General features: G+C 36.4%; 5 protein-coding genes, 2 long non-coding RNA genes and 1 other non-coding gene across 12 annotated transcripts; 5 read left to right on the top strand and 3 right to left on the bottom strand.

Moving 5' to 3' along the window:
- Positions 1-939: 939 nt before the first annotated feature.
- LOC133860693 (uncharacterized) lies at positions 940-1,658 on the top strand. Its single transcript, XR_009898918.1, has 2 exons — positions 940-1,275; positions 1,393-1,658. It is a non-coding gene; the product is annotated as an uncharacterized LOC133860693 (long non-coding RNA).
- A 14,941-nt stretch (positions 1,659-16,599) lies between these two features.
- On the top strand, positions 16,600-18,385 carry LOC133863219 (uncharacterized). The gene is made up of 3 exons (XR_009899375.1): positions 16,600-16,955; positions 17,069-17,208; positions 18,096-18,385. It is a non-coding gene; the product is annotated as an uncharacterized LOC133863219 (long non-coding RNA).
- A 10,410-nt stretch (positions 18,386-28,795) lies between these two features.
- On the bottom strand, positions 28,796-41,099 carry LOC133852515 (uncharacterized). 2 transcript variants are annotated; one of them, XM_062289291.1, is made up of 8 exons: positions 40,899-41,099; positions 40,623-40,704; positions 39,731-39,801; positions 35,820-35,935; positions 33,276-33,412; positions 29,725-29,872; positions 29,469-29,628; positions 28,796-29,277 (listed from the first exon to the last, which is right to left on the bottom strand). In XM_062289291.1, exons 3-8 carry the CDS (start codon positions 39,741-39,743, stop codon positions 29,186-29,188), a joined length of 666 nt encoding a protein of 221 aa, XP_062145275.1. In that variant the 5' UTR covers positions 39,744-39,801; positions 40,623-40,704; positions 40,899-41,099; the 3' UTR covers positions 28,796-29,185. The 2 variants fall into 2 exon arrangements, with proteins under 2 accessions (XP_062145275.1, XP_062145270.1); XM_062289286.1 differs by having other exon boundaries at positions 33,276-33,418; positions 40,899-41,095.
- Positions 41,100-51,691: 10,592 nt separating this feature from the next.
- Positions 51,692-52,600, bottom strand: LOC133852506 (E3 ubiquitin-protein ligase RHA2A-like). The gene has a single exon (XM_062289277.1). The coding sequence runs from the start codon at positions 52,477-52,479 to the stop codon at positions 51,964-51,966; it is 516 nt and encodes a 171-aa protein (XP_062145261.1). The 5' UTR covers positions 52,480-52,600; the 3' UTR covers positions 51,692-51,963.
- A 7,633-nt stretch (positions 52,601-60,233) lies between these two features.
- LOC133852489 (2-oxoglutarate and iron-dependent oxygenase domain-containing protein CP2-like) lies at positions 60,234-74,937 on the bottom strand. Of its 4 annotated transcripts, XR_009895954.1 has the most exons (10): positions 74,544-74,935; positions 71,634-71,681; positions 71,171-71,347; positions 70,925-71,075; positions 70,729-70,815; positions 66,176-66,300; positions 65,177-65,295; positions 62,329-62,440; positions 62,076-62,241; positions 60,234-60,440 (listed from the first exon to the last, which is right to left on the bottom strand). XR_009895954.1 is itself a non-coding variant. In XM_062289269.1 (9 exons), the coding sequence occupies exons 1-9, from the start codon at positions 74,838-74,840 to the stop codon at positions 62,206-62,208; spliced, it is 1,137 nt and encodes a 378-aa protein (XP_062145253.1). In that variant the 5' UTR covers positions 74,841-74,936; the 3' UTR covers positions 61,911-62,205. The 4 variants fall into 4 exon arrangements, 2 of the variants coding, with proteins under 2 accessions (XP_062145253.1, XP_062145242.1); XM_062289269.1 differs by lacking the exon at positions 60,234-60,440 and having other exon boundaries at positions 61,911-62,241; positions 70,729-70,800; positions 74,544-74,936; XM_062289258.1 differs by lacking the exon at positions 60,234-60,440 and having other exon boundaries at positions 61,911-62,241.
- Positions 74,938-87,824: 12,887 nt separating this feature from the next.
- LOC133852479 (fructose-bisphosphate aldolase 3, chloroplastic) lies at positions 87,825-91,936 on the top strand. The gene is made up of 6 exons (XM_062289246.1): positions 87,825-88,100; positions 89,048-89,317; positions 89,429-89,538; positions 89,656-89,746; positions 90,630-90,899; positions 91,352-91,936. The coding sequence occupies exons 1-6, from the start codon at positions 87,948-87,950 to the stop codon at positions 91,628-91,630; spliced, it is 1,173 nt and encodes a 390-aa protein (XP_062145230.1). The 5' UTR covers positions 87,825-87,947; the 3' UTR covers positions 91,631-91,936.
- A 2,702-nt stretch (positions 91,937-94,638) lies between these two features.
- On the top strand, positions 94,639-133,642 carry LOC133852469 (DExH-box ATP-dependent RNA helicase DExH5, mitochondrial). The gene is made up of 19 exons (XM_062289237.1): positions 94,639-95,149; positions 102,709-102,863; positions 102,949-103,036; positions 103,617-103,862; positions 108,541-108,636; positions 111,372-111,560; positions 111,689-111,848; positions 111,929-112,059; positions 113,673-113,840; positions 113,933-114,205; positions 114,554-114,748; positions 117,346-117,549; positions 117,729-117,798; positions 117,911-118,059; positions 130,287-130,592; positions 131,446-131,505; positions 131,591-131,743; positions 132,225-132,335; positions 132,550-133,642. Exons 1-19 carry the CDS (start codon positions 94,769-94,771, stop codon positions 133,009-133,011), a joined length of 3,597 nt encoding a protein of 1,198 aa, XP_062145221.1. The 5' UTR covers positions 94,639-94,768; the 3' UTR covers positions 133,012-133,642.
- Positions 118,396-118,514, top strand: LOC133858956 (5S ribosomal RNA). Its single transcript, XR_009898629.1, has one exon. It is a non-coding gene; the product is annotated as a 5S ribosomal RNA (ribosomal RNA).
- Positions 133,643-144,179: the final 10,537 nt, after the last annotated feature.

Genomic DNA, 144,179 nt, shown 5'->3' with positions numbered 1-144,179 from the left:
AACCTAAGAGAGCTAAAAGTTCGTTTGCATCCTAGATATAAGGTAGCATTTTTGCTTTCTTTATTATTATTTTATTAAAAAAAAAGTTAACTTTTCTTTTTTATATTATTCACTGTCACTATCAAATTTAAATAATATTTTTTTAGATTTCTTTATTTTTTTTATTTAATTTTTTTTTGAATGTTTATTTTTTTAATGATCAAATTTTTGAATGTTTGTCTTATTCTAATGGTTATATTTTTAAAAATTAGTATTATATTCTATTATTCTTTATTATATTTAAAATTGTGAATATTGTGAAAATTTTATTTTTTAAAATTATGTTTGGATGGTTTAGAGAACCCAACACAAAATTGAATTTTTTTTTATAAAACTTGAATATAATTTAAATTTAAAAAAACCTACCCAAACATGCCCCTTCAATTTCACAAAACTTGTTAGAATATGTGAACAGGAAATTTATGTAGTTTAAGAGTGAAAAAAAAAAAAAACAAATTTTTATAATTTTTTAATGATTTACGAGTGAACAGTATTGAATATTATTAGTAAATACTGTTCATTTACTAAAATATTTTAATGATAATAATAAGACAGTTGAGAGTGATTGTATGTGTTTTTATCAAAGAGTAATGATTCACTACTACTTAAATATACAACTTTTTACCACCTTGTCTCTGTGGCACGATGGTCCCTCACCTTAATTTATTTTTAAAAAATAAAAAAACTCAAAAAGTAGTAGGGGACCACCTTACCACATAAAAAATGTGATAAAAATTGTATATTTGAATGATATTGAATCATTATTCTTTATCAAATTACGCTTATCTGGGTATTTTGGCGAGGCTACTAAAGTATAGAATAACATAATATGCGTGTGAAATGGGATGATAGAATATGCCTGTGAATTATCTTTTAATTTCCTGTATTGCGTAGAAAAAAGTAAAAGAAAAATTATCATATGCGTGTGGAATGGGATCGACAGTACTCTGACCAAAAGTAAACCGTGAGTCAATTTCCACCTACCCTTATCTATCCCGTGAGAGAGAGAGAGAGAGACCTCTTTCCCACACCGCCCATATATGTAATATATTAGGGATGAAGGAGGAGAACGATTGAAGCAGTAAGAGCGAAAGGGGAAATGAGCTAATGGGATTTCTTCGGAGTGGGCGGACAGGAAAGAATAACTCTGTCGGCAGAAACATTCTTTCCTAGTCCACCCATTCCATTGGTTTCCTGTTATTCCTCCGTCTACTTTTGGTTGATTGCTCCGATCTGGTAAGTATATGCGAGCGTTAACTCTCCCTTTTGTAATTTCCATTACTCATCTGCCTGATTACTGATTAACAGCTTCAAAGATTTTTAGATGTATGTTTATATAACACCTTCTCGCAGCCGGATGTTATCTGCGGGTTCCACAAATAGGTTATTCGTCTGTGATCAGAGGAAGGGTGCAAAAGTAATGATTCATCCATTTCATTTCCGAAATGTATAATTTCTGTTGTTTATTTGAAGTTTTTGAAGATCTGTTAGTGTACTGGTGTAAAAATAACAGTCCATTATTTGGATCCGACAGCGATTTTCACCGTCAAAAAAGTGTGCACCTAAAAATTTGGTAATATCATTTTGTGAAGAACTGGATCACCCTTTTCTGTCTTTAACTATGGACTCTGGAGCTTCATTCTCTTTGAGAAGAACTTGATCTTCTTTTTCTGACTATTTTTTGTTAGAATTTAGTGTAGTTGGCAATAAAACATGTTAAAAGAGTATCCTCAACTTGGAAAATGCTATACTCGCCCAAACTCTTACTACCATTTTTATACAACCTGACGTGGAATTTCCGCATCAGATTTTTTTTGTTTCTTTTTTGAAATGAAAACTATCTCTCTCTCTCTCTCTCTCTCGTTCTTCTCTCTAGCTCTTCTTCTCCCCTCTTCCGATCGGCAAATGAAAGCGGAGACGGAGACGGAGAGAGCCGGAGCCGGAGAGTGCCGGCCGGGATCTGGTCGTTTCCCGGCCAGAACGGCCGGGGATCTGGCCCTTTCCCGGCCAGAACGGCCCGATCATGGCCGACTGGCCGGGATCCGGCCCTTCCCAGGCCGGATCGGCCGGGGAAGGGCCAGAATGGGTGGCCGGAGGTGGGAGGGAGAGGGAAGATGGAGGGAGGAGGCGGAGAAGAAAAAGAAAACGAAAAAAAAAAAAAATCTGATGTGGAATGCCACATCAGGGGTTGTGGGGATTTGGGTGTGAGTGTAGCAGCCCTCCATTTCTAGCCTACACAACCAAAAAATGCTTTAACATAATCAAAAGAACAGGGGTTTACGGAAATCCCAGATTTCTCAGATTTCTTGACCGAAATCACATAAATCAGATTTCTCTCAATCAAAACTCATCAAAATAAGTGAAGTAGAATCAGATTTCTTCCCAATAAATCGTCTAGACGCAAAACCCAACTTCTTCTGATCTTTGAGTCTCCTTCGTTAGGAAAGACGAAAGAGTGAGAGTGAGACATGAGACTTCGAAAGAAAGAGAGACCTCTGTTTCTTGTGTAGGGAGGAATACGGATGGTGAGCGGGAGAAAAAGAGGACATAAAAAAATTCTCTGAATGGAGAGAATGGTTTTGTGATCTCCATGTATGGAGAGGCGTCTAGCAAGAGCTATAATGGGGAAGGGGAAGAATAGAGTTTGACAGGGGGAGGTTTTTGTGGAAAGTGTCCCAAATTTGGCTAAAAGTGAGATTTGGAGAGCTCATTGAGAATTGAGGAAATTTCGGCCCTCGATCGAACTATTTCATCATGTTTAAATTGTAAATCGTAAGAAAGCACCAACATAATAGGCTCTTTATATTTAGTTTTTCTCTATATTTTTAACAAAAATGCTTAAATAACACTCTTTAGCAAATGCTAAATTTAACATTTCTCAAATTTTCTCTTTAGATTTAAAGAGCCAAAAAGACAATGTTATAATTTTTAAATAATATTTTTTGCAAACTGATCCAATACTCTCTTTTTCTAATAAATAAAAATTGTTCCATGCGACAATATTATTATGAATGATTAAAAAATAGTATTTATTTTTTAAAGTAGATAAACATTTAGAAAGTATTGTTTGATGGTTTAAAAAAATGACCACCTAAAACTCTTAAAATAGATTTTGATAGTTAAATTTATAGAAATTATGAAGTGGCCATTGTAAATGATTTAAGAGGTTTGATTGCAAGGATGGGTTCTAGGTTGCTCCGAAAATTTTGTAGAAGAGTGACTATAGTTGTGGAGTTATTACAGTAGAAGAAAACAGTCATATGGTAAGGAAATATCAAAGAATGGCTAGTTTGGCAAACTATTTTCGTTCTCCCTCTATTTGTTTTCACTTCTTTCAAAAATATCAATAAAAAACATTCAAATTTTTTTTATATTTTTTAGGGATAATTGCACCGGAGGTCCCTGTGGTATACCATAATTATTTTTCACTCCCTATGGTTTAAAAAGTTCACTGGAGGTCCTCGTGATATGCAATAATTACAAATCGATCCCTGGCGTCAAATTCTGTTAAAATTTTTAACAGATTCCGTCAAATGCCACGTCAGCGCCACGTGTCGCCATCTTATTGGTGACACGTGGCGCTGACATGTCTAATTTTAATAAAATAATATAAATTTATTAAAAAATAAATAAAAAATACTTATTTTTTTTTAAAAAAAAAACAAAAAACAAAAAAAAAACAAAAAAACAAAAATGGGAAAGGGGTGGCCTGGCCACCCCCAAAAGGGGTGGCCAGGCCACCAACAGCCCATGGGGGTGGCCGCGCGCCACCCCCAGAGGCCGCCGGCGGTGGCGCGCGGCCACCCCCAGTGGCCGGGGGTGGCGCGCGGCCACCCCTAGATCTTCTAAGGGTGGCCCGATGGCCACCCCCGGCCACTGGGGGTGGCCGCGCACCACCCCCAGAGGCCACCTGGGGTGGCGCGCGGCCACCCCCAGTGGCCGGGGGTGGCCATCGGGCCACCCTTAGTAGATCTAGGGGTGGCCCGAAGGCCACCCCCTGGGCCTTGGGGGTGGCCGCGCGCCACCCCCGGCCACTGGGGGTGGCCGCGCGCCACCCCCTGCAGCCACTGGGGGTGGCGCGCGGCCACCCCCAGTGGCTGGGGGCGGCCAGGCCACCCCCAAAGGGGTGGCTAGGCCACCCCTTCAGCTTTTTTTTTTTTTTGTTTTTTTTTTTGAATTTTTTTTATAAAAAAATAAGTATTTTTATTTATTTTTTAATAAATTTATATTTTTTATTACGATAGACACGTGTCGCCATCTTATTGGCGACACGTGGCGCTGACGTGGCATTTGACGGAATCTGTTAAAAATTTTAACAGAATTTGACGCCAGGGATCGATTTGTAATTATTGCATATCACGAGGACCTCCAGTGAACTTTTTAAACCATAGGGAGTGAAAAATAATTATGGTATACCACAGGGACCTCCGGTGCAATTATCCCTATTTTTTATATCACATCAATAATTTTTTTTTATTATTCAAATAAAAAAAAAATCACTACAAAATAAAACTTTTTCACCTTTCTATAAAACATTTTCAAATTTTATATTACATCAATCACTTTTTATTACTATTCAAACAAATATCCTATAACACAATTACTTACCAAACAAGCCAGGGGCTGGCAATTTCGAGAGTTTTTAATTCTGATGCTTTTCATTAATTAAGAAAGGATAACACAACATTTGCAAGCAAGTATTTCATGGATCGGGTCCCCAAGGGTAGCTCAATCGGCTGGAAATTACGCATCTTAAAGCGGAGGTTAGTAGTTCGAATCCTCCCTCCCCCTCTTTGTGAGAACATGTTAAAAAAAAAAAAAAAAAAAAAAAAAAAAAAAAAAAAAAAAAAAAGTATTTCATGGATCGGGATCCACCCACACAAGCATGACAAATCTTTTGTTAAAGTATATGATAAAAATTCTGAATTAGATTATCCTAAATTTAAGAATTTATCAAGATTGAATTACTCAAATGAATGGATTTAATTTGAATCAATTCAAATCATTTGTAAGCTTATTGTACACGGTCATATTAAGCAATAAGAATGAAAATGTAGACCTATTGGACTTTTTTCTTGTCGTGAATGTATGTGTCTAACGTCGAACGACCCGTAAATCTTTTGCTTTTATTTTCCTTATTTCCTTTTAATTTATTTTTTACCATTATGAATTTCTTCATCTCCTACACTAAAATTAGGCTGGTGGGGCTGTGACAGGGCCGACGAAGCTCTCAAGCCCAAGCATGAGACCTCCCTTCCGAGCAATCATACCTTGTGTTTGACTTAGACACAGTTCTCCGTTTAAAAAACCCATTCCCCTATATTTAAAGTAAATTTTTTTTTTTTAAGCAGTAGTAAGAAGTGATTGATGTAATATAAAATAGAAATAATTTATATAGAAAAGTAAAAAAAAAAAAATTGTATTGTAGTGGGTTTTTTTATTATTTAAATAGTAATAAAAAACTGTTGATGTGATATAAAAAGTAAAAAAAAAGTTGAAATATTTTGAAGTTGATATTTTTTTAGAAAAATGAAAATAAGAGAAGGGAATGAAATGGGTTTGCCAAACGGGGCTAGTACTACTATACTTTGCCACGTAATGAAATTAACGAACATTTAAAAAAATATTTTAGACACTAGAAACATATCTCAGCTACTTCCTTCCATGCGTTACTGTTATAAGGCTACAACTGGTCACATTAAAGTTGAGATCGATGACTTTGTATATTTGAACACTAAATCTGAAATATTCCAAAGACGATATAAATTATGTCTGGATTCTATTTTAAGTTCAAAATTTTGGTATGTTGCATTTATCAATATGAGGTACTAAATTAAATAATGTGATAAGATATTAATTATATGACAAATTTAATCTTATAATAAAATGATTATTCTGCATTTTACTTGAAGTAAGAGGATTTTACTCCAACAAATAAGTAATTAAGAAGATATAAGGATTTAATTGAAAAGTGTCAAGTTGTTTAGGTTGTGTTTCAACTCTGTTAAATTTTTGTCATATCCAACCTAATATCGCATATGTTAGAACTCGACCCGGTTTTAAAGAGAGTTAGGGGGGACTTGGACCAATTTGGCTTGATGTTAACAATCTCACATGGGATTTAATCGTTAAAAAAAAAGCATTTCTTGACATTTATTATGTGTCAGGAATTAGGTATTAAAAGTCAAGAAACTACTCTTGTTTCTTGACCTTTAATTATTCACCTAAGACTAACGTCGCAACACAAAAACTTTGTTCCTGTCACATAACTTAAGTGACAAAAGATTTTCCTAACACATAAATTATGTGCTAGAAAATTTGGTTTTCTAGCACATATTATATGTGCCTTAAAACCTTTTCTGACACATAATATATGTGCTATGAAGCAAGGTTTCCTGGCACATAATTGAATGGTATTTTTATAGCTTTCTCAATTATCTTTTTAATTGGCTACTTAGTTGCTAATATAAGGTCAAATTGATTCATTGTACAGGTTTTGATCGATCCAGGTTAATTAACATATTTGATTTGCGTGAAAGGTTGAGATGCAGATTGTGTAAATATATGGCTAATATATCTCAGCAAAAGCAAGATTTATAACAAGAGAACCCCTCCCAGTACCGTATCCCTATGACGCAGCTATATCTTTGACTTTGACCGGAGTCTTTGAAAATTCAGATTTTCCATTGCCAAGACATCTCCACCTATTTGTTATCCATATTACACCACCTACTCACCTATAAATTTACAGTGTGCAGGTAGCATTTCTCAATCCCAAAATATACCTTAAAAACCCATAGTCTGGTGATTTTCTGCCATTCCTTATCTCTTTTTTCTTTGGGAAATGGAAAGGGAGAGAGTGTTGAAGGGAGTTTTGAGATTAAGTAGTTTGAGAAGAATGACCCATTTGAGGATTATTTCTTCCCAACACCACTAGCTTATTCTTGTGATTCCCTACAGTTCATCGATCCCTATCCCTTTTCCTGCTTTGATCCATGGCATTTCTCTACTTCCTTGAGGAAATGGAAAGGGAAATAGTGTTGCAGGGAGTTTTGAGAATAAGCAGTTTGGGAAGAATAACCCATTTTAGGAGTATTAATTTCTTCCCAACACCGCTTATTCTCGTGATTCCCTACAGTTTCCTCCCTATCCCTTTTCCTTGCATTATTCCATGCCATATCCTCGAAGATTGTTGTGCGTGATACTGGGCTAATTTCGAGTTTATTGTAAAAGTTTACGGGCTCATTTTCACTCTCAGAAGACGCTTTAGAAAAGTGAGACACTTAACACACCCCACATCGCTAAGGTACACTTGACTTGGGGTATTTATAAGGTTGTGGTGTCCTCTCCTCTCTCAAAGTGTCTTTTGAGAGTGAGAATGGCTCATAAACTTTTATATTTCTTAGGTTTTAAGATATATTTTGAATAAGGTGTAACATGTTTAGCCTTCCGTGGCTGTGCACTTGATTTGTTCTATTTTTTTAATATATGGCCAAACCGTCAAATTGTTGTTATTGTTCTACTCCAGTTTCATGTTTTTCTTTCTTTGTTTTCATTGGCGATATCTCCTTTCCCAAAATAGTCTCCAGCATGATTGCCGGCCTGGATGATTCAGGCCAAGCCAGCCATGAGCCATGAGCTAGGAGCCATCCTTCTTCCATAGTGTTGTGGGATTGGGTTTCTGCCATCCAGAAAAGCAGAAGCTACAATCAAGCTTTTCTGTTATACATCCCGCTACTGTTGGTGGTTTTCCAATACAACATTCTCTTATCAAGGAACCTGTAAAGAGCATTCGTATGTTAATGTCGACGTTGGGAGCTTAATATTGCATATATATGCTCGAGTTTGCACTGGATTGGACATAGCTTGTGCGGCAAATGTTCTTTTAGCACTTCTTAATAGGGTGATATAATTCTTGAAGCGATCTACAAGTTGCTTATTTTTAAGATGTTTTGACCAATTTGAAAATTGTACGCTTTTCAGGTTCAGTTTTCTTGGTGCTTCGCCTTATTTGAAAATTGTACGCTTCTCATGGTTTACAAGGAGTCAAGGACCCAAGAAATGCTAAAGCATTTTTTAGTGTGATCTTGGTGTTTTTTTGAAATGGCATAGATAGTTATACAATGATTCATATAATAAAATGAATCATGTGTTGAATCATTGAGGTTACATAGTCATAAATATAATCAAAATTCTTACAATAAAGTGTTGTTTATGACTTTTATCTTTCGTTAACCCATATACAAAAATAGTTAAAGAGCTGATCTACTCTGAGCAGACTAGATCTAAGAAAATGGTGACCAAATATTCTAAAATTTTATTTAAATCGATCGTGAGAGATAACCCCTCACACCTAACTAATTATAATCTTATAGATGGCCCACAAGAGCAAATCTAAAGAGAAGAAAACTCTTATTTAAAGAAAAAAAATACAACTAGCAAACAGTAGCAGCGATCAGGGAGGAGATGAACGGCACAACAATAAGGTAGATAGATGGATGCATAGCAAAGATACCAAAATTGCCGATATGATTGTAGAACACATATAAATTAACAAAAGAAAAAACCATAATGGAAAGGGAAGTGTAGGAGTGGAGAGTAAAAAAGGAAAGAGAGAAGAGGATGGCTCCTCCTCCTCTCATATCTATTTTCTAAAAAATAAAGTCTAAGACTGGATCAGCAATAATGATCGGTCCCAAAATTCAATAATGATTGGTCCCATAATTGCCGGGCCAATATAGGCCTCAAAGATATTAAGCGTTTTGCACTAGTTTACTATTTGAAAGATGCACAGTTTATGACTCTTTGTTATTACATTAATATGGTTTTTAAATTTACCTGTTTAATAACAGATCTAATCGAATCGACCTCCCGTAACCCAAATTCTAACCACTAATTTTGTGTATTTAAATCCGAGTAAAGAACTTACAAAAAACACCCCCCCAAAAAAAAAAAAAAATGTGTGAAAGATCGGACATGTTTGGCTAGTCTATCCAGGTTTGGTGTGTGCCGTGTGGCTAGACGGTTCAAGATGGGATATGTTTCTTTTTTCAAAAAAAAAAAAAAGAAATTTAAAATTCTATAATTGAGATATTGTCATATATTTTTTTTTTGATAAGTATAACTGAGATATTGTCATATATTATTATTACTAATCATTATTTTTAATAATTGATATTAATGATTTTAATAGGTATCGTATTTATTTATATTTTAAAAAAAATTTAATCATTAAATTTGAGATTATTTATTTTAAAATTATTGACCTGGACCACATTTGACCTTTCCCAATCAGATCGGATCGAATCGAATCAAATCGATTTGGTGGTCCACTGGTACGAGTAAGTTACTTTGGCCATATCAATTACTGTCGTACATTGCTCACCTAGATCACGTGAATGCTCAGACAGAGAAAATAAAAAATAAAAAGCAGGTCACGTGAAATCTGAACGCTGCGGGCTCAGAAAAAATAAAAAAGAAAAAAAGTAGCGTAGTTGGTACGCGTTAGCTTTTCCGTCTCATTACGGTGACTCACTTTCCACCTACCCCCGTTCCACCCGTTTATCCTCTCATAATAATACTCTCATTCAGCTTTGTTTGGATGAGGCTGGAGAGAGGTGGAGGAAGAGCGAAAGAGAAAGTGAGCTACGGAAATTCTTCGGAGTGGGAGGACAGGAAAAGATAGCTGTTGCTACAAGTATTCTTTCCTAGCCCTCCCATTCCATTGATTTCCTGTTTATATCTCCCTTTCGCTTGCTTTCCTACTTTGGTCGATCGGTCCGTTCTAGTAAGTATATGTTTTCGCTGTTTCAAGTTTCCATTTTACCCGTGGCTGATTGTTGTGTTTATCATTTTATTTTTATTTTTTTTTGAGATAATCAAGAAGTTTTTTGTTTAAATCATGAAATATTTCAAAACTTAAAATACTGTTTAAAATCCAATAATTGTTACAGACATCAGATCAGATATTAACCGCCGGTTGTGTATTAATCTGTGTTAATTGGACGCTGTGTGTGCGTGAGTGATACTGTGTAGACTGTAGTTGAGAAAGATAAGAGAAAGAAGTGAAAGGAGTAAAAGGCCGGAGAGACTGGATTGTCATTCGTCTGATGAGGTGCTAATCAAAAGCTGTCTATTGATTTTCTGAAGAAGATCTGCCTCTTCAATTCAGAAAATTTGCCTTTTCAAAAGTGAAGAAGATAGTCTTTTGAAATAATCTCTCTCGCCGGGAAATGAAAGCACTGTTATGCTCTGTTTGTTTTGACTTAAAATGATTTTCTATCGGAAAATAATTTTGATTTTGGTCAGATCCGGCCGGAATCTTTCGGATCCGCCCCGATCAATGGCAAGATCTGGTCATATCCGGCTGGATCCGGCCGTTTTGGCCAGATTCGGCCTGATCAGTGGCCGGCATCTGGCGCTGGTGACCGGATTCCGGCACTTGCAAGATACCGGCGACCGGATGTTGTCGGACTCCGACGCCAATTGGATTTCGACAATCGACAATTGTTAAATTCTGACAATCGAATATCAAACGTGCATATAAAAACGAAGAATTTAATTTTAAAAAATGATTTACGGTTTTAAAATTGTAAATTGTTTTTTGAAAATTAAAGAAGTTTTTACGGTCAAACTAAAAATGAACACCGTAAAATATCGAAATTATTTTACACCAAAACAAACGGAGCAATAATCTCAAATCTCATAAAAAGCTTATGCCAATGGTTCTTGTAATATTCAATGATATAATATGAAATACCCGGTGCTTTTGCCTTTTGCTTTGTGGCGCCTGACAGCTAGCATGTTTCCCACAGAATGTTGTAGGATCAAGTTGTCTGCTGGGTCTTGGGTTAAACTTTATGTTTGAGAAGGAAGAGATACGGATTAACTTGCAATTGTTTTAGTGTTCTAGATGCCTTTTCTTGAGATGAAACATCCATAGAATGATTCAAAATAGTACAAATTTCTCTTTTATCTTGAATTTGGCGTCAATTACTGATGCCAAGATGTTTTAGCAAACATAAGCAATGACTCTTCTGGTTGTGAAGGGACTCAAATAGATGCTTAGGCTGTTATAATTTATCTGTCATACCAATATATACACATCGTAATCCTTTACACCATTATGTTGAGAGAGAAAGTTTCCTGAGTATAACGATTCAGAGAAAATCATTAGTCATATCTGTGCTATTACTCCAAAAAAATTAGTCAATTTGAAATTTTTTTAAAATTCTTTATAAAACTCAATTTCACCTGGTAACTAGGCAATATGGGACTTAATATTCATAACTATTTTTATAAACTATCAACTCTATGTAGACTACTTATCTACCCAATATGAGACTAGGATGTTATAAACTCCTTCACATCGTAATCCTTTACACCATTATGTTGAGAGAGAGAGTTTCCTGAGTATAACAACCTAAGAAAAATCGTTAGTCATATCTGTTCTATTACTCCAAAAAGATTAGTCAATTTGAAGCTTTTTTAGAATTCCTTATAAAATCTAGTTTCACCTAATAACTAGGTAATATGGGATTTAGCATTCATGACTATCTTTATAAATTATCAACTCTATGTGGACTACTTATCTACCCAATATAAGACTGGGGTGTTATAAACTCGTTCACCTAAACCCTTGATGTCCTCATCAAGGTCACGTTATACAGCGCTCCAATACTACATGGCCTAGGCCTAGCGTTACTAGGTGGCTCTGATACCATTTGTAACGATCCAGGGAAAAACACTATCTACATCTGCGTTATTATCCCAAAAGAATTAGTCAATTTGAAGCTTTCCTAGAATCTCTTATAAAGCCCAATTTTACCTAGTAACTAGGCAATATGAGACTTATCACTCATAACTATCTTTGTAAATCATCCACTCTATGTGGGCTACTCATCTACCCAATATGGGACTAGGGTGTTACAAATTTCCCTACTTAAACCCCTAACGTCCTCGTCAGGGCCACGTCATACAACGCCTCAATACTACGTGGCCTGGCATTATTAAGTAGTTCTGATACCATTTGTAACAACTCAAGGAAAAGTGTTAGCCACATCTACACTATTACCTCAAAATGACTAGTCAATTTGGAGCTTTCATAGAATTCGTTATAATGCTCAATTTCACCTAGTAACTATGTAATATGGGACTTAGCACTCATGACTATTTGTATAAACTACCCACTCTATATAGGCTATTCATTTACCCAATATAGGACCGGAGTTTTACACTGAAGACACGAGAGAGAGAGAGAGAGAGAGAGAGATGTTTGTTCAAACTCGGAAGACCCATCTTTTAACATTTTTGTTTGTTTGTTAGTTTTGACAAATAAAATAATAATTAACTACTGTACACGGAGGAATGGTTGGACAACACTGGGATATTAGTGTATAGCGTAGCAGTTCTCTTTTCATTTTCTTTTGCTTTCACGAAGATCCATGTAAATCTTGTAGAGATTGTGTTTTAATTTAGGATTTAATATTCTATTAGTACCTGAGTTTTAAGCCATTTTAAATTTAATACCTGAATTTTATTTTGTATCACAAGTGGTACCTGAGTTAGGGGTAAAAACTCAATTGGTACCTCTGTTAGATTTTTCATCCAAATTTTAACGGCCCGCCATGTGTCAGCTGCTAAGGTTGACACGTGACACTATATATATATATATATATATATATAATTCTTTAAAAATTAATTAAAATTAAAAAAATTAAAAAAAAATTGAAAAAAAAAAAGAAAAGAAAAAAAGTTGTTGGGTTTTGGCCTACGGGAGTGGTTCGGCCACCAAGGGCTAAAACCCAACAATTTATTATTTATTTTTTTATATAGTATGACACGTGGTGGGCCGTTAATATTTGTACGAAAAATCTAACAAAGGTACCAACTAAATTTTTACCTCTAACTCAAGTACCACTTGGAATACAAAATAAAACTCAAGTACTAAATTTAAAATGGCTTAAAACTCAATACCAATAGAATATTTAACCCTTTAATTTAAATGGGGAGAATTGTAAGGTTAAGATTCGAAGTTCGTATTCTGATCTCTAGTTTTATACCATGTAAAATTATTATTTATTTCAAAAATTTAAGTTGATAAAAATAAATAAATTTGATTATTTAATTAAATATTATAACACTCTTCACCCAAATGCTGGTGGTGGTTTCTTGTTGCAACTATACTATAAGCTCTAAGCAGATTGTGCTAGTCACTCCATACGTGAAGTACATTAATGGTATTTCTCACTACCATTGGATTCAAATTTTTTAATTCGTTCAAAATCTAATGGTTATGAGAAATACTGTATCAAGAAGCGTACTTGAGAGTGAGAGTAAGAGTGTGTAACATTTCTCCTTTTCTTTTGCTCCATCTTTTCTGTGCAGGAACACCCGGAGGCCCATTTGGGTGGGCTCTCTACTATGCACGGGCGGGCAGAGAACTCCCCTCTCAATGTGGGTTGATAGCCTACTTATTGACGGGACAATATATAATAATATTGGTCTTTAAAATCCTCTTCACGTGTATTTTAGTTTCCAGTGAAAAGGGGAAGAAATTGGAGTGTTTATGATAAACCAATTCTGGATAACCTTTTTTTTTGTTTTTTTGTCCTAATAAAATGGGAAAAGATCAGAGCATTCACAACAGGTTTTTTTTTTTTTTTTTTTTTTTTTTTTTTTTTTTTAATTTAAAAAACAAAATTATTTTTTACTTTTTTATCCAAAATATACTTTACAATAGCTTCTCTTATCTTTACTTATATTAATTAAATATTTTATTTTTTTCCAAATATAAGTTTGTACTTACCTTCACATTTTTTACAAAATTTTAACACAATTTTCAATAAAAAGTAAAAAGATGAGAGACGAGAGAGGAAAAAATAATAATTTTGTATTAAAATAATAGATATGGAAGTTCTTTTGGTTTTCTACATATATGGTAGAACTGTAGCATTCTCAATGTTTAAGAAACCAATAGTGTATTTATTGTGGGTGATTTTTTGTGATTTTTTTTTTTTTTTTTTTTTTTACATTTTTTAGAATGAAGTTGTTGAAAATGCTCTTACAAGGAGGTATTGTATTCTTCTGAATAATCTTTTATGTTATGTATAACAGTTTTTAGTATTGACGGGTTTATTTATGTTTGAAAAACCTAATCAACTGAAAAATATTTTTGGTTAATCATAAGACAATCAATGTTTTCTGTTTATATTTTCTAAAAGCATAAACTATTTAATTTCCCAAAGTTCGAAATAGTCTTTAATTCTGACCATACACTATTCTAAAATATTCTTCCCCTCAACACATCAACCCATCCACCGCTGTGGAGAACTTCGTTGAAGAGCGAGAGTTGATAATGGAAGGTTTTCCGAAGATTGTTTAAGCCTCGCTATAGTGTCCATTGTGACTGTGAATCCTGTTCAGCTTTTGGATAAATGGTGATTTAATATAGTATTAAAGTAAGTGTTCTAAGTTCGAGCCTTGATTTTGTCATTTACCTTCCATTTTAATTAGCTATTTTATGTGTAAGGCATTACTTATTAAAATGAAGTTTGAGCCTACACGTGAGGGGGTGTTAAAGCATTGATTAAATTATTAAATTTATCTCTTCTTATCAGCTTAAGCTTTTAAGACAAGTAGTGATTTAACAAATCCGCGATGGAAAAAGACTTACACCTACCCAGTGGAAAAAGTCAATGCATTTCAAATTGTTTGTTGACACGGATAAAGTCAAGACAAACCTCTGAAATTATTTCAATATTGGACTTTGAACATATAATAGTTCTGAATGCTTTGTTGCACTGTATAAAGTTATAGGTTTAATATAGATCAATCTACAATATGTATCTTCATAGATATCAATTGCAAATATGTACGTAATGTAATGTATTTACATAGTGTACCACCTATTTGTTCCGGTTAATAACAATTCGCATACCATAAAATTGTTATCTATATCCGCATATGCGGATAGTGGTTGTTGCTAACCGCATTTGCATGTGCGAATAGTGAATCGTTGAGAATAGCGGATGCAAGCGATTAATATCCGGCCTTATGTACACTCCTAATGTCATCCTTGGGGAGACTCAAGAACTTTCACATTGAAAAATCAACTGTAGTCCGTAGAGGCCTAAGACCACAAATCTTAAGTTATGTTTGGTATGTGGAATAATTATTTCATTAAAAAAAAAAAATAGATTTTATTGAGAATGAGAGAAGTTAGAATAAAATAACTTTAGAATAATCATTCCCAAAATCATGGCTCATAAGGGAATTGATCAATCTAATTTGGAGGAAATTTCTATCATTTCTTAAATTGATGAATAATTGGGAATGACTATTTCAAGTGTTAGAATCTTTTTATCATATACTCTAACATTAAAACTATTTTTATTTTATATTTTTCATCCCTAATAAAAATTAATATTTATTTTTCTTAATAGAATATCCATTTCCCGTATTACATGTATCATTGTTTTCTAAACTTCAAGAAATTTCTAAATTCACTTTCTACAAATTTCTTGTCAAATCGAAGATAGGAGGCCAAGACCGCCGCTAGTAGCTCGTCCACTAGCTGTGACGAGAGTTTGAAACTATGGGCTGTGGTTGTTTTTATTTGATAAAGTAGACCTTGGCTCTTTCTTTCATCTTTTCAAATGTCTAAGGCAGAGACATTTGAGGCAAAAACGTGTGACTGTATTCTTGATCATCTAAAACAAGGCAAAAGTGTGGCTGTGATCCACGCGGTTCGGCTGGACTTCTGTCTAACGCGGTATTGAATGTTTTAAGTTTAATTTATTTAATTTTTTAATACGAGTTAAGTTTGAATTTAATATCAAATTAGATAATTAATTTATGTTCATTTATTTTTTCAAAGAGCTCAAATTTGTTCACGAACTACTTAATTAATTTATTCGTTCAATATATAAAATAAATATTGTGATTATTTAATTTATTCGGTTGTAAATTCATACTAAATATTTGTTATTTAATTATAGTTAAATTTATTATTCGATTAATTAGATAAACTAGCTCGAATATTACACAATCTAATATGAAGTTCACATGCTTATCTTATTGCTAGTATCCATATACATTCACTTTACACACATATATATATATATATACATACTCATATACATATAAACACACATATACCTATATCAAGACTCGTAATTACAATAATTAAAGTTATATTTATTACGTTACATAGAAAATTCATTTTCATCTTTCTAAATACTTAATATGTTCTCATTACAGAATTAAAAATAATAAAACCAAATTTATATGAGCCAAGCCGAATTCATGCGAATTAGATTCGTTTAATAAACAAGGTTAAATTTTTGTTAAGCCCCATTATTTTAATAATGAACCGATCTCAAGCTTAAACTTATTTGCAAGTTGCTCTGCCATTAATTTATAGCCCTACACACGACACAGTGACACACGGTATATTTACCAACCTTTTCTCTGTGGAATTAGCTTATTCGTGTGTTTCCTTGCTCTAGATAAAAGTCGTCGATTAATTCTGTGGTAGAAATGAGAGTGGGGTACGGATTTTGGAGTGTTCCTTAGAGGTTTTTGGACTGTTAGGATGTACCAGCCCACATGATTGAACATCTTTTCATTCTCAGTCTAAATTCTTTGAAAATTTAAGAGAATTCCGGTCCAATAAAGTTAGCCAATCTTGAGCCATTATACCGCCACCATGCATAAATACAGGCTTTTGCCTTTCTATTTTTTTTTTATAGCCTTGCTTGGAGAATTTGTGTAGAAAATTTTCTTTGTGAGAGAAGGAGATTTTAGTTCTACTGACGGATTTGGATTTGGATTTGGATTTGAATTTGAATTTGTGTGTTTTTCACCGCCTTTTGTATTCTATATTTTATCACCAAATTTGGTCTCCGTTTATCAACGTAAGTAAGTGTGCTAAATCACATAATTTTTGTTCCCTATGAGTGATTGTTATTTTTTTTTTTCTTCTTCTATCTTTTTGTTTTTCTAATTGTTATCCTTTCAAAATCTTTAGTTTGTCACGACAAGACAAAATAGAAATGGCATTTCATGCGACACCAAAGAATGGCGGGCTTCTGTTCTTCATCCGTGCTTCAATCCTACCAATCTTGATTGCCACCATCTTTCTAATGCAAATGGTTTTAACTGAGGCAGGTTAGTTTTATTTTTTCCACTGTTGGTGCATCTTTCTTTCCACTCATTGTTACTTGAAGATCCCGTGCAATATTTATGTTCTGTGGGAGTGCAATAGGGCAAGTATTTTAGTGCAGAGAAGGATCGATCTTACCTATTCAGGCAAGCGTATGACATATATGTTCTGACCTTATCTGCTAGGGTTGTTCAAACCATGCCTACACTCGCATACCATGTCACATAAGTATTGTTAACGATCGATGCAGTTTTTGGTACGGCCTGAAAAATAGTAAAAGCGTCAACCGATGCTTTAAGTTAGCATTATTGTTTAGAGTGAAAATAGAGCAATGAGCTAGGATTTTTTTAGATGAATTGAATCCCTTTACCTGATGCACTTCCCTTTTAAAAGGTTTTTAATAGCTAATTCCTTGTAGAACTCTACGTTCAATGTAGCTGGAGAGATCGATGGTATCTCACGTTGATATCAATCTCATAAATCTTGGGATTTTTATTTCTCATTAAAGGGAATTTTAATAGATATAGTTATTATCTATTTGGCAACTTATTTGAATGATATTGCTTGAGTGGAACCCATAATCCCATGCATGATGGGATTTATTCCCAACAACTGTAATATCCAATCCATCACAAACATAACTCCATGTAATTGATTACTTGCTTCGTTTTATCTTTCAACTAATTTTCATTGTCAAAATAGAGCGAGGAAACCTTTTTCTCCTCAAATCCTACTTATATATTGTAGTAAAAACTACAAGTCAAACCAACCAAGCTACCACGATGTAGTTTCAGTCCCTTTTTTTCTTTTCAATTTTGATTATATTACGTCAGTGGCAGAAGGAAAATAAGGTTTAGCGAGCTGACATTTTGTCTCTGTGAATTTTTTTCAGATCACAATTGGAGGGTGGTTGTACGAAGAGTTAACCCAAGCCCTCCTCCCGCTCCCGTAAGGGGGTGGCGCGCTCATGCAGAACTTCCACCGAGATGTGAATCATGTATACCCGTTTATGTAAATCCAATAAGTCCACCACCGCCAGCAGCCCCCTAGCTAGTACTCCACATTTTTCCTCGTTTTGATTAATATTTTGATTAACGTTTTTATGCATTTGCTTCAGAAAATTGTAATGCACTCGTAGAGTTTTCAAAAATCCTAAATGCAAATTAAACATCATATTTTCCCGATCAGGATTTCTTAGATGCTCAAAAAAAAAAAAAAAAAAAAAAAAAAAAAAAAATTATTGTCATATCACATGCAGCCTATTGTTTTTCGTTATTAATTACTTTAGCCAACTGATGAGTTATCACCACAGCAGTTACCATATCTCATTCATATTTTGGAAGTAATAATTGCTGATAGGACAAAAATTAGCTAAAAATTGGTTTGTAGTTAATTGCTACGAACCGTTCTAAAAAATTGTTTAAGTATTCTTTAATATGTGATAATCACATATTTTTAAACAGCATTTATAAGAAATTATGCTTCTCACATGCTTTAAAAATATATGTCAATTTATTAGACTGGTTTATAGAAATTTCTGCTGGTTAGGAATAGCCTACTTATTTTATAAAATCCTAATCTATAGTCGTTTACCAATCTTAATTAAATCCTAAAGATTAAACAAAAAAATAAAAAATTCCTAAAGATTCTCTCCCATCAACTAAAGCTTGTCTCGTTTAGATAAGATGCACCAGAGATATGATATGGTATGTCTCAACCTTATAATACATAATACTCTATCAACCAGCAAGAAGAGATCGACACCCGTTCATTCCAACCTTGCTAAGTTGCATGGTTGCCCATTAATATATCAAATCTTTTATTTTATAAATGCATTACAAATAACATTTTTTATTTTTATTTTAAATTTTCTTATATTATTTAATTATATATAATTTTAGAATTTTTAATCCATGCTTCATCCTTCGTCAGCTGCATTATTGCCCCAAGTTGAGAACACCTTTGTTTTTATAGGATCGATGCTACCTTAAAATTAAGTTTACATTGCTTCCCATATATAAAATACTTGTAAAAGAGAAATGTTAGATTGTACACCCTATGTATTCCTGTTGTCCAAACTCCAACGTCACATCCTACGTGTATCTGTTTAAGTTATTATTCTTTAATTTATTAATTTTTTTGTTTTTTTTAAAAAAAAAATAAAAACAAACAAACAAATAAATCCACGTAGGATGGGTTGGACAGTAGAAGTGTATAACATAGCATTTCTCTTATAACCCTATTTTTATGATTTTACACATTTAAACAAATTTTATTTGTAAAGCTCACATATACCATATTCGCATAAATAGCCAAACTGCATATTGTACAAAATTATATTATCAATGAGTAATGTTAGAGACCATTTTTTTATCTTCTTTTTATCATTTCAAAGTTGATATAACTTTTAAAATCACCATTAAATTTGGGATGGATCACTATTGAATTTTGATCTAATGATGATTTTAAAAGCCAAATGATTAACTTTAGAAAGATAAAGAGATGGTCTCTTACATTATTCATTATCAAAACCTAATTATCCTATAATAGATACTACAACTCCACCTATAACTATGTCCCTAATAAACTTATGTAAATGATCAATTTTATGAATTTCATCACCACCAAGGCACTTTTAGTTAATTTCATAATAGTATAATACCACCTCTAGTTGAATCCAATTAATCCAACATGCCTAAAAGTTATAATTTTTTTTTCTAACATCTCTAACATTAGCAATTATCCTCACAATGGCAAGTGTTCTCTTGCGACAGTTAAAACGCCGGTAATTGTGAAGGTTTTTCTTACCGCCGGTAATAAAAATAATATATATTAACAATATAAAAATTGAACTTTTGATGTAGTAATTATTTTGGCCCAAAAATAGCGTGTAATGTAGTTTCCATATTGAAAAATCATTTGGTTAATTTAACTCACCAATCCAAAACTCAAAGCCCACTACTCTCTACCTACCCCTAGAAAAGCTCCTCTTACTCGCACGCCAAATACTTTCTCTCCCTTTCTTGCTAGGGAACAAATGGACACCCCAAACCAAAATACCCTTAAACGAGGATATCTGGGGATCCATGTTTTTACTCTTGCCCCCCCTTTTTTTTTAGGACAAAGACAAAGGTATGTGAGATGAAGCCCACCCGAATAGGAGGCCTAATTGGGCGGGAGAGCTCCGCCCGATTATGCTCCCTCTTTCTCTTTGGGTAGAAAATGACAAGAGATCCGAATGCAATCCCTTCACAATTAGTTCTACGCCAATACAGACAGATTTGTATATGCGTATATGTTGGACGGTGGGCAACCGGCCAGCGGCCGAGGATGTAATGGCCTATACTCTATAGACTTGTTCAAATTTAGTGTTAAGGCCCTGCAGAGAGTTAAAATGTTGATGATGGGCTTGGGGCAATAATGAAGCCAATAAAAGAAGTTCAATCATTTTAGTAAGTGAACACATTAAAAATTGCAACTGGAGCAATTCAAAGCCCGGCAGGCTTGACAAGGTTCAAACAAATGGCCCATACACGTAATATGTCTACCCATATGGACAGAAATCGATTTGTAAGAAATTTTTATACAACCCACATATAAGATTGACATGTATCCTTTGACATGTGAGAAGCACATGTTGTTTTAATAGCATATGTTTCTCACTTTTTTTTTAATAGAATTAATAAAAAAACATGTATTTCTCACATGTTTAAAAGACACATGTCAGTCTTATATATGGGTTGTATGAAATTTCTTATAAACCGGTTTGTAGAAAATTTATGTCCTGCCCATTTTGTCTTGTGGATTTTATTATCACCATTATTTTTATTTTTATTTATTTATTTTTTAAAACCTAGTGTTTAAGATGAAATCCATATCTTGATTCTACATTATAGCTTAAAAATAACAAAGAAATACAAACACCACATGATAGATTTATCCAAAAAAAAAATATATATATAAACATATAAATTACAAAAGGCAGTTGTTCAAATTTAAACACAACCATATAATATGATAATGGTCCCTTACTTTTACCCTGGCCTGCACTGAGAACGTCAAATCGACGGCAATTTTCTTTGCCAATACTTCTTGCAATTCGGCAATCTAAAGTCAAAACATGAATATTTCTTGGTAGCTTTCCATGTTAGAGTCCTACCCAGTTGCACAATCTTGTGTAGTCGATGTTTGGACCAACCTGCTTTATGCATATAACTTCAAATAAACTCAATGGACCACAAAAGCACAATGCACATCTTTTTGACCAAAATACGCTTGGGTTGCTGGCAGCGATAGCTATAGCTCCTAAAAAAATATCAAACTGTCATCCAAAAATTATCAAATTCCCCAAAATAACATGTGTACGTGTATATAATCGTATATTTTAAAATTATCATCCACATTATCATATACTGTTAATAATTTTTTGCTAACAACGTACGCATATGCATTCATATGCGAATAGCAAATGACGGTCGGTTGCTGTTAATAATGCCCCACATATACAGCCCTACTCGAAACTGGCTGCCTATCACTCTCATCCTATGGTATATCCCTTGACTGTGAAACGCCAAATCCAAGATGACAAATCACTCAAAGACAAGAAAAGTAGTAACCGGGACCCACGAAAAGCAGAGCACAAACACTTTAACCAACTTAAGATTAGCCAATCATTTTTTTATTTTATTTTTTTTCCTCTCTTTATTTTGAGCAAATCCAGTCATTTTTTTAAGCTAACATGGTAATTTCGGTGCAAATGCGTGATGTATACTCTAATATCAACATGTATGGCCAAAAGTGCAAAACTCGTGTCTCTAGAACCCTCGGTGGAAAAAGAATATCACACACATTCACGTGTCCCTAAATTTCTTCACTCTTTACACCTACCCCCTCGTGTTTCCGGACATTAAAATTTTGACTGGTATATTAAGGATGAGGATTTTTAAAACTAGGCCTCTCAAAATTATACAGAAATTCAAACAAAAAAATCAAATGTGTTGGGTTTGGTTGGTTCTACATGCTCGGGACAGGTGACCTCTATGACTATATTCTTGCTCGTGGCTAAATTTCTACAAAATTCGAACAGACTAGTTTGAAGAGATAGGATCAAATATTTGGAATATCCCCGATATAGTTTTAAAATGTAAAACATTCACCCAAAAAGTGTGCATTAAATCCAAACGGGATCCAATGTAAAAGGGCATGCGTGTGCTTGCCGTATGTGGTCGGGCTGACAAGGAAAGGGGCCTGGAACGGCTCAAATCAAATGGGCCTTGGCATGGGTCCCACTCCTAGTCGTGCTAGCTAAGAGACACTTTCGAGGCCTCACGCGCCGCTCTCTGTCTGCCAATCATCGGACAGGAATGGGACACATGGCACTTTCTAGGATTTCCCCACGAGACAATTTGGCGTAGATGAGGCCGTCGAGTATCCAATGATTGACTATTACTATTGCTCTTTTGGTGCCTATGAGGTGGTACTCGTAGCCACGTGGCGCTTTCCTGGCTGCAAGGGCTGGTTAGATTAATTAAAGCTTTGTTACTAATCAGACTGAATTTGCTTAAGATGGTATTGTTTTTTTACGTAGAAATGGCGTATTACTGACGTAAACAACGGTGGGGCCCTATAACTCCGTATAATTAACTTTCAGCGTAACTTTGGACGGCTACGATTTACCGGTCGGGGAAGTGGAGCACTCAGCATGGATGGAAACTGCAACGACGTGCATTGGGGTTCAACTTATCGGGGTTGGTGCCACCGGTCCCATTCTCTGCTATTGCTCCTTGCTTTGCGATATGGACGATAGGAGTCAACTTTGAACAGCATTCCTTTATCGCCATCTGACAAACGAGGAACGGAGTCGACGTAACAGCCGTTAGATCAAGCTAGCTCAGGAAAAGAATAATAATAAATAAATAAATTTTAATTCTCGACGCACAAACACGATATTAATTATTTAAAATGAGACGGGATCACACCCTTAAAAATTATATATATAATAAGTTTTGAGATATTATTTTTGAAAAATAGGATTTCAAATGATGCAACGTTTTATACATTATAAATTTATAATAAAAAATAAAGAAATATTTTTTAATAATGAATTGCTTCTGTCGATTTCAGAAACAAAAGGAAGAACGTCCAATTCCGTTGTGTAGAGTGCCGGCCAACTTACGGTGGACACGTGGAGTACAATGAGATCCGTCCGATCCGAAATAAATAAAAATAAGTGGAAAGTAAAAGGAAAAGAGGGGAAAAAGGAAAAATAGAGGGTGATATGATTAACAAAAAGGAAGAGAGAATCTCATGATCGCTGACTTATAATTTAAACATTAGGGGGGGAGGGGGGGCTTTATATATCATATCTATCTTTGCTTTTCTCATGTCGTATTGGTAAAGTGATTGAGCTGCTCCAAATTTCTCTGTTTGGTTGCCCACCAGCCTCTTTCCTCAATCAAACCTAAAAGGGTGTTTCTATGTCTCCATAGACGATGACTTCTGCAATTATTTCTTCAAATTCAAGGAAGACTACCCCACCCATTTTGACAAAGCGTCACTTTTATTTTCTCCTTTATTTTTTCCACAAGTGTTTTGGAAGGAGTATAATAAATGTTTTTTCTTTGTCGAGTGAGTTTAATTTAACTTAAATAATATAAATAATAATATGAAAAGTATGAAAATGTATATGATTATACCCCTTTTATATATAATAATAATACTAAATAAAAGAGGCTAGCTAAGCTCCCAAGTCCCACCCATGACCTAATCGTGGCCATAACTAATTTACCCAACCATGCGACCTAGCCATGGTGGGTGGCCATACATGGTTGTGTATGGCTAAGCCTTTTTTTCGTTATTTTTTTCCTCTCTCTTATTAAAAAAAAAAAAAAAAAAAAAATTATAAGAGGAACATAATTATATTTTTATATCATTTTTAAAATTTATTTTATAAAAAAAATAAACAAAGTTCTCAAATTTAAAATGATCATTAATTCATGCCTTAAAATTATAAAGTTTAAAAGTCAAAATAAAATAAAGTATTGAGATATGATACGTTTACAATTTAGCATATTTTTTCATCATATTTTCTAATATTTAATTGGTTGGAATTATTTTTTTTTAAAAAAAAAAAACCAAATGTTTGTGATTGCAAATGCATTGTTATAGAACTCGGTAGACATTCAATTAGCACTAAAGATTTTATAAATAATATGGAATTACTTTCAAGTCTAAATAATGCACTTCGCAGGATGCGTCTAATTGGAATATTAAAAACAAAAACTTAATTAGCTTCCTAAATTCTCTAAAGATAAAGAAAAAGAAAAAAAAGAAAAGAAAAGATAATCGATCTATACAAATAAAATGATCATTGCTATAAACAAATTGGTTTCAACATATTAATAAATAGTAGAATATAATAATAATAAAAAAAAAAAAAGTAAATTACAATTTATCCACATTTGCTATTGGTTAATTAGTATCACTGTCCATCAAATCATGCCCACTAGAGCACGCACGACACTTATTACACGTGATTTGTAAAATGCAACATCGTACGTACTAATATGTAATTTAGAAGAATTGACACTTTATCCACTTGTAATTTAATTAAAGTGACATTTTCTCCGCCTATATTATTTGCAATTGTTAATTACATTGCAATATTCAACGATATAAAAGCCAGCAAGCGCTAATGGACTTGATATAAAACACTTAATACGTCATTTTTAAAAGCTACATCAGTTTTGTTTGTTAATGCTTTTTAGCGTGAACATTTTTTAAAATAAAAAAATAATAATAATAATAAAAAAAAAAAATTAGTAGTTTTGAATGTTTTGTGTTTTTGGTTGTTTGTTAATATTTTTATTTTGAAAAAATAAAATAAAAGGAAGAAGGAAAAAGTGTTATCAAACAAAACAAAGAATGAAATGCATAGTATTTTCAAGAGGAAAAAAAAAAATTAGAGTTGGATTGAAATTGATATTTAAAATGTTATCATCTAATTTTCAATTGGACATGAGACAGAAATTCAAATCATAAGAAAATATTTTAAAAGTAAAAAAGTATTTCATGAGAAAAGGACATGTGCATGTTTCTCTGTTTTTTCATATTCAAACAGCAGAAATAGGAGATCGAGTAGCGAGTCCAATTGGGGGTGCTCTGCTTCCCAAATTCCACGCACAGGGTTCAAGGTAAATGCCCCACCATATCCTACATCCCCACTACATCTTTTCAAGCCTCAATAATAAGGAAATAAAATCTAAAAGGCTGGCCATGAAAACTCCTGTCTTGTGCTGAGTGATGAGAATTTTGTATGCTGTAAGCAACCCACCAATTCACGTGTACCGACAAAAACCAAACCCCATCAAGTGCGAGTCTACTGTGAAGACCTCTCTTAATGGGGTTTGGTTTGGTTTGTCAAATACACACAGTACGTTTATGATCAGATCAAATCTACTTCTTCCATCTCTAAAAGTGGCACATCAGCTTTCTTAGGGCCAAGAAACTTCACTTATTAGAATTGCTCACTTCATTGATATTGATTGGATGGTAACCATTTTTCTTTTAATAGTTTCACGCACTTAATCATCAGTATTCAATGATGTAATATTATGCTTATACATATATTTTAATCCGGCCTAGAAAATTGATATGGGTCAAGTCCATGGACCATGACCCACTGATATGGTATTAGGTATACGTTTAGAGATTCATGCAGGTTTGGTGGAAAATATGGAGAGCTATCAGCTAGCTCATCACAACTGCAACGATAGCCCCCCCTGGCCTCTCAGTGAAGCACTTTTCCCCATCAATGGCACTTTCTTTTTTCACCTTCATGAGAATAATATGAAAACTCCAAGAGCCTTGAAAACCGAGTTAGTGGAGTTATTTGCATTCCCCACAAACATGCCCTTAACGAGCTTGGACCAAGAATTTCAACCTCACTTTAAGAAATATAGATTAAATATATACCAAATTAGAAAAGTTAAAAAGAAAAAAAAAAAAAAAAAAAAAAAAGCCCACTCACGTTGAACCAAAAGCTACAATCTCGCCTTTATATACGACCCATAATGTCCCCTCAGCCCTATACTCAACACTCTTTCTAGTCTCTCTTTCTTACTAGCTAGTAATTAGCTAGCACTTCAATTTTCAGCTCATTTTAGTTTTATGAGTCTCCCAGATCTTTTCTAGGCAAGCAAACAAACATCACGATGGGCGGTGGCCACTGGCAGGGTTCCGTGGACCGGGGTGGTGACATTGGAGGAAATAGTGGCGGCCGGGGGTGGGAGCACGGCAGCGGAGAATGGTTCTTTTGTAAATACGGGTGAAAGTTGGTGGCAAAAGAACAAGTAAACAAGCTTTGCAATTGCGCTCTCCTGAGTTTCTAGCCTAGTGAAAGGAGGCAGAATCGGGAGAGCGTTATTATTGCATCGCGGGGAATTGAGGGTAACGGTCCGAATTTACCTTTTAACTTTAGGTCTAATTGTCTTTTATTCCTCGTTTAACCATGTCTTATTTTCTTTTTTTACGTCTTTGCCCTTACTCTTCTTCATTTTTATTTTTTTTTGTTTCCTTTTTGGGTTTCTGTTAGAAAACATGGGATGTAAGAGATGCATACGAGGTAGCTAGCCTGTCTGTAAGGTTGGGAGGATGTTGGATTTGGTCTAAATTTTGGAGGAATGTAATAGCTTGTAATGCTGCTGGGCATGCATCTCTTACACCTTTCATGTATTTTTCCTTTTGTCTTGAAGTGAAGTTAAGATAAAATTACTACAGTTTCCTTCTTTTTTACTCCATGTCTCTTGGTCGATGAAAAAGTGAACTCCAATCTGGTAAATTTTGGCAGATCATGGAAATTACTTGTGTGCTTTCTTTTCTCCACTTTTGGACTCTTTTTTTTTCCCCCACCCTATTATTTCTGTCTTGAATTGGTTAAAAAGAAAAAGTACCTAATTTAAATCTCAAAGCATGTTTGACAAACAAGGAAAGAAAGAAAGCATGGTAATAAAAGGGCTGCAGCAATGGTCTCACGATGGACAGCATTTAGTTGGCCAAACAGGGATTTAGATCCTCTAACTATAGGTTACGGCAATTCAAGAAACGGGGTTGCGAGATTTACCAGTCTCGAGCAAATGGACTCCATACCTTAGACTGTTCGGAACACGTAAGACTTGCAGCCTCCTTTTTATGGACTGTCGGAGTTTTAGTAAAATTCAGATAACTTAATTGTGGGGAATCTCCGCTCGGACAAATAAGATCAATTTTTGGTATGAGAGAGAATCGTACATGATAATCCATTGGTGTTGAGGGGAGCTACAAAAGTGAAAAAAAATAAAAAATAAAAAATAAATGCAGAAAAAGGATACTTTTTCTCTTACATGAAAGGCACTAGCATCAGACATTACTCATGACCCTCCTAAATTCTATAATGATACTAAATCATCACCATATGATAAATACTAATTGATTCAGTTTATTTGTTGAGAGATTGTAACAAACATGGCGTGTCTTTTATTCATCAAAGAAGAAGAAAAACTGAATCAGTGCAAATTCAATGAGAGATGGTTACCAACAAAATCTGAGTGGGATAGTTAAAATAATTATCTATCATGTGATCCCGGCTAACTGATTCATCATATGTTATATATCAAGGGAAACCGATGTATGAGGTGATAACAAGCTTTTTCGTCTATTTTATTGTTTATTTTACAAATTTACGTAATAATTCATATTTTATAGAAATAAGTGTAACGTAGATTGTCATGTGACAATTTATATTTTAGTGACTAACGTGATAAATGTCACATCAATTTGTAACCGTGAGAAGCGCTGCGTTGACTCACACCATTTTATAAGAAATTTATAATAAAAGTTGTATACTAATTTTTTTTATTTTTTTTTTTTGATGGATATACTACTTACTTTTATTAAATGGTGATAGAGAGACTACACAAGGACACCTTACCTTTAAAAATCGGCTAAACCTAAGACCTCTCTTTTCATGTGGAGGCACTATCTCTCACCACTTTGCTACACTATAAGAAACCGGTGATGACTCACCAAAGTTGTTGCTGGCCAACCAAATTGAAATGGGCCTTTGTTTTGACAATTTATTGTCCCCAAATTGATAGAGAAATGCTATCTAAGTAAATCAAATGACATGACATTAAAAATTAACCCTTAATATTTTTCTTTTTAAAAAGACTTGCTTATCCAAATTGCATACCAATCTATTAAATTCATCCCACAAATCTTTCTAGAGAGGCATGGTTTGCTCGGCTTGTCTGTCGTTGTTAGTGACACATCCAGAACCACTTTTTCCATGAAATTTTAGATACTCTTTTACTTCTTCCCAAAACCTTGGATCGAGTCATGAATCCACTTGAGCCTCCTCGTTCTTTTGAGAGTTGTTATCACGTATTCCTTTCTGGTGATCCCACATCAAGAGTATGCACCAAATCGTGGCAAGATTGTTCAAACGTTGAGAAATCGTTCGAACAGAAGGATGACATTTACGGGTATAATGGATTTAAGCAACTTTTACACTTGATTTGCATTCAACCACGCAGCATATTCATCCAAACCACAAAGTTCGATAACAAAATCTAGGATTTCAACCAAAAAAAAATCTAAAAAAAATAGTAATTTTACTTTTACACGGTCACCAAATTACCAATCACCAGATCCTTGAATGACTTGTGCAAAGCACGGCATGTAGTATGTGCAGACAAATGTGGATCTAGTATCCAAAACTGACAAAATTTACCATAACATTATAAGATTAAAAAAAAAAAAAAAAAAAAAAAAAAAAAAAAAAAAAAGGCACTCTGGATGCAGTCTCTTATTGGACAACATACAACAATAGCACTCATATCAATCTCTGGGGAGGGGAAGGGGGATGCCGGAGGATCTTATCCCTACTTACGATCCAAACAAATGCTGAATCCCATTTCTTTGGGCGGAATGAACTGAAACACTCACTCACATGAAATCATAGTCATCAAGCACATCATAGCCATCAACAGCCAAATCATCATCTGGCTTGTCAACAATGATCTGCTTTTTCTTCGCGCCTGCAAGCAAGGAGAAGCAGTTGACATTACCAATTTGTAGGTTGTTTAAAAATTCCTCATTTTAGAACAATCATGGGCATTAATTGTAAAAAAGTGAAAGTCCATCCCTTATCATAGATTAACTCATTTAGTACAAGTCCGTGTGTGATGCTCTCATTTGTCAACCACAAGTTCGTGTACACAAACCATACCTGTCTTCTTTCTACCAGCATTGGCTTCCTTCTCTGCTTTTAGCTTTTCATTTGCAATTGCCGAAACTGAAGATGCAACCTCTTTTGCATCTGCTGCTTTCATGGTAGTCATTGATAGTCTTATTACAGTCTTGAGTAAACCAATATAATGATAACTTTTCTGCAGCAAAAGGATGCGCATATATTCTTGCAAAGTTAGAAATTCGTTTTGAAATTCTTGACTTTGGTCAAAAGAGAGGAAGACAATTTAACATACCTCATAGGGTCGGAGCTTATGTGAAATGAGCTCTGCATACTCCAAGAAGTCACTTTCTGAATTGGGAATAAAATTATCAAGGGTCTTCTCATCATCTCTCTTACCAAACAGCTCTTTAGTGGAGTTATAATCAGCTTCTTCCACTAGCCTGTGATGAATAATATAGTTGTAGTGAAGAAACTTCTAAGCATACCAGAAACAAAAAGGTTACAATCCTCCATATTAGATTGTCTATTGAGATCAGCACATAAGTTTTAGTCGGCCGGGATCAAAGCATGCAGACAAATTGTATTTGATCTATTAATAGATTTACTCACTGAATAAAAACAAGCTTTAGTTGGAAAATTTGAAAATAAACATACAGTGAAGGCCACAATTTGAAACAGACGACCATGCTATAAACATGAGGCAAAAACTTGTCAAGCAAGCCCCTCAGATCTGTGGGCAGCATGCACCTTCTGTTATGCACCATGATCAGAATAAGGGCAACGCTGATAGTCAATGCGTGACTTTCAGATGCCAAAAAATTGACAAGAGAGTTTAGTGCAGGTGCATAAGTCTTACATAGACCATTTGTGCTCTTTTTATTTTTTGTCCACCTTTGTTGTTTCATTTTGTTAATAGTTGTTTTAAATAATTTTCTAGGAATGGACATGGTAACTGTACTAGGTTTTTATTGTTGTGGGTCTAATGCAGGAAGTAGTAACTTGATTATAAAGAATCTTCAAACTTGAATCCCAAGTAACTTTGGAGAAATATAGGCCTACTAAAAGTCTAATATGTATGATTACCAAGTAATTGAAGTTTCTCATCCAAGAATACACATCAGAATTAGTTTATTTGGGGTAGTGTGGGTTATGCCACACACGGTGTTGGAGTTGTTGAATAGTTGGGGGGCCGCGATTGGGTATGGTAGTGCTAAAGAAGCTCGGCGGTTAGCTCCTTTGTGCTTATTGTGGTGTATTTGGCAGGAGCGGAATACACGGCTCTTTGAAGATGTAGAGACATCTATGGTGGAGCTACGGGAGCGGTTGCTCAATACGTTATATATTTAGATAGAGTCCCATCAGAACTTGAATGTTTTTACTTATGTAGATTTTTTTAAATTATTCTATGTTCGTTCCTTTTATGGGCTCTCTTGTATACTTCCCGGCGGCTTCGAGTTCTTCTATCGCCATTAAGGGAGAGGATAGTTTGACCCAATCTCAAAAGTGGCCAGTGGGTTTTGGTCCGTCAAGGGAGGTGATTGCTCAGGAGCAGGGCGATGAGTTATGGGATGGGAGGATGACGATTTCCCTCTCCCTTTGGGTGTCTTTCCTCCCGATTGGGCTGTAGATTGGGAGTTGGAAAGTGATGAGGGTTTGGACCCATCTTTGGTGATTTTGGATGCCATTGAAGAGAACTTCCACCGGGGAGTTAAGGCAGCGCGCCCAAAGTCCAAGGGTAGGAGGGAAGTTTTGAATTTGGCAAGCTCCATCAACTACGGGGATTCTTGTGCTTCCTCCCGACGCAGGAAAGGCAAGGCGCACATGGTGTAGGGCTGGGTGGGTTGATCGGGTTTTCTTGTGGCTTTTGAGGGTTTTGTTGGGTTGGGGTGCTTGTGGGGCTGGTTTGGGTGTTTGTTGGGGACTTCTTTGGGTTTTAGGATTGTTCCTTATGGGTTTGTTTGGTTTTTCTTTTTGTGGGTTGGCTTTGGTTGTTCCTGTGTATACTCCCGGTTTCCCGGTGTACTTAGGGGCGCCTTACGCTTTTTATAAAATTTTCTTACTTAACAAAAAAAAAAAGGATTGCGCCGCTCTGCGCTTATTTTGAATAAATTGCAATTACTTATCAAAAAAAAATATACATCAGAATTAGAAATGTTCTTTTTTCCCTTCTCTTTCATATTTAGAGTTTAAGTTTTGAGCCCATGAGTTTATAAAATTCGAGCCAACCAAGCAGGAAATTGCAGAATATCATTATCTACAACATTTTTGTCTTTGTTTTTCCAAGCAACAATTAGGATTCCCTCCAGGTGCCACTTTTTGTTTTTCCAAGAACAGAGGCATACAAAAACCCAACTCATGCCACAAATGGGGTGGGGGTAGTCATGATTATTTTACTGGATGGATATAACTAATTTTATCTAATGTGTTGCACGTATACCAAAAACTAATAATTTGAAGGTTTGAAAGCACAACTTGGATTGAGAAGCTACATTGTGACCTAATTAGTCCACAAACCTACAATCTTTTATTTAAGATTGCGTAACCTTTTTCCCTTCCCTTCACTACATATGATACATTTTTTTATAAGTAATTACATGACTGATATTCAGTAGCATGAACACTCACAGGACTAATAGTAGTATCAACTGGGGGGGGGGGGGTTTGGGAACATGTGATTTCACCAGGTAGAACCTCTAAGGTAAAAAGTGCAGCTCTATTATGATAGTGATAATTTGTTGTCTATATATGGCATAAACTATGGTGAGCGTCGCCCCATTAACATTGTTTACGGCCACACATACATTGGTGGAATTAATTTAGATCTAAACCAGTCAAAGAAGCATACAAATCATAAAGGTGGACATCTTTTAAATCTTGCTTGACTTAGTGAACCAAAATGATTTATTTCTTTACTTAATACTTAAATCGTGAATAGCATCCCATGTGTGAGGGAAACAAAGCCCTCTACTTTTTCATAATGAAAATGCAATTATTAAGAAAAAGTAGAAGCATGCCTCTACCTTGTTATCTCTTGTCCACAAGTTATTAACCTATTGAATGTCCTAAATTGCAATAAAAACCCAACGATATAGGTGCAATAGGTCAAAAATGGATTTATTATGAAAAAGTACAGGCATGCCTCGACTTTGTGATTTCTCGTCCAAAAATTGTTAACCTATTGAATGTCCTAAATTGTTATAAAAACCCAACAATGTAGGTGCAAAAGATCCACTAGATACAATAGCCATGTCCAATTCTAACAAGTAGGCATGTCAAACATTAACAACTTTAGCACTGTTTGCACACATGAAGATTTAGAAAGCATCAATCAAGCTACGGTGATCACAGCTCAAATAAGGATCAGTTCAGTGGTAAACTTCACTTGAAACTTAATTAAATCTCAATTCATCCAATTTCAGGTAAATCATGTTCTGGATATTATCAATCTTAATAGGCAGAGGAAATAGGTTAAAGCTGTTAGTTTACAAGACTTGCAGCATGATGAGAGAGACTAACTTGCATCACCAGCTACAATCTGATTTGAGTCTGAGCTCCTCAGAACCAGATCTAAGTAAATATCAAATCTAATCCATAACAGTGTGATATACTAAACTAGCAGATAAGTTCAAAATCAATACAGATACAAAGAACAAATGCAGCATTAAAAGAAGATGATGCTCAAGACAGATGGAGTACAAAATAATAAATATTGCTGGTCCACAATTTAAATGGTTTTTCTTTGTAACATTTACCAACCATCAGATGAGGAACAGATATTCCTAAATTAATCTACTACTGAAAAAAGCATCCCTTATTAGCAGAAAGAAGTATTTGAACCATTACCGTTGTTGGCGGAGTTTTTCGGCTACAGGATCTAGTGGCTCTTCCTTCACTAATTCAACAGTTTTCCCTTTCTTATCGGCAGGTTTCACTGCGGGTTTCTTGGGGGCCTTTTCAGCTGGAGGTTTTGCTTCAGGTGCCTGATCCTATCACATATACACAAAACAGATTTCACATTAACATGAACAAGCAAACCACCATAAACATGAGGGATTGGCATGCCACTCCGTGTGACAGTGCTCTAACACCAAATTGAATAATAGCAAATTCAAATCCGTGTTCCAATAAAATATATGCATCCACCTTACCATGAAGCACATAATACTGGGAAAATTTAAGTAACTTAAAACATTTTTACAAAAAAAAGTGAACAGTATATGACGTGAAGCATTCATGCAATAATGACACTGTACTGACAAGACAACATTGATATGCACCTTCAACGTAATTTATCTTTTTGTTTATGTCCATGTTACTTGGTGCTGGCAGAGTCAAAAAGGTACAGGCAACCTGATTTTATATATATATAATCAAATTATCATAAAAAGTGTAAGGCGTCCTAGGTGAACAGGAAGTATACAAGAAAAAACACCTTGCTAGCTAGAAGGGAAAAAAAGAACAAGAAAATAATGATAACTAAGTTCCAAAGGGGAAACAAAAGCAGCAGTCCAAAGAAAGGCAACCTGAATATTATCCAGTTCAAGAAAAGGAGTAACTAACATGTCCATGGTCACTAGTTCAACGTTGGATCTCTGTCAAACAGCCTAAGCAACAAACATATTTTTTTCCCAGCAAATGTTTTATCCTACATTGCAGATATGGTCACAAAATGAGAGAGAAGTTTTTCAGTTAACGAAGGCATTCTAATGACGTCTCAGAAACCCTGAGCATCATGAGTTTCAAGTTAAAGAACTTCAGATATGAAAGCCAGTGCTCCACCTACATTGGCTCTCTTCACGCATGTTGTTTCGCTAGTCCTAAGAAGTTCAATAATTGGACCAAACAGCACAGACAACCAGGTAGCCATTCACCAATCAGGCACTCTGGCCTAATTCTAATTTAAATCATCAGAACAAAAGAAACAGGTAGGAGATATTCTCACTGTTATCAACCCTTATCAAACGATATTTCTAATGATACGGAAGTTTCTTTCAATTAAAAAAACATAATCAGAATCAAATTCCATCTCCAAAGGATGAAATATCACCAGTGACTGAAAAGCCATCAAACTCAAATGATTTGTTACCAAAGAGGGAGGCCCGAGGCCTGCACTACTCAAATTTAATTTGAGCTGAACTCTAATGGTTTTGTATCACTCTTTGTATATTGGCCCAAATGAAGATCCATTTCCAACGTCATTTCATTATGCTTCATAAACTGCCAACCGATCCCCCACCCCACCCCATCCCTAAAAGCAAACATAATGAAAATGTTAAATAATTTTTTTTTTTTTTAGAAAAAAAAAAAAAAACTTTTTGGCAAGCAATGTTTGAATATTTATCTGATTATAGATAACCTGTTTACCTTTTTCTGTGAACCAAATGACCATATTATATCACAAACCTGTGTCATTACATTCACGCAAATAATCATCATCTGTACACTTCTTCTATTTGTTTTGATGGGAAAAAAAAAAGAAAAAGAAAAAGAAAAGAGCAGCCTAGTACATGTACAGCATACAAGAGAAACACCACATAGACCCCTTCTATTAATGATTCCCTCCCAGACACAACCATGGCCAAATTTTGGGAGCAGGTGGGTACATGCAGAGTATACAAGGAAAACACCACATACAACTATTCTACTAATGATTCCCTTCCAGACACAATTATGGCCAAATTTTGGACATTTTGAAAATAAAAATGCTTGCGCCTGCTAAACTTTAAAGATACGCATCTTGCAACCAGACCCATCAGTGATACTCAAGCCCCTAGTCCAATAGACTTATGTTCTAAGCAAAACACTGGAATTGTCTAGGAAGATGATTGTATAGAACTTTTAGAATTGAAAGCAGTATGCAATTTCAAATGTTTAACTTTCACTCTGTACTATCTGACATAAATAGCAAATCCACCAGCAGAGAGAACAGTCCAAACAAATTATAGATTAGACCCCTCGGAACAAGACAATCCATAAAATTTCATGACTGGACATTCTCTGTCCCTTCACGAACCAAGCCTCCACCGCATACAACAGAAATATACAGGCATCGCTCAAAATTATTATCCATTTCCCAATATGATCTGTATGCTACTCCAAATAGCAAACTTCAAAATAGCAAAAGATTTTTCAAGAAATTACTTGTATTCTTTTCAACTGAACCGATGAAATAGGAATGTCAAAAAATAAACTGGATCTGATTATACAAATAATGTAATCTCCATGGTTCTGTAGATTGTCAATCCATTATCCAAACTCAACATTCCCTCAATATCAAGCCAATGAATCATCCCAGGGATATAATCAATTAACCAACACTACGTCCTCTATTCCCATCCAGAAGTGTGAAAAAAATGATAAGAGGTCATAATTAATTATCAATCATACCGGAGTAAGTTCATCTTCATCCTCCCATGATTCCTTCACATCATTGTCATCCGCATCTTCATCGTCCCATTTACTTTTAGGTTGCTCCTTCGCAAGGGGTGGAATTTGCTCATCCTCTGAAAGAAAAGCATGTCCCTTTGTAAAACCAAACAGCAAACTCCAACAGAAAAACAAACGATAATCTTCATGACACAAATATAGAGGAAAGAAATTAAAAACAACCTTGACTAATTATATCGTGCCCCTCAGGTTCTACAAAATAACACTAAACAGTTGTTGCATACAACTTCTTTAAATCCCTTTCGTGAAAATGAAGCCAATATGAAGGATCAATTAACAACATAACACATTCTTTCATAGTATAACATATTAAGTTGAAAAGAAGCAGAGATAAATGATGTCCCATCTAAACCTTAAAAAAATTTAGTAATCAACTATGGAAATTTCAAAAGGGAATTGACATTCCGCCTATTTAATTAGTATAAACACTATCAAGCCATTTTAAATGCTCTGATTGAATGCAGGAGTATGGTACATGACTTCCGCAACAATGGCAGAACTTAAGTGCAATTCGGGGATCCTAGCCAGCTTATCAGTTGTCACACTTTAAATTTGCTTATATATTACCAAGTAATTACTCTTAGTAACCAACATTTATTCCTACAAATTATATTTTGGAGAAGGCCAAAAAGGATCATTACCAACCTCACTGGTGGATTCTCACAATTATGGACTCTGTAGCGGGCTCAGAATACATAGATTACAATGGTAGAAGATCATGACTGATTGTCGTCATGACAAGTGAAGATGACTTGCCTAAATGGTGCAGCGCACTCAAAAAAAAATTAAGTCTCATGGTTGAGAACCTCCAAAGGAATATCAGTTTCTTCTCAAGGATTGACAAAGAGGTGAGAATAAGTCCGCACTGAAAAGATTCCTAAAAGCCAGAAATAACTGGGTTTGCTCGCCACCCATCTCCCGTAGAGTTGCAGAAATAATGTAAAGCCATAGTGCATCACTTTTTCCCTTAACATAAATGCGGACAAACAATTTGTACTCTATGCTAGGTGCTCTCATCTAATCCAATCAGTTCTCTTAGGCACACAAATATTGTTATGCAGTATTCTGATCCTCTGTAAATGGCCAGTGAACAAATTAATACTCCATCCATCCCAAATTAGATGTCTTGGTTCCAGAGAGCATGACTGTTAATCAAGATACATACATATAGTGAGCTTCCTGAAATGTCCTTCACTATGGACATGACTTTCAATAAGAATCATGTCTACTTTTTGAGAAAGCTAAAGGTAGTAAAGAAAAAATGAGTTAGTGCTTCCACTTTCAGAAAGTGGACATTTATTTGGAGACGTTCCAAAGGAGAAAGCAAGACATTTTTTTTCAGAATGGACTAGCAAGTTTCAAGCTGTCTCTTGTTCAGTAAATAGTGGGAAGCTTCATGGAACCCTAGAGTTCAGAGTGGCTTGGACCTTAGAAGAATAGGAGGCTTACACAAGGTCTCTATTGTGATGTACATATGGCCCACATCTCTATGTGCCTTGGCTTGTAACCAACTGCAATTATTGTTGGATTGGATCTCTAACAATTTAATGCAAATTTCACATCATACATCCGAACAGAAATACTTCAAAAATTCGAAAAGACTCGCAGACAAAGGTTGTTGCCACCTCTTACAGTTCTCAGGCGATCATAGGCAATCTTTGTTCTGTGCTCAGTGAAGAAAACAGATTCCAACCATGAATAAACTTTATAGATAGGATGGGAATGCATAGTGCAAAATTGCTATCACAAGGTAACTTAAAGGTGGGTTTGCCAAAATTTTGAGAAACAATATATGCTACTCAAATGCTGCAAACTCTTCTAAAATACCAGCTATCCAAACGGATTTTCAGATGTGGGCCCCACCACTAACACTTTTCAAAACAAACCACAAAATTCTTTGCAAAAAATAAAACGCTTCTCAAAAAAACAACTAAACACTTTTTTTCTGGTGTGGAGACTGCGTACGTAAATTGTTTTCAGGGAGGAGGCTGCCTACTTATATGTAAAAAAAATAAAAAATAAAAATAAAAAAAGAAGAAGAAGAAGAAGAAGAAGAAAAGAGAAGATGGTGGGGTGGCCACTAGTACCCGCCTAACCCATGATGGTGGCCACCTCGGTGGCCGCTAATCTGTCTAGCGGTCCTGCATTGGCCGCCAAGGTTGTCTGTGCATATAACACTTGTTCTGAATGTGGTCCCCACCAAATCAATTCTCAATTTTTACCTTTTTCAAAACTCTTTTCAATATCCAAAACCCAAAACACTTCTCAAAGTTTTACCAAACCAACCCTTGATATCTTCTGCAATTTTCCAAACACAAACTAAGGGAAGTGATAGGAAGATGCTTCGTCCATAGACCAGAGTACATCACTCCCCTTCCGCTGAATTATAACTTTTTTTAGCTACAGCTATAGTTAACACGTTTTTTTTGTTGGTTGTGCTCCCATGACCCTCCTGGAAGTTTTGGAATCCATTCATCCCTCTTTTGCCAATTCATATAACATACATCATAGAAGGTAAATACACACACATGCACATAAATGGCCACACACCCACACCCATCGCCCCGCACCAATAGTCACACCCACCTCACACCTAAACCCACATCCACAGCTAGGAGCATATATATAGCATGCCTCAGGATAGCTTCATGACTTCTTTCGCAATATTTTAATCAACTTGATAATCAGAACCATAAATCACAACAGCTCCCTCCCCTCTAACAAAGAAAATTGTTCGCCTTTTTCTTTTTCTTTTTTTATTAAGTAACAAAATTTTGTCAGAGACTGTTGGAATTTCAAACCTAACAAAGAACAAATCCTATTAAAGATTAAACCAGTCCATAAATCCAACATTAAAAACAGTTACACACGATGACCTAACTCACAGAAACCTACTCCCTTTAAAAAAAAAAAAAACAAAAGTAAACACATAAGTTGTAAACAATAAAATTCAATTTAACAAGGAATTATTACAATACAAATCATGACTTAAGCAAGGCATAACTCCAAGTCATTCAAGAATGGTGGAATAGTGGCATTGAGTTTCTTGACCCTTTGACTCAAGATTAGTCAGTTCTATTTCTCAATTGGGGGCAAGGAATGTACACATCAGTCGAGTGTCACCCTGGCATAACTGTCCATCAATCAGGTGTCACATTTTTTAACTTCCCAATAGCAAAATAGCAGAAAAAATTCAAAAGAAATAGAAAACACCAGCACAAAAATAAATAAATTAAATTTTGACAACAACAATATTTTTACTTCTCTGCAATTTTACTAGTATATATTTATACTTTGCAGTAATTATGCAACTTTTAAAATAAAGTAAATATTTCGCCCAATTGTATCAATAGAACCACTAAGACGTTAATCACCATAATTATATTGCTACTTCCCACAGATTCAAGCAAATCGTATCAGTCTTAGGAAATTGCACCCAAGAAATTGGGAAATCACTTGATCATAGTAAAAGTAAGCAAAAGAATCAAAAAAAAAATAGACACGACATTAAGACCATAGTAAAAAATAATAATATAATCTAATCTCAGTCAAGTAAGCAAAAGAATCAAAAAAAAAAATCACACACGACATTAAGACAATGGAATCAATGGGAGAATGGAAAAATTCTTGTACCATACCACATCATAAGAAAAAGAAAATGATGATGGTGTCAACAGCAAGAATAATCATAATAATTAGTAAAATTGAACCACTAATATATCACAGTTGTGTGGATTGAAAATTGGGCTTCTGCAATTCTGAGAATGTAAAAAGCTTCCATCAGATATGAGTTACAAGAGTGCACAAACTGGATGGCATGCACAAACAGAATTTAGAGCGGAAAAAATTACCCCAGTCCTCCATCTAATTGTGTCAATATGTGGATAGAAGCAAATTAGCAACTAGCTTGCGAAGTGTGATACTGCATACAAAAAGATGTAAACATTAAAAAAAAAAGACATGAGAAGCAAATAATAAAAAATTTGAGTGCAGAATAAAAATTCTATCAGAGACAAAATTGATTCGAAAGAAATGCCAATTAAATGCTTTTAAGTATAAATTTAACTTAGGCCATGACTTCCAATCTCAACTTACTAAACAGCAGTCACTACATAGAAGAGATAAAAGAGGAATGTGAAAAATGTAATATAATATGAGCCAAAAGAGAAAATATGTGATGCTGCATCTGTAGCATCGTTAGAGAGGAAATCTCAATTCTAGAAGCCCAAGGTTAAGGCAATCATCTCTAGACTAAGCAAGAAGCCTTTTGGCCCAAAAATAGGTGCACGTGATAGTTAATTAGGTCATTAGTATTTTAAGGACTGATGATGAATATGCAAGTGCAGAACATGCATATACCAGTATTGCCAAGTTACTCAGATTTCTAATTGCTTCTGTTATACACTAAAAAAGTTAGGTATTATACATAGATAGATGAATGTGTACATATATTTACACATACAAGAAGATTTATCACCACTGATCCAGTATTTATTCGCGAATCTCAATTTCCATATCCATAAACAGAAATTGCAGAACCTCGATTCTGACCACTAGATTTAAGAGCTCCTCAAATAAAATTAATAAACCGATCAATTGATACCTAATTGTCTATCACAAGCTTTCACGGGCTTCAAAATTTTAAATGTACTACTTTCCAATATCAAGGAAAAGCAACATCTAACGGCCTCTTTCAAAACTCATTTATAAGGGCAATAGGTTCAAAAACATTCAAAGGAGCACCTTGTGGTTGTAGTGGGTAGTAGTCTAGGGTTTCTGCCGCTGCTTCTTCTTACGTTCTCAGGTACGCTCTATAATCCCGCACCTGCGAGGAAAACAAAGTCAGAAAACGAAACGAAAAGAAAGGAAAAATAAAAGTTCAGATGTGTTAAATTGGGCAAAAATCGATTCCTTTAAATATAATTGGACTCTAAATTTTGATAGAAACAATTTTCTTGATACGAAACCGAGGGGAACAAACAGGGATTTTGGAGAAATCGGATACAGAAATTGATTTACCGAGAATCGGGTGTGTTGCGGGGGACGACAAATCCGAGTGGAGCACCGAAAACCCCTAATTTCAATGTGTGGACCGTAACCGGTAAGGTAATAAGGGTTTTTTCTTTTTCTGGGCAGGGGTTTGCGTAATAGGAATGTGCGCAAAGAGAAAGGAGAAGGAGAAGGAGCAAGAGGTGGTTTATGTTGCTGTAAAAACTTGGCAAGACAATTAGGGTTTTTTTTTTTTTTTTTTTTTTTTTTTTTTTTTTTTTTTTTTCAAATGTGACAGATTCCAGATTTTCTTTCCAAATTGACGGTTGCGCACTTGCGCATGTGCTTACGAGTCGCTTCATGTTTTTGGCCACATCATCGGTGAGCTATCCGCTAATAAGAAAACAACAACAAAAAAATGGTTAAATGTCTATGAGGTACATGTTGTTAGGTCCTAAGCAACTCGCCGTCTCAATTTTAGAAAGTGTTATAAGCAGGGGCGGAGCCTGCTTTTAGGTTTAGGGTCAAATTGAAAAAAAATAATTTGGGGGGTCAAAATTACAAATTTTTTAAAAAATAGGGGTAAAAGTTAATTTTTTTTTATTTTTTTTTTAGATTTTTTTTTTTTTTGGGGAGGGAGCCCTTTGGCTGGGGGGGCCAAGTCCCCCCAAGCCATAGTGTGGCTCCGCCCCTGGTTATAAGTGGTATCTATCGTTAATGAAAAAACCCAGTTAATATTTTCGCTAGTCGTCCGTCTAGTTTTTTAACAGACCTCCACGTCACACACCTTAGAATGCCAACACTTATCTCAGTTGTCAAGTGGCCACGCATTACAAATAATACTTATGCTTTTAATGCCTTGTAAATGAGAAAAAAAAAAAAAAATATATATATATATATATATATATATCTCAATTTCAAAAGTAAAAAATAAAAATTGAGAATTGACCCTTAGGGGTGGTTCGGCCACCCTGAAAGGCCACAATATATATATATAGGGCCCCCCACACCGGCTGATCTGTGGTGGCCGAATTCACCTCAAGGACAAACAAGGGTGGCCGAGCCAATCCCAAGGCACTTGGGGGTGGTTTTGGCCACCGCTTTTTTTTTCTTTTTTTGAAAAAAAAAAAAATTGAGGTATTTTTTATTATTTTTCTCATCTTACGTGGCATTAAAAGTATAAGTGTGATATGTGATATGTGATATGTGATATGTGGCCACATGACAATCGGGACAAGTGTCGGCATTCTAAGATGGGTGACGTGGAGGTCCGTTAATAAATATACGGAAGATTGACGGAAGTACCAACTAAAATTTTTTCATTAACAACAGGTACCACATATGACGTGTTTTGAAACTTAGGAGGCAATTTAATGTAGTGCCTAACCACATGTACCTCTCGATCATTTAACCTTTTTTTTTTTTTTAACTCTTCGGATTTTAGAAAAATGTATCATTTGGCTTATAAAAACCTTTTAGGGCAAAAATTTTGATTAAAAAAAAAAAACCTAAAGGCATTTTTCTCACATTTTTTGAGAATTAAGGAGGGGGGAGTTAATATTTTGAGAAGACTTTGTGAATGTTTGTTCTTAAAAAATAAAAGAAAAATTGAACTATTAGTCTATGAGGTTGCCGGTTGGCATAAGTTACAAATCACTCATGTGGTATAAAAAATAATTGTAAAATTCTTTTAGTATGCAAATTACAAATTATTCCCTGAAATTGTTTTCAGTCTACAAATTTAATAGAAACCGTTAGGTTACCACGTCAATCCAATAAAAACGCGACACATGTCACTATAAATAAAAATATATATATTAATATCTTAAAAATTAAAAACTTTCAAATTTTATTATTATTTAAAAAATAAAATTGAAAAATGAGGTTTGGGGGGTGGTTGCCTCCTTGGGAGGGGTGGCTTGCGAGCTACCCTTGGCCTATGGGGTGGCCAGTGCCACCTCTAGGGGTGGCTCGCCGCCAACCCCATGCTCAAGCGTGGCCCGCGAGCCATCCCCTAAACCCCAATTTATTTTTTATTTTTTTACGGCCACTCCTAGCCAATGGGGAAAGCTGTGAGCCACCCCCCTAAACCCAATTTTATTTTATTTTTTTTATTAAAAGTGACACGTGTCACGTTTTTATTGGACTAACGTGGCAACCTAACGGTTTCTATTAAGTTTGCAAACAAAAAACAAGGACCTTATAATTATTTTTTATGCAACAGTGAGTGATTTGTAATTTAGGCCAACCATACGCAATTTTTCTTAAAAGAAATTGAGGGGTTTTTTTTTTTTGTTGAGGAGGGGGGGGGGGGGGTGTGGTTGGTGTTAAAGAGGGACAATGGGGCTTTTCAAATGTCCAAAGGAGGAAGGAGTGATGCCCGTCTCCCTCCACCACTGATCACCAAGAATAAGTTTATTGGGACAAACCTAGAGATATGAACCAACCTGTAGAACTCATGTATCAGGTAAAATGTGAAGGTTAAATTATACCAAAGCTTTCGATTTGATCTGTTACCGTTGGATATATTTGTTAATATATTTTGGGATTTTTTTTCTTTCTTTTTTTTTTTAAAAAAAAAAAGTGTTCTAATATAACATAAAAAAAGGTAAAATTATTTTTGTGTCTTGATTCGTTTGTTAATATATTTATTTTGAGAGGAAAAAAAAAGCGCACACACACACAAATTTTAACGAACATTACAAAGTTAAGGAGAGTGGAGACAAGGAGAGAAAAATGGGGGCTTAGGAAAAAAAAAAAAAAAGGAACTATATGGAAAACAGGAGAGAGATAGAAGGGAGATGGTGTTATTTATATGGTTATTTTTATTTATTTTTCTTGACAAAGTGTTATTTATATGTAGATGTCATCATTATGTCATTTATTTTTAAATTATTTTTCTAACCTTTATATTAAAATATGCGATTTTATTAAAGACTATTAAAGGTAAAGGTGCATTCTAAATTTTTAGAGAACAATTGTAAACTAAAAACTAAAAGATTCTTGCTTAATTAAAAATAGATATGAATAGATATTGAACATAAACATGTATCAGTTTAGAATTTAGATGCACGTTCTTAGGTAGAATCACACATGGGTTTTTGTGGGTCATACAGATTTAATGATTAATTTATAAAATAGATATATGAAAAATGTACATGAGATGTAAAAAGATCATTTCTTGTTACTGTATTGCTTATAAGCTTAAACATGGTCCCATAATTTTATTTTTTTATTTTTTTAACAAACTACCTCTAAGTTATATATTTTTTTTAATGAAACAGACTCCCTAAAATTATGTTTTTTTACCTCTCAAATGTGTTTTGTTTAAGTTTTATCCCTCTTCCTAACCTTAAATTATAATTCCACCCACCCCCACACGATATCTTGACACTTTGAAACATAAATATAGAAGTTGTTGTGTCATATATAAGTAATTATATTTGTACATTAAATGTTCATCAAGTGTCCATAAAAAAAATGAAATGGCTTTTAAAATTATTATTGGGCATGTGATTGATCAAATGATGATTTTGATCAAATGGTTATTTTAAAAGCCACCTCATTTTTTTATGGACATTTAATGTACATCTAGAATTACTAATTATATATGGATATCAAGTTAGCGTGAATTTGGATGGTTTATCTTATTTAAGATTTTTTAAAAAAAAAAAATGCATCCGACTATTGTCAAGACTAGATTTTTCATTCCAAACAAGTGTTCACTCATTCTTCAGTTTTAGAAAAAAGAAAAGTTATTTAGAATACCTATATTTGACTCCATAGTAAAGTTGGATGGGTCAGATTATGTTATACTAAATGAGAATACCTTCAATAATTATGGGTTTTAAAACCCTCGTTTTACGACATCCAATAATAAGTTGACAACTCATCAAAAACAAAAAAGTACAATAAAAATAATATAAACATGAATACACACAATCTCCTAATCATCTATGTTATCTCTAATCTCAGACGGACCCTTGCCTTTGTCGGATCCACCTTTCCAGCCGAAGCTTCTGTCGGAATCCATGGAGCCGGCCACCGTCGAAATTCGCCCATATCGAAGATCACGGATCTTGTATAGATCCGACTGAACCAATGGTGGGTCAGGGTTAAGACAAAGAAGAAAGCACTGCCAAGCCGCCCACGACACTGTCGGAAATCGGCGAGAGCGGTGACAAAGAGTTTCGTCTCTTGGATCTCTCGGGCAGACCTCGGATCTCTTTTTCCCTTGTTGTGTATCTCTTTCCCTCGCCGAATCTCTCTCTCTGTGCCATTGAATCTGACCTTGGGCTTTGTTGGATTGGGTTTGGTGGGTCAGGGTGCGTGGGTTTCCAGCGGTGTCGGGAGCTTGCTAGTGGCCAGAGTCGATGTCTGGATCAGGGTTGAGATCGTGGTCGGCCGAGGTGCTGGGCAACAGTGCCAGATCTGGCCTTTTTGGCTACTCCACGTTCCGATGTAGATTTGGCGGTGGCCGTTGACAGAATCCGGCGACGGGTGGGGTTGAGGAGGTGATGGTTTTTTAAAACTGGTTGGGCTCTTGGAAGGGAAAATGTTATGTACTTTCATGCTTAATGTATTTTAGTCTAAATTAGTCTTTTAGATGATGTGTTAACTCTTTATTAAACGCTATAAAATATCATTTTTACATCCCATTCTTGTAAAAAGGGCTCTCATACTAAATAGATTTTCTCTTTTCTTTTTTGTTTGTTTTTGTTTTTGTTGAAGAGCAAATTTTAAAGAGAGAGAAATAAACAAATTCGATCAATATAATTTCAACACACCTCAAAAGCAAAAAACCCTTAAAAAGGAGAAAAAAAAGAAAGAGAAAAAGAAAAAAGAAAAAGTCATCACCGTTTACGGTGGTGAGTACGGTGAGCTATGCTAGCAGGGCCATTACACTTTATTTTTTTCAATTCTCAGGCCCATTCTACCGTCCATTCTGCTACACATCTTAGTTCATCAAGGCCCCGTAAAAACAGAATCAAGTGCCTAAAAGGACATATTTTGGCCCACAAGCTAATGGATGTCTTTTGCTAAAGGAAATCAATGAAATAATTGCATCAAGTTAGCCTAAATTACGAATCACTCCATGTAGTACTATAATTACAAATCACTTTCTGAACCCATTTTCCATCCATCAAATAAACAAATTCCGTTAATAGATTACAATACAAATGATATTTAGAGGTTGTCTTGCTATTTATATGACGTGACAAACTAATGGATTCTGTTAACTTTGTGGACGAAAAACGGGTTTAGAGAGTTATTCGTAATTATAATTTACCGTAAGGACCCTTTATGAACTTTTTATACTACAGTGAGTGATTCGTAATTTAGGCCAACCCCAAGGATCAGTGGTGCAATTATTCCGAAATCAATCACTATAGTTCTTTTCATAACTAAGCTACTGCTCTATATTCATCCATCCAACTCTTGCCTTGGCATCATGATTTACTATGCATTTAGTCAAGTAGTGGTCTTCATCTTATTAGATTAGAATGGGACATTTAATCAGTCGTTTTTCGTAATGGATTAAATTTAAGAGGCATCGTTATTTATGTTTTTTTTTAAATTGATTTCATTCAACATAATAAAGACAGAGTATGTTGCTCTAACAAAATAATATTAGAGATCGAATTAAAAATTCCTTCCATTCAAATTTTATTTACGAGCTTTGGTTAAACCAAGGACAACAGCGTCTTCGTTTTTTCTAACATGAACAATCTGCCAGCTGTGCATCAAATTAACATATATCAGACAAACTTGAAAAAGAAAATGTTGTTTATCGTAAAGGAAAACCATATATATACTTTCACGAAAGTTTCGAATTGCCGTGGAAGCAAGAAATAGAGTCATTATCACAGCACACCGATCTCTGTAAAGAAGATGAAAAGAATTTGTCATCTTACTATTTGTACAAATTAGTATAGTCATTATCATATCATGACCAGTCCCTTCAATAAAAATGAAAATTATTTGTATCTTACCCGTCTAAAATATTTTCTCCATTCGGCAGAGCAAATCCTCCCTCTTTCTCTCTTCTTCTTCTTCTTCTTCTTCTTTTTTTTTTTTAATATAAAAAATAAGAAAATTGATCTTATTCATTAATCAAATAACTAGAGCAGTTTGCTCTAATGAAACAATGTCACATATACATGTTATTTCTGGCTTGTTTAACGGCAACTATAGCTAACATGTGTGTCGCACAATTAGCCTTGCGACAAACGTGGTTGATCTGCCAACTAGAGAGAGAAATTAAAACTGTCCGTATATCTTTCACTAGTCGACCAAATCTGCTCTAATTAATACTTGTATATTTTAGGGTTTTTATCCCCAATAGCGCATATCCTTCCAAAATTATATAATGAAGGCCAAAATCTTTGCTAAAATCAATTGACTGGTAAGCTGCAAAAGCCTCCGCTGTAACATGCTCGAAGTTTGCCATCTTTGTCAAACTTCTAGCTGTAATTAAGTGCTCTTCAAAATCCCGTACTACAATGCCTATACCCAACCTCCCATTACATATGTCCATCACTGCAATCCCAATTAACCTTATAGTGGCCTTCGGAAGAATGTGACCGTTGATAGGGCCCATTCTTAACCACTATTGCTAACTTCATATCTTTCATATTTGACTTTTTGTACTCTTCTACTGACTTGAGTGTCCTACGCACAATAGCAGATGGGATGCTAAACTGCCCTCCTATTAAATTGCCTAAGAGTTTGTTGAAAGATATTTTGTTTGGAAGTACATTTGAAAAAAAAATAACAATTTGAAAATCTGAAAAAAAAAAAATATATATATATATATATATATATATATATATATTTTTAAATTACAGATAATGAGTGCGTTTTTAAAAACACACGATTTTAAAAGTAAAATTATGATTTTATCAAACACTTAATTGTGCTTTTTAAAAAAAAATCACGTTTTTATTTACTACAATTTTGAAATTGCTATTTTTTGAAGACTAATGTCAAAAACCATACTTTTATCCCGCTACTATCTCATTCTAATGACGTGACAGTGCCAATCAACTTTAGATTTTTTTTTAATCGCTGATCCAATAGCTAATTGACACGAGACAGTATTAAAACAAAAGTGTGATTTGTAATATTATTATATTTTCTAAAGCGCACATTTTGAAATTGCTAGACGAAACGGATCCCACGACAACAACTACCGAAAATGAAAATGAGAGGAAGAGGGGGTGCTTTTGTTGAGGGCCAATGAGCGGGCCCATGTACACATGGATCATTCGTATATCACAATCTTAGCAATTATTTTGATAGATGATTTGATGCCGGACTAGTCGATCCGAGTCCAAATCCAGCCCTAGACTACTCTACTAGTTGCTTCAACCAATAATTTCGAATTTTGACAACACAATAGACAGATTACTTCGTACACATCCTCTTTTTCCTTTTCCTTTTCCTTTTTCCCAAATGGTAAGGCTGCCAGTTTAGGTTGTCTTGGTCCCTTGGACTCTCCTATCTTCTTCTTCTTCTTCCTTTTTTTTCTTTTCTTTTCTTTCTTCTTCTTCTTCTTCTTCTTTTTTCTTTTTCATTTTCTTTTTGTTTTTGTTTTTTGTTTTTTTTACTCTTCTATCATTCTTTGAAGTTTCAAATCTATTACTGTTGGATTTCCCAAAATATCTTTGTTTTATTTTTATTTTTATTTTTTGGTTGTGTACCCCTTTTTTACTTATCAATTATATTAGAATATATGGCTTTTTTTAGATTAGATTGATAGAATCTTTCTTATTAGAATTTACTTTGATTATAATCAAATCTTAGAGATTTAATTACTTTTATTTCTATCATCTCTATCAACCATATTTCTCCTATAAATAAGGGACATCCTTATTGTAAATGAATTAAGTGAATAAGAGGATAATGTAGTAATGTAACCATTTGCCCTTTGGGCTATTTTCTAGTGGTGGATGCATGCGTCTAATGTTGAACCATCCCAAAGGTGCAAGGTGTCGTTATGAATGAGAGTCCCTGAAGTAAGTGACAAAGGTTCATGGCGCGAGCACAAATGAGAATTTCTGTAGTAGATTAGATAAATGTGCTAAGTATAGGCATGAATGAAGGTATCTAGAACAAAGGAAAAAAGTTCATAGCACAAATACAAACAAACCCACGTAACACACAAATAATCCTTTAGGCGGCCCATAGGATTGATAAAAACTCTTCCATTTGAGGGGGAGTCTAGCAAAGTGGTGTAGACTCATATGTGATGATGAAATTGTTGAGTATACATGTATTAGTGTAAAAATATTGAATATTATACTATAAAGATGTCACAAATGTGTGGTTAAAATAGTATAATTCGATCCAAATCCAAATCCAAATACTTCAACTTTTGAGTTAAATGATATCCTTATACGCTATAGTATGGTTTAATTAAAATACTCTTCAAAGTGTCAATTTCCTCCGGACAAACACGTAGAACCTCGTCTGATTAGATGCCGTCTCATGATTGGAAGGTTTGGTAGTACTCTAAACCTAGCTACCACTCTTTTCTATTATGAGACCTTTCAGGATTTGACAAATTTCAGCTTATTACCATCAATTTTTAGTTCATCAAAAATGCCTCTAATCCTAGATATTTACACACAACCTGCACAAATGTTGCACGGATTACAAAAGTTGCTAAAGCTTATACGTTTTCAATTTGTTTGCATTGATTCTTTAGTCCACTAAACATGAATTTAACATATATTCAATCATGATTTGCTTAGGGAAAAAAAAGATCTATTCAATCACAGTTGTCGACATGACACTTGCACGCCTGTTACCCTACTTATGAAGCTCACAAATTGAGTAGTTGAAACTATAATTAACAATAGTCTAGACCTAACAAGGGATATAATAAGAATTTCTCTTCGGAAAGAGCCAAAGATTATATATATATATATATATATATATATATATATATATATATATATATATAATGGAGCTTTTATGTTAAAAAATGAATTGACAAGATTGCAAGATCGGAAGAAAAGACTACCTATTTTTTCACTCTAAACAATCTTGTCCATTTATTTTTTAACAAGAGATCTCCATTAAAAAATTTACAAGAAATAATAGAGGAGGACCTTTAATCGCCCCCCTCTTTTCAATAAAAAATATAATTTTATTCAAAAAAGAAAAATAAAACAATCAAAAAGTACATTTTAGTGAATAAAATTGTATTTTTTTTTTTTGAAAAGAGGAAAAAAGGGGTCGGAGCCGGTTAAAAGTCGCTTATATCATTTCTCAAAATTTACATGAGGTAAGCCAAATTCATTTTTTCACCTATATTCCAAATTCATATGCATGTCTTATAAGGAGTTATATATATATATTTTACATTGGTGAGTTATTCACCAATTTTTAGGCTTAAGTAACTAGTCAAATACAGCTACATTTTAACCCAAATTTGCATTTTGACTAACCAAAATAACCTTTGACCAGTAGAGTGTGAATAATAGGTTATTTAACAATGGATTTGGATTAGATAATGTGCTGTAGTTTTTTTAACGGTCAAGATTTAATTTTATTCTTTCTATTTCTTATAAAAAATTTGAAACTAAATCTGAACCGTTGAAAAAATTACAGCACATATGTGATAGGTTTTTTTACCACACCTTAGGGCATCCCTTATGAGCTCTCCATTTCAAAATTTTCACTAAAATTTGGTCAAAAACTCAAAAAAGTTTACTTCAACAAACTCTCTATTTTAGTTATTATCAGAATTTCACTTTAAATTTGGCTCACAAATTTCAATAGCTATTAAATATTTTATCATTTCTCTCTCATTTCACTTCATTTTTCATTTTTTTCTCTCTCCTCATTTGTTAGGAGTGGTTGACCAAATCCAATAAAAAATTAATATTTAGTTGAAATAGAGAAATAGTTAAAGAGTTTAGTATATGCAGTTTATTAAAAGTGATAGATAAAATAACAAAATAGATTATTTAGTTAAAATTTAAAGATAATTTGATAAGCTCACTAAAAATGCTCTAAGCCATATTCTTTAACAATAGTCTAGACTAACAAGTAACAAAACTAAAATTTTTCATAAAAGGAACCAAAGATCTATGCCTAATTTTTAGTTTTATATATATATTTTCCAGATAAAACTTTAAAACCGGGGGGCCATGCTCCCAGCCCCGGTTCCGTCCGGGATGTTGGACATAACGCATGGATTTTTAACATAACAAACATCAATTAATTGGTTAATCCGACATTAAAAAAATGATATTTAATGAATCGGAGTACAAACTGTACACATTTTGCACGAATTGCAATACTGATGAGTCCCGCATCTTAATTAGTTCTTAACGTGGCACCCCATGACTGGAATGTTCAGCAATAAACTTGACCTAACAATTTGTTCTTTTTTTAACTCGTTGGGATTAATGCTTTAATTTACTAAGCATGAATTGATCAATTAGTCTCATCCCATATACATGATTGAGAAGTAATTGTGGCTATTACGAAACCCATTCGATAAGGAGGTCATCTTATTATGTGATTCCAGCAATTTCGTTCCATCTCCATGTAATAAGCAGCAATTCGAACAAATATTCACATTCTAGCTAAAAAGAACCACCATTTTGCCCATCAATTTGTTATTTTTTCGGTTTTTTTTTTTTTTTAAAAAAAAAAAAAAAACTCCGACAGACATTAACAAATCGTGTAGCTTACTAAATATGAAAGACATAAAATACCCACTATCTTTCTTTTGTGGAAAAGTGGAAAAGTAAAATAGTAACTCCAAGCAAGCAAGCAAGAAACATATTCTAGTAGAAGAAGTGCAATTACAGCGCGAACCCCCATCCTTATTATAACCACTAAAAACGTGGAAAATGTACAGCAGTTAAAAAGAACCCTCGAGGGCTCTTCAAAAAACAACCAAAGGAAAAAAGCAATCTACGTTCAAAACTGCCACCGACTCTCCAAAATAATACTCTAAAATTCTTTTTTTTTTTTTTTTGGAAAAAAAAAAACCACCCTTTATCATCATAATCAGAGGTGGCATCATTATTATCATCACTATCGGACTTTCATAGTCGGTGTTTACCAGGCATCATCACCGCAAAGAGAACCAAGAGAGGAGGTCAGCCCCCACGCGCCGGCTCACGAGACCCACGCGCTCGTCAGACACCAGGGGCGACCGACAGAGAGGGCAATTAAACTTGAGGTGGTCAAGCCAGCCATCGAAGCACTCCTTGTGGAACACGTGGCGGCAGGGCAGCCTGCGCACATGGTCCCCATCCCTCAGCGCGCTTCTGCAGACCACGCAGATGGGCCGGTCCATAGGGTCGGTGGCCGGCCCAAGACCATCCTCGCTAGCGGCGTACTCGTATGAAAACGCCTGGTTGTTGTTGAGCTGATCCGCCAAGGCGATGAGGCCGGCCAGGCCCGACCCGACTGCGCTCAGTAGACCGTCGTCGACTCGGTTCGGGTCGAATCTGGACAGGCCCAGCGTGTGGAGAAGGCCTAAGAGCAAGGAGCGGAGGTAGGCGACGCAGTTGGCGATGAGCGCCACAAGTAGTAGTGGGATCGAATCCGATGAGACGTCGTTCAGCTGGCTCTGTAACCCCATCTCTTCAATTTTACTTCTTTGATTTCCAGCTTTATTTTCTTTTCTTCTCTTCCTTTTCTTCGAGAAAGAGAGAGAGAGAGAGAGAGAGAGAGAGAGATGGTGAGAGGGTGTGAAGAGGAAGAGAGGGTCTGAGGGAATATATAAGAGAAGGGGGTTACGTGGGGGTGGGGATAGGGAAGAGGGGACAGTTTGGTAGCGTGTGGTGGTTGTAATGTTATGGTGTGATGTGTGGTACCTAAATAATGCTGTGAGCCTGTGCCTAAAGAGTGGGAGATTTTGGGTGTGAACGAGGCCATGTGTCCCGTGTCCGGGTGTAGAGGTGTAGTTAAATGCTTTTCTCTAGGCTTTCAATAAGGGACCATTGCTCTCTGGAATAAAGCTCATTCATGCTAACATGCTCTTGTCATGGATATTCAATGAGATCGATTTTTTCTTTTCTAAACCTCTTCATTTTGGGGATGATAACAGCATTTTTATTGGGCCAGCTAAAAGTTTTTTGTTTTTTTTGTTATTATTATTATTATTATTATGAATAGATAAGAGTTATTTTAGTTAGTCGTATACCAGAAGGGATTAACAAATGTCCATGCAGCCCATTTCTTACTCCATCTAGCGTCTCTCTTAAGCTTAAGAAGTTTATTTTGAGGGTAACTCACTTGTGTTGCCATGGCTTTTCAATATCTTTTCATTGTCCATGGAAGATTGCGGTTTGCGGACATGATCACCGATTCCATCTCCATTATCCTGATTTTCGATCTCTTATTGGGAGGCTCGAAATATTCATAAAAGTGTTAACTACTTGTCCACCGTGTGACTTATTGAGCTACTATACAACTAGAGTTCATTCCTGCTGCATCTAACCTATTTTCCTTCCCCCTTCTTTCCCCATTTGTAGTGGAAAATATCCACCCCTAGCTTTCTTTCTTTTGTTTGTTGTTGGCATGTAGCTCATTTTGTTGAATATATTTACAAAAAAAAAAAAAAGAAAAAAAAAAAAGAAGCACATCCATATATGCTTCTTGTTTTTTTGGTAGAAAGAAAGAGAAATATTACTTTTCACACTGTATTTTCACACCAACTGTTATAAGTTTAGCCTTAAAAAAAAATATTTCAAGTGAGAAAATTACAGGTTATAACAGCTAATTATGAATGACGATGTTGCCACTAATTTTTAACAATTAAAAAAGAGATTGGAGTGCTTGCTCAAGAAACACTTCATAAATTGTTTCAACATATTACCCATCGCTGAATGTGGGTCAATGAGGCAAATTAAATCGCAAACTCCCGTACAAAATAACAAGTGGAGCAAATAGTCTTTGGTTAATCCTTTAGATTATGTTAAAGCTTGCGTCTTTCAGTTTAATCAAAGCAAAAAATGAAAGTTTAATGTGAAAAGCATACTTTTTGTTTAAAATCTAAATTCTAGGTTGTAGTGATATATATATATATATATATATATATATATATATATATATATTCCTTCAAAATAAAGGCTATTCCGGTGGTGGTTTTAGTCCTTCTAGTCCTTTTGGACTATGGAGTGTGGTTTGGTTTTTTTAGATTTCTTTTGTTTTTGGCAGGAAAACACTCTAGAGAGGTCTCGGAGGGGGAGAGACTGCCGCTCGTGTCGCCAGTGAAACAATTTGGCATGCTCCAGTTTTTATCATTCTTCAAGGCCAAATCTGCTCTATTCCGCCGTCCTATGGTCGACACGCGTCTCCCAGCCTTGCTTGCCGTCGTCCTCCGGTTCTGTCGCTGTTTGCTACGGCCGGAAAGCTCACTAGTGAACGGCGCGTTGTCATCACGCGCCAGGGTGTTTTTCACTCCTTGGGCCGCGCGTGATGGCCACGTTACATCTCTGTTGCCGTGTTTGGTGGAGTTCGGGGGTTTATGGTGTTTGGCTTATGTAGGGGATCTTTCAGTGCCGACGCGTGTTCTACACGCATCCTCTCCTGTTGTGCTTTCTTCAGACGACAGCTTTTGTTTTGGGTATTTTCTTGTTCTTGAATACAGATTGTCTTTGACAATTTGCTCTGTGTTAGATTTAGCATGGTCATTGCTTTTTAGCACAGATTGTTTGTGACCGACTCCATAGTGCAAGTAGAGGTTCATATGTTAGCGCAGAAGCATATTTATGTTGACTAGATTTATTTGTAGCAACTGTCGGTATGATCTGAGTTATGGGGTAACTGAGATGGGATATTTGTATTGGTCTGAGTCTCAGTCTGTTGTATCTACGTTACCTTTTGGGTGTATTAATGAAATGATTACATTTTCCCTTTAAAAAAAAAAAAGTCTAATTAATTAGTGAATTTACTTTCTATTTAGGTGCATATTAGAGGAACCTCGTAAAAGAAAAAAAAGAAAAAAAAAAACGTCATTAACTTGATATACTATTTGTTCTTTTTATGCATTAATATCAAAACAATTAATAAAAATAAATGCTACAAGTACCAATGAATAAAATCCACATCATTTGATACCCATCTTTTGGTAAAAGAATTTGGTACCTCTATCATTTCTCATATATATAACGTGAAAGTGAAAAATAGCAAGTCATCTAAGTGTTTGTTTGAGATTGTGTTATAAAGTTTAAAAAGTTTTTTTTTTTTTTTTTTTTGTAAAACTTTTTAAAAGTATTTATTTATTTATTTTTAGTCTAAAAATGCTAAAACACACTTTTCAAAAAAGTTTAAAAATAAAAACTATTTTCTCTCAAAAATATATTTTTCAACACAATTCTAAATAAATTTTAAGCTATTTACGAGAAACCTCACGTATATCTATTCCCCTGTCAAATTTAGCGATTTTTTTTTTTTTCTTCTTTTCAAATACGTATCGGAAAATTGTGCACTATTTGCCAGTAAAATGCACAAAAAGTTGAAATCATTACTTTTTTTGTTGGAAGCTTTATTAACGGGCTTGAACGTTAAAGATTATCCTGTTGACTATCTTTCTTCAGGTTCCAACCGTTGAATGTGCATTTCCTATTTGAATTATAGTCTATAGATGATTTAATGGGCGTGGACGTGGCCACTTTTGAATAAGCTGCACTATTCGAGTGATTTTTATTTTTTATTTTATTTTTATTAAATTCCTGAGTGCAAATTCAGGTTGAAAAGATATATAAATACAATAAGAATTATTTACTAGATAGAAAATGTTTGGAGTTATATAACTTTTACCACAATTTTTTTTTATAAACTCACCTGATAGTCCATATAGCCCGATATAAGTGTCATGTAGTGCCACATAAGTACAAAAATTAAACAACAAAATTTAATTGTATTGTGATTAATGTGATTCGTTACTACTTGGGCATAGTTTTTCAAGAAAACTTAACGGCACAGAGTCTAGCACGTTTATGAGGAAGAGAAATGCAATGAATAGCAATAACTTCTTTTTTTTTTTAAAAAAAAAAAAATTATTTGTTAATGAAATATAGTAATTATTTAATTATAAAGATTTAAAGTTTTTACATTTAACGATATACATAATTTTATATATTTTTTTTTAATTTTTAAAAGACATACCAACATTAAAAGATGCACCGAATTTACTTACTAACCATAAAATAAATAAAAATGAAGATGATCATATTCCACGAAGAAAGTGATCACGTTGTTGGTACTCGTGGTAAATTATGCCAAGTTAGCTACCTATTTACATGATTTTTAAATGACATGATAATACATATTATTAAATTTTATATAGACTATAAAATAGTTTATCTCACTCCCCCAAACCTCTTTTCTTGTCAATATTCATTAGTGTGATTGGCAACACACTCAAAAAAAAAAAAAAAAAAAAATTAATAATCAATATCTTTTTTTTATTATTACCAAACAACTTTATTTCCTTTTTTCTCACAAAAATTTAATTTTTTTTCTTTATGTCAGATCAATTATTATTTTTTTATTAATATTTAAATAATAATAATAATTTTTTTTTTTACATGTCCACACAAAAGGGGGTGAAATGATTCGAACTAGTGACCTCCGCTTCATGAAACGTGATCCTCAACCGGTTAAGCTACTCCTTGAGAATACATGCACATATCTTTTCTTCCTTCTTTGACAACAGAATAAAAAAAAAAAAAAAAAAATTTGTCCATTCAAGTTGGTCCCGAATCCCGATGCAATGTTGCAGAAATGTGTGGAGTTTAGTGAAAGATATGTTACAATATTATTAGATTGCTGACATAACCGTCCACAAAAGAGAGACGTGGATGGCTACGGACCTCAGTTTTAAGCTTCAGCCACATAATTAGCATTTAGCCCCCAATGCTCTATTTTCTCATATTATAAAATTTGACGGTCATGCTTTTTAGTCTTCTTTTTTTTTTTTTTTTCCCAATTAATTTCTCGTCCTCAACCAATCCACACTCTCTCTCTCTCTCTCTCTCTCTCTCTCTCTCTCCATATGATACAATATCTCTCTCCATATGATACAATATAAAATAGAGAAAAACATGCATAAAAAAAATTGAGGAGAAAAAAGTGTGTTAAATACCACTGAAAAATTGAGAAACCGTAGAGCATATTATGCCATAATATATATTTTTTTGAAAAATATTATTTTGCATTTTTCTAAAACCTAGCTAAGTATGCTTAAAGAATGACAAAAATTTCTTACAAATTAATTTTTATCTTATAATATTGACATGACAGTTCTAATCAACCATTTATTTTTTTTAAAAGTTAAGACTGATACATCAACAGGACGAGATAATTTTAACGTTACTCAAAGCTATAAATAGAAAAACAAAGTCAAATCACTAGTTTCCTTAACTTTAATGTCTTTTTCCATACTTCCCAAAAAATAAAAAATAAAAAAAGTCTTTTACCATAATTAATATTTTACTTTAAAGAGTTTGGATTATAGGGTTTTGATTTGTTAATTTTTGGTCGGTTTCTTAGGTCAAAATTCCAAACTTGCACGAACTTTCCATCCAATAGTCCAAATTTATCTTGACTTGGTCCAACTTTCCCAACCTACACAATTAGCACCCATCTCAATCCAAGAAACCCTAATTCCGGATAATCCTCATGGCGTGTATATATATATATATATATATATAAAAGCTTCTTTTCTTTTCTTTTCTTCTTCTTCTTCTTTTTTATTTTTTATTTTTTATTTTTTTTTTATTTTTAAAGCAAGTTGGCCACTAGCCATAAGAGGATGGGATGGATCCACTTGCATTAAAATAGATTCTTTTGAGCTTCTCCTTGTTTCCTTTCACCGATTATTTTGGTAATCCCCACTTGGTTGTATGGGAATACGTACCCCCAATTAAATTGAAACAAGTTTGTCATGGTCAGGATGCTGCCTCATGGGTGGTAGTTGATAAAATATAATTAATTTAACCGGTTTAATTATCGAAATTCCATGTGCTATGGAGAAGAGATAATTATCTAATAATTAGACAAGACACTGATTTGACTTTGAGCACTCCAATATTGATCGGATGCAAACAACAACGACACACTTTTTTTCTTTTTTTGGTCGGGAGTGGGGTAAGGTTTTGGAATTGGTTGTTCAAATAGCAGCCTGGCCAGATTAAGAGTGAATAAGATCGTCGTTGGTAAACTTTTTCTTTTATAGAATAGAAAAATTACAACTTGTTAGTTGTTGTTTCATGAATGAGATAGGGTTTTGATGGACCCACCTGTCCAAACAGGTGTCTAAACAATTTGAGATTTATTCGGATACGGAAACTCTAATCTATCGAGATTCTTTCTCAATTAATTGTTCGAATTGGCAACAACTCAGACAGACGATTATATCGGATACTTAGGGTTTGTTTGGATTTGCGATTTAAAATAACGATTTTAAAATGTGCGATTTGAAAAAAGTGATTTTTAAAAACGCAGTTAAACGTTTGGTAAAATTGCAGTTTAGCCTTTAAAATTGCAAATTAGCCTTTGAAATTCTGCGTTTTCAAAAAAACACCATCTTACCTGCGATTTGAAAAAACATAAATTTTTAAAAACTTAATTTCCAAACGATTTTTGTTCTGCGATTTAGTTTCAAATCGTACTTATTATTTATGAAATCGAAATTTCAAACATACCCTTAGTCTATAGAATAGGAGGGTTTTTTTTTTTTTAAAAAAAAAAAAAATACATTACAAACCAAAGAATTTAAATAGTGAATGGTTTTCTTTTTCTTTTGGTAAATGATTGGTACCGTAAATAGAAGCAAAGGAGTGGATCCAAATTAAAGTGTGGCGATTATGAGAGGGATCGGAGGTGGCCAAATCAGAAAGCAAAACAAATTGTCACCAAGATTTCCAACATGCATGTGATTAATAATTTAATAAACAAGTAAATGGTTATGGCGGGTTGGGCGGTGGAGGATTTGACAATAATTAAGACAGGGACCAACTCTCTGATAGAAAGATTTTCCGTGATCTCAGCTAATTACTATTCAAATTACAGGAGTTAGATAGCAAGAACCATAAAATTAAAAAAATTAAAATAAAAAACCTTCAGCAGACAAGCATGATACAATCTCCACCGTCCACCAAGATCTGCGTATCCACCGACCCTAATTTTTATTTATTTTTATTTTTTTCTTTTAAGAAAATGTTCATCTATCAACAATACAGCTAGGCGTCTCCTCTATCCATATATGATGAACAACCCTATTTTTCTAGGCTATGTTACGAGGATTATGATTTTTTAAAATTATTTATTCAAATTTGAGAGAATTTAAGTAAGTGATTAATTGTGAGAGACCACTTATAAGATCTACTTGACTTAATAAAAATTGAGCTGCCTAACCACTTATTTGGTCAGGTGGGTCCCGTAAGTGGTCTCTCACAATTACTTATCCGAATTCTCTCAAATTCACCATCTGGAAGACTTTTCCACGCCATTGGAACTGAATTTTGATTATTTTATGTTCTATTTTTTTTTTTTTCTAAAAAAACTTTGTTATTGATGGTTCAATTTTATTTTTTCTTCTTTCTAAATTCCTAATTTTGTATGTGATATCGTTTTGTTAGAGCAATCTTTTATATTTCATTGATTGAGTAATAATAAATATAATAAAAGTTTAATTTTGGAGGGATTCCCCTACCAAAAAAAAAAAAAAAAAATTGCTAAAAAATGTTTTTAGATTTTTTTATTTATTTTTTTAACTTTATACGATGGCTCCCTCAAACAAAATTTTTAATACGATCCCTAAAAATAAACAATCCTTGTCAAGGATGCATAGGACCTTAATTGACCTAAGGAAGCTCATTTAAACAGGCTACGGCGGCTAAAATGTCCCCAAGGATGGCATTTGAAAATAAAAATATATCCAACTCAAGCTCTGTAGGGCACTTTTGCAGTTTATAAATTACAGAATTTTGCTTCAATTGGGTTGAATGAACATTTTACAAAATTATTATGTGTCCCTTAGCGCATGTGAGGAGCAATTTTTTTTTTTTTCTTCAATTCGCTTATACTTTTTAATAGAATTTTTTCCGAACCTAATTTAAAAGAAAACTCTATCTGTTTATGAAAGGGCATCTCACTGTTATGAAATTAATTGTTTGTCATGAGACTAATATGCCCTCACAAAATATATTTTCTCTCTGACTCGTCCTTCTAGATATAATAATCATTTAAAAAAAATTAAGATCACCCAAAAAGCACATTAGGAACAGCAAAATCCTACTTAGGCGCAACAAGGATGGTCTAAGAACTTTTTTTAATATATCTTTTTGCTTGAGAAAGGTGTAGAAACTTAAGAGTATAGGTAAGCCTTTTGAAAGACAAGCAAGGGAGAGTATAAAATTGCAAAGATGCTGAAAATAGCAAACCTATCACACCATTATAGGAAGATTGGAATGTCTTCGTAGAAAATGTTTTCAAGTGGGTCCCCTTCTTTTATCTCTCACCAACAAATTCAACCTGCTCTTCGTTCTTATTTGTCACCCCTGAATTCCCTATGGTGCTTTTCCAAGGCACCTACAATATAATACATATTAAAAAAATAGTAAAAGTACTTAGAAGGATCGAGATAGAATTTGATTGATGATGATGATGACAACAAATGTGATATCATTGATTGAAAACAATGGCATATGAAAATTAGAACACCAATACTTTAATACAAATTAAGTTTGGTAGTGGTAACTATGACCCATCGGAAGAGTGAAAGACTAAAATATGAGAAGTCTCTTTGGGAAATATTATTATTATTATTAAGTGAATCAATAGTCCAGAAGACTCTTTAGAAATTAGGTATAGGAAGTAATGGAAAATCATGCCCATTCGGTGTATTTGAGAGGTCACAAAAGTGATGGAGACCAAAGAATAGAGAGCATCAAAAGTTTATACTTCAGATGCTGCGGATTGGAATTTATTGTTATTGGACTGTTCAAATTTCTCTTAAGAGAGGTGAATTCTACATCTTAGACTGCCCAAAATAGGTAGGTCATGCAGCTTCGTTTCTATAAAATTCGGACAGGCTAATAACAGGAGATTCTCGTCTCCAAAGTGGAGCCATATATAATTAGCTCTATATGCATCTATTGCAGGTTTGACACGTGGTTGTATAAGGCTAAGAGAAAGCACCTCACAACTTTGGAAGACACAAGTTGATGAATGATAAAACTGAGGCATGTATAAACAGGAGGAGAAGCTGATAAGCATGGTACATGATGAGCCTTAACCAGATGTATAGGTATAGCACAAGATCATGGTCAATTATTTAATTAGCAGCCTAGCAGGTACATTAAATCGATTTCTCACGACCAACTTATGATAAGATATTCCTATACATCTCCTTTTCTTACCTGAGCTTCCGAATATCATTCACTTCTCAAGATTTATTTTTATTTTTTCTGAAAAACCCTTCTCAAAATTTTGGGTATTGCATTTGGTCCCCCCGTCAGGATAATTATGTTGCAGATGGTGGTTTCTTCAGGCTTTTGATCATTGTTATGAGTTGGATCATGTAGACATCAAACACAATGAGAGAGAGAGAGAGAGAGAGAGAGAGAGAGAGAGAGAGACTGTGACTGATGGGTCTGTATTTGTTTGGTTTTGGCTCGATTGGAGGGATAAGAAGAGAAGATTCCAAAGGGACAATTGACAGGTTCATGCACTCCACCTTCTAACCCTTGGGATATGGCTTTAGGCATGTAATAGCATATGATTTCGATTAGAGTTTGTTTTGGCTCTTGGATCGACAATTAGTCAATAGTGCATTCTACCCATAAAAGTTACAAATCAGATTCCAGAAGCATTAGTGGATGATTTTTACCATAAAAATAATGAACATTAGAGGCAATTAGAACCTGTAATTTCCTTCAATTGCCTCGTTGTTCTGTTCTCTTTTTGTGGGAATCTAAGCAAAAAGAAAGTGGCAAAAGATGGCACCACTGCAGTTGATAATGAACCTCTGTCAGTTCATGTTTTCTCAATATTACTATATTTATTTGGCAGATAATCTACTTTCGGTATGCTTAGAGCAAATTTTACTATTAACTACAAAAGACATTTCAGAATTGCAGTTGACTAGATCTGAATGTACAGCTATCCTTCACATCTTACAAACAACCAACAAATCACTGAAAGACACCCCCATTAGAGCATTACCTTTCATATATTTCCAACATAATCCTAAGCAAATTATATGCATAACCAACAAAAAATGCTTCCATGCGTTGATAAGGATGAGATTCTGCTAATTTATGGCTGCGCGAGCAAAACTCGCACGTGAAACAGCTCATGAAGCAGATTTCTGTAACCTGTTCAGTAATTCCTGCAAAATCAACACCAAAAGGATCAACTAATAGTAAAAATGTAATCACCTTAATAAGTTTTCCCCTTCTATATCAGATGTACCAACCAGTTTGGTAGCACCAACTGCTAGACGCTGCCTTTCTTTCTTCTCACGTTGGCACTCTCCACACCAGCTAGAGAATTCTTTCTGATATTTTTTCAGCTCTCTGAAGATCGAACTACAAAAAGATTGTGCATACAAATGGACCAAATTATAAAACAGAACTATACAATAAACTTTAATCCTCGCAATAAATTCTGACTATGCATTGAAAATCAAGCCAAAAGAGCACATGAGTAACAAAGGTGCAGCACAATAGGAACCCAACAAAACATGGACATCCCTATAAGGATACATAGAAAATCTTCACAAATCTAATTGCTTTGGTACGCTTCAATGATAGTATTTCTTTGTCAAGGTTCTCATACTTACCTTCTTGACAAAAAAATTAGTGCAACTTGCAATGTTACTACTGCACAACTACCAGCCAAGAAATGCAGATTGCAAAAGCAACGCATTAAGCGAGGTTTATCAATTATTATACCATAACAAATTGAAGTTAGTCTCCAATCATTAGATAATACAAAAGAAAAAAGAAGAAACAGCGATAACCATGAATTAGACAATGAATGAGAACTTCATTTAAATTTTAGCTTCTACAAGAGTTAAATCACGTAAACACAAAATATCACGACATTGTGCAAGTACTGCAAAATATGAGGAAATAAGAATCTCTACACAATTTGAGGGAGAGAACAAAAAAAAATAATAAAAAAAGTAAACCAGACAAGCAAGCATAAACCACTGACAAGTAAAAACTATGTAAATCATCTTCTAATTTTTATTTATTTTTAAATGAGAGAATAATTGAAAATTCTGAAGGTGATTGCAAGCAAATAAGTTGTTCAAGAGAAGAACTTGAGTTCGCAGTAACTGACAGTGGTGTCATGAACGAATTATGTGAAGGACATAAAGCTCCAAACAGACAACACTGCGTGGTAAGCTCCAGCCTCATGGTGCCTTAGTATTTAGAACAGACCAGATAGAGCTGATTGATATCAGAATGCAGAAACCATGAATGAATAGATGCTGAGACACAAAGTTCATTCAGAAAAGTAAATGAAAAGAAAGAAATCCAGTTTCCCAAGGATTATACACCCCTCCCAAAACATAAAGTGTATATAAAGAAAGAAAAAACACAGCAACGGCAGCGGTACCGAGAAAGAAGATAAAGAACTGTAGCAATGGCCCCAGTCAACAGGAAGCTGTCCAAATTTAACACTGAGATTTCTGAAATATTTTTTCTGCAGGGAGTTTACATCCCCAAGGGTTTGTAATTGGTTTTAAATTAAATCCAGGGTTTCTATTCGCTTCAATTACGAACCCAAAACTTCCATATTTTCCCCTCCGTCCATATCTATTAGCTTTGGACTAATGGGAGGACAGGAACAAATTCAAAAAAAAAAAGGGAAGAAGAAAAGAAAGGGAAAGGAAATGCATTGCAGAATGTCTTCCTCTCCCGCCATGGTCCATGGGTAATCATACATCCATGGCCCAGCAACAACCCCATTAGTCAGCAAACCTCCACCATCCATAGCCACAAACCTCCATCTTTGACAGCCAAATAGACTCGTCAGCAACCAAAACTGACCCGCCATCAACATGAAACAAAATCAAATATGCCACCATAAAGTAGCTCAAATTCCCACCCACTTCTTATACCTGTCTCCATATTTCACCATCACACCAGTCAAATAGTAAGACCTGAAAACAGGCACAGAGACACAAGCTTTTCCTTTCTTTTTTGTTTCCGTCTTCCATCTATTACAGCACTTCTTTCTTCACCGAAGTCTGACTCAGTATTCCATTGAGTTCTCCTTCCTTCAAGAGCTCGGGAAAAAAAAGTCTCAAAATGGAAAAGAAAATAAAATTCAATAAAATCATTTTCAAAACAAAAAAGAAACAGGGAAAGAGCAGCAAACACTAATCACATATGCACATCAAAGGAGATTTGGATTTGCAGATCTCACAGCTCTTAATCTTCATCTGATTTTGATCGGTCTGTTGAATGCTTTTGCCACTGGTTATGTAGTAATTTTTTATTTTATAATGTGTTTTTTGGAGACAGAAATTTGGCAAGGTGTGGGGCTCAGAGGAGAGATCGTTCCAGATTGTTCTAGAATCAGCTATGCCAATCAGAATATGTGGTGAGAGATGAGAAGGGTTGCATATGTTTCAGGTATTGAAAGGGAAAATGATGAAATGGCTACAATGCTTAAGGACATCAAGAGAAGGCAGCTCTAACTCATATGTTTCAAGTACGGAGAAGTCGGTGAGTATTTGGGTCAGTCTATGGTGCCATATTTGAGTTTCATTGATGCTAATGGTGGTGACGGCTGATGAGTTTTTTTATCTGTGAACAATGGAGGTTTGTGTGGTCATGGATGGTAGAGGTTTGGTGACTAATGAGATTTCGGCTGGGTCATGGACCATGGTGGGAGATGGGAACACTCTACAATGCTCTCTCTCTCTATCTAAAATTTCTTTTTCTATATTGTAGTGCTCATGGAAGTTAGCGTTTTAATTGAAGCCATTAGAAGTTCAGGGTTTAATGTGAGACCAACCTCAAACCCTAGGGGGAATTATGTAATTTTCCCTATTTTTTTCTTTTTTCTTTTTAACAAAAAATTTAAAAAATTACTGTAAGGCTAGTTTTCCCAAAATGTTAAATTCAAATTCTTTCCTTATATACTTTTTCCCCTTGTAATGCTAAAATTCAGACCACAAACAAATTGGAAAGCCGTATTTGAAATGGTATTCTTTTCACATAGGAAGTAACTCTGATATCACACCTTCAGGTAGGATGTCTTTAAAAAACCTAGGCTTTTCTTGAAATTTCTTGAGAGAGAGATACCTTCTGCACCACAAAAGTAAGTTGACCCGCCGCCCAGATGTCGTGGCTCTAGCACCATGCCGATGGCGACCACGATGAAGAACAGCACGACCCGGAACATGGGAGTAATCTAAGATTTCCTATTGGGGGAAAAAATCCGCCAAGACAACAAAAAAAATAAGAACCCATAACCTGCAGAAAATTACTAACAAAATATGCAGTACATAAAATAACAAAAGAATCCAAATTGGACATCATGAAGAATTGAAAGTAAAAGGACACATTCTTAGTTTTTTTTTATAAGTAATTGCCCCCAAGGGGAGGGGGAATGAGAAATTCGAATTAGTGACCTTCGTTTCATGAGATGCAGTCCCCAGCCGATTGAGCTATCCCTTTGAGTTAAAAAAAGTTCACATTTAAACCCCAAGGGGAAACGTTCTTAGTTAACAGAGCATTAGTTCATCTTCCTTCTCTTTATGTCCTCATTTAGAAGAGTAATGCTACGTATCATTTATCTATCCTCCTTTTATCCCCCCAAAATTGATGTGGCTCTTAAAATCACCATTGGATCAAAATCCAATAATGATCTATCATAAATTCAATGGTGATTTTAAGAGCCACATCAATTTTAGGAGGATAAAAGGAGGACAATGGGATGATTTGTAGCATTACTCCATTTAGAATAAGGTGTAGAGGACTCGTTAGGGAGTTGCCTACCATAGTTAACTACTAACTTTGAACTGGAGTGGAAAAATAAATAATAAAAAACTATACGCATCAATGTCCTTCCATGTGTCTATTTTGGAACTCGTAAACTTGAAAATTTTCTTATGAATTTTATAATGATATTGATTGTGATTCTTTGAAGAATATGTAGTTCTTTAAAGTTGAAGAATTAATAAACATAACATCGCTTGGTTAATGTATGAAAAGTAAGGCATGGCTTGATGACAACTGCACTCAATAAGAATTGATCTTTTTTTATGAATACTCAATAAATTGATCTTAAGGTTAATATACCTCTTGTTGGGTTCCTGAGTGTACATGGTTATCGCATCGGACACCACGAAAGAACAATTCTCCACCAGAAAACTGCTTACCCAAGCAAACATTCAATGTGACTTCCGAGTCATCCACATGGAAACCTACATAAATAAGCTGCCCAGATTTCATAAAAGCTCATAAAGTTATAGCTTAGTGCCCAGAGTTTTGAGACTGAAGAAAAAATACCAAGAAATAGAATAAAATTAGAACAAGTGATGAAATAGGCGTATCAGATAATTCATGAATTACAGGTTGCAGCAGTTATAAGAAATGCCCCAGATTTAAACGAGAGAGAGGATCTAACCATGCTAAACCTCATAAACGAAACTGTGGGAAATAAAGGACAATTGTTATTTTTTAAATTTTTTTATAAGTAATCAAAATATCATTAAAAGGCGTAAGGCAATCCAGGTATACAAAAAGTATATAAGAGAAGCCACCTAGCTAGTAGGAGCAAAAAAAACAAGAAAAACATGATAGTTAATCACCAAAAGAGAAACAAAAGCAACTATTGAAAAATACAGGATCCTCAAAGCTTCTATCATTCATTTTCCTCCATAGACACCACAAAAGGCATGAAGGCACAATCTTCCACACAGCAACACTCCGAGTCCTGCCGGCAATCCGCCAACAACTATACTTGTCAATTAATCTCGTCTAGACATAACTCAAGACAGCCCAAATCGACTGAAGAAAACATTCTAAATGGCATAAGCAACCTCACAATGAAAAATAAGATGGTCAATGAACTCTCCATTTCTTTTACACATACGACACCTATCAACCACAATGGCGCACCGCTTCTGGAGATTGTCTATGATAAGGATCTTTCCTAGGGCCACCAACCAAACAAAAAATGCCACCCTCAAAGGGACCTTAGTCCGCTAAACACTCTTCCAAGGGAAACGGAAATCATCATTACAACCCATAACACTATAGAAGGATTTAACACCAAACAACCCTCTTCTGGATTGAACCCACCACAGCTTGTCCTCCCATTCAAGTCTCATTCTCACTAAATACAACACCCTGAAAAACGAGGTAAAGGTCCCAATCATGAGCTGCTCTAGCAAAGCTCATGTTCCACTGAATGGAACCTCCAAAAAATTCCACGTGAGCCACAACAAAAGTATCCTTTGTGCAAGCAATATCAAATAAAATTGAAAATGCTTCCTTAAGAGCCAAATCCCCACGCCAAAGATCATGCCAGAATCTAATCTTAGAGCCATCTCCCATGTCAAATTTGGTATGACTACAAAATTTCCCCCAACCCTTCCCATATTCTTCCATAAACACACTCCATACACTCCCAACAAGTTCACTAGAACACCACACTCCCCATGAACTTCCATATTTTGAGTCTTCCACCACTCTCCACCAAGCCTCTCTTATGCCCATACCGCTAAAGCCATTTACCTAAAAGAGCATGATTAAACCTTTGCAAGTTTCTAACCCCCAACCCTCCCATAGAGATCGGCATACAAACCTTAGACGAACTCATCGGGTGATATTTGAACCCTTCGCCTAGCCGGCCCTATAAGAAATCATTTTGAAGCTTCTCAATACGGTTTGCAACACTCGTAGGGAGAGGAAAAAGGGACATGAAGTACGTAGGTAAGTTGGATAGGGTGCTCTTGATAAGGGTAATCCTACCACCCTTAGACAAAGACAACCTTTTTCAACTAGCCAACCAACGTTCAATCTTCTCAATAACACCATTCCATATATGTTTGGCCTTGTAAGAGGCCTCCAACGGAAAACCAAGATACTTCATGGGCAGAGACACAACCCCACAACCCAGAATCCCAGCCACATTATCAAAATCTCCCACAAGAACCAATTCTGACTTGGCTAAGTTCGTCTTCAAACCCGATGCAGCTTCAAAACATAAGAAAGCTCCGTAAATTGCATAGATGATTTGGGTCAGTCCCACAAAAAAGCAATGTATCATCAACAAACATAAGATGGGAGATATCGGTCCTGGCCACCACAAAGAAGCCAGACCACAAGCCTCCACTTACTGCAGCTGAAATCATCCTACCTAACGCCTCCATCACTATGACAATGTTAGCATTTTGGCTCTCCAAACTAGGGATTTCAGCAAAATAGTGAGCCATATGAGAATGCTCTAAAAAAGCTAGTGGGAGAGCCATTCACCAAAACCGAGAAACAAATGCACCAAGAAAATACAATGAGCTATCCATGAGCACCATTTCCCCCCAAACTCGCACCTTCTCAGCATGTACAGCAGAAAATCCCCATTAACAGGATCATAAGCTTTTTCTAAGTCCATTTTACAAATAGCCCCCAGTTCTCCAGATCTCAATCTACTATCATGGCATTCATTGGTAATAAGAATAGGACCTAGGATCTGCCTACCTTGGATGAACGCATTATGTGACTTAGAAATAATCTTCTCCAACACCATCTTAAGCCTATTCGCTAGAATCTCAGCAATAATCTTGTACCCACTAGACTGATAGGGCAAAAGTCCTTGGTGTCAACAATCCCTGGAATCTTCAAAATGAGGGCGAGAAATGTATAATTAAGGCTTCTCTCAAATTTACTACTAGCATGGAAGTCACGAAAGACCTTCATGATGTCCTCTCTCAAAACAACCCAACAAGCTTGGAAGAATGCCATAGAGTAACCATTAGGGCCCAGCGCCTTATCACCATTCAAGTTCTTCCCCATTGAATCAGATTGATTCATATTTGAAAGAGGTTTACAATAAGTTCTTTCAAAATTTACTATTTGACCCTCTGTTAGAGGTGTTCCAAAAATGTTTGCGATCAAGTAAATAACTCTACGAACGAATGGATCGGATCGAATTGGAAAATGGAAAGATTTATACAAGTTATACCTTTCGTCACCACTTTGCTTTCACAACCTCCCACACTTCCCTTTCCCCAAAATCTATCTCCAACCAACTAGCCTCAGCCTCCGCCTCAGCCTCAGCAACAGAATCAAAGGAAAGACCGTCCACCACAAGCCTCCAACTAAACTACTCAGTGAACAACTTTTTAAAAAATTGGACAATGTGCTCGTTGATCCCGGACCAGTTGGTAGAAATTGTGCCAACAATCAACAAGGAATCAATGGAATTCCTTCTTCTATTGGAGATAGCCATTATGTGAAAAAACTTCGTGCACTTGTCACCCTCCCTAAGCCACAAGATCCTAGATTTTTGCCCCCAACTCACTTCCTTCGTGTGAGTGGATCTTTCTAGTTCGCTAACAATTTCTACCTTCTTCATGCTCTCTTCCACACCTAATGCCCTCCCTTCTTTAATGATAACAAGAACACGTACCTCATCCAAAAGGATCTTCTTCCTTTCTACATTGCCAAACAACCTTCTCATTCCATCTCTTTAAGTCTACTTTCATAGCTTTGAGCTTGCTAGCTAAAATGAAGCTCAAAGAGCCTTGGAAAAATAAGAGTCCCACCACTGTTTCACCTGTCCACAAAACCCTCAGACTTAAGCCACATGTTTTCTTTAAAATAAAATTTAAAAAATAAAAAATAAAAAAAAAATTACAAATTTGAATGGCCTACTACCCGGTCTACCCCTATGAAAGTCGCCACAGTCAAGGAGGATCGACAAATGATCCGAGAAAAGTCTAGGAAGCCTCCTTTGTGACACGCCAAGAAACTGGGCTTCCCACTCCGAAGAAACCCATAATCTATCAATTCTGGACCAGGAGGGATATTCTTGATTATTTGACCAGGTAAAAGTTCCACCCACAACAGGGAGGTCCATCAAGCTCTGATCAAAAATGAAATAAGAAAACTCCGACATAGCTGGGCATAAACGAGGGAATCTAACAACGTTGAAATCACCCCAAATGCACCAAGGCAAATTCCACCAGCTGAACAAACCAGCCAACTCATCCCAAAGGAACCTTCTATCCCTATCGGAATTAGGGCCATAGACACCCGCAAAAGCCCAAGGATAATTATGAGAAGTCAGAATAAAAGAAAGGATTTAGAGGTTTCAGAACCAAAAGCAATCTTTTAATCAATCAAGTTTGGATATGCCAAGAACCCTCAAAACAGATTGAGTTGGACTAAGAGTAAATTAGTCTATTCATTGTAAAGCATGTTAGCAATAGATGTATATATGCACACACACATACCCCATTACCTTTTATAGCAGTCGTAACTAACTAGCTAGATAACAACAGTTTACAAAACATGGGATAAAGGAAGAATTAGGTGAGATGGGCAGTATGCGCAGAGTGCATGCCAACCCCATTGGTATTATAGACCAAAGGCTTGAGGGCAATGAAGCTTGGCATATTGGTGTGCTAAGTAATAGGACTGACAAAGCGTTAAATGCATTTGAGAATAGGAACAAATCGTATGTGAGTCTACACATCATAAGTAAGTTGGTGTATGCGTATGAGAGAGAGAATAACCAATGTAATGTTTTTTTTCCCAACCATATAACGAAGTGTGTGTGTGTAACAAGTTGCACATTGTTTTAAATGAGAAAAACTAGAGAGAAAATAAAGAAGGTTAGAACCTACCAAGCTCGACATCTCTATCCATTCCATATTCAACAACAAAACCGTGATGAGAATCTAGAGTGGATCCACCAACTTCAGGAAAGAAAACTACATCAAAATCCAAACAACAAAAAGATAAGTCTACACCATGATATTGATCCATTTATCCCATCTCTACGCTTCTAGTCAAAATCTCGTACAGATGGAAATATACTACCTCTAGATATAGAACATATAAAGTCCTCCATCAACTTGTCAAGCATGGTTTCCAATCCAAAGTCATCAAGAACAGCACCATATTTGTTCATTGTGTTAGGTCGCATGATTCTGAATTTTGTCTCATGGACCCATCTTTCAAAATTTTCCACCTAAGCAATCAGAACCTGATAAGAAAACATAAAAACAATATAAAGTAAAATCAAGATCCTACATGCCAGATGACATGAAGAAAGAGTGATGATACCTCGGATACCAACAATTCACAGAAATGTGGCTGAAGCATTTCAAATGTATAAACTCCCGGAGAGGGTTCGGTCATTATACTTCTAAAACTCTCCTTTGCATTTTCATTGATTGCTTTGAGAAAGGAGGGGACAAAGAAGTTTGCAGCATTCATAGTATACAGCTCCCTATGTAGAGGCTGAAAATGGAACAATTAAGAAGGAATTTTACATACATAAGACGTATGAAGACGATTAGCTTTTATACATGCAGAAAGGAACTCCAAACAGTTCAATTTTTATCATGATTTCATCTTACTTTGGCAGATCCTAAATCCTAAAAATATAAGAATCATTGAATCAGAAAAACACACTTCAAATTTCCTCCATAAGACCCACAAAGGCTCTAATCACAATTTATCACATGTGACAGCATGTCTTAAATGTCAAAGAGATATCCAAATCAAAAGTCACCGTGAAACATACCTGATAGTTTGATATTATCTTCTTCCTGTATTCCCTATGCCTTTGAACCTGTTATGTAGAAGTGGAAACTATAAGCAATAGTTCTTTTTTCCATAACCAATTCAATCTCATTAGAAAAGCACAGAGGGGGGGCAACTCTAGTACACAGGAAGTATACAAGAGAAACCTCCAATTAAGGACAAAAAGAAGGACAATCCAAAAAAATCAGAAAAACTAGAAAAAGGCAAACTATTATACACCACTATCCATGTGTAAAGGGATTTGAACATAATATTTTTCAGCTCTACCACCGAAATCTCTCGGTCTTTAAAACTCCTTGCATTCTGCTTTCTCCAAATACACCGCATTAAATACAAAGGAGAAAACCTCCAAACTTCCAAAAAGTTACGGCTTCCCACCTGACCTCTCCAACAACTCTCTCACCCTTCTAGTAGGCATAACCCGCTCAATGCCAAACAGATGAAAATGCGAACTCCGTAATTCTCTTGCCACTTCACAATGAAAAAGAATGTGATCAATGGACTCCCCACTTTTTTTGCACATACAACACAAATTCACCACTGTGATGTTCCTCTTCCTCATGTTATCCAAAGTCAAGATTTTTCCTAATGCTGCCATCCACACAAAGAATACCACTCTCGAAAGAGCCCTAACTCTCCAAATACTCTTCCAAAAATAATATGTTTCCCAAAGAAGACAAAAATAGTAAAAATAAAATAGAGAAATAGAAATAAAATAGAGAAAAAATTGTTGCCGACAATAAGACATTTTATCCATTCTATTTGTTATATCAAGCACATACCCAAAATGAGAAAAAAAATCATGAGAGGTGAAGTGATTAGGGATACAATACTCAAGATTGGATGAATAATGAAAGCAGTGCACATCTATCAACTCAATGTGACAGAATAGGGACGTGGAAAACCTATTTGAGGATGAATGAGAAAGTACCCTAGAATGGCACCTAGCTAGGCAAAACTTTATCTAGTGTGGTGTCCCGTAAACTTACTTTTGTATACCGTCGTAAATGGGACCATATTCTGCATACTGCAAGGAATGCACAAGATCAAGACCATTCATGCATTCATGCTGAGGACCCACGTGCATGAAGGATGTAGGTTTTGTGCACTACCTGCAATAAATGTGGCTGATATTATCCCATTTATAAACAAGGTACAACTCAACAAAGTTTTCCTGGATGAAATGGTGATATTGTAGTCCATGAACAGTAAAAAGCATGGGCTTGTCTTATTACATAAATAATTGGGGCTAAACTTCTATCGCAGGTCATATGTGGGCCCACATATGTAACCATGAAACTGGATGTTTTTATTCAACAACATCAAAGAGTAAAATTTGCTACCTCCACAACACTGAATCTAGAGGTATTTAGCTGAATACAAAGTTGGACGGGCGAGGCTAAGCCTTTGGCTTAAGTCTTGAAAGAAAAATAAATGCCTACCCCAATTTGAATGCTAAGTAAATGAAGAGACTAAATTCTCAACTCGATAGAGTTTTAACGTGTTAAAAAATTGCTACCTGGGTTTCAAGAAATAAAAAGAACTATTACCCAAGTTTCAATCATTTTAAAAATCACTCTCTGTCAAGTTTTTCATCCAAATTGCTGATGAAGTTTCTGCCATGTCAACCAGTCGCCAAGTCACCCGCAACCACGTATTTAAAACGACACGTCATACCCACAATTTGTGTGATTTCAATTATATCCAGCAAAAAAATGTAGGAAAAAAACAAAACAAAAAAAAGGGCAAATGCCAAGTCATATCCACGTATTTAAAATGACACATAATACCCACCACAACATAGAATTGCTTTCTTTCTTTTTCATAGTTTTTCTTTTTCTTTTTCTTTTTCTTTTCCAGAAATAATTGAAATTTCACAAATAATGTGCGTATGACGTTTCTTTTTAAATACATGGTTGCGGGTGGCTTGATGACTGACTGACTGACATGACAGAAACTCCATAAAAAATTTGGACGGAAAAGCTTATGGAATGAGTGATTTTTAAAATGATTAAAATCTGGGTGGTGATTCTCCTTTTTTTTTTTTTAAGGGAAACCTAGGTAGCAAATTTTAAATGCGTTAAAACCCAGGGACTAATTTTTTTCTTTTTCCTAATTTTAATGACTTAAGTGAACATAAAAAAACCATCACAAAAAGACAAGTGTAATTGCTTGTATTTGGACTTGTATGTTAGTACATGTGTCTTAGATGTCCTAGACTCGTGCAAAAAAAATTCCAAAGGGGCCTGTAGTAAACTACCACCACTTTTCTTTAATGCACATCATTTTAACCCTCTTAAAGAAATTCAGCAGAGACACAAGAAAAATGTCTTTCGAACACAACAGACAGGTTACTACTTTCAGTAATTCTTACTCAACTCTGTTATCCCTCAGGTGCATACCAAGCAGAGTGCCCCTCAAGTTCTGAGCCTGACACAGTAATAACACTATAGAGGCATCTCCACAGACCACAGGGTGAATTCCAAAATCTTCAACTACTATTACAATATAAGACGCAAGACTGAAATTTCATGATTTTCATCTTCCTCTCTCTTCTCTGCAACCAAAGCCGAATCAAATATTGAAAATATAAAGTAAATAGCCACATAATAGATCACAAAGGGGAAAAAAAAAATCCGCAATTTCTACTCAAGCTCATCTCCCTTGGGTAAACAAGATGGAATGACAAAGTATCAGCCATACATTTCCATTTTGCGATAGTTCTCTCACATGTTAATAAACTCACGTGAAACACCGGACATTCACAAAGAAACTACCAATAAAAAAATGTGTCTAAAGCACAAAACATTCACTTTCTCTCCCTTTCCTCATTTTCTAAGCCACCAAACATAATTTTTTTTAAAATTAAACAGTACAAATAAAATCTTACACGAGTGCGTTCGCCCTCGGGCGAGTAGCGGAGCAGAATGTGGCGCATGTACTGGAGCTTGAGGTCACGTGAGAGGTTGAGCATGTTGGAGGGCAAGTACTGCTCCAGCGAGCTGAAGAGCAGCGGGCTGAAGTCCAATTTCAGGTCCTCGTAGCTCTCCGGCTTGTGATTCTCGTTCGGGTGCCGCCCCAGCCTCAACTTCTCGTCCTCTACGACGCCATTCACGTTTCCGTTCCCGTTTCCGGCAACAGGCGTTTGGGGCTGTTTTCTCCGGTCCACAGAGCCATCCAGAGACATGGGAGGGATTGAAATTAGGGTTTTGGAAATTTGAGGCCTGAGGGAGAGAAGAAGAAGAAGGTAACAGATTTGAGCTCTAGCTGGCTGGTTTTAGTGGACAATGTAAATGTTGGGCTTGATCTTAGGTGGGACCCAGTGACTAGGTGGGGCGGTGATGACGTGGACTGCGCAGAGAATAAATCCACCACAACGATTTTTTTATTTGTAAAGCTTTGCTAAACGATTGCTATCTTGAATTTTTTGAGCATAAAATTGAATTTGCATCTCAACAAATTGTTGTCAGCAATTCAGGTACCAAATTGTGAGAGAATTTGCGTACGACATAATTCTATGTTTTATTTGGCGTAAAATAATTTTTAAGAAACAATTACAGCATTTTTCATTATTTGGTTAGAGCATAAATAATAATCAACAAGAAAATAATTTATATTTGACCAAAATTACTTAGTAAATTTTAGAAAATGATTTACATTTTTTAAAAGTTTAACGACCCACCCTCAATGATACAATATTGTCTTATTTTGGCTCCTCAAACCAGACGTCCCAAAAAGTCACCCATCTTAGGATTGCTCTCGCAGAAGCATGCTTAACTGCGGAGTTCTAATAGGTTCATTGACATCACTGCTTTAAAACGCGTTGTGTCATAAATGGTGCATTTATACCCACCCCCAATGACACAATATTGTCCGCTTTTGGCTTCCCAAACCAGACTTCCCAGGAGGTCACCCATCCTGGGATTGCTCTCGCAGAAACACTCTTAACTGCGGAGTTCTGATAGGTTCATCGTCATCACTGCTTTAAAACGCGTTGTATCATAAATAGTGCATTTATACCCACCCCAAATAACACAATATTGTCCGCTTTTAACTCCCCAAACCAGACTTCCCAGGAGGTCACCCATCCTGGAATTGCACTCGCAGAAACACACTTAATTGCGGAGTTCTGATAGGTTCATCGCCATCATGGCTTTAAAACGCTTTGTGTCATAAATGGTGCATTTATACATATAAGCACATCTTCATTCCCATGCGAAGTGGAACATCACAAAAAGCATAAATCATTTTTCCCAGACGGCAGACGCAGTTAATCCTCTTTTAAATAACACAGTCAACCTTCACGCTCAAGCAGTCGACCATCACCATAATTCGGCGATGGTTGCCGGATTCTGACAAGCCAGATTCCGGCACTAGTCGGAATTTGGGAATTTCTACCGGAATCCGACGACGTCCGACCACCGTCATCTAATTTCACTGATATTGTGCGAATCTAGCCAATTATGGTCAGATCCCTGCCATCTGGCAGGGATCATGCCAGAACGGCGGATTCCAACCACTTTAAAAATATTTTTTAAAAATAATTTCACTTTGTAAAATATATGATTTTAGTCAATGTGTATTTCTTAGTTAAACATAATTTGTTAGTTGTTTTTTTTATATATATTATTTTACATTAATATTTATATGTTGTGAATAAAAATTGATTTTTATAAGTTAATATAATTGGATGAAAATATAAAAAATATTTGTGATTTTTCATACGTGCCAAACACCGAAAAAAAAAATTTGGCGGAAAATATTTTCCTGAAAAATGACTTCTTATCAAAATTTTTACAACGAAAATCATTTTACGCTAAAACAAACGAAGCATTAATTGTTGTGAGAGGTGAATAAGTTGCTCGAAACTTATTCAAAAAATTGAGCAATTCAGAAATTCTTATTGAAAGTAAGCATCCATAAAAATTGGAATTGGAAACTTGTGGTTCAACAATTGAAGGGGTGGAAAGTGGTTGTGATAAATCACCGACACTCTTAAGACCAACTCCAAATATAATTATTACTCTCCTTTTTGCCATTGAAATATTATTGTTTAGAAGGAAAAGAGGGGGTATTTAAAAAATAAAAAATAAAATCAGGGGACCAAGTGAGAAAAGAGAAGAAAAAAGAAAGATCGGGGTCTTTAAGGGTGTAATTACTTCTACAATTTAAGTATTGAAAGTACCCCTAAAGAAGCTACAAGACCTACCTATTCCCAGCAGTTGAAAATAATTATAGCGCAATCCTAACACCCAATTAGAACAATCCATAAAAAGTGTCTTCAACTGAATGACATAAATGAACACACAAGCGCGCACACCCGCTCAAACGGTATAATAAGCTATTTTTTTGGCAAGAGATATAATACACTGTCACTCCATGACATAACTACTTACTACCTTTGCCAATGTGGCAACTTTTACTTTTACTTATTTTTTTTTTATTTAAAAAAATAATAATAAAGCTAGGGAACCAGCGTGCCACATGGACAAAATAGTCAAAAGTTGTGTCTTGAAGTGGTAAAATATCATATCTCTTTTTGCAATCCAAAGAGTCTAGCTATTGACCAGCATAGCCGATACAACAGTTACAACATTTTGCACATGCCACATGTCGCTAGTGTTCTTAGCCCAAGTATGGTATTCATTCGCCTTTGATACGATTGCAACTTCCAAGCCAAACATTTTTTATTTTTCTTAAGCTGGCCAAACTAATATTTAACACAAGAACATTAAAATTGTTTTTGCTTTTGAAACAAAAAGATTATATATACCTACTCATCTTTGGTATCTACTACGTATACCACCTGGGGCTAATTACACCACCTCAACCCCTCCAAAATTCTCATAATAACACATCAGTTTTGACTGCATAACCATCATTCAAAAGAGCCTATGCTTTCCGTGCATTCGAGAGCTCAAGTCCGAATTTTCAAGACTAACCGATCTAGGGCTCATTGGATGTTGCACATAAGATTTTTGTTGCTGCAGCATATGTAGTTGCTTATTCAATTGTTGTTGTGGCTGCTGCTGGTTGTTCGAGTTACGTGCCAAGCCTGACAAATTTAATGTATCCAGTGGTCAAGCCACATTAAGGCCAACAGGAGCCGTGGCCCTTACAATTGGTTTTAAACAAAAATTATTTTATAATAAAATTTGTTAAGTAATTGATCAACGTTTTCACTAAGATCTCAACAAGAGCTTATCAAAGTTCATATCTCAACAAAATGAGAAATGATATAAATATATATATCCTACAAATACAGAATCCCAAACCATTTTAACATTAAAACCTCATAAAACAGCACTCTCTACTCAACAAAACCCAAACACAAGCTTGTTTTTTAAAGAACACACAAACTTATAGCTAATCATTTGCAAGCAGACTCATGTCGCTGAACATATATTCTACTTGTTATATATATAGAAACATTCATGAAATTCAGAAGGTGATAAAAAGTAGAACAGGAGTTTGGCAATATTTCATTAAGCTGACAAACTAAGATTCAACCCCGTGTTTGTCATGCTTGCAAGAAAAAACTCAGCGTGAATCTTTATTATTATTGGAAAACCCTTATTCAACCTTGTCATTGTTATCAAAAAGACTCAGATTATTATTGAAAAAAATGTTAGATTCAGAACAATCAAACATAAAGGATTGAGATGAGAGATTGAGAAGCAAAACCTAAGGTGAATGAGCTGAGACTCGCTTTGACGCAAAATGATCAAGGTCTTTTGGTATCCACTTCTGTAAAACAGAAGTGGTGAAAAGGAACACTTGGTGAGCTATGCGGAATGCTATTGTGACGTTGTGAGGCAAAGCACAAGGAGTGAGAGAGGGGAGAGAAAAATCAAAAAGATGGGTCACTAACTATACAGCACGTAGTGGCGGAGCCACGTTAAAGCCATTAAAGGTTGTGGCCCCTGCTATATATATATATATATATATATATATATATATATATATATATATATATATATATATATATATATATATATATATATATATATATTATAAGAAAATTGTTAAGAAATTGATTAACGCCCCCACTGAGATCTCAACAAGACCTCGTCAAAATTCAAATCTCAACAAAACGAAAAATAATATAAATATATATCCTACACATACAGAATCCCAAACCTTTTTAACATTAAAACCTCATAAAACAGCACAGTCTACTCAACAAAACCCAAACATAAACTTATTTTTAAAATAACACTTTTTTTTTTAGAAGTGAGTGCAGATTTTATAAATAACAGTGTATCCATAGTACACACAAAGTATACAAGAAACAAATACCTCAATACCAACCCAACCCAAGCAAAACTCACAAGAAACCCAAAACCCAAAATACAGCAGAAGCCCCCGTTGAACACCCATACCAGCCCTGAAAGAACCACAACCCAACCAAACCCCCCAAAACCCACTATAAACCCCGAACAACCCTCCTAGAAAACAACAAACAAACCTAAAAATCAAGAGAGACACCCAAAACCCAAGTCGACAGAAGTCGGAAAAGAACACACCCAAAATACAAAGGAAAAGCTAGAAATACAAGGGGAAAAAAATAAAAAATAAAAAGGCAGAGGCAGTGGTGCATGGCGCGGAACCAGCCGGAAAAGCCACTAGAAAGGTGCGTGCATGGAAAAGAGGTCCCAGACGCAGTAGATCTAGCACCCAAAATTAAGAAACTCTATCGGCCACGCGCGCCGCAATGGCGCGTGGTGGCCACCCACAGCTGCACTGACGGCGGGGTAAAGTCGGACCACGACGGCGCGACGGCCATCCACATAATTGATGTCGACGGTAAGGACCGAAACAAGCCAGCGAGGTATCGGACGAGGCGCGTGCATGTCGGATAAGACCCAACCACTGTAAATCTACTCCCAACAATAAGAGAAACCCAAAACTAAAAAACCTAAAAGAAGAGGAAAAACACAATAGGACCTACACCGGAAAAGGATGAGGGAGGGAGGAATGGCAAAATTCATGTGGAATTGCTTGGAAAATTCGGAAGTTCTAAAGAACTCAATCGATCGAACTTAAATTCAATCGATCAAATTTTTCCCGAAGTAGATCGATCGAATAAAAGTCGATCGATCGAAAATTTCCAGAACTTACTTTTGCAGAAGCGCGCCAGAACACCCAATCAGGAGCTTCTCCATGACAAAAAGCAGTTCCCCCTCTGATTTTCGCAGCAGAACACTCTGGTTTCGTGACCTTGGTTGTTTCTAGCAAGAGAGGAACGCTAGAGGGGGTTAGAGGAGTCATTTTACATGGGTTTCTAGCCCTAATTTCCTTCTATAAAAGCCATAGCCATGCCTCATTGTTGGAGAGTTCAGAGAGCAGTAGATAGGTTTAATTTCGTGCATTTTGTAGTGTATTCCAGTAGCTTTTGTTCTTACACACTTTCTCTTTGTAAAGCTTTTCTTTTATTTCCATATTTGTTCTTCATTTTCTTGTGGTGTTCTTAGTCATGGAAGGCTAGTAACCTCAACTAAGGTTGAGGATGAAACCTTTCCAGTGATGACACTCACACTCTTGTTATACTACTTGCACATTTATTGATATATCATATTTGTTGTTCAAATTCCATTCATTTAATGCTTCATCTTTTGCAATGAATGTGGTTGGTGGTAAATATAATACATTTAATGTGTTTCAACCGATGGATACATTGTTTTATCGGTTTGAACGATGATATCCATTGTGATTTGTTCATTAAATGGATACATTTGATGATTTGATTTCAAATGGGTACTCTTTGTAATTTATCTTTGAGTTGGATTCATTTAATGGTTCTAGAGTTAGTGGTTAAGACATTTGAATGACATCCAAAGTTTAATGTTCTTTGGGTGTTCAAGTGGAAACCAAGAGTGTGAGTTGTTGGATTTGGTTTGGTAGAATCCTTAGCCTTAGTTCCTTTTAATTTGCATACTTTATTTCATTTCTTTTATTTAGTCTTTTGTTCTTGAATCAATCCTCAAACATTTAGAACTAGGTTAAAATGAGGTTGATTAAACAAGACACCAATATTTGACCATTTCCTTGTGGATTCGATCTCGCACTTGCACATATTATATTGCAAACGATTCGTGAGCTTGCGAGTACTCATTAAAACACACATCAGTACTGTATCAGACTAGTCGCTCTACGGTCAAAGGAGATGATAGGATCCCCAGGCTGTTAACTGATATTATGATTAGACTGCTACATCAGCTACACTATAATACAATAGGTCAAAGTCTCCCACTCATAGGGCTAGATTTGGGGGTCCTTAACCACCAACAGGCCTATTGGCACTCCGTCTCTCGGCATTATAATGTATACTGCCGTCTGAAAAAGGTTGAAGGAAAAGGGGTGAGTTCAATAACTCAGTAAGGAAATTACAACACCAAGAAAATAAAACATGTTATAAAATCTTCATGCCATAATTTTTAGTCCTGCGTAATGACAGTTTATGCAAAATAACCAAATGAACAATTAAAACTGAGTTTATAAGTATAATTAACAGAAATTAAAATAAATGAACAAGAAACATGAAATAATAGCATGAGGAATTAATAAATGATCAAGTAAATTATTTTCATCTATTTTCTCTTAAAACTGTAACTGTGGTTTAACCCCTTATATACTTTATACCACTATTTCCCGTGAGCGGAGCACGTTGGCTTTTGTCCCAATGACCTATGGACTCAACCTGTCGTCACAGAGAATAGTCGTCGAGTTGGGGATATTCCCTAGGTGAAGGCCAACCCCGGCCGGTAGCACACACCGTATTTTGGTATGCTTGACATGCTACCCTCTATGGTACCGATCATAACTGTAATAGTGCCTCAGGGTTAAACAATTACTGCATATGAACGATTTATGTAATTCTGTAAGCTCTGCTATAACTGTATACTTTGCTTTAAAACTGTAAAAGTTGTTTTCATAACTGTCATGTGCAGATTTTAAACTATAAATCATCTTTTCATTCAAAATTGTATCCATGTATAATTTATAAACTTTTGAATGCTTTATAATCATAACTTTGAAATACTCTTATTCACAACTGTAAATATGCATAATCCATAACTTTAAAATGCTCTTAATCATAACTGTAAATTTATGCACAAAATTGCATGAATAATAACATATGAGCAATAAAAGCTCGACATAGATATAGTTAAGATCACATGAGTAAATGCTTCTTAAAATTCCCCAACACTTTTTTAAAAGATTTGTAATAAAATCTTGTTGGGGTTTTTCGGTGTTGTATCCCCTTACCTTGCTAAACCAAAGTTTGAAATGCCATTCTATCTAAACAAAACACAAAGGTAAATTTTATAGGGGTATTCTGAATTTTATATAAACGTTTAAATAAAAGTACTCCATTTATAACGAATAGCTATAAATCTTAAAATTTAATATATTTTTGCTTGCATAAAATTTCTATCTAAATTAGAGCTTATACTTACACCACCCATATATTTATACATTTTTCCCTAAAATACACATAACACTGGCCAAAAATCACATATACTAAATCTGAGACATGTGATCCAATAAATTAAATTAAATCAAGATTCACCCAAGATTAGACTATTAATTCCAACATGTCCCAGATTCCACAATAACCGGTCATCAAAAGAAAACTCAGAACAATCCCGTCAAACTACTAAGCTCAATAATTCTCCATCTTATTCGGTTCCTCTACCAAGAACCAACCTAAAAATTTCTCTAACCCCACGAATTTAATCTCAAAATTTTACAAATCCTAACCCCAAAACTCACAGTCTTCCCAAAATATCATGCCATACACATGTTCGGCTAGCACTAACACATAACAGAGCATTCCAAAATCATATACCCATACGGCCAAAACCCAAAAAAAAAAACAAAAGAGAGGATACAAAGCACACTCACCACCGGCCGTTCATCCACAAAACCCACACGCCATTCTTAACAAAACAGCATCACCCAATCGCCAAAGCCCACACCTCCGTTCACAGAACCCAGCCGAAAAATACACCACCAAATCATCACTACCACAAATCACAGCACACAACCAAACTCAAAACCCATCCACAAACTACTTTAAATATCATCACCAAACTAAATTTTCTCTTAATCTTATAAATTTTCCCCTCTACTCAAACGGTTTACCCAAATAAATTACCCCCAAAATCAATAAGAAAATCAACCCAAATGATAAAAGAATTAGGATTTTTCACTTACCCATGGAGAAAATGGGCTTCCTACAGTATGGGTACCAGACAGATCGCCGGAAAACACCCCTAGTGACGTCGCCGACGCAGGGCCGTGGCCTGCCGGCCCGGCGGCGTCGTCCGCCCAGTCCGGTGACCAGCCCACCGGCTTGGTCTTCTCTCTTCCTCCCCTCCCTCTCTCGGCCAATCTCCCATCTCTCCTTCAACTTAAACTCTCGTCTCTCTCTAATCGGGTAGAAGGAAAATAAAAGAATAAAAACAGAGAAGGAAGAAGAAAAGAATAAGGAAAAGAAAAAGAAAGAAAAAGATGGGTCTGAAACCCCTTGTGCGCGTGGTAGTGAGGAGAGAAAAATAATAATAATATACATATACATATAAAGCTAAAGAAACAAAATAAATATAGGGGTAATTATCTTTTCCCCCCATGAACTACCAGTCTATGTCATTTTGCCCCCACGAACTACCACCTAGACAAAAAAGAGCATTAAACTACCATCTTTACATACTTTGTCCCCTTCCGTCAATCTAATTCATGCAAAGACTTAAATGCCCTAAATCAATTTCAAAAATTACCTAAATATCCTCATTTTTTTTTTAAAAAAAAAAAAAAAAAAAAAAAAAAAAACTGAAGGAAAAGGGGGTGGTGGCAGCCACCCCTTGAGGTGGCCGGATGGCCTGCGAGCCACCCCCAGAGGTGGCTCGCGGCCACCCCTTTTCCTTCAGTTTTTTTTTTTTAATATATTAATTTTAATATTTTTTTTATTAATTACTGTAGGAGCATTTTGGTCTTTAAATCAAACTTAATGGTAAAAAATGGCATATTCCATCCAAGTTAACGGGATTCCCTGACAGAAGGGGGCAAAGCAGTAAAGATGGTAGTTTGATGCTCTTTTTTGGTCGAAGTGGTAGTTCGTGGAGGCATCGCGCATTTTTTGGTAGTTCATGGGGGAAAAGGTAATTACCCCTAAAATATACCAAGAAGAGAAACTCAGAATACCTGTAGGTTTCTTTTGATTTGCAAGCTTCTCAGTTTCAGAAGAGATGAAGAAGAAGAAGTGAGGCCCAGTGTTTAAATCAGACTTAGAGGCGTACATGTCTTGAAAGAAGAGGTTCAATGAACTTGCAGGTCATGGAATTTAAGGACATTCAGAATTAATCATAAAGAAAAAAAAAACTGATGTCAACTCACATGCCAAAAAAAATATCCCACACGTCCATCTAATCTAGCAAAATATATATATATATATATATATATATATATATTTTTTTTTTCCTACTCCTGAGGTGTTACACATAGAGTCTTCCACATAAGCAAGAATACCTCTTTTATAGGGCAATGAATTACGATAATGTAGAATCTACAAATTAACCATGCCTATTGGTTGACACATATTATTAGATTGAAATCAAACACTACAATCTTCCAGTTTTAAATGAAATCTCTCAATAGGGTTTGCACATCTCAATGGAAGAGGTATCATTTTAGTACAATTCTTATCTCATGCAAAATGAGCTAATTCACATCACATAACATACGATATAAATAATCTCATGTTCTATAATAGATCATGTAGAGAATTTCAAGGAAATAAATTGTTCAGTGTTCATGCCAATCAATATTAACATTTAAAAAAACATACTTCCAGACATGTGGAAGCATGGAAGAGAGACGACCAATAATCTTGATTCTTGATATTTGAATTGACCATTTAAAGCCTTATACATGATAGAAATTGGTGGTACATATGTACATTCTTCAAGAAACCTTATACTCTAATAGTGTTATGTGGATCACTACATGAATGCCATCATAAGGCAAATTATGTACATATAAACATATTTGTAGTGTTAACTCACCTCACACAAGAGTGCTCCGATCACAGATTTGCAAGGCATATTACAAAAAAGATCTCCAAGTAACCAATAATACTCAATTGCCTAAGAAACTCATGTCACTGTATTAGACTGGTTTGTAGGATTAGCTACTGTTGGGAATAGTCCCACTTGGCCCGGCTCATTATGAAGATTACAAGCCCCTGAGTCCACATTGGCTCGCTGATGATTACGAGCTCCAAATTCACCAAGTACGAGCCCATGGGTATGGAATTTCAAAATAGGATATCTTGAAGCCCCAAGAACCTACATACCTAACGAGGGGCAGCAATATGCGATCTTGGAAAATTCAGGATCCCATCTAGTTCTTGGAAATCCGAGACCAGATTTATTCTTTGATTAGCCGCCTAGAATCTTGCTATGAGATAAGTAAGGAAAGAGTCCCAGTTTGGGGAGGGGGGAGGATTCCGAGTCCCGACCAAACTTGGACGGTACTCCTAGGTCAAGAGAGGAGCACAAAACCTTAAGACAGTTTGGCCTCTACCTCTCAGCCTATAAATAATATCTTACACCATGTATAAACATAAGACTAAATTATCGTGCTTTAGCATTCATTTCCCTCAGAAATTTACTTAGGCATCAGAATGAGATTTATTGGCAACCCCAGTGTGTTATCTTAACGGTGTTGGTTTTTGCAGTGAAACGGGAATTCTAAAGACTTGAAGAATATCAGGAATCGCTAGCTCACATCATATTGAAAACTGTACCAACGGCTACAAAACCAGTTTGTAGCTAATTTATGTCATCTCAACGTAGTCTGGTTTAGTCGCGGTCTTTTGCCTGGGGGTTGGCTCGAAGAGGCAATTTGCACTCGGTGAGTTTCAAACCTAAGATCATGAAGGGCACTCAAAGTCTCATGATTTCACCAAATAAGCCAATCCCTTGGTGTTTCAATTTTTTAATAAAGCATGATGTTGTCACGTTTATTTTAAAATATGCAAGTGAAAATAAATATAATTTAATAAATTAAGTTCGAGGAGTTTTCCATTAACACAATTGAGATAATTTTTTTCGTAAACTAATAATTATAAATTAATAATGTACAATTCACTGAGTTAAAGAAGAGAGTATCATGTCCACACAATTTGATTTTTTTGTTACTGTAACAATCTGTTTTTTATTCTCGAGTCCAAATATCAACGAGTGAATCACAAAGGAGATTTGTCTTTTAGTAGCAACAACCCACAAAGGAGCTTGCCAACTAATGTTTAGGTGAGATCCTCCCCAAGCCTTCTTTGGCGTCTTTGACTGTATCCAATTGCTATGATTATTAAAAGAGAAAAGAAAAGAATGCTATGATTGACGATTTAAAAAAGAAAAGAAAATAATGCTATGATCGATAAGTACGTGGACGAAATCACCCCTAACAAATTTATTTATTTAATTTATCTTTTATTTATAGATGATTTCTTTGTATGGTACATCCAGTCTAAATTCTTAGTGTTATTAATATTTTATTTCACAATTGAAAATATTAGGCAGCTTTTTTTTACAATTCTTTACAAATTCACGTAATAATCCATACTTTTATGAAATATGTATGACTGTAAACTTAGTAAATGCTTATGTATTGTCACACGGCAATTTACAATTCTTTACAAATTCACGTAATAATCCATACTTTTATGAAATATGTATAACTGTAAACTTAGTAAATGCTTATGTATTGTCACACGGCAATTTATATTTTAATAACTGATATAGTATGTATTATGTGAAATACCACGTCCTTTGCAATATATAAATTATAAAAGTATTCAATCCTACTCCGTCTTTTAAATCTTAAGGTGAAAAAAACTACACGCTTTATCTCAATTTCTTCATTCTTTTGAGCATGATCCTTGAGTCACGATACGTAGATGTCTTATGCAGCAAATACTTGGTAGATGAACTTTGTTAGGATAGTTTCTAGGTATTTTGGTAAACCCTCTGGTAGGGGTATTCTTAGCCTTTTATCTTTGTAAAATAAAGGAAATTAGATAAAGAAACTTGTCGGATGCTGGATGGGGCCTGCAGAAAATAACTTTGATGGCTAAGTCATGTAGTGTTTGAGAAGTAAAAACTTTAGAAAAATTGCAAGAGTGTAAGTGTTGAAAAAAGATAGAAAAATCATTTAAGGTTCTCCTCATCGCGTATATATAGTAGCTTGAATGTCTAGATGGTCGTGCTGGCCATGTCTTGCTATTCCCGTATCACCTAACTGTCAAATCCATCATGTTCATGGTAGCCTGATCATAACTAAGTACAATAGGTTACTATAGTTATTGTGTCCGTAACTTGAGATATTGGAAATGTATAGTCAAAAAATTTACTTTATGAATCAAGTCTTGTCAAATCATTATTAGCGCTCCTAACTTATTGAACAACAGATTAATTTCCGCATCGATCTATTTTGTTGATTGAGTCTTGACTACCGAGACATATCATGATAGCTAATCGGGATTGTCTACTTGTGATCAAGAGAGGTTGATGGCGCACTTGATCGTGAATGAGCGTTCGTCAGGTTGAGCTTCATGGAGCAGCATAGACATCCCATATAGCCTTTGGTGTGTCTGCATCAGTGCATCCTCAATGTGCTCCAGTAGCTTTTCCTCTACTGTTATATTGAGTACACAAACAACTAAGAAACTGGTCGTATGTAACGGCTCAATTCCTAACAAACTCTTACGGATACTGATGTCATATAATCATCAACTACATTGCAATCACTACCAACAATTTTAACCAATTCTATATGGAATCTCAGCCCTTATGGCGTACTTTTTTTTTTTTTTTGTTTTTTTTACTTTTCTTTTATTTTCTTTTGTGTGCAATACAGAGAAATGGTGAAGGGTTATATATATATATATATATATATGAGGTCTTTAAAGAAATTTGTGAATACTCTTACACTCTTGATTCAAAATCAAAAGAAGAGGTTAAGAAGGTCATTTGAGAGGACAACTTTTGTGATCTTACTGGACTGTTTGGTAATGCCGCATGCCTCTTGTCGCATTGCCACGTCAATTCCCATTGCGGACTCTCCTAGAAAAACAGCGTCCTATTCATCACCTGCACACACCTTTTATAACCAACCCATCCACCTACCCACCCAAAAACAGAGTAGAAAACAAAGTACGCTCAATCCAAACCGCGAAACCTTTTTCTCGGAAGACAATCAGAACCGATCTCGGTCCACTCTTGCTTAAGCCATGGCCTGCGCGAGCTTCACGAAGCTGAATGCAGCGTCGTCCCAGTGGATCGGCCAGCAGCCCTTCACTCAGCGCCACGGATCATTGACTACTCGCCGAGTCTCCGTGCCGATCCGCGCCAAGGCTTACACCGACGAACTTGTCCAAACCGCTGTGAGTCATATCTTTTTCCTAATCACCTATTCGTAGGCCTTTGGCTTTAAATCGTTGCATTTCTGGCATCTGTTTCTGGTTTTGCATGCTTTGCTTCTGGATCGATCTTTGATTGTTGTGTATGAATTGCATTTTTCCTGGGTTCTGATTAATTTAGCTGATCACTATGTTTATTTTATTTTATCAGAGACAATTATGTGCGTGTTTTATTAATTGGACCGGCTAAATTCGTTCTTGTTCACCTCCTTTATGAATAGCGATTGTTTTTTTTTTCTTCTTTTTCTGTAAACTCTCACTGTCTTGTATATTATTTTTCTTGTTCTCTGCCCATTTGGGTTTGGTTATGGTTTTGGAAAGCTCAGTTTAATCCCATCCAAGGGGATGTGGAAATTTTCGTATAGATTTTCTTTTGTTTAAAACCATTTCAGCCTTGGTGTCAAATTGGAAGGAAGTTCTATTCGATTGGTTAAACTTGGTTTGACAACCATTGATTAGGAGGATAAAGAGTGTATGATTTTCAATACAAGCTTTATTTTTCTCTTGTCGATTGTGCCCCTGATTTTAAGTTTTATTTGTGTATAGATTACTTATAGTCACCCTTAATGATCTGTTTGGCAACAGAATTTTGGAAACAGAATATGATTCTGATTCTACTTTTTTCAAAAACAAATAATATTTTATTCAACTTTTTTCAAAAACAAATCATATTTTATTCAACTTTTTCTAAACAAATCATATTTTATTTATATTGGAGATCTTAAAAAAAAAAAAAAAGGTTTGAAATCACTTTAGGAAGATGCTGTGCCTGCTTCTAAAAGGCTTGTTAAAGATTCAAGCTCAGATCACTTCCAAAATTGATACTTTAAATAATTATTGACACACAGAGAATGACATTGATGATAGTTTATTTTGTTTGATTACCTTCGGTGCCTTTCTTTATGGTGTAGAAATCGATCGCGTCTCCTGGTCATGGGATCCTTGCCATTGATGAATCCAATGCAACCTGTGGGAAAAGGCTAGCGTCTATTGGGCTGGACAATACTGAGGTCAACCGACAGGCTTACAGACAACTCTTGCTGACCACTCCTGGCCTGGGTGAATACATTTCTGGGGCCATTCTTTTTGAGGAAACACTGTACCAGTCGACTACAGATGGGAAGAAGTTTGTGGACTGCTTGCGTGGCGAGAAAATCGTTCCTGGCATTAAAGTTGATAAGGTGTAATGTCAATAGAATGTACTAAAATTTCTTTTTAAGTGCTCTACGTAATATGGTATGTTGTAATTAAAATGCTTCTTTGGTTCTCATTTTCAACTTCTTGGGTTTCAGGGTTTGGTTCCCCTACCAGGATCAAACAATGAGTCTTGGTGCCAAGGCTTAGATGGATTGGCTTCAAGATCTGCTGAATACTATAAGCAAGGTGCTCGTTTTGCTAAGTGGTAAGTCAATCAATACTTTTTTTTGTGAACTTTTGCTTTATGAAGTGTGCATGAGACTTTCTGTTTGGTTCAATGTGACAAAAAAGTATCTTATTATCATCTTGCTGAAATATCCAGGCGGACAGTCGTTAGCATTCCTTGTGGCCCTTCTGCTCTAGCTGTTAAGGAAGCTGCATGGGGACTTGCACGATATGCTGCCATTTCTCAGGTTGCCTTCATGATTAAAGAACTATTTTTGTTTGGATTCATGTAAACCTTTTTTTTCTTTTAATGAGTAATTGGCACCAAGGGGAGGGGGAATGAGAGATTCGAACTAGTGACCTCCACTTAATGAGATGTGGTCCCCAGCCAATTGAGCCATCCCCCGGGGTTTGGATTCAAATAAACCTTGTTTAGCAGAGATAGGAATTGAGGGTTTTGTTGGCACACGGTGGGGTTGGTGGGTGCGTAGTAGTCTCAATATATTAAATACCACTTAAACAGATTGTCCACTATGTGTCAAGTGACAAGTTCTTCTATATGTTGGCCAGACTTTGGAAATAAGATGTCAATACATGCATATCCATATGTTTTCTAGATGTCACATTCAACTGTAATTGAACCTGCTAGACGTTACTTTGGAAATAAGATGTAAATATTTACACATTTTTTTATAGAGCTCACATTCAACTGTATTCAAACCTGCTACTACTTTACTTACAAAAAAAAAAACCTGCTACGACTTTCATAAGAACGCGTGATAAACTTTAACATTATATTTGGTTCTCTTTTAAAAAATTGGAAGGAGGCCTTCGATCATTGAGGCTGTTGACCCTTTATGTCATCATTTGATTGTTAATCATCAAATCAGTTTGCTACATTCCATGCTTGGAATCTTATTTAGAAACATCCTCACTTTTCTCCAGTGTTGCCCTTAAATTGGGTTTACTGAAATGTTTGAAGAATATTTCCACGGCCTCCATGCCTTTTACAGTGATAAAGAGAATGATTTTCTTTCCAGACATTTTCTCCCAAATTGTATATTATTTGTTTCTTTTATCGTTATTTCCTTTTTCTCTTTCTATGTTTCACTATTCTGATTTTATATGCAGGACAATGGTCTTGTGCCAATTGTCGAACCTGAGATTCTTCTTGACGGGGACCACCCAATTGAGAGGACAGTTGAAGTGGCAGAAAAGGTCTGGTCGGAAGTCTTCTACTACTTGGCTGAAAACAATGTATTGTTTGAGGGAATCCTACTTAAGCCCAGCATGGTAACCCCAGGGGCTGAACACAAAGAGAGGGCTTCTCCACAGACCATTGCCAAATACACACTCACAATGCTTAAAAGGAGAGTTCCTCCCGCAGTTCCCGGAATCATGGTAAGAATGCCTGACCCTTTATGATGGTTTCAAAGTTATATATCTTCCCTCTTTCTCTAAAAATAAGTTAAGCTATATCCCTTTGATAGTTATAGGGAAGTATCTTATTTTTGTTCTCAGGGAATAAGTGTATATATAGACGATCCAATTAAGTCCATTCTCAGCCACAGAAGCGTTTTAAAATAGTCTTGAATCTGACTGCAAGTATGGATGGATATTCATGGTTGAGATGGTCTTGAAAAATGCAAACTAGCCTTGGGTCCTAGATAGTAGGATAAGAAGGTTTTCTTCTTGAGATTAAGATTATAAAATTGTCTTTGCCTTGTTGACGTTTTATGTGGTTTTTGACTTCCAGTAGTGGACGTACATGCATGTGATTTCCTCACCTAACTTATTGATTTTCGTATGAAGAGTTAGAAGAGTAATTGATCTTTGTTCTGTTTACTTCTCAGTTTTTGTCAGGAGGACAATCTGAAGTGGAAGCAACCCTGAACCTAAATGCAATGAACCAAAGCCCCAACCCATGGCATGTTTCCTTCTCATATGCTCGTGCACTGCAGAACAGCGTGCTCAAGACATGGCAGGGACGTCCCGAGAACGTTGAGGCTGCACAGAAATCACTTTTAGTGCGAGCAAAGGCAAACTCCCTGGCTCAGCTAGGAAAATACTCTGCTGAGGGTGAAAATGAGGAAGCCAAGAAAGGAATGTTTGTCAAGGGCTATACTTATTGAGCCAGAGTCCGTGTCAACTTATGCCTCTTGGCCCATGAATGTGTACTTTCTGTTTTGCATATTTTTTTCTTTTTCGCTATGTATGTTGAGCAGACTTACTACTAGATGAGCTTTTTAATTTCTTTCTCCCCCTTCTCATTTAAGACTAGAGAGCTGAATAATACCCGAGAAAGAAATGTTTTTAGAACTGTTACTGAGGAAGTTGCTGGGATTAGTGAAAGCAAGAACATGTATGTTGAGAATCTTGAGATTGCGTCTTTCTGAAGTTATGGTCCCTGAAATTCCATGCATCTTGAGGTTGTTTAAGCGTGTCTGTTTACCCTTTTCTTTCTTTTTACTCTTTTCACTGTCAGCATGTTATATTCTTCATTGCTAGAAAGGTGTAATTTACCAAGCAGTTAATCTCACAAATGCGATCTAGTGCCCAAGGCCAAAATCCCCATGTAAATTACGTACTTGAGGGTGAGACTTGAAACAAGTTTGTGCTGTATGCCCTCTCAATTTTTTATTTTTTAAGAATTTTGTTTGAAAAAATAGGGAAAAATATACATAACTTTCTCAAACTACTATTTCATTATCAATGTACCCCTAAAGTATTAATTGTGTCAATCTCTTTCTCTAAACTATTGAAATTTGTCAATGTTCCTCCTAATGACAAAAATATCATTCATAAAATTATTAAAAAAAATCTAAAATAACAAAAAGTTATAAAAAAACAAAAAATAAATAAAAACTAAAAAACAGGTTTTTTTTTTTCTTCGTTTGTTTTTGTTTTTTTTTTTTAATTTTAATTTTTTTAATTTTAAATTTTCAATCTTTTATTTTATTTTATTTTTCGTTCTTTCTTTAATTTTTTAATTTGATTTTTTTTTAAAAGTTATTTTTTTAGTTTTTATTTTTTTAGTTTTTGTTTTTATTTTTTTCGAATTTATAAAGACAGCTTTGTGTTATAGAAAAAAAAAAAGGGTCATTTTTGTCTTTTTGTTGGTCTTAAGGGGAACATTGACATGTTTTGATAATTTGAGGAGGAATATTGACATAATCGGTAGTTTGTGGGACATTGACAATTGAGTGGTAGTTTGAAGAAATATGCGTATTTTTTTTAAAAAAAAAAAAAAATTATAAAGTAAAATAATCTATAATAATCCGAAAAAACAAAAAGTCATGGGGAAGCCGGTAAAAGCAACCTAGAGGAGGCAAAATGCTAGCAAACATAAAAATTACGTAAATAAATCACCAAGACATAACCAGGCAAATCCAAAACAAGATCTTTAAAGGAATGCTCAAAGTGCATTCCTCTCATGCTATATGGTATACTCTTTATGAGCGAGCATAAGCCCCACGAGGAAGAGCAGAAACTTTCATTTAACATAAGAAGATATCTGCTGAATTAGATCCTCTTGCGATATGTTTGATACAGGGAATGATTTTTTTCAGTAGAAAAATGAATAGTCTTATTAAAAATGGAAGAAATTAGAATAAAATAATATTGATGTTAAAGTATACATATATTATAACTGTTGGATAAATAATCAGCTCCAAAGACACGTGGTCCTAAGGTAGTATCGGGGGCCGAGCCCATCGGGTTGGCCCGGCCAGATCAGACCTAAGTACAAGACCAGTCGTTATCCCCAAAAAGACGGATATTCAAAATATATCAAGATAGACTTCTATCCCATCAAATATGGGATAAGGTACCTAATAGAATGACATTAGCTAAAGAGAGTGTCATATCCAGTTAGGACTCAGACTCCTAATTAGGAAGATAAGACTCAAGACTATGTGATCTAGGACTCAGACTCCTAATTAGATTATGTTCCAAGCACTCTAGCAGTTTTATAACTGTGAACTGTGAGCCTATAAATAAGACTACTACGCCAGGTATTAAAAACAAGCAGATTCTCTGAACTCTTGAGATTACTGATATTTTCCAGAAAATAAGTTTGAACTGACTTAGGCATCGGAGTGGGGGTCCGGTCGGCACCCCCGACGAGCCGTTTGTTATTTTGCAGATTACGAGGAGAACGAACATCGAGGAAGGCAACAAATCACAAGGCGACACGTCACCGTACCGGAAACTGTACCAACAATAACATTTGAAATAATCATTCCCTCGTAGACTATGAGAATAACTATTTTATTTTACTTTCTTCAATTTTTAATAAAAACTTATAATTGAATAGCTATTCTGCATACTAAACTATCTTTAGTTTATGCAAAAGCAAATCCAAGGAACATGACATTGCACAACAAAATGTCCCATACTCTCTTGATAACAAATAAAAAGATGATCAATATTTTCCTTACCAAAATCTACAAGAAAATTTCATCTCTCAAAAGAAAAAAGAATAAAGAAAAAAGAAATAAGAAAAAAAGAAAAAGCCATAATTAAATAATTTTTCATCGGTATTTAACTTCCTCTCACAGCAAGTCGTAAAATAAAAGTAGGGAGCAATAATTTTTGAACTGTTACACGCCGGTCTCCGGCGAAGATAGTGCTCTCTTCCGACGACTTGGATTGAATTTTCTGTTAGATGTGTTTGTGTATTCTCTAGTTTTTATGTACAGTTGCTTATGTGTGGCTAAAGTTTTACTAGAATTTTCTTTGTTAGGGGGCTGATTGTAATTTTAGTAAAATTTGAAATTCTACATATGTAATCGTTTTTTAAGTTAGATCTTTCTGACTTAAGAATGTGGGGGGTTTGTCCCTCATTTTTCATGATGTAGCCTTTGGGTTTTCAGATGTTATAATAGTACATGCTATTTGTTAAAAAAAAAAATAATAAAAAAAAAAGTTTAGGATTCGATCTCTGAACCTCAGTCAATAAAGATCGCATAAATCCATCCGAAAAGTCGATTTTTTCTTCTAACCAATAAAAGGAAAGAGGAAAATAAAAATAAAAATAAAAAGATAAAAAAAAAAGAGAGAACTCCAGTAGGCCCCGTATAGACGATGACGTGGATGCTCATCTACAAACTTCACACGCCACCAAGCGCGTCGCCTCTACAGTTTGAAACCCGCCCCCCAGCAAAAGAGCTACACTGTACCAGACAGATCATCCAACGGAGCGGTCCAAGCCATTACAAGCAGTAACCACCAATCATTCCGACCACCGAAACGACTCCGTCCCAACTTGCATGCCCTCTCCCACTCCCTTTCCCTCTCTCCTCCACACTCCTCCACAATTCCCTTTCACTTCGCACCCCAAAACCCTAAAATCCTCACACTCTACTCCTCCATTCCTCGCAATGAAGGACCGGCCTCCGTCCTCGTACGGCGCCGTTTACGTCCCTCCCCACCACCGTCTGCGCTCCGTCATCACTTCCCCTAGTTACACCTCCGCCGCTCTCATAGACTCCAAGCTCCGCGAAGCTCAAAGCGCCGCTCTAAACCATAAAGCCAGTCCACTGCCTTACTTGCAAACCCAGCAGGAGCAGCTCCACAAGGGAAATTCGCAGAACGATGATCGCCTCTCCGAGGAAGGCTCCGATCGCGAGTTGGAATCGTTGTCGCAACGGGTTAGACTATATTTTGTTTTCTTGAAGTGAATTTCAGGTTTCATTTTGATTCAGTGGTTATCTGGGTTTTGAATTTTGTGATTAGCGGTTTTTTAAGTTTTAGTGGGTTTGTGATAATTGTGGAAACAATTTACTTGCATAAGATAACGATAGGAACACACACTATATTAACCAAAACTTGCGGTTGTTGTCAAAGTTATTGGGTCGTACTTATCAAAAAAAAGTTATTGGGTCGAACCTGAATCCAAAAATTAAGAAAAGACTGGCCTTTATGGGAGTTAGACGGGTCGTTGGATAGCTATTTCGTTTAATTGTCGAGCAGCATTTAGGATGATCATTGCCAATTACGAAACGTGTACTAATGGGCAGTGCTGCCTACTGAGTAGAATTGTTAATTGGGCAAATCTGCCCTGCTACTCCCCTATTTACCCCAGATTTTCTTTGTTGAATCTTAAATGAGTCGGTTTGGTTGAGTTTGGATGAAGGATGAAGCTAGTAAGACACTTGGGAGGGCCATGGCTGCTTGATTTTCAACCCACCGCCCTCATTTATTCAAATATTTGTATGGTGATCCCTTTGTTCTACACCTTGAATTATGATAATTCGGTGTGTGCCCCCCTCCAAAGTGAAATTTTTTAGCTTCAGACACATCAGGGCTTATAATCTAGGAAGAGACACCAAACCAGGAACATAAAAGATGACACAATCCTTAAATTTTAGAAGAGAAGGACAGAATGTGACAAAAGGCTATGTTCTTATGTGGATTCTTCTGAATTTGATATTTAATACTTAAATGTCTACTACATTTCATAGCCTGGAAGTAAGTCTTGATGGATGGTTTAAGGGAGTGAGTTAAGTTGATGAGAACGTGGGCTGAAATCCTCACATCGCTCTGAATAAGCTAGTTTAAAATTGAGCCAAGGCTAGCCTGAACATGTTTGAAGCGCATCTCCTATGTCTTGGTCTAGGAGGCAAAGTAATTATACCTGGTTGGGTTGATCTTTAGCACAGTCTTCTACTACGGGCTGGCTCAAGGAGACATTGGCTATAGGGCTGATGAGCGTTTAGTGACCATGGTGGTAGACTAGCTAACAAGGTGGTCAAATGAACTTTAGAACACCAGTGAGGCAGGAAAAAGCTGTGCTTAATTTGTCAAATCAACTCTAAATCACCACTCTGCAAGAAGGTAGAGAGTTGTTAGGAAACGAGGTGTGTTAATTTGTCAAATCAACTCTAGACCACCACTCTGCAAGAAGAGAGAGACTTGCTAGGAAGAGAGAGAGAGAGAGAGAAAGAGTTTCCAATAAGACAAAGGTTCATGCTTGGTTGACTTTGCAATTGCCGTAAGGAGAATGAGGAGGAAGTCCATGGATATGAAATTACCAAATTATGCCTCTGGGTAGCTTCCAATAGCTAGAAGAACGAAGGTAGATATGTCTAGCAAGGATGTGACATTGCCTTTTTTTTTTTTTTTTGACAAGTAATTGAAATATCATTAAAAATGAAAGTGCAACCCAGGTACACAAGAAGTATATAAGAGAAACACCTAGCTATAAGGAGAAAAAAAAACAAGAAAATCATGAAAACTAATCTCCAAAGGAGCTACAAACGCAGCTGTCCAAATATAAAGAGAATAAAAGAAAAAGAACTTAAGTTCCTCCAACGTCCTCTCGCGGTCCTCGAAGATTCGATCATTCATTTCCCTTCACAGGCACCAAAGAAGCAAGAAGGCACCATCTTCCATACTTTTTTTTTTTTTTTTGATAGGTAAGAAAAGATTTATTAAAAAAGCGTAAAGGCGCCTCTTGGTACACATGAAGTATACACAAGAAACACCAAAAGCTAACCTGCAACAACTGACAAAACAGAAAAAGAACCCCAGAACCCAAGAAAGAACGCCCAAAACAACTCACAAAAGAGCCCAACCAAACACGAGAAAAAACCCAAAGACCCGAGAGATAACCCACAACCCACCAAAGCACACAACCCTACAACATGCAGGCCTTTCCTTTACTACGCCTAGAGGAAATTGAAGCATTGCCATAATTTATGGAGCTTTGCAGATTCAGTAGCTCCCTCTTGCCTTTTGACTTCTGGCGTGCTATCATCTTCTCTCGCAAAAAATCTTCCTCCATGGCGTCCCGAATAGCCAAGGCCTCCTCCTCAAAAGAACCATCCAAAGCCCAATCCAAGGGTAAACCATCTCAATAATCTTCGTCTTCCTCCCAAACCACAATCTCCCCATTATGATCAAAACCGACAATCCAATTTCGAGATTGGGAAAATCCATTTCTTTCAGCTGAATAAGGAGAAAAAGGAGATAGGCAACCTCTCGGGGGGAGGAAGATCCAACCATCTCGACCTCGATGACCTTCTGTGGCGATGTGAAAATAACTGGCACCATCGGGCGAGGATTGAGAAATCTCCTTCTTAGACCTTGCTTCATTGGAGGCTCTGTAACCTTCTTCACTGGCGGCTCTGCAACCGTAACCTTTTTAACAGCACAGCCAACAGACATCTTCATGGCTTCTAGGGAATTCGAAAATAGCTCATCATTCAATTTCACAGAATGCCCTTCCCTTAGTTTCTTCGCCCTCTGGTAGTAACACTGAAAAGACTTAGAAACCACCACGGGGTGGGATGAGCGCAACTTCTCTCCCAACCCAGCCGCTCCAGCAAGAGACGAAGGGGCAAAACCAGGTTGAGGAATCTGAAGTGGCCTCAACGGAATGAACTTAAAGACAACAGCCGTAGAATGGGTTGGAACCGCCGAAAAATCAGGATCCCGAGCCGGCGATGGAGGAAACCCGAAGACTGTAGAAGCTGGAAAATGACTTGAAGGAACTGGAATCACCTGCAATCCACTAGACCCACCCCCGGGAGAAGACAGAAAAGGAGCCATCCCAATAGCTGTCGACGACGAGGGTATCTGCCGAAGAGAACACCCCAAAGGGACTGGCGACACCAGACCCACTCCCACTGGGTCAGTCCTCGAACGCCTTGTCGACCCACCCCCAATAAAATGCAACCCCATCAACTCCCTAGAAGCTGATTCCGACGACATCTCCGGAATGATTCTCGCCGGATGGGCGGTTTTGGAGTTCGGCAGAAACCGGCCCAAACGACAACTTGTGCATTTCCGATCCAAGCCTGGGCCAGTCCTCAAACGCCTTGTCGGCCCACCCCCAATAAAATGCAGACCCAACATCTTCCCAGAGGCTGACTCCGAACGGGAGGCTCTGGGTCTTGGCAGAAAACGGCCCAAGCCAATACCTATGTGTTTCCAAGCCAGGCCAGACCCGAGAAATCGGCCCAGAAACTTCCCAGCAACTCGGCCCATGGCCAATTTGAAACTGATTACCAGCTGTTTCCACGTATGCAAGTTCAAGTATTTGAAATTCAAATTCGAACTTGGGAGAGACTTCTCATTTGGGCCCATCTTCCATACTACAATACTCTGAGTACTGCCACTCGTCTACCAAGAAGCGAACAAGTCAACTACCCGGCTAGGCATAACCCAGGACAACTCAAAGAGACTGAAAAATGCATTCCATAAGGCGGAAGCAATCTCACAGTGGAGTAGAAGATTGTTGATGGGCCCAAATGACTGGTGGGAAAGTGATTGTGGTAGGAGGGGAAGAGAGATGTTGGTGATGCTTATGACCTTTAAGGGTCGTCATTCTAGTAAAGGTAAAGGCAAGGGAAGGGTTCTACTTGTTCATTATAAAGCCTAAGATTCTGTCTTGGAACATGAGAGGGTTGAATGATAGGGTGAAAAGATGGAGGGTTAGGAATCTTCTTAAAGAGTGGAAGACTAATATCTTTTGTCTTCAAGAAACAAAACTAGTGTTTGTGTCAAGGGCTGTTGTGCGCAATTTATGGGGTTGTCAACATGTAGATTGGTGTTTCTTGGATTCAAGAGGAGGTGGGTGGTAGAAAAAAGCTGAGGAGTGTGTGGGGGAATATTCGGTTGCATGTTATCTCAGGAATGGAGATCATAATTTTGAGTGGGCCGTTTTGGGTGATTATGGGCCTAATGGCTCTGAATCTTCAATTTCTTCAAAAATTAGTGAGCATATTCTGCAGTTCTACACTCGTTTGTATTCAGAACAATTCAGTTGGCAGCCTAATTTGGATGGTCTTTCTTTTAATGTGCTATTGGTATGGAGGAGGCAATGTGGATGGAAATAGCTTTTGAGGAGAGCGAGGTCTTTGAGGTGGTGAAAGCTTTGAACAAAGATAAGGCCCTGGGCCCTGATAGTTTTTCGTTGGCCTTCTTCCAGTCTTGTTGTGAGATCCTTAAAGAAGATATCATGAATGTCTTTCATGAGTTTCATGCTTGAGAGAAGTTTGAGAGGAGCCTTAATGCTACTTTTATCTCCCTTATTGTGACACCCCTGAAAGTTAGTCTCACATTGGGAAGATGAATTGTCTACATTGAGTGGGTGGATCATAAAGGTTCTATGTGTGCTAAGTCCCACATTAGTTTCTTTTTAGGTGAGACTGAACTTTGTAAGTGATTCTAGGGAGCTCTAATTGTAACTAGCGTTTTCCCGGTGTCGTTACACTCATTCTCAAGAAAGTTAGGGTGGTGGATATCAAGGATTATTGCCCTATTAGTCTCGTAGGGGGTGTCTATAAAATTATTTCTGATGTCCTAGCTAACAAGCTGAAAGCAATATTGGAGAAGGTAATCTCCAAGTCTTAGAAAGCTTTTATCAGGGCGAGACAAATTATAGATTCAGTCTTTATTGCAAAGGAATGTCTTGATAGCAGAAGTAGGTCAAGGGGTCTGCAAACTGGACCTTGAGAAGGCTTATGATCATGTTGGTTGGGTCTTCTTGATGTATATTTGGAGGGGATGTGGTTTTAAGGAGAAAAGCTGCGAATGGATTGCTCATTGTATTCCTATGGTGCGTTTCTTCGTTTTGATTAATGAAACTTCCTCTAGCTTCTTTAGTGGCTATTGTGGCCTGAGACAGGGGATCCTTTATCTCCTTTGCTCTTTGTTTTTGTTATGGAGGCATTGAGTAGAATGCTGTTCACTCCTGTGGATAAGGGGCTGCCATCATGTTTTTCGGTGGGATTCATCCTATTATTTGCAAATGTTCACCCCTTGATTTTTTGTGAGGCAAACCCAAAACATCTCTGTCATTTGTGTTGTGTTTTCTTATGCTTTGAAGCTGTCTTGAGGTTGAAAATTAACTTGGATAAATTAGAGTTAGTTCCTGTTGGCGTTGTGGATGATGTTGGAGGTTTAGCTACTATCCTGGGTTGTAGGGTGTTCTCTCTGCCTATAAGGTACCTAGGTCTCCCGTTGGGGGCTTTGTTTAAGGCAAAATCAAGTTTATGGTATTATTAGAAAGATGGAATGGGTGGTGTCCAGCCTTTCTTTCCTTTGGAGTGGTCTTTGTTATGTTCCACGGTGGGGTTCGGGTCCAAGGGGCAGGAGGATAAGACTGTGGCTTTCCTCTCTGCTCTTGATGAGGAGCATATTCCAAAGGATAAGCTTGTGGGTTGAGAGCTTTGGGGTTTGTTGTGTTTTGTGGGATGTTGTTTGGGGCGGGTCAGTGTTGAGGTGTTTGTTTTTCGTATACTTCATGTATACTAGGAGCGCCTTACGCTGTTATTTATAAAATTTGCATTTACTTATATAAAAAAAAAAGATGGAATGTTGCTTGGTTGGTTGGAAGCGGCTTTATTTGTCTAAGGGTGATAGGTTCACTTTGATTAAAAGCTTTCTTTCAAATTTGCCCACTTATTTTTTGTCCCTCTTCCCGATACGTGTTGGAGTTGCAAAACCGTATTGAGAAACTTTAGTGTGATTTCTTGTGGGGCGAAGCCAATGAAGAGTTCAAATTCCATCTAGTCGGTTGGTCTAAGATTTATTCCTTGATTTCCTCAGGTGGTTTGGGGGTTCGAAACCTGCTCTTGTTTAATCGAGCTATCTTGGGGAAGTGGTTATGACGTTATGACACTGAGATGGAGGTTTTGTGGAGATCGGTGGTGGGAAGTTAAATATGACAGCTTGTGGGGAGGGTGGTTGTCTAATGCGGTATATGGGCCCAATGGGGTCGGGGCATGGAAAAAGATTAGGAGGGGGTGGGGGGAGTTCTTTAGATTTGTGAGGTTTGAGGTGGGAGATAGGTCTAGAATCAGGTTTTGGCATGATGTGTGGTGTGGAGATTAGACCTTGAAGGAGCTTTCCCAATGTTGTTTTCTACTGCTTGCCATAAGGAGGCCTCGGTGGTGGATTATGTGCAGTTTTCTAACAATTCCTTTTAATGGAATGTCACCTTTATTAGATCAGTGCATGACTGGGAGGTGGAGTTGGTCACTTTTTTCTAAATCTTTTATACTCTCTCAAGTTGAGCCGAGGTGGCGAGGAGACAATGTGTTGGATTCCTTCCAAAAGGAGGAAGTTCGAGGTAAGATCTTTTTATCAGGCACTTAGCCACCCCATTGGTTCTTCCTTTCCTTCAAAGAGCATTTGGAGAAATAAGGCTCCTTTGAACGTGGCATTCTTTGTTTGGATGGCTGCATTAGGAAATGTATTGACTTTGGATAACCTGAGAAAAAGGCATGTCATAGTGATGAACTGATGTTGTATGTGCAAGAAGAGTGGGGGATTCATTGATCATCTTTTGCTCCATTGTAAGGTGGCTAGAGACACGTGGGTTTCTGTCTTCCGTCTAATTGGGATAGAGTGGGTCATGCCCCAACGGGTGGAGGAGCTATTGGTGAGTTGGAGATGTCAGGTTGGGAGCCACTGTAATATAGAAGTTTGGAGGATGGTTTCCTTGCTTAATGTCATCTATTTGGAGGGAACGCAATGCGTAAAATTTTGAAGATTGTGAGAGTTTGGTGATTGAGTTAAAAGCTAGGAAAAATTGCACCATTGGTCCCTGTGGTTGGCCTAAATTACAAATCGTTCCTTGTGGTATCAAAATTAATTCAGAGATTTCTATGGTTGATCTAATTTACAAATCGCTCCCTTGAGTCAAATTCGGTTAAAAAATTTGATATATTTCGTTAGGCGCCATCTTATTGGCGCTGATGTGGCGCCTAACGGAATTTGTCAAAAATTTTAACGGAATTTGATCGAGGGAGCGATTTGTAAATTAGGCCAACTATAGGGATCTTTGAATTAATTTTTATACCACATGGAACAATTTGTAATTTAGGCCAACCACAGGGATTAATAGTGCACTTTTCCGTAAACGCTATTATGTTCAAATTCCTCTATGCTTAAATGGCTGTTCACAATAGTCCTCTATTTTCTAATTTTCTAGAGTTTCTGGATTTGTCTTTTTCTTCCCTCTAAATGGGTGTATCTTTTGTATACTCTATGTGTATTTGGGTTGTGCCCCTTTGCGCCTTTTAATAAGATTGAATTACTTATAAAAAAAAATGTTATTTTCCAATAAAATGCAATTTGAACCTTCAGGTTTTTAGGTCATGTGTCTAATCTGTTGATTTAAAACCACTGGTAGGATGTTTTTGTTAAGTATACTTATGTAGGTATGTATGTATTTACCAGTTTTGACCATGCTATTCAGGGTGATTCCCCCTCTAATAACGTTGTTGAGTGGAAACGGAAGTTTACGATGCTTTTACACGACAAGGAGAAGCAAGAGTTGATCTCAAGGGAGAAAAAGGATAGACATGATTTTGAGCAAATATCAGCTTTGGCAAACAGAATGGGGCTGTATAGGTATCTCCTGCTTCATCAGAATAGATGCTTTATCAGGAAATTTGTGTAAAACAAAACTATTGAAAAACAAAATTATCTTTGGCAGCCAACTGTATTCAAAAGTTGTTGTCTTTAGTAAGGTCCCACTGCCGAACTACAGATTCGATCTGGATGACAGACGTCCACAGAGGGAGGTATTTTCTCATCTGTTCAGTTTTACTTGGTGCTGTCCTTTTCTTTGCAATAGAAATTTTGTTTACACATCACTATAGTGCCTTTAATTTACTTTTCATGATAAAAAATGTTGTATTTTTCACCTCCATTTTTGCCCACCACATAATTACTAACTCTCTGTGCTTTAGCTTCACACTCGGCAATGATTTTACATTTTACTTTCGACCCAAGTTCTTAGCTTTTTTTTGGTTTCTAATATATGTTTTCTAATTTCCAAGTTCTTCATATTTCTTTTTTTTACTCCCTCTATCTCATAATGTTTGTCCAACTTTGCAACTTTTCTTGCTGCATAATGTTTGTCCAGGACCAAAAATCAAAGCATAAAGTTTTTAACTTTTCCGCATTACCCTTCACTCGTAGAAAACCATACACCCTCATTTTTTAAAGGGTGAATTTGGGAAGTTGTGTTGAAAATTTGAGATGACTGAGTGTTAATTGTCTTTTCTTAAAATGTGTGCATTTGGCATCCTGGGCGAGCATTTTGGGATGGAGGGAGTACACGTTTCTAGGAATCTAAACTGAGATTTTAATAATTGACAGGTGGCATTGCCTCTTGGGTTGCTAAGAAGAGTTGATTCCTATTTTGGAGAATACCTTTCTCAAAAGGCTAAGACTAGGGAAAGCTTTTCAGATATATCATTTTCGAGAACGAGTAGTAGCTGTAGTATTGCCACTGATGAGGGTCTTTTTGAGCAACCTGAGCCACTGGCAGCTAGTAAGACTGCTATTGAAAAAATTCTTAGGCGAAGAAGTTTGCAACTGCGTGATCAGCAACAAGCTTGGCAGGTTCATCTTACCCTGAAATTCTAGAACAATGCTTCTCTGTTGTTATGTCGATAAACTCTTTTTAAGTTTTATTTCAGACTTAGAAGCATGGACAGCTTTCCCGTATATGACAGGGTACTTTGTATAAAATATTACGTACAACTGTGTTGCATAACCACCTCTATTTTTTGTTTGTTTCTTTTTATTGATGTCCTGTAGCTAATTTCGTTGCAATTTTTTGCTATTACTTTATGAAAACAAATAAAAAAACCAGAATAAGTTTTACCTAGCAAGGTAAAAAGAGGTTGAAGAAGTTTCTACCTATGTTTGTGTTTTATCTTCCAAAGTTCAAAGAGTGATTACAAACAACTCCTTGGGGCCACACCCCTGGTGAAAGCTAGATTTAACTGATCCTTGTGGTGGGGGTGCGTTACATGGGTCCGGAGTTTATTCTTTAGTCATGGGTACACCCTACTTTGGTGGTTTTCCCGTCATAAAAAAAAAAAAGGTTCAAAAAGTGACATTCAAGCCCCACAAACTACACACACTGTGGCAAGTCAGCCCCTGTGTCAACTTTTTCCGTCTTTTTGGATGGAATGCCAATCACGTGCGTCACACGTGACTTTTAATGACCTGAAAAAAAAATTCCAAAATAAAAATAAAAATGGGGGTGATTGAGCCACCGACTATGCTGCTGGCCTGGGGGTGGTTGAAACCACCGCCAAAGGGATTTGGCCGGACTCGGGGTGGCTAAAACCACCCCCACTTGGCCAAGTGAGTGGCCGAGCCATGACCATTTGTTTGGAATGCCGAAACTACCCCCAAAGGGTTTAGGGGTGCCTTAGCCACTCCCATTTGGGCTGAATGGGGGTGGCAAACCACCCCCATGGCCGGCAATAGGGGGTGGTCGAGCCACTTAGGTGCAGCGCACATGACTAACATTTAATTCAAAAAGATGAAAAAACTAAATGAAGGGGCTAACTTGTCACAAGTTGATAGTTTGTGGGTCGAATGCCACTTTTTAAACTTTGGAGGCAAAAGTGGTCATACTTCGGGGGAGTAAAACAAATTCCCACCCCCCTCCTTTTTTTGGGAAAATACACTTTAGTCTACTGAGCTATCACTACTTTTGCACTTATGCCATCAAACTTTAAAAAGTGATACCTGAACACCCTAAAATACCACATTGTGTCAAAGAAGTCACTCTGTTAGCAATTGCCATCAAAATAGATGGAAATGAGGTCATCGTGCACGGAACATGACTACTTTGGTGTTTTTTTCACCGAAATACCTTTAAAATTATTAAAACAAACGGGGTGGGCCGGGTGGCCGAACAACCCCACCCCCCCACCTGTTCATTTTTGGGGTGGTATCAATTCAACCCCACAGTTTGTGGGGGTAGTATCGAATCACTGTAGGGTTGGTTCGACCACCCCTTTTTCATTTTTAGGGTTGGCCAAACCCTCTTTTTGCATTTTTTTTTTCCTTCTCTCTCTTTTTTTTACTTTTATTTTAGTTTTGTTTATTGTTTTTCAAAGATGGCTAATTATGGAATTTCAATTATTAAAACTGGGGTATTTTTTGGGAATAAAACCAAAAAACTGGTCACGTGTGGCGCATGTGACCACTTTTTCATCCATTTTGACAATTGTTTTGCTAACAGAGAGGTAGTTTTGAGGTACCTAGATGCCATTTTATTTAAGTTTGGTGGCATAAGTGAAAAAATTGTGGTAGTTCAGGGGCCAAAGTGTATTTTTTCTTTGGTGTGGGGGGGGGGGGGGGGGGGGGTAGGGTGTTGTTCTGGGGCCCACCATCTGATTCGGTTTATACCTTTATGTCCAATTTATTTATAGGTGAGTCTATGAAAAGGTAACACATTAAGTTTTAGCATTCTTCAATTCATGTATAAATACCCAAAAGAATGATAGTGAGAAGATGGATTCATTTTTAGACATTTCAAGAGTATTAATGTAAACAAACAATTAGACAATAAGACCATTGGAAAACACTTTGAATAGTTTCCAACGGTCAAGTATAGATTTAAGAAATGTTTTTCCCAACTCTCATATTGTTCAGTATTTTAATAGTATTGGGATAGTTTCACAATCCCTATCCTTTAATCTATCACTGAATTCAAATCACAATGGCTCTGTTTGGTAACCACCCTCCCCTCCCCTCTCCCTTATTTTCACTCCTCCCAAAAAAAAGTAAACCTCAAAACATTCTTACTCTTTTCACTTTTTATATCACATCAATAATTTTTTATTACTATTCAAATAAAAAACCCACTAAGAAACAAAACTTTTCACTTTTCCATACAAATTCTTTCTACTTTATATCATATCAATCACTTCTTACTACTCAAAAAAAAAAATAAAAAAAATTCACCTCAACAATCTTTACCAAACACACCCAATATTCAAGACAAACAAATTATGTCCTATGTTAGTGGATACCCTCTCATAAAAACCAGAAAGGTGAAACTTAAAAACTCTATGTCCAAAACTGAGAAATAATTGAAACTCGGTTCAGGTTTAATTGAAACTTAAGTAGAACAGCAGGGAGAAAAGGATTGTGAAAGCAAAAGAAGGAAGAAAACGTAATCCTGGAAGTTTGGGGTGCATGCAAACAAAAATGAAAAAAAAGTTGTGGGTCTTCAATTGGATATGAATGTGGGGCTTGAGCATTATTGGCTTGTATAGTTACCCATTATCTCCAGCCATATAAGCATTAAGTGTTGAAGAAGGAAACTTCTATGTGGCTGATCTGATTTTGTTTCCATATTAGAATATATTACTCTTCTATATAAACGCATGTAATTGTATCAGTAAATTATCAAGGAAAATAAGACCATTTTCTCTTCCTCCAATTTTTTTCTTTTCTTTTAACTTGGTATCGGAGCAAGTTTGTTTTTTTCCCCTTTCATTTCGCATCTATGCCATCGTGCTTGTCGAGAGAACATATTCCTTTTTTTTTTTGGGAGCTGTTCTAAATGACCTGTCGTTTGTCTCTGGTTGAACAACATGACTATACAACCTACCGTTTGAGCCTTCATACAAAACAACTAGTCGTTTTGGTCAATTCTCCACTGCCGGTGCACAAAGCTGCTGGAAAACTCACCATTGCATCAGAACTTTGCGATTTCTTAAAAAAAAAACAACTTAGATCTTGCCACGTAGTCTCCTCACCCTTATACAATCTTCCATTTCTCAACCACACCAATCGAGAAAAAGAGAATTGATCGGCTTAGAAATGCTAGTGGCCCAACGATAAAAACTTCAAATTTCTCGAAGAGTTTCGAAGATGGGTCTGCTGGTATACATGGAACTTCCTTCTAGTCCTCAATTTGCGTCAACTAAGGGTAAAATGTGTATATTAAAGAAGGCCTTATATGGCTTGAAATAGTCTTTGAGGGCTTGGATTGTGAGATTCTCCTGAGCTATGTAGAAATTTGGCTTTAAACAAAGTCAGGCGGATCATACACTGTTCATCAAACATTTGTCGCAAGGAAAGATAATTGCTTAATTCTTTTTTTGATATTGAAATGATGATGAGGAAATACAAAGGTTGAAAAAATATTTGGCTAGTGAACTTGAGATAAAGTACTTAGGCAATTTAAAATATTTTATGGGTATTAAAGTAGCAAGATCGAGACATGGTATCTTTCTCTTCCAGCCGAAATATGTTCTTGATCTACTCAGGAAACATGGATGCTCAGTTGTATGGATATTGACAATCTAGTAGAGCAGAATAAAATGTTAGAAGAAAGTGATGAGAGTCCTCTGGTGGATAAAGGCAGGTACTAACAATTGGTTGGCAAGTTAAAATATTTGTTACACACTTGTCTTGACATTGCCTATGCAATCAGTGTAGTAAGCTATTGTATGCATTCACCTTCGGTGCATTTTACGTCCTTGACTGCACCTTGGCTTGTGAGACCTGTGCCCAACAAGTGTAATGCTTTTCTAATAGTGCACTGCACACTTGCACTAAGCAGATGCCTTTTAAAATTATTTTACCTATAGAGTGGCTTTCTTTGTGTGGACGGCGACTTTAAAGAAAATTATGACTTTGGATAATCTACGCAAGAAGAATATTATTGGAGTGGTGTTATATGTGTAAGATTTGTGGAGAGTCTATTGATCATTTGTTCCTGCACTGTATGGTTACTACAGAATTGTGGAGTATGATATTGCAGCTGTTTGGTGTTGCTTGGTTTATGCCTAGATCGGTGATAGAGATGTTGGGGAGTTGGAGGGGGCAAAAGGACAACCGGGTGATGGTGCCAATTTGGAGAATGGCTCCATTGTGTTTGATGTGGTGTCTCTGGAAGGAACAGAATGCACGCAGTTTTGAAGATTGTGAGACTGGTTCGCTTAATTTGAAGAAGTTGGTGATACAAATCTTGTTTAGGTGGAGAGTGACGCTACATTCTATGTCTGATTGTTCTTTTTTCTGATTTTTTAGATTTGTGTTCTTCGTTCTTTTTGGTTTAGGGGTATCATGTATACATCCTTTGCATTTTGGGTTGCGCCCCTCTGCGCTTTTTTGGAAATATATATATATATATATACCAATTATTTTTTTTAATATTTTTATTTTATTTTATCTTTTTCAGATTTTGAATCATGCTATTGTTTTAATTGTCTGGAATATAGCTGAATGAGCTATTGTGATATATATTACCTATTTTGTACAGGAATCTCCTGAAGGTAGAAAAATGCTGGAATTTCGTAGGAGTCTCCCAGCTTATAAAGAAAAGGATACGTTGCTGACAACTATTGCACGAAATCAGGTTTGTCAGATTTTGTTTTTGTTGAATAGTTGCATGACTCCCAACATTTTGTAGATTTCTTCAACATGAAGTTGCAGGTAAAAGACTATTGTAGGGATCAGCAAGGGTCTTGACGGTTAACAATTTGATATTCTCTTGATTTTTTTTGGAGAAAAATGCTTTCTTGCCTAAATGATATTATATTACCACAGCCACCCTTCAAGTAAAATTCTTTCTTTCCTGCTATCAACAGGATAAATGCTTGTACTAGATGGTTTTTTTTATAATTTAGTGCCAGCATGTGGAGAGGACAAAATTGATACTGATTAAGTTATTTTTCCACTTCAATGAATAATAAATAACCTTTTAATTTAATTGTCCTTATTCATGAATTACAATTTCCACTCGTTGTTTGGGTGAAGAGCTCCAACCCAATATCTAGTTGCTAATCTCCTTTTCTTGTTTGATTTGAGTTATCATCACCTTGATATCTTTCTAGCTCTTACCTCAATTTGGTCCCAATATCTCGAGGGGAATATTGTGAGGGTGGTTCTAATCAACGATCAACAATTGAACTGCTTGAAATGGGGCATAACATGCACCCATTTCATGCACCAACCTGAAATCTGGTTTCTTAATGTTTGTTTTTTCCAATTTTTTTTCCCTATGAATCGTACCATATGCGTGGGTGTTCTTGGGGCTGGAACGAATGCCTTTCTAGCCCCCCACTTACCTTGATTTGATTTCTTATTAGATTCTTCTGTTCTGCATGTGCAAGGCCTGCAGTTGGTTAAGTTTTATTAGAGGGGTTGATATGTGAGGGGATATGCTTGTATGCTTGATATACATCTTTGGCATACGTCTTACCAGTTTAATCTTTTAGAACTGATCAGCCTCGACAGATCTTGAGCATGTCACTTCGGTTAGGTGTGGAGCTAAATATGGATTTATGTATTAGTTGTGTTTCTCCACCCAGGAATTTGTGCATCTGTGTATGCATTGGCCCTTGTGAATGGTTATATAACTTGTTCTGAAGGAAGATATGACTTACTTGGGTTTGCCTTTGGGGGCTTCTTACAAGTCCACTTCTATTTGGAATGGTGTTATTGAAAAAATGGAAAGGAGGTTGGCGGGTTGGAAGCGGATGTATTTGTCAAAGGGTGCCTGGTTGACTCTTATTAATAGTACGCTCTCCAATATTTCTACATATTACTTATCTCTGTTTCCTATTCCAGTGAGGGTGGCTAATCGTCTTGATAAAATTCAAAAGGATTTTCTTTGGGGTGGCATTGGTGACGAAGCCAAATTTCATCTAGTGAATTGGAACAAGATTTGTACTCCTTTGCATGCAGGTGGATTGGGAGCTCACAACTTCATCCAGTTCAATAGAGCACTCTTGGGTAAGTGGTTGTAGAGATATGGTAGGAAGAGAGAGGCTTTATGGCGATCAGTGATTGATGCCAAATTTGAGAGTTTAAAGGGTGGGTGGTGCTCAAAAGAGGTTTCGGGTTATTTTGGAGTGGGTGTATGGAAACATATAAGGAGGGGATGGGAGAAATTTCGCAATTTTGTTCGTTTTGAAGTGGGGAATGGATCAAATATTAGTTTTTGGCATGATTGGTGGCGTGGGGATAGTTCCTTGAAGCAATGTTTTCCAGCTCTTTTTAGTATAGAAAGGAACAAAGATGCAATGGTGGCGGATAATTTGGTTGTTCATAATGGTGTAATTCAGTGGAATGTTCTCTTTACGCGACAAATCCAGGATTGGGAGATGGATATGGTCATTTCTTTCTTCGATCGACTTTACTCCATTTCGGCTCGACATGGAGAGGGTGACAAGTTAGTGTGGAATCCCTCTAAAAAAAGGTTTATTTGAGGTGAGATCCTTCTACGAAGAGCTTATTAGGAAAGATGGCCCATCTTTTCCCTAGAAGAATATTTGGCGTGTTAAGGCTCCAACAAGGGTGGCTTTCTTCGTATGGTCAGCGGCTTTGGGTAAAATATTGACGCATGATAACTTGTGTAAGAGGAATGTTATAGTGATTGAGTGGTGTTGTTTATGTAAGAAGAGTGGGGAGTCTGTTGATCACTTGTTGCTTCACTGTGAAGTCGCCCGGGATTTTTGGAACATACTTATTTTATTTCGGGTAGTGTGGGTTATGCCACGAACGGTGTTGGAGTTGTTGAAAAGTTGGGGGGCGGCGATTAGGTGTGGTCATGCTAAAGAGGCTTGGCGGTTAGCTCCTCTGTGCTTGTTGTGGTGTATTTGGAGGGAGCGGAATGCGCGGCTGTTTGAAGATGTAAAGACATCTATGGTGGAGTTACGGAAGCAGTTGCTCAATACGTTATATATTTGGATAGCTCCCCATCATAGTTTGAGTGTTTTTACTTATGTAGACTTTTTAAATTTATTCTCTGTTCGTCCCTTTTAGGGGTTTTCTTGTATACTTCCCGTGTATAAGGGTTGCGCCCCTCTGCGCGTTTTTTTTATAAATTGCAATTACTTATCAAAAAAAAAAAAAAAATTATTTCCTTAGATAACTTCATAACTGTGGTATACTATGACACTAGTCCTGCTAAATATTTCATAGAGATATTGATATACTGTTATTTCGTGCAACTACTTATAGTGCACATGAAGACTGCTCAAAAGGGTGGTTTGGTTATTATATCAGATAAAATTCCAAGCTTCAATACGAAGTAGTATTTAAGGTTATTGTGTTGTTTTATAACGGGTACAATTTTCTATTATACAGGTTGTTATTGTCTCAGGTGAAACTGGCTGTGGCAAGACCACTCAAATTCCCCAATTCATCTTAGAATCAGAGATAGAATATGTTCATGGAGCTGTTTGTAACATTATCTGTACCCAGCCAAGACGAATATCTGCTATGTCTGTTTCTGAAAGAGTTGCTTCGGAGAGAGGGGAGAAATTGGGTGAACATGTGAGTTTCTGTTTCAAATAAAATTTCCTCAGAATACCTCCCAACTATTTGCGTTATTAAACCTTTTCTCTTCTCCCTTTTAATGTGAAATTCATTTCGTGTTCTTATTTTCTTTACTTCGTTCAAAGGTTGGATATAAAGTTCGGTTGGAAGGTATGAAAGGGAGGGATACCCGCCTTCTCTTTTGCACCACTGGTATCTTGTTGAGACGATTGCTAGTTGATAGAAACTTGAAAGGCGTAACTCATGTTATTGTGGATGAGATTCATGAGCGCGGAATGAATGAAGGTAAAATCTGGACTTGGTTGAGGCTTTGATTTTAAAACAATGTGGCATGGTTTCTAACTGTGATACACGTTTGATGGCAGATTTTTTGCTTATCGTCCTAAGAGATCTCCTTCCTCGCCGGCCAGAACTTAGGCTAATTCTGATGAGTGCAACCCTCGACGCAGAGCTTTTCTCGTCCTACTTTGGTGGGGCTCAGATAATTCACATCCCGGTATGTTAAAATTCCAGCATCAATGCCATTTCCTTCTGCTGTGAATCTAATCCCTTGTTTCCATGATTGATTATTGATGGTTTTGGATGTACATATTGCCACCCTTGTTTCTTTAATGTCAGTTGTTATACCTACCTTTTATTTTACTTTAATTAATGTCTATTGCCTGTACTATCATTCATCTTTATGCATCTAGTCTTCATTAGAGTAAGTAATTACGTTTGTTTTTCTCCGTAAGCCACATTAGGTACTGATTGGTGGAATCAATCTTCTAATTATATGCATGCAGATTATCCATTTTAATTTATTTGCATGACCTATCTTTGCTTCTAAAAGTCACATTTTATGATTTGCTTACCCTCCTGCGGCATTATGTTTGGCTAGCCTTTTTCTTGGTTGAGTTGGTTTCATTTTTAACTTTTTATGACTGTGTAGAATTATAATAACTGAATGTAGTGGTCAGGTCAGGTCCAGGGGAATATTTCATATATAGTTTGAGAATAGCATGCTTGTTTGGATGTGCCCATTTTATGATGCAGTCTGAGTCTTGAGTAAAGGATTTGGTTCATACATTTTTTAAAAGAGATCTTACTGGTTGTGCATGTAAGATTTGTAGTCTATCTGCCATAAATATTTCTGGCCACCTTTTGCATCATCTGCTGCTGTGATACTTTTGAAGTGGTGGAGGTTGGTCGGCATTCAGCAATCCAGTATCTGTTGAGGAGAAATCCTTTATTGTGAGGACTTTCATTTTCTTCCTTGAGAAAAATTATTTACAATAACAATAATAATAATTACCCTTGATAAGTAAGTAGTGAATTTTATAAAAAGCGTAAAGGCGCCCCTAAGCATACATGAAGTATACAAAAGGACACTAAAACAGGAAAGAGAGGGGAAGGGGAAAAAACACCCGAAAAACCCAAACAGAAGGAAACCTAAAAAACCCCTAAACTTATCAAAAAAAAAAATTACCCTTGTGTTTCTGCCCATGTTGCTTTAAAAAGAGATTAGTTTAGATTTGCTGAAGAAACACTTGGTGGAATCTATTTTGATCTTTCATTGGAGCTGAGTGGTGTGTCTAGTGGATTTGGACCTGTTTTCTCACATGTTTCATGAAATATAAGCTTTTGAAAGTGTCAAAGTTGTTACCATAAGAACCACATAAATTTTTTGACACGGTTAATATTGTGATAATGGAATGCACGTTCTAGTGATGTTATTTGTACTTTTGTGTATGTATGCATATACGTGTAATGTGTAATTACTCTGATATATTGGGTGATATTCATTTCCTTATACATTTTATGGGGATGTGTCTTCTTGCATAAGGGTGTTACATGGCTATTAACACCAATCAACCTTGTTACATCTGGGCATTAATAGAATTTAGGATGTAATTCTAGTATTCTATACTTTTAGGGGGTGTTGGCAGACCATAGGCCTGAGCCAGGCACAAGTTCTGTAATTAGTATACGTTTTTAACTATCTGGTAAACACCAAATTATTTCATTTTGTTTCCTGGTCAAATCTATTTCATCCTGTGGATGTTGATGATTTTAGTGTGATTTGGGTCTCAGATCTCTCTCTCTTTTCCGTCTTTCTTTCTAATTTAGGGTTTTACATACCCGGTTCGGACTCATTTCCTGGAGAATATTGTGGAAATGACGGATTACAGATTAACCCCGTACAACCAGATTGATGATTATGGTCAAGAAAAGATGTGGAAAATGAGCAAACATGCACCAAGAAAGAGGAAGAGCCAAATTGCTTCCGTTGTTGAGGTATGCAAAATTTTGTTGGCTACTAGTGCTTGATATGTCTTTTGTTTTTGTTTTTCTTATTTTAATTTCCCTTCGGGAAAATGTGTTATCAGGACGCTCTCAGAGCAGCCGATTTTAAGGAGTATAGCCCCCAGACTCGTGAATCTTTGTCATGTTGGAATCCTGATTGTATTGGTTTTAATCTCATAGAGTATCTTTTATGCAAAATATGTGAAAATGAGAGGCCAGGTGCTATCCTAGTTTTTATGACTGGCTGGGATGACATAAGTTCTCTGAAAGATAAGTTGCAAGCACATCCTTTCTTAGGAGATCCAAGCCGAGTTTTGTTGCTAGCATGCCATGGGTCTATGGCCAGTTCAGAGCAGGTAAGCTTGTAATTTGTAAATTTTACATTCTATTGTTAGATAGATTGACCTAGTTTGTTTAGGTTTGCGATTTCAAAATTTGCGATTTAAAAACGCAGATATGCGTTTGGTAAAATCGCAGTTTAGCCTTTAAATCCGTGCGTTTTTTAAGAAGCACCTCCTTGCGATTTGCAAAACACAGATTTTCCTTTGTTTTCAAATCGCAATTTTTTAAAAACGCACTTCCAAACGATATGATTTGGTTTAAAATCGTACTTTGTCTTCGAAATCGCAATGCTAAATGCACTCTTATATTGTGTTTTTGCTGCGTCTCTTATTGCTAATTTAATTTATTTGGAATGCATGCAGAGGTTAATATTTGATGAGACTGACGACGGAGTGAGGAAAATAGTGCTTGCTACTAATATAGCTGAGACAAGTATTACTATTAATGATGTTGTGTTTGTTATTGACTGTGGAAAGGCTAAAGAGACATCTTATGACGCACTGAATAACACTCCTTGTTTGCTTCCGTCCTGGATTTCCAAGGTTTCTGCTCAACAGGTAAGGTTACGTTCTGGCTGAAAGTTTGATCCTCAAGACGGAGATTAGTAGGGTTGGCACTAAATTAGTTTTCTTTGATAAACCTCTGAAGTTGTTCACTAATGTTTGATTCTGTTAGTTATGATTCTTTTTTTCGCATTGTCCACTTTCTGTGAAGTTTTCTTTGTTTTGAAAGGACTTGTAGCAGGCTAGTCCTAAATGGCATTATACTTTGTTATTATAGGGTTAGAGCCAATAAGCGTTCCTTCTGACTAGATATAGAAAGTACAGTTCGGCATTTTTGTGAATTTTCATGCCCAGGGTTCATGACTAGCATAAATTTTTACCTAAATCCTTATGAGGTTGAACCTGAAAAATTTATATTTCATTTAAGGGCATTTCCTGGAATAGAGATGGAAAATAGTGTTTACAAGCTGAATTGCACGTTTGTTGGACTCTGGTATGTATGTAGGTGTCTGATTGGCATGATTTATCATGCTTTAGAACACCGGGATGCACCGGAATTGTAAAATTCTGTTGGTTATCATTATATGAAAGATGGATTAACAGGGAGTGTCCAGGTGAATAACTCTCATTTCTTTAACACTTGCTCAATATGGGAACTGGAATCTCTTGACCCTTTTCTTAATTTGTTATATTCCTCGAAAGCCCATCCGGGGGAGGCAAATAGAATGTTGTGGACCTCAACTAGCAATCATCTTTGAAGTGAAGAGCTATTGTAAATCTTTGCAGTCTGAATAGCCTTGCTTCGTTCCTCTAGAAAAGTGTTTGGAAGGTTAAGGCCCCACCCCACATGGCTTTCTTTACATGGACAATAGCTTTGCATAGAAGGCACCCTTTTTCTCTCTCTATTTTTTAGAGAGAGAAGCTCTCCACCCTTTTTTCAAAATCCTCTGCTTCCCCCTCCCTCTCTCTCCTCCTGTGGCTGTTCCAGGGGTGGAGGGAAGAGCTTTGTCTCTTCCCCTCTTTCCTCCTCCCTTTCTCTTATCCTCTTTCCTCACGTCTTCTCTTTCCCTCTGCCTCTCTGGGTTCTTAGGGTTTATCTTTTTCATGGGTGTAGTTCTCGGGGGTTGGGTCTTCTCCGACTCGTTCCGGTCTCTTCCGTCGACGCCGTTTCCGTTGTTGGCCGCTGCGCTGTCGTGCGTGGGTTTTGGTTCTTTTGCATCATGGGTTGTAGATCTACTATGTTTGGGTCCTCCTACTAGTGCACGTGCTTCACCGGAGGTTTTGCCGTCATGGTTCGGCTTTTCCCGTCATTGGCGCTGCTGCGGGTGGACGTGGCCGAGGGAGTTTTTTGAAGTTTGGGAGTTAGATCTACGGTGTTGGGGACCTCTTCGCCGCGCACGCGCCCCTTCGATGGCTTTCCAGCAGATTCCGCGACGTCCGACAATTTTTCTTGCTGGTTCAGCGCCGCGCCGGAGATAGTAGCGCCACGCGCTGGCGTGGGTGGCGTCACGCGCCACCGACTGTAGTTTTTTCTTTTTCTTGGCTGTAGCTGTTGCTTTTCTTTTGTATTTGGGGTTTGATTTGTATTTTGGGTTTACTTTTCAGATGTAATTCGGGCTTTTTTGTATTTTTGGGTTTGTATTTCTGTTGGGTTTGGGTGCTTTTGGGTAGATTTGGGTAAATGTTGGGGGGCTTTGGGTTTCTTGTGGTTCTGGGTGCTGCATGTGGGTTTTAGGGTTGGTTCTTATGGGTTTGTTTGGGTTTTTCTTTTTATGAGTTAGCTTTGGTTGTTTCTGTGTATACTCTCAGTGTACTTAGGGACGCCTTATGCTTATATATAAAGTTTTCTTATAAAAAAAAAATCCTCACGGTTGATAATGTTAGAAGGCCGTTTACTCTTGTAAACTGGTGTTGTCTTTGCAAAAAGAATGAGGAGACCATAAATCACATTCTCCTTCATTGTGAGTACATTTGTGATCTATGGCACTTGGTTTTAACTTGTTTGGAGTTTTGTGGGCTATTGCCGAGTAACATCTTAGAGCTGCTTCATTATTGGAAGACTAAAGGGTGCGGTTATCCCAAAGAGGTTATTTGGAATGTTATTCCTGCATTCCTTATGTGGAGCATTTGGATAGGAAAGAATTGGCATCTCTTTGAAGATTGCAAGTCCAACGTGCTTTGTTTAAAATCCTCGTTTTTGATATCTCTCTTGGATTGGATTGTAATCCTTGTTCCAAATTTCTCTTCTTTCAGTCTTTTAGATCTTGTTTTTCCTTTTTAGATTTTAGAAGCTTGTAGAGTATTTGTCTCTCCTTTATACTTTTCGTGTACGAGGGTTTTGTCTTTTTCTTTCAATAAATTATTGTTCATAAAAAGTATGGGAACATACAAGTTCCATAGTCCCCCGTTAACATCTATTCGGCATGCTATGAGAAATGGATCACTTTTAGTGTTTATAGAATGTTTGCTTCTTGTGTGTAAGTGTGTATCTGATTTGATGTGGATGCCTTGAGTTTGGATTTTGCTTAGTTTGTTGTTGAAGGGGCCTTATATGAACTATGGAATTTTGTCCTACTTACTACCTGTTGAATTTTTGGACTGTTAAGTTTGATTAAATACATTATGTTTGTCTGTGCTCATATATGTGGTAGAGAAGAGGAAGAGCTGGCCGCGTTCGACCTGGAGAATGTTACCATCTCTATCCTAGATGTGTATATGACGCTTTTGCAGACTATCAATTGCCAGAAATTTTAAGGACACCTTTGCAGTCTCTCTGTCTGCAAATAAAGAGTTTGAAACTTGGAAGTATTTCTGAGTTCTTATCTAGGGCTTTGCAGTCACCAGAATTACTAGCGGTAATGGTCACTTTTTATTTTTTCTTTTGAATCTTAATATATTGTACTTAGAGGGGTTGATTTGTTTTCCTTTCGGTGCAATTATTTGAGGCATCTTCTGTCATCTTCCTTTCATGCATGTGAGTTATTTGCATGTTTACTACATTTCACATTTTAGTTTGATTGGTATTTGTTTGTAGGTTCAAAATGCAATTGAATATCTCAAAATTATTGGCGCCCTTGATGAGAATGAAAATCTGACAGTCTTGGGTGGGTAGAGAAATTTGATTTTTACCTCTCCATTTGAATTTTTCTACTTCCAGTCTTATACAATATTTAATTTCAAGAACAATCAGCCTCATTCTGTTTTTGTCACTGACAGGACGCTATTTGACTATGCTTCCAATGGAACCAAAACTTGGAAAGATGCTCATCTTGGGGGCTATCTTCAATTGCCTGGATCCAGTATTGACTATTGTTGCTGGCCTCAGTGTCAGAGATCCTTTCTTAACACCATTTGACAAGAAGGATGTAAGTCAACTTTCATCACATGCCTTTTGTTTACTGGTAGGATCAGAAACAAAAAATTGACTTATTTTTCGGTTTTTTTTTTTTTTTTTTTAATTGATTCCCTATTTGTATTCACAAAGAGCACACTTGGTAGCAATATTTGGAGAAGTACTACTATATATGTATGTATGCATTATACATGTATAGTTATTTAAACACACACACACACACACAGACAAATATGCATATATAGATGTTGTAAGGCCATATCAGATCAGCCCTCCCAGGACCTTTCTTGGTGAAGCAACACTAATGGCCTTTATACTCTATTGGTGAAGAGTAAGTTTGTTCACCAGAGGGTGTGATCATACTAGCACTGATGCATCGGATCCCATCAGAACTCCGCAGTTAAGCGTACTTGGGCGAGAGTAGTACTAGGATGGGTGACCTCTTGGTAAGTCCTCGTGTTGCACCCCTTGTTTACTTATCAAAAAAAGTAAGTTTGTTCACCAGAGAGAGGGAGGGAGGGAATATATGTGAAAGGCTATGCTGAAGTTACAATTAAGCTGCTATCTACCAGGAAGAATAGAAAATTCACAATCCAGCTAACAGCAACCAGCACAGGAGCATCATCAAAAAATTAAAGCTAAAAAAGAAAAATAAAAAAGAGAAAAAACAAAAAGATCAATCCCTGTCCAACAACATGGTGTGGGAGATCCTTTGGGATTTGGGTGTCTCTCATGGGTTTTGGGTTTGTTTGGTGTTTTTTTTGGGATGGTTCGGGGTTTCTGGTGGGTCTTGGGGGAGTTTGTTGGTTTGGGGTGCTTTTGAGGCTGGTTTGGGTGTTCGACGGGGGATTCATTGTTTTTTGGGTTTTGGGTTTCTCGTGGGTTTTGCTCGGGTCGGGTTGGTGTTGAGGCTTTTGTTTCTTGTATACTCCGTGTGTACTAGGGGTGTCTTACACTGTTATTTTTAAAATCTGCACTTATAAAAAAAAAAAAAAAATGAAATGTCTGGAGTTTCGAATTTAGAGAGATATTGAGAGAGATCTAGAATTCTTGCAATTTCCTGGATTCATGGAGCACGCTAGAATCAAATGCTGCTGGTTACTAATTCCTTCATCACCTTTACTAAGCAAAGATACTGGATTCATTTTGTCTTCCAAAGGAGTCGACTTGGTGTCTTTATTGCATGTGGGGAAACATGTTAGTGGGGGTGAAGACTTGGAAAATCATAGCTAATTTTCCACAAGGAAGTCAATACTAGATTGGAGAAAGGAATGCTAGATTGAAGAACTTGATGGTAAATTTGGGCATGGGAATGCATTTCAGGTTTCTGAAAATGCTCCTTACTAGAGATCAATATCTTGGGAAGTACAAACATTGTAGTGCATGCAGTAAAAATAGCCATTATCCAGTTAGGTCTTGCCTAAGCAGGGTTTCACCATTCCACCTTTCAACATTTTTGCATGAACTGGTTGCTCTCAAGAATCAAATATGTGCCTTAGTGCTTGAGAACCTGAGATTTTTACTACTGCCCCCAATAATTGCACTTAATGTAGTGGTGCAACACGAGGACTTCTTAGGACGTCATCCATCCTGATTTTGCTCTTGCCTTAGCACTCTTAACTAACAAGTTTTGTCAGGTCTTATTAGACATTGTGATGTAGGACAAGATTTCCATTTTGTTCCCAAGATGCCCTTATTACCGAGAGGGTCCAATGTGACATCGGAATTATGGCCAAACGTGCTTATTCACGAACAATTGTGTCGTTGGCATCAAGTGGACATGAGGAAAGCTATTTGCCGACACTGGAAGTACAAAAGGAAAAAGATGCCGAGGCCGAGATACCTCGAGGTTGAGACCGAAAGAGCGAATCGAGGCCTAGTTGACTTAAAGTTGCTGAGGCCCAGATATGGAATTTTCCGAGTCGACTTAAAGTTGCCAAGACTGAGACATGGAATTTCCCGAGTCGACTCAAAGATTCCAAGGCCGAGACGGAAATATCCTTCTAAGGCCGAAACGACCAAAAGATCCCGAGGTCGAGACGATTAGAATATTCCGAGATGGAAATAATATGCCAAGGGCGAGATGAGTAGAATATCCCGAATATCTTAATTAAGAAGATTGCTGAATAATAAAGATCCCTATATTGACGTTGCGAAAGATCTTCTGAGTTGTCAACTGCCACCAAGAGGGCTGATGTAGGACAACCCGAAGAGGCGCCTCAGAGCATTAATTGTATTATCTCGGACAGTAAAAGTGTTAACGCCACTTTTATTGCCTTAATTCCGAAGAAGTCTGGGGCTGTGGATCTAAAGGACTTTCGTCCTATCAGTCTTGTTAGTGGTGTGTACAAGATCATTGCAAAAGTCCTTGCAAATAGACTTAAAAAGGTGGTGGAGAAGATTATATCATCCCCTCAAAATGCTTTTGTGAAAGGCAGGCAAATTCTTGATTCAGTTCTTATTGCCAATGAGTGCTTGGATAGTCGAATCAAATCCGGCGAACCAGGGTTACTTTGTAAGTTGGATGTTGAGAAGGCCTACGACCACGTTAACTGGGATTTCTTACTGTATATGTTGAGAAGATGTGGCTTTGGGGAGAGATGGTGCTCCTGGATAGCGCACTGTATATCTACGGTGCGATTCTCTGTGCTGGTGAATGGCTCTCCAACTGGTTTTTTCAGTAGCTCTCGTGGCCTTAGACAGGGTGACCCACTGTCACCACTATTGTATGGAGGCTCTTAGTAAGTTCTTCTTCGCTACTGTTCAAAAGGGCTACCTTTCGGGGTTCTCTGTGGGTTCTGGCAACAGCGAAGCTATTAACATTTCTCACCTATTGTTCGCAGACGATACTTTAGTCTTTTGTGGGGCTAATTCTGATCATCTTCATTATCTTCGTATGCTTCTTATTTCTTTTGAAGCTGTGTCAGGATTGAAGATTAATCTGGCCAAATCTGTTATGGTTCCTGTGGGTGAGGTGGATAATATGGACGGTCTGGCTAACATATTGGGCTGTGGAGTGTCCTCTCTTCCTATAAAGTATCTTGGTCTTCCGTTGGGAGCTCCTTTCAAGGCTAAGTCTTGTTGGGATGAAGTTGTAGGGAAGATTGAGAGGCGGTTGGCTAGCTGGAAGCGGTTGTATTTGTCGAAGGGGGGTAGGGTTACCCTTATAAAGAGTACTCTCTCCAACCTTCCTACATATTTTCTCTCTCTATTCCCTATTCCCTCTAGTGTTGCTAGTCGCATTGAGAAGCTGCATCGTGACTTTTTGTGGGGTGGCATAGGCGACGAATTCAAATACCACTTGGTCAGTTGGTCCAAGGTTTGTCATCCTACTTCTGAAGGTGGTTTGGGCATACGAAACTTGAGAATTTTCAACAAGGCGCTGTTAGGGAAGTGGTTGTGGCGTTATGCTTATGAGAGAGAAGCTCTGTGGAAATCCGTGGTGGATGCGAAGTATGGCTCTACTAGGGCTGGTTGGTGTTCCTTAGATCCCCTTGGGTCTCACGGTGTGGGGAGTTGGAAGAACATTAGGAAGGGGTGGAGCTTGTTTTGTAGATATACCATACTTATCTTGGGCAATGGGTCGAGGATTCGTTTTTGGGATGATGTTTGGTGTGGAGAGATGTCCCTCAAGGAAGCCTTTCCAGTTCTATATGATATAGCTTGTGTCAAGGATTCTTTGGTAGAAGACCATTTGGTAGTGGTAAGTGGTTCCTATCAGTGGGATGTCAGATTTTTCCGTGATGTTCACGATTGGGAGGTGGACGTTATGGCTTCCTTTTTCTCCTTACTGTATTCATCCAAGGTGGCTCAAGATGGGGGGGACCGGCTTTGGTGGACCCTCTCTCGCAAAGGGTCTTTTGATGTTAGATCATTCTATAAGGCTCTTGCCTGCAAAGAAGCTTCTTTTTTCCCCTGGAAAAGTATTTGGCGGACCAAGGCACCATTGAAAGTGGCCTTCTTCGCTTGGACGGCAGCGTTAGGGAAAATCCTCACCTTGGACAATCTCAGAAAGAAGCGTGTAATTGTGATTGATAGATGCTGCATGTGTAAAATGACCGGGGAGACTGTGGATCATCTTCTCCTTCATTGCGAGGTTGCACGCGCTCTTTGGTACGTCATCCTTAGCCGGTTCGGTCTGTATTGGGTGATGCCTTCTCGGGTGATAGACTTATTTGCATGTTGGTGGTCGGGGGGACGATCCCGTAGTGCGGTCGTGTGGAAGATGGCTCCTTGTTGTCTTATGTGGTGCTTGTGGTCGGAACGCAACGATAGACAGTTTGAGGACAAAGAAAGAACCATAGAGGAGCTCATTTCCTTTTTTCTTCATTCTTTGTACTCCTGGACGGCTGCGTATTTAGCACCTCTAGAGATTAGTTATAACGATTTCCTTGTATTGCTTTCTTCTTCTTCTTCTTCTTAATTGTCTCTCTTGTATACCCCCTGTATACTTGATTGCGCTTTGCGTTTTTCTAATAAAATTCTCTTCTTACTTATCAAAAAAAAATTATCTCGGACAGTATCCGAGAAGGGGATTTTGGATCGGCGAAAATCTGAGAGGAGTTAAAAACTGCCTCGGTTAATTTCTAAGACCCATCTCGGATCCACTCAGTAAATGACCGAGCCACATCTCGGTCTTACTCGGCAAATAACCGAGACTCCTCGTGGTGAAAATAAACCGAAGACTGTCAGGGACAATTGGCGTATGAGTGGATTTCCTGGAGGAACGGCCAAGCAGATTTCCTGGGATTTTTGTGTGGAAATCTTGGAAGAGTTGTTGACTTCCATATTTTAATTTTTGATAATTATCTGGTCGTACTTTTCCTAAATCATGGGATTACCTTGTTCATCAAATCTCCTCTCATTAAGTCGGTTCCTTTGTTCGTCTTCCCTCCTCTGCCGACTGTGAAGACGCCGTCGCCGGCGACTTTGCCTCCGGCGTCGACTGGGCTTCTACGTGGGACAGAACTCTCCAACCCTTCTGTTCCTTCACATTCAGGGGATTCTGCGTTGGGGAAGAAGGTTCGTTCCTTCCCTTCCCCCTTGATGCCTAGTCGACCATTTCAGCAATACTTCTGGAGGGCTAGGGAGCTCAGGGCAGGGCGTTCAGTGGTTTGGAATGATGGGCTTCTGGCTGACTCTTTGGAAGCCTCAAAGCTGTCCGCAGAACCTGTCCTTCTTAAGGTTACGGGTGGAGAGGCTTGTGCGAAAAAGAAGACAAAATTTCCAGCAAAAAAGGGTCTGTTTAGGAAGGGTTTTCTTAATCTTCCCCCGAGTGTTCCTGTCCCTCCCGTTGTGCTGCGGGAGGTCAAGAAGGTCGGGGTGGTACGACCTTCCTCTCCTTCGAGTGGCTGCTTCTCCCCTTGCTCCATTGAAAGAACTGGATTCTTCGGTTTTGATCACAACGGAGAGATTGTGGATTGGGAGGAGGAGGAAGATGACTTTTGGGATGGATCGCCATTGGATTGGGCATTGGAAGGGGCTTTTGGGGAGGAGGCCTTGGCAATTAGGGAAGCCATGGAAGAAGTTTTCAGCGGGAGAAGATGATGGCGCGCCAAAAGTCTAAAGGGAAAAGGGAGCTACTAAATTTGCATAGCTCAATCGATTATGGTGATGCTAAAGTTCCTTCTAGGAGTAGGAAAGGCAAGGCACACATGATGTAGGTTTGTGTGCTTTGGTGGGTGGGTGGTGGGTTTTTTTGTTCTTAGTTGGTTTTTTAGTCTGGGGTTTTTCTTCGTTTTCGAGGGGTTCGGGTTTTGTTGGTTCTATTGGGTTTTAGCGGGTTAGCTTTGGTTGTTTCTATGTATACTTCTTGTGTACTTAGGGGCGCCTTACGCTTTCTTTAATAAAGTATTCTTACCTATCAAAAAAAAAAAAAAAAAAATCTTTTACTATTATTTGATTCCTTTGCAAGCCACTAGGGCTTCACTATAAATAGAGATGCTATGTAAGAGGGAGTATCATTGATTTTTGATAATTGAAACTTGGGTTTTTTCCCTTATTATCAACTTGCGAGTTGATCGGTAGAAGACAGAAGACCTTCCGATCATGGTCGAGGTGGGTGCCGTCGGAAGATATGGAGAATCACGCCCGCCACCTCGTGATCAAGCTACCGAGACAATTGAAGATTGGCCTCCATGGTTTGATCCATCTACCGAGCCAAGCAAAGATTGGCCACCATGACTTGATCCATCTACCTAGCCAATTGAAGAGTGTCCACCATTTCGGGAACAACATGTACAGTGGATACAAATCGCTAAGGTGATGGAGACGCTTGGCAATTATCTGTTCGAGAATCAACTCTCGGAGGAACACCCATGCTGTCAAGAAAACTCGAGGACGAGTTTTATGTTAGAAGGGGTGCCTAATGTAGGACAAGATTTCCATCTTGTTCCCGAGATGCCCTTATTACCAAGAGGGTCCGACGTAACATCGGAATTATGGCCAAACGGGCTTATTCACGGACAATTGTGTCGTTGGCATCGAGTGGACATGAGGAAAGCTATTTGCCGACACCGGAAGTACAAAAGGAAAAAGATGCCGAGGCCGAGACCGAAAGAGCATTCCGAGGCCTAGTTGACTTAAAGTTGCCGAGGCCCAGATATGGAATTTTCCAAGTCGACTTAAAGTTGCCGAGATTGAGACATGGAATTTTCTGAGTCAACTCAAAGATTCCGAGGCCGAGGTATGTCGAGGCCGAGACGGAAATATCCTTCCTAGGCCGAGACGACCAAAAGATCCCGAGGTCGAGACGATTAGAATATTCCGAGATGGAAATAATATGCCGAGGGTGAGATGAGCAGAATATCCCGAATATCTTAATTAAGAAGATTGCCGAATAATAAGGATCCCTACATTAACATAGTGCAAGCGTAGGGATAAACAGTGAAAGAGAAACTTCGTTCTCAAACACAAGACGATCAACTCGCAAGTTGATAATAAGGGAAAAAAAACCCAAGTTTCAATTATAAAAAATCAATGATCCTCCTCCTTACATAGCATCCCTATTTATAGTGAAGCCCTAGTGGCTTGTAAAGGAATAAAATAATAGTAAAAGATATCATCAAATCCTCCTTAATGAGATGAGATTTGATGGACAAGGTAATCCCATGATTTAAGGAAAAGTACGACCAGATAATTATCAAAAATTAAAATATGGAAGTCAACAACTCTTACATGATTTCCGCACAAAAATCCCAAGAAATCTGCTTGGCCGTTCCTCCAGGAAATCCGCTCGTACGCCAACTGTCCCTAACAGTCTTCGGTTTATTTTCGCCACGAGGAGTCTCGGTTATTGGCCGAGTAAGACCGAGATGTGGCTCGGTCATTTACTGAGTGGATTCGAGATGGGTCTCGGATATTAACCGAGGCAGTTTTTAACTCATCTCGAATATTTGCCGATCCAAAATCCCCTTCTCGAACAATAGTTGATCGTCTTGTGTTTGAGAACGAAGTTTCTCTTTCACTGTTTATCCCTACGCTTGCGCTACGTCATATTGTAAAACTTAGAAAGAATTCTGCTTATAGGCTGTAGCTTGACAACCATAACCATTGTTTGGTAATCTGTTTAAGAAAAGTGTGAATCAATTTCTTCTTTAATGTGGTAATTCCTTCAAGATGGAAGGGATAATTGAGGCAGTTTTTTCATCTTATCTTTTGACCTCATCTGAGCCAAATGACCCTATATTTTTCCAATAACTAGGACTATAAGAGCACCATCCCTATGTCCTCTCTGGGGTAACTTTGGAATCTTCTTTGAAGGCAACATTTATTTGGAGTTCTATTAAATAAGATTTGAGATATGTTGGCTTCTGACCTAGTTTCTGCACCATGATTCTCTAGGATGGGAAGAATGATGAATTCAAATGCCTTTTGGTGGCCTGGGAGAATGTTTTCTTTTATATTCCAAGAGGATCCATTGATGAGGAGGAGAGCACCTGGCTAGAAAGAGCTTTTGAGGAGAAGGAGGTGTGGGATGTTATCAAGGAATTGAATGGAGATAAGGCGCCGGGCCCTGACGGATTCATTGCGGCTTTCTTCCAAAAGTGTTGGGGTTTTTTAAAAACTGACATTATGGATGTTTTTGCAGAATTTCATGCTCGAGGTAAGCTTGAAAAGAGTCTGAATGCTACTTTTGTCACTTTGATTCCCAAGAAGACTGGTGCCATGGATGTGAGAGATTTTCGCCCTATTAGCTTGGTTGGGGGGATTTACAAGATTGTTTCAAAGGTTCTTGCAAACAGATTTAAGTCCGTTGTGGGCAAGATTATCTCCAACACTCAGAATGCGTTTATTGGTGGTCGACAAATATTAGACTTTGTGCTGATTGCAAATGAATGTGTGGATAGTCATATTCGATCGGGGGAACCTGGACTTCTGTGTAAGCTGGATTTGGAGAAGGCTTATGATCATGTGAACTAGGACTTCTTGTTTTATTTGTTGCAGAGATGTGGTTTGGGGGAAAAGTGGAGGAAGTGGATGCGTTTTTGTATTTCTACGGTGAGATTTTCTATTCTTGTAAATGGAACCCCAGCCGGTTTTTTTAGTAGCTCTCGTGGGTTGCGACAAGGAGATCCTCTTTCTCTGTTGTTTGTGGTGGTTATGGAGGCTTTGAGTCGGATGTTGACTGCCGCTTTGGATCAGGGTAATTTGACTGGGTTCTCAGTGGGCTCCAGGGATTCCGAGGCCGTAGTTGTGAATCACCTGCTGTTTGCGGATGACACTTTGATCTTTTGTGGTGCTCAAGAAGAACAGATTCGACATCTGAGATGTATTTTCTTATGCTTTGAGGCAGTTTCTGGCTTGAGAATTAATTTAGGAAAATCAGAAATTGTTCCTATTGGTGGAGTAGAGGATGTCGAAAGGATGGCTAATCTTCTTGGATGTCGGGTTGCTTCTCTGCCTATGACTTATTTGGGTTTGCCGTTGGGTGCTTCTTACAAGTCCACCTCTATTTGGAATGGTGTTATTGAAAAAATGGAAAGGAGGTTGGCGGGTTGGAAGCGGATGTACTTTTCGAATGGTGCTCGGTTGACTCTTATTAATAGTACGCTCTCCAACATCCCCATATATTATTTATCATTGTTTCCTATTCCTGTGAGGGTGGCTAATCGTCTTGATAAAATTCGAAAGGATTTTCTTTGGGGTGGCATTGGTGACGAGACCAAATTTCATCTAGTTAATTGGAATAAGATTTGCACACCTTTGCATACAGGTGGGTTGGGAGTTCACAATTTTATCCAGTTCAATCGAGCTCTCTTGGGTAAGTGGTTGTGGAGATATTGTAGGGAGAGAGAGGCTTTATGGCGTTTGGTGATTGATGCCAAGTTTGAGAGTTTAAAGGAGGGGTGGTGTTCGAAAGAGGCTTCGGGTTCATTTGGAGTAGGTGTATGGAAGCATATTAGGAGGGGGTGGGAGGAATTTCGTAATTTTGTTCGTTTTGAACTGGGGAATGGATCAAATATTAGTTTTTGGCAAGATTGGTGGTGTGGGGATAGATCCTTGAAGCAAGGCTTTCCAGCTCTTTTTAGTATGGCAAGGTATAAAGACGCGACGGTAGAAGATAATTTGGTGGTTCATAATGGTGCTATTCAGTGGAATGTTCTATTCACGCGACAAATCCAGGATTGGGAGTTGGATATGGTCCTTTCTTTCTTCGATCGTCTATACTCCAGTTCGGCTCGACATGAGGAGGGTGACAGGTTAGTGTGGAATCCCTCTAAAAAAGGTTTATTTGATGTGAGATCCTTCTACAATGAGCTTATTAGGAAAGATGGCCCTTTTGTCCCGTGTTTCCCTTGGAAGAATATTTGGCGTGTTAAGGCTCCAACTAGGGTGGCCTTCTTCGTTTGGTCAGCTGCTTTGGGCAAAATATTGACGCATGATAACTTACGTAAGAGGAAAGTGATAGTAATTGAGTGGTGTTGTTTATGTAAGAAGAGTGGGGAGTCTATTGATCACTTGTTGCTTCACTGCGAGGTCGCCCAGGCTCTTTGGAGCTATGTCCTTACTTTATTTGGGGTTGAGTGGGTTATGCCACGTACGGTGTTGGAGTTGCTGAATAGTTGGGGGGCGGCGCTTGGGGGTGGTCATGCTATAGAGGCTTGGCGGTTAGCTCCTTTATGCTTGCTGTGGTGTATTTGGAGGGAGCGGAATGCTAGGCTGTTTGAAGATGTAGAGACATCCATGGTGGAGCTACGGAAGCGGTTGCTCAATACTTTATATTTTTGGGTAGCGCCCCATCATTGTTTGAGCTCTTTTACTTTTGTTGAATTTTTAAATTTATTCTCTGTTCATCCCTGTTAGGGGTTCTCTTGTATACTTCCCGTGTATAAGGGTTGCGCCCCTTTGCGCTTTTTTATATTATTGCGATTACTTATCAAAAAAAAAATATTCCAAGAGGAGGTTTGGGGTTTAGGGTTTGGGGTTTGGGTTAGGAGTTGTGTGTTTAATGGGGCTCTCTTAAGTAGACGGCCTTGGCGATTTGTGTTGGAGAGCAGTAGTTTATGCATAAGGACGGTAGTTTTTTTTTATAAGTATAGTATATGTTGTAGGTAGTGGTTGGACTACTCCTACCATTTCTCTTGCGCATAGGGTGGGATGCTTTTGTGAAAAATATAGGCTATGTTTGGTAATGTCTCTAAAACACTTTGTTGTTTTCAGAGACAAAAACACACGCTTCTCAAACCACTAACTCAAAACACAAAACACCTTTTTTATAAGTAAATGGATTTCATTAAAAACCAACGGGTGTATCTAAGTACACAAGAAATATATAAGAGAAACATCTAAACAGAGAAAAAAAAAAATTTTAAAAAAGGTCATGAAAACTATAAATGTGAAAACAATTATAAGCAGTTATCAAAAAAACAATTATAAGCAGTTATCCACTGAAACAGGGTATGAAAAACTTTTCACACCTTATAGGAATATTTGAAAAAACTGGTGCTTGATTTTTGGCTAACTTATTACTCAAAAAAAAATAAAAACTAAAAATAAAAAGAGTGAGCTTGTGGTCACCCTCAGCGGAGGGAAGGGGTGGCCACGGCAGCCACCTGTCTCCTCGATTGAGGGTGGCCACACGGCCACTTCCTTTTTTTTTTTTTTTTTTAAGTAAGTTAGCTCTACATCTACTTGTGTTTTCTCAAAATAAGCAGGTGAAAACACAAGTAGATGCTACCTACAGTAAACATTTTCTCAAATGTGGACCCCACCAAAAAAAAAATACCACTTTTCACCTTTATATTACATCAAAACACTTTTTCAATCCCCCCCCCCCCCCCCCCCCCAAAAAAAAAAAAAATACACTTTTCAAAAGTACTATCAAACATACCTATACTTTTTCATGTGGGGTTGTAATAAGGATGTCCTTTTTCGGGATGTGTTGTGGAGCCAAGGTGCCTTTGCGAGAGTATTTCTTGATTTCTTGTCTATTGCTCTTAATAAAAGAACAAGGGTGGATACTTACATGGGTTGGCTTGGATGAATGTTGCATTGTAATAACTTTGTTTGGCTAGTTCTAGGTGTAGTCAATTGTTGCCCTTTTTCAGCTCCCATATGATGCTATGGGATTGGTGCGGGAGAGGCTATTATGTGTTTAAACTTGAATATGATGCAAAATAGTTAAAGAGGTATACGGGTTGCACCCCTCTGCGCTTTTTTCTTTTAAAATGAAAATTCTTGCTGAAGCAGTTTTTCCTTTGTTCTTATTTGATCTTCCTTGTTGCTTTATTTCTTTCTTGATGCTAGGCACTAGCTGTATATTGTGGAGCCATTTTTTTACAAATTCCTAATGAGTTTATTCATGATCAATGGTAAAAGGTAAAGGTTCAATGTGGAAACCTTGCTGTAATCCTATACTGCAAAGTGCAAACAATATTCTGGACATATTATTGAACTTATTCTCACATACGGTGATGGAGGAGAGGGTTTAGGAATTGCTACGCCTTTATTCTTTTCTTGGAGTTTGTTGTCAGGCGCCAAAATAATTCTCCCAAATTCTGAAAAAACTGTACCGTTTCCATTTCAGTGTTCAACGCAGATCCCCTTCTTCTAAGTGGGTTGAGACACGATTTGGCTACCAAGGCTAACCATACAAATTACAACTATCATGGAAAAGTAGTTTTTGGCTGTTGAGGCGACATAATAAAATTGCAGCCTATTTGGCCTTATGTTCTGTAATTGTTGTGCATATGCTTGGAAAATGAACTGAAGTGAATGTGCTTGTTTTCCTCTTTGCAGCTTGCAGAGGCTGCAAAATCTCAGTTTTCCCGAGATTACAGTGACCACTTTGCTCTTGTCCGGGCCTATGAAGGTTGGAAAGATGCTGAAAGAGATATTGCTGGATATGAATACTGCTGGAGAAATTTTCTTTCAGTGCAATCAATGAAAGCTATTGATTCTCTTAGGAAGGAGTTTTTCTCTTTGCTCAAGGATACTGGCTTGGTTGATGGCAACACAACCTCCTACAATGCATGGAGTCATGATGAGCATCTTGTCCGAGCAGTTATTTGCAATGGGCTGTATCCTGGGATTTGCTCTGTTGTGGTTAGTAATGCCTTTTCTCATATCTGCTTAAGCTTTGACATTTTCGTAATTGATAGATGTTGCATGTACAAAATGAATGGGGAGTCAGTGGATCACTTTCTTCTCCATTGCGAGGTTGCATGCGCTCTATGGAACGCTATCTTTAGTCGTTTTAGTTTGTCTTGGGTTATGCCTCTTCGGGTGGTAGATTTATTCGCTTGCTGGTGGACGGGTGGTCGCTCTCGGAGTGCAGCCGTGTGGAAGATGGTCCCTTGTTGTCTTTTGTGGTGCTTGTGGAGGGAACGCAATGATAGGCAGTTTGAGGATAAAGAAAGAACCATTGAGGAACTCATGTCCTTTTTCTTTCATTCTTTGTACTCTTGGTCGGCAGCGTTCCTCTCACCTTTATCGTTTAGTTTTAATGATTTCCTTGTCTTGTTTTCTTCTTCTACTTAGTTGCCTTTCTTGTATACTTCCTGTGTACTTGATTGCGCTTTGCGCTTTTTAATGATATTTCTCTTACTTATCAAAAAAAAAAAAAAGTGTACCAAAAACCTAGGACTGAATTCCCCTGCTGCATTCACTGCAATTCTTTTCTTCTTTTTTGTGTGGGCGGGGGTAAGGGGTTGATGGGATTAGGGATGTTAGAGGGCTATATCCCATTGTCTAGCCATTCCCATGTGGTCGTTAATGGAAGAAGTTAAAAGGTGAGTGAATTAGGTTGAATTACTTTTCAAGGCCTATTTTTATGGTTTTTTGGCTCAAAAAGATTTTGTCTTCTTAGAAGATGATTCGGTTGTTTCCTCCAATATGCATTATTTGATTTGTTTTCTTTTGTGCCAGTTTCTTTGTACTTACATAAATTTGTGTGCAGCACAATGAAAAGTCATTTTCATTGAAAACCATGGAAGATGGCCAGGTGCTTCTATACTCGGTAACTTTCTCCATCCATGGTATCAATGTATTAGTGATGTATTCTGTCCTGCTTTGGTTTTTCACATTCTTTTTCATTTGCCTAGAACTCAGTCAATGCTCGGGAATCTAAAATTCCATATCCATGGCTAGTTTTCAACGAGAAGATAAAAGTGAATTCTGTTTTCCTCCGGGATTCAACAGCTGTTTCTGATTCAGTGCTTCTCCTATTTGGTGGGAGCATCTCAAGAGGGGATACTGTAAGTTATCTATTCATCAATAATTTCTTCTTTTTAGTCCCTTGTTTGCTGGATTATGAGAAGGCGTGAGAAGCGAATCGCTGGTTTGATTTCTACATGGGAAATGGGAGATATAGGCGAGCCACTAGATGTTCTCCCTCGCCTTTGAACAGTAGATTGTTGGTGTCAAGTAAATTTTGAGCCTATTTTTCTAACTATTTAAGTTTTTTGGACTATTAGTCACCTCATATGGTATTGGAGCCTTGCTTGACCGAGAAGTCTTTGGTTCAAGTCTAGGCTTCCACATTTCTTCTCTTCTATTTGCATGTGCAAAGTCCGTGTTCTATCAGGGTTGTTAGTGGACCTACATGATAGGGCTGTTGGTGTAAGCTTGGGATACGTTTTAGGTCCATTGCTTGATAGCGCGGCTCATCTGCTTAAGCTTTAGGGTCTATTGGTTTACCTAACAGATAATATTGTTGTTGTCTTCCTGTTCTACCAGGATGGACACTTGAAAATGTTGGGAGGATATCTCGAATTCTTCATGAATCCTTCTTTAGCAGACATGTATCAAAGTTTAAGGAAAGAACTTGATGAGCTGATTCAGAAAAAAGTAAGTAAAGCTTGAATTAGGCAGTCAATAACTGCTTTCTCCTGAATTTATAGATTTCTACTGTTTTCTGTTCTTATCACTTTCTTCTTCTAGTTCTATACTCCAACCTGTGCCTTGTAGTGAATGTAAAATATGTTTTCTGACTAATTTCAAACATGTGATAGTGTGCTTATTTGATTCCGTAATTAAAACACACTGAAATATATGTATGCAGCTACTGTGTCCCAGAATGGACATAGACACCCATCATGAGCTCCTATCTACTGTACGGTTGCTGGTTTCAGAGGACCAATGTGATGGAAGATTTGTATTTGGCCGCCAGGTCCTTAAGCCCTCAAAGACATCTGTTATGGCAACAAAGCCGTCCTTGGTTTCAAGAATTGAAAGTGGACCTGGGGGTGATAATTCTAAGAGTCAGCTCCAGACATTGATTACCAGGGCTGGATATGTTGCACCCATTTACAAGACTAAGCAACTGAAGAACAACCAGTTCCGGGCCACTGTGGAGTTTAATGGAATGCAAATTATGGGTCAGCCTTGCAACAACAAGAAGAGTGCGGAGAAAGATGCTGCAGCTGAGGCTCTTCAGTGGCTTATGGGTGGAAACCAAGCAGGCCATGATTGTATAAATAATATGTCAATCTTGCTGAAGAAAAGCAAGAAGGATCATAGTTAAACTAATGTGGACGGCTCTCCCATTAAGAGCTTCCGGGGAAAGCCGTGATCACAGTTTATCATTTTCTGGATTAGTTGCGAGACCGTGTGGATCCAGATCCCCTCTTCCCTCGTGACAAGGGAAAAAACGAAAAGGTAAGGTGGGGTTGTCACTTAAAAAAGCCATCAAATCTGACCCAGTGACATCCATACTGCCATAAGCAATCAGACTTGGACATACTTACTATCAAAGATCAGAGTTGTATTCAAGGTAAACATTTTTTGATTGATTGATAATGTGGGCTCATCTTCTATTGGTTCATGGAGCTACAGCCAACTGAATGAAGTTGAGGGGACTGCAGTTGGCATGTTTTGTTCCTTTCGTGCTTTTGCTTGTACTGGGGGACAATTGATGGTGACCAGTGATAGTAGTCAAAGATATTCTTAGGCGGTTAGTGCATAGCATCAATGGACTAGATACACTGGAGAGAGAGGTGGTGATATATTATTATTACCCCATTTTGAGCTCAGCTATAATTGAGATTGTAATCACTTCATGTATATTACTATTCTTTTCAAAATGATTAGTGGGCTTGTATTAAGGGGTGATTTAATTTTGCCTGTTGTGTTGATATATATTTCAATTTCTTGTATTGCTATGATTAGTGGACTTGATGCTCATACGTTGGATCTTTTTTTTGGGTTCGATTTTCATTTTTTTTTTTCTTTCCCCTCTTGTTGAACAAGCTGTGTTTCACAGCAGTCTGACCTATGGTTGGAGAGTTAGAGTGAACTAACAACACTTTAATTTCTCTTTGATTCGTTCAAAGGGCGGGTGGGATCTGTTCCATAAATAAACAAATGGAGTTGATCATGGTAAATTGCGTCATAATTATTACTGTCCATGTGTCACAATTCATGATAATGAGGAAACTAATTTATTTATTTATTTTTTTTTTCAGTGTAGCTTGAATAAAATATTTGTCAGTTCCTGCCCTATTACTGACATCTCATGTGCTTGATGGGGAAGAGGAGAAAAAAAAATCACAGAAAAAAGACAGCATGGACCTAATCATAGCCTTCGTGAGGAGACTTCTTGGGAAAGGAAAGTGCGAGGGAAGGGATGTTGTGTATTTATAATTAGATTAGACTTGGCACCAGTGATCGGGCTTGTCCCCAGCAAATTCCCAAACCCTAAATCTTACCCTCAATTCCCTCAACTTGCATATAGAATTTTTTTTATTTAGATCCCGTGTAACAGGATCTCTTTGCTTAAGCTGTCCAGACACCTATCTGAGTAGATGGGGCTGAACAGCCCTCTCACGTCCCTTTGTTCTTTTTCTGTCACTCTTTTTCTTTCTTATTTTTTTGCCAGCCAGAAAGGCCTGCACGGCCCATTAGTGAGTGGCCTCAGGAAAATGCAGCCTCTGATGGGCCAATTATATTCATTTTCATCATATATATATATATATATATATATATATATATATATATATATATATTTGGATCCCCCTTTCATCATTTATATAAAAAAATGAATATCTTTCCCAAGGGGCAAGGGGCAAGGGGGCATTTTTTTTGTCCTATAAAGGAGGTACCATTTGATAAAATAAAAAAAAAAAAACCTTCAAATCTAACCACAATGGAAGCCCTCTCCCCCAGGGGCCAGGGCCAATTTCTTACCCTGACCACATTTTTATTATTTTAAATCCAGGGCCCAACCTCGAAGAGCGACATTGATTTGGCTGTCGGGGGTATGCCTTGCCTGATTTTTTCTTTTTCTTTTTTTCTTTTTTTTTTTTTAAAAAAATAAAATAAAAAATAAGTTGCCTTGGGTGATTGATTAGGTGAATAATGTTAAAAATAAATAAATAAATAGGAATCTTCGCATATGAGCATGAGACAGGCTGGGGATGGTCTGCCCCCTCGATGTCCTTTTGATTGATTCCTTGAGAGAAATTCTGGACCTCATTAAACAAAGCAAACTGTGAGAGTCCAAATGTGTTATTGTCTAAAATGTTTGTGCTCCGACAATGTGAGAGAGGATGCGTCTTCGTCGTCGAGCTGTATGGTTGCCGGCGTGTCGGGGCCAACTTTGGGGCCGGTGGCAGATTGGAATTGACCAAAGTTATATGCCTTATTTAATTGGTGTTGACAGTGGTTTTATGGGGCCCCCCTCTTTTGTTTATTAGAATTATGTGGGTGGATTATATGCAAAGGGGAGGGAAAGCTTTTGCTTTGGGCCACATCGTTGGATCCCATGACTATTTATAAGCCTTAAAAACTTTAAAAAAAGTTGCAAAAACAAACAATTGGGGTCCTATCCGTTGCCTGTTTGCTAATATTTTACCTAATGTGGGGATCTTGTCAGCCCACAAATAGATAATATTTGAGGAATAAAGTTTTCTTTCACACAGGTTGAATCAATATCTTCATATTGATGATACTGTCATATCAGTCTAGCGAAATGAGAGTGAGAGGAGGTGTACGTAGTATATAATATTTTTCTCCAACCCAATTGAGGAAAAAAAAAAATAACTTTGTCCATGCAGTACTGACGGATCTATTTAGAGGCCAAAAGGGGTCTGACCCTATAAATTAAGTTAAAAATAAAAAAAAATAAAAAAGAATTATCTTTTAGATTGCAAGAGCTACATGTACGTGTTTGACTTTTCAAAAGGCCCCCCCATGTATTTCATTAAAAATTTGAAACAAAGAGTAAATACAGGCTTCTAACTGATGGCCACTTCTTTTTTCTTTTTTAATTATTAACGTAAAATAAGGAATCCGACTTTTTCTCTTTTGAAACAAAGGATCCTTTTTCTTTTTTTTCTTTTTTTTTTGTTCCTTGTTTTGCCTAGGAGGCTCACTACAAAGAAAAATGGTATTTACATGCGTTTTTTAAATATATACCAAGAACTTTTTTTTGGCGTTTTCACCGCACCTATAATACCTGTGTCGGGAAGTTAATTTTCTCGGCACAAAGAGAAACAACAAGATATTTTTTAAAATTCTAAAAGACCACAAGCTGCAATTTTTTATTTTTTTTTTTTAATTTCTCTAATGATTTTGTTTCTCTAATAGACCGCATGATAAAATATTAGACATTTTTGTATTTATATTTCTTTTCAAATTATACTCGTACCAACATATGTTACATTGTACGTTGATATATAACTTTTATAGATATACGTTTTGTTAAGCACATGCATTAATTATGTGATAAATTCTTTCATTTATGTTCTAAATTGTGTTTATTAGATTTTTAGTTTGGCCCTCACAATAATAATTCTCTGCCTCGCTACTGTATCCATATTATAATATTTAATCGAACAGTTTGGTCTTTGCATGTGGATCAAAGTTTACGATTATTAAACTCAGAAAAAAAAACCCCCAAAAAAAAAAAAAAAACAACAACAACAACAACAGTTTGTGATCACACAACTTTGGTAGGGTTCACGCAACGGATCCACTTGTATGTTCCAGCTAGCCCAAAAAGAAGATAATAAAATAAAATGATTGTGTCCTGGTCCCTAGTACTGCCTCGAGCGGGTAAAAAAATACGAATATAAAAAATAAAAATAAATAAATAAAAAACCAACAATTTGAAAATTGGATCTGAGGAGAAAGATACATTATTCGAGATAGAAAACGGAGAAAAAAAAAAAAACAGTATATCTTTATTTATTGAAGCTGAAATTTGTGAACAAAACTATATTTGATGTATAACATGTTATGGACTTTGAAATTTTTTAATCATGTTAGATTATTTAATTAAATAATAAATTCAACTTTTTTATTTATTTATCAGCTAAACTTTTTAAATAAATAGTGATTTAACATACTACAAAGTAAATTTGATCCAATTAGATAAAACAGTTGATCAGTATATATATATACCTCAAGGTTTTGTTATTAATCAATTGGTGATCATGAATCCAATACCTTTTACTTTTTAAAGAATATGTTTTTATAAAATATTTCACAAACTAATATATTAATCTGTGCCCTTAATTTTTTTTAAACAATACAAACGTCAAATTGTAACTTTATTATAAGGTGATCGAGATGGAATATTCTATGAAATATTTTTTCAAAAACTAATATTAATTAATTACTTGAAGTCTAGTTAAAACTCAGGAGGTTCAGTACTTCTAGCTAATTGATTGAGACAGCAAAAAATATATATATATATATATATATATATGGGATTTGGATTGAGTGCATGTTCAAAGAAAAACAACATTAATACACGTTTGGTCAATATTTAAACTCAGGTGTAGGTGAAGATGATGTTGAAGAATTGAAGGGAAATGATGAAAGAACAATTATCAATTATGGGCATGCAATGGTGACATGACATGGCCACAAGAGAGCACATATGCATACATGGTTGAGGTGTGGAGAGGGCCGGGCAGGGGTTGGCCGATGTGGAGCCCTTTTTATAATGATTGCTTAGGTTTTGACGTGGAACAACTCAAACTAATATTCTCTCCTGGCTACCTGGATTTATTCTACCAACGATTCTTTTTTCTTTTTCCTTTTTCCTTTTTTCTTTTTTATAAAAATTAATTTTCATTAATATATATATATATTACTGATCAGTACGTAACTCAGGGTTTCGGTAGGGAACCAACATATTCACATGAAGCAGGACCCATATGAGTACTATTCCAGCAGAGAGAGAGAGAGAGAGAGACGCAGCAAATTAATGCTCTCTAGCTATATATATATTTTCTGTAATTTTTGGCAAAAATATCTTCAACAAAATCCATCAAAAAAACAAAATTCTCCGAGAATGTTATATATATATATATATCTGTGCGAGACAATATTGGTATGTGTTGTCGTGATCGCAATCATGATCGCAGTGCGTGTTTATTTATACATGCACTACACTACTACAGCTAGACAGCTAGTCAGCTAGCTAGGGATATGTGGAGGGGACGATGACGTCTATCACCTGCTCTCTTTAATTATATATACATTTTTATAAATGTTAAAACGATGTAGAATTATATATTAAGATTGTTCCATTAAATTGCAATTTAATTTATTAGATGACATTTATTTTTAGAGCAATTGATTCTCATACTATCTCTGCAATGGTGCAATGGCCGGATATTATTCTGCACCCAGAGAAAATAGGGATTCCTTTACCTGAAATTCATTTATTCAAACTTTTTGTTACCGTAGCTTGTGATCAAATTTGGATGGCTAGAAATAAAGCCCTTCATGAAGATATTGTTCCAAATGCTTTGGTAATCTCTTTTACTATAAACCGTATTGTTAAGCTTCATCACTCGGCGTGGTCCAATAAGCTTACTCCAAAGCTTGCAGTTTGGGAGAAACCCTATGCCGCTTGTTTCAAAATTAATTATGATGTTGCAATTCGTCCAAATTTTTCAGCTGAGGCAGCAGTTTGTAGGGACTCTTTTGGAACTATCATTAGTTGCTCTACTATTATCAGTCCACCTTGTGCCCTTGTCTATGGTGAAGCTAAAGCAGCCTTTCTTGTCTGTCAGTTGGCCTTATCTTTAGGTCTGTCATAGTTCATTCTTGAAGGTAACTCTCTTATTATCGCGTTATCTCTTCAGAAGCCTTCTCTAACGCAAGACTGGAGAATCTCTTCCACGATCTTCCAGATTCTATCAGTTATTCCATCAACTACTAGCTGGTCAGCTAGTCATGTTAACCGAAGTGCAAACTTATGTGCCTATCATGTGGTAAACTGGGCCGTAACTAAGTTTTTATCTAGCTGCATTCCCAATTTCACATTTTGCTCTGGATCCTTTCCTCCATGTTTTGGAAGAGAATCCATTTCTTCTTTTTTTGTGCCTTAGGTCTTTTCTGGCCTTTTCTCTGTTGTATTTAAAAAAAAAAAAAAAAATGTATGTAATAATCACATGCTCGATCTATTAGCATTTACATTCGGCTCATCGAATATTTAGCTAAATAACATATATTTTGATTTATTTATTTTAGCTATTAATTTTTTCAAAGCACCAACAACGATCCGGCTTAGCATATTTTTTTTATAAGTAAACTAAAGATAAATAATAACAATTTAATTATTAACTTTTATTATTCTATGTAAAATATTATTTTTTTTATTTATTTTTACTATTCCCTAATAGGATAGAGAATAAGATTGTTTATTATTATTATTTATTTAACTTATGCGTAATTGAGTATAACTAGTAGTGAAATTCTTGGTCAAAATGGCTAGCAGAATGTTGAACTTCTTTTTTTATTCTTTTGTTTTCTCTATAGGGCTAGTCAAAATAACCATTTAGCTATTTGTTACTAGCCCAATGTAAGTGCTTTTAGACAAATGCCAGTTTAAGACTAAATTGTTTGTTAATGTGTTTTGAGTTTTTTCTTGTTTTTTATTTGAAAAAATTGTTTCGATGTGATAGGAAAGTGAGAACTGCTTTTGTATTTTTATGATTATTTTGTGTTTGAATTATTTGTTAAACTTAAAGCAGTATTTGAAATAAAAATATTTTTTACTTAAGAATTTTGGAAGTTCTCTAAGTTATAAATTTATACAAAAACTCGAATGTCATATCAAACTCAACCATCACGTGAATGATAAAGCAACACTTTTTAACTTTTTCCATGCATTTTTACGTGGAAAAAGCTCATGCTGAATTCTTTACTCTTTTTTTCATTATTTTTTTTTTTCCCTTCTGTTTTGAGGCTTACCCCTTCTGAGAAAAGTCAATTACAAATAGAATATATATATATATACAAAACATACTGTTTAAAAAATAATGATTTTAAAATGTAGTTAATTGTTTGATAAAATCGTAATTCACCCTTTAAAACTGCACATTTATTTATTTTTTTTGCAAAAATATGATTTTTTATTTTCACCGTCTTTAAACTGTTATTTTTTTTAAAATAAAATATTGTTTACGATTTCATATAAAATTACACGTTTAACCTGTAAAACTATAGATGGAATTGAAAAGCAGGTCAATATTGACCTGTGGTCCCGTCAAACTACGAGACATAATTAATATTTGTACCAAAAAAAGAATGAAAAACTTGTTGCCCATGCGCGGCCTGTTTGTGGTCCCTTTTCCACCTTGTTCATAACTATCTCTTGTTTTTAGATGGAGGGGGCTTTCTCTGCGAATCTCTTAGTACATTTAATTTTATTTGTTCTTATATATATATATATATATATATATCTCTTTAAGTCGCTATCCTATCCTATTTGACACGTCCCTTTTCCCCTCTGATTACGTACTGGTACTCCAAATGCGAGTCGCCAACCGTGAAGATGTCATATATATTGACCAGCTATTTATGATCATTTCTATATTAAATGTAATTTCTCTGCAACTAAAAGGAATAAAAAAAAAAATGCCCCTTTTTTTAATTTATTATATTCTACAACTGAAAAATACCCAATTAAATGGAGACTGCATTTATTATATTATTGCTGTTTCTACTTTTAGGTTTAACAAAAGAGGCAAGTCTTTTGGGTATTTGGATCTCCTATAATTTTTTATCCAACAAAATATATATATATATATATATATATATATATTGTAAGAGTTGTGAGAAAGGCTCCTTATAGACCTTATCCGGGTAACTTGCTTAGGCTTACTTGGGTGAATGAGCTCTCTGTTCGAACACAGAGCTCTCTCTCACAGCTCTATGCCCAATAGCAATGGAGTACATAATCATAAGAATTCTCAATTATAAGAAATTTATGTCCATCTTTTTCAATAGCCTCAATTAATTTGATAAGTAGACATGTTCTTCTTACTATTGATCAATGCAAAAAAAAAAAAAAAAAAAATCTTTTGGGGTCGCCTCAATTGATAAATAGGTTATATTTTGGGTGAGGGATATAATTCAAATGTTTGTTACTTATAATCATGTGAATAGCTGTGCATACAATATTTTTTCACATTTAAAAAAAAAAAGAAAAAAAAAAAGAAAAAAGACAAAGTGAGTTTGTTGTTTTCATTACTGTATAATAATAATAATAATAATAATTAATAAAGCTACTACAGCATTTTACACCTCTCATGACTCATAGGAGGGATTAATTCCATAAATGTGAAGAGATCGATGTGAAAACAAATAATTTGGGTGTGGAAATAATAATTAAGAAAACATTATTATATTAGAGAAAATTCATTTATCAGGAAAAAAGAAGAAGAAGAAGATTAACATCACTATATTACTGGAATCTACAAGATCGAGTCCATTATATCAGACATGCATCATCATACGTATGACTTTAAGTTTATTGATTTATTTTTTTATTTTTTATTTTTAATGAATAAAACTTGAAGGTTCACACAAATATGCCATTCATAAAAGGTAAGATCCCACATGCTCTATATATCTCATACACATGCTGCATATGCATATCTCGTTGGATTATTGTCGCTGTCCTCTCCCAACAGCCTCTTGAATTTGTGCCCAGTTTGATCGATGTGGGGCTTCGCCAAAAGGGTTGCATTATGATTTTGTTAGGTTCCTTTTTTTTTTTTTTTTGCAAAATGTTTAAAGTATCATAATTTTCACTATAATTTATTTAAAGTCAAATTATAGTTTAACGCCACGTTATACAATATGAGTGAAAAAATTAAACAATAAAATTTGACAAGTAAATCTAATTGTTTATTGGCCGAAGGAGTAGCCCAATAAATTTTTAGGCCTAAGGTGTAAATTTTAAGTAGCAAATTTTCTTATATTTTAAAATTAATTAAATAATATTTATTTAAAATTTTATATTACAGTCTTTTAAAAAAAAAAAAAATCCATTATTCTCATTTTATGAGATGAAAAATTACTAATTAAAATTTTATTTTTTAAAACTATATAGATGGATATGAATAAATTTAAGTTATGGTTTTGAATTTGAAGTAGAAATATTTATTTAAGTTTTTTGAGTAAAATATTTTAAATTTTATTTTTAATATCCGAGTGTTATAAATGATGATGTAGTTTGAATACCACGCGCTAATCGTACACAAGGCCATTGAGTCATTGACAACGCATAGGCCCTACAGTGGGTGCTTTACTCCTCAAGGCCGAATTTGGTTCAACAAAAACTGCAAAACCTTCCACTTTAGGGATGGATTAGTACGATTCTGTAATAATTGTGTATTTCGCTACGGTTCTGCATTACTAATAATAAAAGTCGATTACAAAGAGTAGGTACAAAGCCTAAAGCAAAAAGCATTCAAACTAGCTGTCATTTCTCACGCTTCTCTCTTTGAAAAAGCACCTCTTAATCATAGCAAGCCAAAATTTAGTTTTTTTTTTTTAAAAAAAAAAAAAAAAATTGAAAAAACATTTTAATGTCTAAATATGAAACTAATTTTGAGTATTTTATATTTTTAATTGTTTATTAATACTTTTTTTAGAAGAGAACAAATTGGAGAAAAAAAAAAAAAGAGTTATCAAAAGGTTTTTTTTTTTTTTTCTTCCTAGAGGTTGTAATAGAAAAAAATTTCTGATATTTGTTAATAAAGTACGTAATTTTTACATGTACTTTTAATATATTATGATAATTTTATTAAAAATATAATTGATAATTGCATATTTTAAAGGACAAATGTGGATTTAGTATAAGAATTTTCTCCAATATAATATGAAGAAAAAAAAACTTTATTCTTTAAACAAATCGGATTTTTTTTTTTTTTATACGCAACAAATCAGATTCGTTTATTCACCACTTTGCAAGTACCGTAAGTACGATTACCATCTTAGAATAATATAAATACACGTCAAAGTCGTCTTGTATATATTATGGTCTATTTTGATAACGTTTGGATTAGAACTCACAGCAAGGATTTATATATTGCTTGAAATCTCATGAATTGACTAAAGTAAAATTAAATCGTTTCCAAGTGTTCAAAATGAAATAAATTGAATTAGTTTTATTTAATATCTCTACAATCTCAATTACCCTAAAAGAGTAAATGCCATCAGCATAGGTGGGATTTGTTCTTGATTGAATTCAATTAACTAAACTTTTTTTTTCATCGAAATTAAAATGATTTTTATTTTTTTAATTCATGTATATACCAAAATTAATGATCGAATTTAAATTCAAATTCTTTCATCACAACTAAATGATTTAAGTTCAAAATTTTCAAGCCATTTACTTCGATAGACAGTTAAAACGGCTTGAACTATGTTATGGAAAAATCAGTTTAAAAAGTAACATTTTTGTCCTAAATATGTGAGACGTCGACTTTAAATGACCGTGTTCCAAATTTGATTATAATTATACTAGTCTCTGGAATTACATATAACTTAAAAGTGCTAATAAAAAATTTAAAACAACCTCCAATCCGGCTTAAATTTTTTAATACGAATTTTTTCTTATATAATAAATAAAAGAGCTTGATTTCAATTTTTCGTAACTCTAAGTTTATGACCAATTAAATATTACTATAGAATCGCTTATCTCAATTTAAAGTGAAATGAAGAAGATCCTTGTCGGATATCTTTAGGCACCCACATCTTACTTACCTATGGCATCTCATCTTTCAACTCTCTTTAGCTTTCATTTAAATTACTTATTAATTTATAGCTTCTAAAGATATGAACTGCACGTAAGAAAGTTTATAGTCTTTTTTACATACACAAATTACATTCCCACTTGAAATTAGCCATAAGCCTACCATGTCTCTCATTCAGCAAGAAAAACTCACAATGAGCCATGTTCATGGATTTGGCTTAGGTATATATATATATATATATTCTTTGAACGGTTTAAATTGAATTTCAAAATTTTTCATAAAAAAAAATAAAAATTTAAATCATTAAGAAAGTACAAGAGATTCTTATAGCACTTTTAAAAAACCTAAGTCAAATCTAATTTCCACATTCATTAATGATTAAATAATCATCAAGTTGAGATGGCAAATCTTATCTTCCTTGGCCTTTTGAATATTCTAACAAACATTTGCTCCTGCAATCATAGCCTACTAATCCACCAACCTCAAAGCTTTCCTCCGTTATGCCAATCATGACCATAGCAATAATGAGTCAATGACTACTTTTTCTTTCTCTCTTTTTTTTTTTTGTTTTTTTTTTAAGATAAAGTTTTATTACAAATTGTGTTGAAGAAATTTTTTATTATTCATACAACTAAATTGATATATATGTTATTAGAATATGTAATTTTTATATGCAATTGGATGTCAT

Source organism: Alnus glutinosa, chromosome 1 (assembly GCF_958979055.1).
Source record: "Alnus glutinosa chromosome 1, dhAlnGlut1.1, whole genome shotgun sequence".
Lineage (NCBI taxonomy): Eukaryota > Viridiplantae > Streptophyta > Magnoliopsida > Fagales > Betulaceae > Alnus > Alnus glutinosa.
Note: the sequence above shows the minus strand (reverse complement) of the source record. Positions and strands in the feature narration are given on the sequence as shown.

What these genes read in the sequence shown, in the direction of transcription:
- LOC133852506 (XM_062289277.1), bottom strand. Translation starts at nt 52,479, where the DNA reads ATGGGGTTACAGAGCCAGCTGAACGACGTCTCATCGGATTCGATCCCA.
- LOC133852469 (XM_062289237.1), top strand. Translation starts at nt 94,769, where the DNA reads ATGCCCTCTCCCACTCCCTTTCCCTCTCTCCTCCACACTCCTCCACAA. An exon ending in TGGAATCGTTGTCGCAACGG is followed by an intron (nt 95,150 to 102,708) that starts GTTAGACTATAT and finishes CATGCTATTCAG; the next exon opens with GGTGATTCCCCCTCTAATAA. An exon ending in CAACTATTGCACGAAATCAG is followed by an intron (nt 108,637 to 111,371) that starts GTTTGTCAGATT and finishes TCTATTATACAG; the next exon opens with GTTGTTATTGTCTCAGGTGA.
- LOC133852479 (XM_062289246.1), top strand. Translation starts at nt 87,948, where the DNA reads ATGGCCTGCGCGAGCTTCACGAAGCTGAATGCAGCGTCGTCCCAGTGG. An exon ending in ACGAACTTGTCCAAACCGCT is followed by an intron (nt 88,101 to 89,047) that starts GTGAGTCATATC and finishes TTTATGGTGTAG; the next exon opens with AAATCGATCGCGTCTCCTGG. An exon ending in GATATGCTGCCATTTCTCAG is followed by an intron (nt 89,747 to 90,629) that starts GTTGCCTTCATG and finishes TTTTATATGCAG; the next exon opens with GACAATGGTCTTGTGCCAAT.
- LOC133852515 (XM_062289286.1), bottom strand. An exon ending in GAAAAACTCCGCCAACAACG is followed by an intron (nt 29,873 to 33,275) that starts GTAATGGTTCAA and finishes TATTCATCACAG; the next exon opens with GCTAGTGGAAGAAGCTGATT. An exon ending in TGCTGGTAGAAAGAAGACAG is followed by an intron (nt 29,278 to 29,468) that starts GTATGGTTTGTG and finishes CCTTGCTTGCAG; the next exon opens with GCGCGAAGAAAAAGCAGATC.
- LOC133852489 (XM_062289258.1), bottom strand. Translation starts at nt 74,840, where the DNA reads ATGTCTCTGGATGGCTCTGTGGACCGGAGAAAACAGCCCCAAACGCCT. An exon ending in ACTCAGGAACCCAACAAGAG is followed by an intron (nt 65,296 to 66,175) that starts GTATATTAACCT and finishes TTCCCCCAATAG; the next exon opens with GAAATCTTAGATTACTCCCA. An exon ending in TTACTTTTGTGGTGCAGAAG is followed by an intron (nt 62,441 to 65,176) that starts GTATCTCTCTCT and finishes ATCTTTTTGTAG; the next exon opens with TTCGATCTTCAGAGAGCTGA.